Raw genomic sequence first — 109,488 nt, 5'->3', positions numbered from 1 at the left:
CTAAAAACAGCTCTGGGCCCTGACTCCGTTAGGTGCATCGAGGAGGCTCAAGCACGTGGGGAGATCCCGTCCGAACTGACCCCCGTCCGGACGGAATTCCTCATCGGCGCCAAACCCCGGAACCTCCCTCGGGGGCCGGCGCCTCACAACTTGAGCCGCCTCGGGGAACTCCCCTCCGTGCCTTTCAGTTCCGCGCGGAGGGGTTTCCTGTACAGGCTGCTCCTGCACACCCTCAACTTTGCCATCCTCGCCGGCCGTCCGGACACGCCATGGCGTACCATCTTGCCGTCCGGAGGAGGCGGGGGTCCCCGATGGAGGGCACTCTACGCAGGGGTCCTCCCACTATTCATCGGGGACTTGGCCTGGAGGGTGGTGCACGGAGCAGTGCCGTGCAACAAATTTTTAAGCCGGATCACGGACTCCCAGGCCGCCTGCAATTTCTGCGGTCTGGAGGAGTCCGTGTTCCATGTTTTTATTGAGTGCACGAGGTTGTAGCCCCTGTTCCATTATTTGAAGGGGCTGCTCCTGAAATTCTGGCTGCACTTCAGTCCCACCCTCCTGATCTTTGGGCACCCTGTGCGGAGGGGAGCGGGTAGGTCCGAAGGCCTCCTCGTAGGACTGCTCCTGGGCACGGCCAAGGGTGCCATCAGCCGGTCCAGGCAGTGGGCGGTCGAGGGGGTCGTTCAACCTGACTGCCTGCCTCTCTTCCGCTCTTACATCCGGTCCAGGGTGTCCTTGGAGATGGAGCACGCGGTGTCCACCGGTACGCTCGCGGCCTTCCGCGAGAGGTGGGCACCGGAGGGACTGGAGTGCATCATCACGCCCGGCAACGAAATTTTAATTTGATTTTACGTTTTAAAGTTTAATTTGTTTTAATTGCCGGTGCTTTTAGTGTCCCCTTCCCTTTTATAGGGGCCACTGGGGAAAAATTGTGATTTTAGTGCCCAAAAAAAAAAAAAAAAGAAAAAACACAAAAAAAAAAGGTGGGAAAAAAAAGGGCCTTGTAAATGTCTGGAGTGTCACCCAGGTCGGGTGGCACCGTTTAATGTTTTATGTTTTCGCAGGTAAACTCAAAAGAGTTTCATGCACAAGGACTGCAAGGGCCGGGCGTGGAGGTCGTCCTCTCGGCTTACGCCGATGACGTGCTCCTCGCGGTAGAGGATCCCGCTGACCTGCGGAGGATGCGTGAGTGCCAGGAGATTTACTCGGCCGCGTCCTCCGCCAGGATCAACTGGGAGAAATGTTCCGGACTCCTGGTGGGTCAGTGGCGGGTGGACTCCCTGCTGGAGGAGCTCAGGCCTTTTGCCTGGAGCACGACCCATCTCCTCTATCTGGGAGTCTACCTTAGCCCCGACGAGGGAGCCTGGCCGGCGAACTGGCAGGAGCTGGAGGCCAAGGTCGCCGCTCGCCTAGGGCGCTGGACAGGACTGCTCCGAGTGCTGTCCTACAGGGGTCGAGCGCTAGTCATAAACCAGCTGGTGGCCGCAATGTTGTGGTACCGGCTGGTCACTTTGACCCCTCCCCCTGCGTTTGTCGCCAAGATACAGAAGAAGCTGGTGGACTTCTTCTGGAACAACAGGAAGCACTGGGTCTCTGCCGCGGTCTTGAGTCTCCCGCTTGAGGAGGGCGGTCAGTCGTTGGTGTGCGTCAGCGCCCAGCTCGCGACTTTCCGTCTTCAGACCCTGCAGAGATACCTTTACGTCGAGCCTCCTCCTAGGTGGTGTGCTCTGGCGAGGTATTTCTTCCGCCAGCAGCGCGACCTCAATTATGACACGCAGCTCCTGTTTGTGAACTTGGGGGGTGCCAGGACCGCCCTCCGGGAGCTGCCTGTCTTTTACAGGGAACTCATCAGGGTCTGGAACAAAGTCTCCACCAAGCGCAGCTCTCCGCCGGCTGGAGTGGCGGCCGTCCTGCAGGAGCCGCTGCTCGGGAATCCGTACCTCCACGGCCGAGGTTTCATGTGGCGGTCGGAAGAGAGGGCTGTGGCTGGTGAGGTGACCAGGGTCAGGGACCTGCTCGATGGCGGAGGAGCAGGCTGGATGGCGCCAGACACGCTGGCGCGGCGCCTAAACTCTGCCAACGTCCGCCACGCGGCCGATGCCATCGAGTCGCTAAAAACAGCTCTGGGCCCTGACTCCGTTAGGTGCATCGAGGAGGCTCAAGCACGTGGGGAGATCCTGTCCGAACTGACCCCCGTCCGGACGGAATTCCTCATCGGCGCCAAACCCCGGAACCTCCCTCGGGGGCCGGCGCCTCACAACTTGAGCCGCCTCGGGGAACTCCCCTCTGTGCCTTTCAGTTCCGCGCGGAGGGGTTTCCTGTACGGGCTGCTCCTGCACACCCTCAACTTTGCCATCCTCGCCGGCCGTCCGGACACGCCATGGCGTACCATCTTGCCGTCCGGAGGAGGCGGGGGTCCCCGATGGAGGGCACTCTACGCAGGGGTCCTCCCACTATTCATCGGGGACTTGGCCTGGAGGGTGGTGCACGGAGCAGTGCCGTGCAACAAATTTTTAAGCCGGATCACGGACTCCCAGGCCGCCTGCAATTTCTGCGGTCTGGAGGAGTCCGTGTTCCATGTTTTTATTGAGTGCACGAGGTTGTAGCCCCTGTTCCATTATTTGAAGGGGCTGCTCCTGAAATTCTGGCTGCACTTCAGTCCCACCCTCCTGATCTTTGGGCACCCTGTGCGGAGGGGAGCGGGTAGGTCCGAAGGCCTCCTCGTAGGACTGCTCCTGGGCACAGCCAAGGGTGCCATCAGCCGGTCCAGGCAGCGGGCGGTCGAGGGGGTCGTTCAACCTGACTGCCTGCCTCTCTTCCGCTCTTACATCCGGTCCAGGGTGTCCTTGGAGATGGAGCACGCGGTGTCCACCGGTACGCTCGCGGCCTTCCGCGAGAGGTGGGCACCGGAGGGACTGGAGTGCATCATCACGCCCGGCAACCAAATTTTAATTTGATTTTACGTTTTAAAGTTTAATTTGTTTTAATTGCCGGTGCTTTTAGTGTCCCCTTCCCTTTTATAGGGGGCACCGGAGAAATTGTGATTTTAGTGCCCAAAAAAAAAAAAAAAAAACAACACCAAAAAAAAACAACACAAAAAAAAAAACCAAAAAAAGGAAAAAAAGGGCCTTGTAAATGTCTGGTGTGTCACCCAGGTCGGGTGGCACAGTTTAATGTTTATGTTTTGCAGGTAGACTCTAAAAGAGTTTCATGCACAAGGAGTGTCCTTGGAGATGGAGCACGCGGTGTCCACCGGTACGCTCGCGGCCTTCCGCGAGAGGTGGGCACCGGAGGGACTGGAGTGCATCATCACGCCCGGCTACCAAATTTTAATTTGATTTTACGTTTTTAAGTTTAATTTGTTTTAATTGCCGGTGCTTTTAGTGTCCCCCTTCCCTTTTATAGGGGGCACTGGGGAAAATTGTGATTTTAGTGCCCAAAAAAAAACCAAAAAAAGAAAAACACAAAAAAAAACCAAAAAAAGGGGGGAAGAAAAAGGGCCTTGAAAATGTCTGGAGTGTCACCCAGGTCGGGTGGCACCGTTTAATGTTTTTATGTTTTGCAGGTGAACTCCAAAAAGAGTTTCATGCACTAGGACCCCCCAGGTCCCTCTGCACTGCAGCATGTTGTAATTTCTCCCCATTCAAATAATATTCCCTTTAACTTTTTTTTTTCGAAGGTGGATGACCTCACATTTTCCGACATTGTATTCCATCTGCCAAATCTTAGCCCATTCGCTTAACCTATCTAAATCTCTTTGCAGCCTCTCTGTGTCCTCTACACAACCCGCTTTCCCACTAATCTTTGTGTCGTCTGCAAATTTTGTTACACTACACTCTGTCCCCTCTTCCAAGTCATCTATGTATATTGTAAACAGTTGTGGTCCCAGCACCGATTCCTGTGGCACACCACTAACCACCGATTTCCAACCCGAAAAGGACCCATTTATCCCGACTCTGCTTTCTGTTCGCCAGCCAATTCTCGATCCATGCTAACACATTTCCTCTGACTCCGCGTACCTTTATCTTCTGCAGTAACCTTTTGTGTGGCACCTTATCGCATGCCTTTTGGAAATCTAAATACACCACATCCATCTATCCACCATGCTCGTTATATCCTCAAAGAATTCCAGTAAATTAGTTAAACATGATTTCCCCTTCATGAATCCATGTTGCGTCTGCTTGATTGCACTATTCCTATCTAGATGTCCCGCTATTTCTTCCTTAATGATAGTTTCAAGCATTTTCCCCACTACAGATGTTAACCTAACCGGCCTATAGTTACCTGCCTTTTGTCTGCCCCCTTTTTTAAACAGAGGCATTATATTAGCTGCTTTCCAATCCGCTGGTGCCTCCCCAGAGTCCAGAGAACTTTGGTAGATTATAACGAATGCATCTGCTATAACTTCCGCCATCTCCTTTAATACCCTGGGATGCATTTCATCAGGACCAGGGGACTTGTCTACCTTCAGTCCCATTAGCCTGTCCAGCACTACCCCCCTAGTGATAGTGATTGTCTCAAGGTCCTCCCTTCCCACATTCCTGTGACCAGCAATTGTTGGCATGGTTTTTGTGTCTTCCAATGTGAAGACCGAAGCAAAATAATTGTTTAAGGTCTCAGCCATTTCCACATTTCCCATTATTAAATCTCCCTTTTCATCTTCTAAGCCACCAACATTTACTTTAGTCACTCTTTTCCATTTTATATATCGGTAAAAGCTTTTACTATCTGTTTTTATGTTTTGCGCAAGTTTACTTTCGTAATCTATCTTTCCTTTATTGCTTTCTTACTCATTCTTTGCTGTCATTTAAAATTTTCCCAATCTTCTATTATCCCACTAACCTTGGCCATCTTATACGTATTGGTTTTTAATTTGATACTCTCCTTTATTTCCTTGGTTATCCATGGCTGGTTAACCCTTCTCTTACCGCCCTTCTTTTTCACTGGAATATATTTTTGTTGAGCACTATGAAAGAGCTCCTTAAAAGTCCTCCATTGTTCCTCAATTGCGCCACCGTTTAGTCTGTGTTTCCAGTCTACTTTAGCCAACTCTGCCCTCATCCCACTGTAGTCCCCTTTGTTTAAGCATAGTACGCTCGTTTGAGACACTACTTTCTCACCCTCAATCTGTATTACAAATTCAACCATACTGTGATCACTCATTCCAAGAGGATCTTTTACTAGGAGATCATTTATTATTCCTGTCTCATTACACAGGACCAGATCTAAGATCGCTTGCTCCCTTGTAGGTTCTGTAACATACTGTTCTAAGAAACAATCCCGTATGCATTCTATGAATTCCTCCTCAAGGCTACCCCATGCGATTTGATTTGACCAATCGATATGTAGGTTAAAATCCCCCATGATTACTGCTGTTCCTTTTTCATATGCCTCCATTATTCCCTTGATTATTGCCCGCCCCATCGTGAAGTTATTATTTGGGGGCCTATAGACTATGCCCACCAGTGACTTTTTCCCCTTACTATCTCTAATCTCCACCCACAATGATTCAACATTTTGTTCATTAGAGCCAATATCGTCTCTCACAACTACCCTAATATCTTCCTTTATTAACAGAGCTACCCCACCTCCTTTCCCTTCTTGTCTATCTTTCCGAATTGTCAGATACTCCTGTATGTTTAATTCCCAGTCTTGGCCACCCTGCAACCACGTTTCTGTAATGGCCACCAAATCATACCCATTTGTAATGATTTGTGCCATCAACTCATTTACTTTATTTCGAATGCTGCGTGCGTTTAGGTAGAGTGTGTTAATACTAGTTTTTAAACCATGATTTTTAGTTTTGACCCCTCCTGCAGCCCCTTTATATTCATACATATTGTCCCTTCCTATCACCTTGTGGTTTACACTTACCCCAGTGCTACTCTGCTCTGTTGCGTCCTGCCTTTTGCATTCTTTCTTGGGATCCTGTTCATCTGAGCTCTCACCCATCCTAACTAGCTCAGAGCCTTCTCCTGTGTTCCGAATATTCCTTGCATTGAGGCACCGAGCTTTCATGCTTGCCTTTTCAATACACTTTGACCCTTTAGAATTTTGCTGTACAGTGGTCCTTTTTGTTTTTTGCCTTGGGTTTCTCTGCCCTCCACTTTTACTCATCTCCTTTCTGTCTTTTGCTTTTGTCTCCTTTTTGTTTCCCTCTCTCTCCCTGCATTGGTTCCCATCCCCCTGCCATATTAGTTTAACTCCTCCCCAACAGCACTCGCAAACACTCCCCCTAGGACATGGATTCCGGTCGTGCCTAGGTGCAGACCGTCCGGTTTGTACTGGTCCCACCTCCCCCAGAACCGGTTCCAATGCCCCAGGAATTTGAATCCCTCCCTGCTGCACCACTGCTCAAGCCACGTATTCATGTGAGCTATCCTGCGATTCCTACTCTGACTAGCACGTGGCACTGGTAGCAATCCCGAGATTACTACTTTTGAGGTCCTACGTTTTAATTACAGACAGAAGAGGAAAGGAAAGGACTGGACTTGCATTTATATAGCACCTTTCACAACCTCAAGATGTTACAAAGCGCTTCACAGCCAACGAAGTGCTTTTGAAGTGTAGTCACTGTTGTAATGTAGGGAAAGACAGCAGCCAATTTCCACACAGCAGGGTCCCACAAACAGCAATGAGATACATGACTAGATAATCATTAATATACCTGTATTTCAAAAAGAGCAGTGGTGCCAACACTGACCCCTGGGGGACACTATTGCACACTTCCATCCAGTCTGAAACACAACCGTTCACCACTACTCTCTGCTTTCTGTCCTTTAGCCAATTTCATATCCACGCAGCCACTGCCCCTTTAATCCTAAGTCTATGGGCTCAATTTTGCCCAAGCCCGTTTTCTGGCGTATTGCCAGAGTTACGCCGTTTTTCTAGGCCATAAATGCACCGGAAATAATTTGCCAAAGTTACCCCATCTATAATTCAAATTTGCTGCCACGCAGCATATCCAGTCGCCTCGGGGAGGTGGAGCCTGCTGCCTGCACCAAAAAATGATGCCACACCTTCTGCGCATGCGTGGGAATAAAAGTTACATTTCTGACGTCGTTGCAACTACCATGAGATCTGGAGGCCAGTGTAAAAAGAAAGTGGCAGGACCTTGGTCAAGTAGTTTGTGTAAGTAATATTTTCATTTATTCACTGGAATTGCAATTATAATTGTGACCAGCTTATATGTCCCACCCAACTGAAAGACACCATCGCTAAAAAGTTAGGTTTTCATCTTTCCAGAGGAAGGTGGCACATAATAAAAGGGAAATAACAATGTTGGGGGAGAGAGGGAAGGCTTCTTTTCCCACGAGCGGGCCCACTGATATAGAGGGTCGACGCTCGCCCCAGCCCACGTAGCAATTCTCGAAGTTAGCAGACAGAGACGGATGGCAAAGTATAACGATCTTTATTACGAACGTCCGGGAACAACCCGCATCACAGCCGCCTGTGAGTGGGGATGCTCCCCGAACAGCACAATCATACAACTTTTATACATTTCAAAAACCCTTCTGTTCCCAGACAAGACCTCCCTAGATCTCTAATTGGACTACCTTATCAGCGCTACTTCCCTAATTGGACTACCTTATCAGTACTACTCCGGATTGACAGGTCATGAGCTCTGACTGACAGGCCATGATCTCGTGACCATCTTAGACCGTTCCCAGAATGGTATCATTACGTTGGGATTTGTTATACATTTCCTTTGGTGCCATGAAGTCTCCCTGGTCTCTTCTCACCGCCTTATCAGCGGTCTGTTTAGGTTCTCTCCTATTGACATTCCATGTTGGAATACTATCTGGTATCCCAACCCATAACAGTACCTTCTGGAGCCTTGAAGCTGGAATGTACAAGGCGTGAGAAGAGATACAAGGCGTGAGAAGAAAAGCCTTTACCTCCTTATGCAGGAACCAGCACTTTAACCCTTGTCCCGCTGGTAACTCTAATGCCAAATTTCTCTTACAATTCCCCCCCTTTTGGCCCTTGGCTATACGCCAAGCTGGCCATAATTCCCGACAACTATCTCCCTGTAGGCGAGTTCCAGATAGGTTCGTTCACCTGGGTGGCCATCTCCCAAGCTTCGGGACCCCCTGAAACCTTCCCACAGAGTTATATAAGGTAAGTCCTTCCAGTTGGACTGCTTAAATTTTCATCATTATGGCCTTAATCATAGTGCGTGCCCTGACGTGTAGTTTGGCCTGTTTTATTCTTGTACATGTTAATCCAATCATGACCAACAGAACAAGGCCCTGTATTACTACAAGTACGTGTGATATTATTCTTATCCATGGGTGAATTTGAATATTAAGTCCAATGTCCCACAGCTTTGAGTACCAGGGCTGATCAGCCAGCATTGCGTTCGTGTCTCTGTAAATTGTCTGTTTCTTCCATCAGCCGGATATACTGTCGTCTTTGATTTTGGATTCCTTGCACCAGACGTAATTGTTCCTCATTTAATTCCGGTATCTGTTTGCCTTGCGGTTCCCATACCGCCTCTTCGTACCCTTCTCGGAGGGTATCCGTGATTGTTCCATGGATGATTTCCGTTGCCTCGGGATGAATATGATATCCGTCTATGTCTATTTCACCCTTCGGTCTGAAGCAAAAGTTAGGACTAATGAGGACACAGGGGGTGACTCCTCCCCTGGTCTTAATGGTTAGGTTGGCTGCCCCCGTGCTCACGCACCACTCTCCGTTCCCTTGCGGGGCAGCGATGGTCTCCAGGTCGTGTTCAAGAGGAGTGATACTCAGCATATATCCGTTTATCTGGTGGAATCCGCAATCATCATTCGTCATTCGTGGCGTACCTCGACATAAAACCACTTGGTTATTTTTATAGCAGTCGGTTATGACAATGCCTCTGGTACTATTGTTAACTTTAATCGCCCATCTGGCAGGCTGATGGTAACGCAACCGAGTTTGGTTTCTCACTTCACCGATATTATCAATCTGGTATAAGGGGTCTCCCTTTGTTACATCATACTGTGGTATGGACAACACAAATCCAATCATATTCACTCGCCCAGTAATACATCTGAATTTTGGCACCCATGCGTAACTATTCCTTCGTACCTCACATGTGTTATTCACCTTTTTATCTAGAGTCCAATTGTTAAGTATACTGTTTGGGATCCAATCTGGTATGTCCCCATTTTGGAGTTGCTCCAAGTTACGTTGTACCTCACTTAATATCCAGGCCCCATACCCGGAGCAAACTATCTCAGCTTGTAATCGTTTACTTATAGCGTTTCCCATTGCATGGATCAAATTTATTGTCTTGGCATGTTTCTGCAAGCTATGGGCCACCTGTAACAGTGCCCCTTCTGCGCCATCTCCCAACCACGCTTGTAAGACTTGGTTATCCATGTCCCTCCCCAGCACACCCCTCAAGATTTGCGTCAAGGTATTGATCCTATCGTCTATTGCATACAGGTCTATGGTATTCACTGTTGCAAGTCCCACAGCGTAACCCGTGCCCAGCATTTCCAGTATATCCCTCTTCGTTCGACCTCGTTCTATCCCTTTTCTGGTATTGAATCTCATGGTTGTGGATTCCGGGCCTTCAAGGATTCTCTGAGTTAGATTCTGGTACAGACTTATAGTCTCATTCCCACAGAAGCTAGGAAGGATGATATCCGTGAGGTTTAGGACCACCGTAAGTAGACGTTGCCGCACCCCAAAATGTATCTTCTTAGATTTCCTTATTACTAATCCCCCTGTGACTCCCGTCTTTATGGACGGGCATGTGGGAGGGGGATGTGTGGTGGTACTATAAAGAGTTGTAGTTCCCAGAGTGGTTGTTGGAGCAACGGAGGTGGATCTATTCCAGACTCGAATGTCCCAACACCACTGATCTGTACCCACACACGGGGAGGCCGGGCATATTCTCCAACTGGTATCCCCTGGTTGAGGTCTCCCTGAGAATTGGGCAAAGACAGGCGTGCACCTTATTTGTGCCGCCTCCCTGTGAGTACAACTTCCCCGTTTCTTCTCTAGCACGAAGCACACTGCGGTCTCGTTTACTATTACTGTTATGCCCTGGTTATTGGTCCACCCCCAATGTCGATTGTCATCCGGGTTGAATTGAGTTATGCCCGTTAGTCCAATGCTACAATTTAAATCTACTGTTGTACCGGCTACCACCACTAAGGCTCTCGAATCACAGTTAATAGTTTCAGATGTTCTATAGTATAGGCCTTGGGGTCTGTAGCTTCCTTCGTTGGATGATGTCCCGGCTCCAAGGAGGAATAGGATCCTGTAAAACACAACGTTTCCGGTGTTCACCGGTCGGTTAAGATCCAAATCGTTTCAACTGGGTCCAGTGCTTCCATCTACCAATACCCCCCATACCTATACAAGCGCATGTGTCGCTGATCATGATCACTTGGTGGGGACCGGTCCATTTTGGTGAGAGTCCGGGTCTCTCGGGATTCAACCTCACCATGACCTGGCTCCCTATGGTGGGTACCTGAACCCTTTGTTCCTTCGTATCCCTTTCTAAATCTTTAATGGCTTGTTGGTCCCTAGCTTGCGCTTGTAATCCATGCAGCTGTTTACATAACTCCATGACGAACCTCCGTATCTTGTCCTTGTAGGGTCCCACGTCCTCACTCCCAGATACTAATACTTCTGGCAATCTCATAGCTCTGCCTGTCATTAGCTCAAAGGGGGTCAGTCTGGTGGTTCGGTTCGGGGTGGCTCTTAATTTCATTAGGATTCGTGGAAGTAACTCCACCCACCCCTTCCCGGTCTCCTCGATTGCCTTGGCCAATGCAGTTTTTAGGGTCCTATTCATCCGCTCTACTAATCCGGACGATTCCAGATGGTCCGGGATGTGGAATTTTTGTTTAATCCCTAGCAGGGCACAGGCCTGTTTCATGACTTTCCCTGTAAAATGTGTACCTTGATCTGAGTCCAACTGCAGTGGCATCCCCCACCTGGGTTACCACTGCATTGTAGTGGGTCTCACTATTGTACATACAGGTGGAAGGGCCTATTCGGATCCGGCAACCCCAAGGCGGGTGCGCTCATGAGGGCGTGTTTAAGCTGTGTGAATGCCGCCTCCTGGGGGCGGCCCCAGTCTACAGGCTCCTGGGATGGTTTACCTCCTTTCACTAGATCCTGTATCGGCTGGGCCATTTCTGCATATTCTGGAATAAAGTTCCGGCAATAATTAAATAGCCCCAATATCTGTCGAATCCCTCTCACTGTCCCTGGTCTAGGCATAGTTCTAATAGCCTCCTTCCTATCAGCGGGCATCTGCCTGTTCCCTTGGGATACTACGTATCCCAAGTATGTAACCTCCCTTCTTCCGACCTGGGCTTTCCTAGGGTTAGCCTTCAACCCCGAGCGCTGTAAGGCCCCTAGTACTGTAGTTAGGGTCACCAGGTGTTGTGCCTCAGTACCTGAGGCGATAAGAATATCGTCCACGTACTGTAGTACAGTGCTTTCTTCCCCTACATCCAGGGGTTCCAAGATCCCTGACAATGCCCGGTGAAATATTCCCGGGCTGTTGTGAAACCCCTGGGGCACCCTGGTCCACGTATATTGTCTCCCCTTTATAGTGAAGGCAAACTTCTTCTGTGACTCCTCCTCCAGAGGTATGGCCCAGAACCCGTTTGCTATGTCAAGTACCTTGAAGATTTTATGTTCTGGGTCCAGGCCGTTGAACACAGTCGAAGGGCTCGCCACAATCGGGTATTCCCTTTGGGGTGACTTTGTTCAGGGTGGTATAATCAACGGTGAACCTATAAGTCCCGTCGGGTTTCTTCACAGGCCACACCAGTGAATTAGTGGTGGCTGTTACTGGCTTCACCGCCCCTTGCGCTTCTAACTCTTGGACTATTTGGTGGACTGCTGCATCAGCCTTGGGTTTTAAGGGGTATTGTTTATGGGCCTTATGCTCCGGCCCGGGAACATTGACCGGGTTCATCCGGGCCAGCCCACAATCCTGTTTGTGCCGTGCCCACAGTGTCGGGTATAGTCGGCAGACACTGCCCCACGCTCCCTTCGTTTCCCATTCGGGCTGTATTGGGACTATCCTTGCCACTCGCTACTGCGGATGTCCCGGGCAATCGAACTTCTGTTCGGTTTGATGTTTCCCTCCCCATATAATCCGATTCTGCTGGGGGTCTATAAGTGCCCCTACCTCCCTCAAAGTGTCTATCCCTAGTATGGTGCCTTCTGGGTTAGGGCAGCACCAGAATTGGGCGGGTATCATTATGCCCTGTATCTCTAGAGATACTACTTCACTCAATGTTGCTTTTTTAAATCCCCCCCCTATTCCCTGAATATTGACCGTGGTCTGGGTAAGGGGGAGGTCTAGGTTGGTTATGGATACCGACGCTCCAGTGTCTACTAGCATGTTGCACTGCCGGCCCCCTAACACCGCACTAATAAACATACGGGAATCTAGCGTTAGCTGTTCCAACCGTCCTTCGGGGGCCGGTAACCCCTAGCAGCCACCACTAGACAGTTTGAGCAGGTTAAGGAGCTCTTCATTAGAGGGTGGCTCCGGCGGGGGCAATACCTTTTGCTGGAGGATCTCCACCAGTTCCTCACGGGTAATGGGCGTCCCAGTTTGTTTCCCAGTTTGCTGGGGGCCCTTCCCCGCCTCCCCCCCTTTCTGTGTTCGGCAGTTTCTTGCCATGTGTCCCGGTTTATTGCAATTATAGCACCTAAACGTCTCCTTTCTGCCATCCTTTCGTGGGCATTCTTTGCTAGTGTGTCCGCCCTGATGGCACGTGTAACATGTCAAGGGGGTGGCGCGGAGGTCCCCATCCCCTTCCTTTCCTTCTGTTGCTAATGCTGTTGCCACCATCTTTGACACTTTCTCCTTCTGCTCAGCCTTTAGCTCCTCTACATTCTGTGCCCACACTAAGATCTCATCATAGTCATCCCCTATCTTAAATCCTAGTTTAATTACCTTTTGATGCGCCTCCCCCAGCCCATCCTTAAACATTTCTAGAAATGCCTCGTCATCCTTCTCGGGGTCATTTACACCAGAGTGGTCCTTATACTCGAGCCATTTCCGCTCCCCATACTCGCCTGCAGTTTTGTTTGGCTTCTGGGTTATCTTTAATATTCTGCTCCAGTTAGTTCTTATAGGTCCCCAACATCCATCCATCCCGTGTTTTAGGTCTAGCAACCGCTGTGGCTTGGTCCGGTTCCCTATCGTCATCCAGCCACCATTTTGCACATATAGGGTAGCCCTCTGCCAATTTACACTACCGGTTTTGGCCTTTACCAAACTGTGTATGTCACCTAAGGTTAAGTTATGCGCATCGAACATTTCCTCAACCTTTTGCCAGAACTCTGTATTTCTGCTATTGGGTTTGGGTGTGGGTAGATCCTTTAATAGTGTCTGTCTCTCATGCGGGGTGAGGGGAACTTCTTGTATAGTGACGTGAGCAGGTTACTGTCCGTGTGCAGGGGTGGTAGTCGTGCGTACGGGAGCTGCCTGTGTGTATTCATTATATGCCGGGGGCTCTCTCTGTGTTCCACCATCTGGAGGCTTTCCTACTGATATTTCCTCCAGGGAGGGGTACAGTGGAGCGTCTATCGGGGCTGCCTTTGGGTTGGATATTGCTGGTGCACACGGTAGGGGCTTACCGTTCTCCTTTACGCCCCTTTCTAAGGTTGCTATTTTCGTGTTTAATTTCTGAATCAGCTCAACATGGGTATCTATTTCCATTACTAGTTCCCGGTAGGTGAGGATAATTGCCTGGGCCATTCTAACCTTGTTTTTGGTTTGACTATCCCACCATTTTTTCTGCCTATCTGGGGCATCCGTGGGCTGCCACCCTCTCCGTTTCATCCCTCCCATTAAGGTTGCATATTTGTTACCTAGTAATTCTAATAGAGACCCTTCGGGTCCCTGGTTACCCTCTCCCCTTTTCCCTTGTTTAATGGCCTGGGTCCCCATTCCCTCACCAGTTCCATTTGTTCCTTTACTTGCCGAGTTACCCATCTTCTTCGGGCTATGAGGGTCTTGGGTACTCCCTTAAATTCGTGTCAGGTATGCAGGACGCTATTTATATGTCTTCCCTTGCGCCATACACTCGTACCACTGCACGCTTTGGGTCAATATATCCCGTCACTGCTCAGGGACGTTGTCTCTATTCCCTCTCTCTCTCGTCCCAGCACCGTGCGCTCGTACCGCTTCGGGTCAATAGACCTCTCTCTCTCCCTCTATATCTTCCCTTGCGTCATACCCTGATCGCACTGTCGTGCTACCTCCACGCGCGTTTTAGGATGCACCTTTTGACGCCCCTTTCACCCCTAGATCGTCCTTGTCCTCCGTCTCCGTCCCTCCGGGACTCACTACAGATGGTTCTTTTGTACGGATGTCCTTCCCTTGCGGTTTACAATGCCACAGCTCTAACTTGAAGGTGGTAAAATAAAACATACTCACCCCAACAGCTGGGTCATTGTTCCGTTCGGGAAGTCCGTACCCTGCTCGCAGCGACAAATGTTGAGGGGAGAGAGGGAAGGCTTCTTTTCCCACGAGCGGGCCCACTGATATAGAGGGTCGACGCTCGCCCCAGCCCACGTAGCAATTCTCGAAGTTAGCAGACAGAGACGGATGACAAAGTATAACGATCTTTATTACGAACGTCCGGGAACAACCCGCATCACAGCCGCCTGTGAGTGGGGATGCTCCCCGAACAGCACAATCATACAACTTTTATACATTTCAAAAACCCCTCTGTTCCCGGACAAGGCCTCCCTGGATCTCTAATTGGACTACCTTATCAGCGCTACTTCCCTAATTGGACTACCTTATCAGTACTACTCCGGATTGACAGGTCATGAGCTCTGACTGACAGGCCATGATCTCGTGACCATCTTAGACCGTTCCCAGAATGGTATCATTACGTTGGGATTTGTTATACATTTCCTTTGGTGCCATGAAGTCTCTCTGGTCTCTTCTCTCCGCCTTATCAGCGGTCTGTTTAGGTTCTCTCCTATTGACATTCCATGTTGGAATACTATCTGGTATCCCAACCCATAACAGTACCTTCTGGAGCCTTGGAGCTGGAATGTACAAGACGTGAGAAGAGATACAAGGCGTGAGAAGAGATACAAGGCGTGAGAAGAAAAGCCTTTACCTCCTTATGCAGGAACCAGCACTTTAACCCTTGTCCTGCTGGTACCCCTCATGCCAAATTTCTCTTACAACTCGAACAGGAAGCAGCTGGCAAATCTGCACCCACTGACACCCTTGGAAGACAGGGTCACTGCTTTGATGGGTCCTGCCTGGAGAAAATCAACCACCACTGCACAAGCTGGGCCCACACTTGACGGAGAGGGTAAGTCCTGCAAATTCATCGTGGTTTTTCAAATCAGCCTGCTGCCTGGTCTGCAATGTGTGAGCCTATTAATGGCACTCACCCTGCCCCCTCCTCTGCTGCTAACCATTTGACTGTTGTGTTATATTTTGCAGAACTTGAGGCCAACCCTGATGATGCAGAAGAAGATTCAGACACGGACGCGCCTGAAGAAGAGAACATCTTCCAATCCAACCCTCCAGACCAAGAACATGGAGATGAGGGGGAGGGGGAGGGGATGAAGCTGGATGAAACCCCCACTGTTTTACTGACTTTGGAGGAGGTGTCGCTCATTGCGGTGTTGGCCGCTTCCATGTCTAGTGGTTTGAGTGCTGGTGGGACATTCCATGGTTTCCCACCTTCCAAGGCTGCGGGTCCCAGTGGTAGGGTTCAGCGAGGCACACCAGGGCCCCACCATCCCAAGCTGCGGGTCCCAGTGGTGGAGAGCGAGCCACACCTGTGGGGAGGAGGAGAAGGAGAGCTTGACCGCGCTCTCCTGAGGTGCAGGATCTAACAGATGTACTTCAGATGATGTCATTGAGTGCGGAGGGCATTGACCTTACCCGATCACTCCTGGACGCCATCAGTGGGGTGAGTGATGAGGTAGCAGGACTGTCGGGAGAAGTAACAGCAATGACACAAGAAATAGGAATGATGTCCGGGGCCATCAGTGAGGGAGTAGTGGCCATGAGGGAGGGAATGTCAGAGGTAGCTGATGCGCTGTCATTGACCATCAGGGAGGGAATGTCAGAGATAGTGCAAACACTGTCACTGACCATGAGGGTGGGAATGTTGCAGGTCGTTGAGACACTGTCAGGGCGCATGAGGGACAGCATGTTGGAGTTAGCTGCTGCAATAAGGGAACACGCCCAGACCCCGCGCCCATTGACAGAATCAACTGTCACTCCCACTCCAATCCCCAGACCAGCCTCTGAAGAGCCCAAAGCCGGGCCCTCCAACTTGCCGCCGACGCCCCCCCACCCCCCGCAACAGGTGCACAGTACCCGTGATCTTAGAAAGAATAAGCTTGGTACCAAGCCCAGAAACACTGCGCCACCGCCTGCGTCGGGTGATCTTAGAATAAGGTGGAAGAGAGATGAGTGGGTGCAGCCTTTCTTTGCTGTTGTTGTTGTTATTATTGTTGTTACTGTTCTAACTGTTCTCAAATTTAAAGTTTTTTTGTAAGTTATGTAAATTTACAAGTTTAAAAGTTTGTAAGTGATCTTAAAGAGTGATTTAAAGTAAAGTTTGATACAAGAATAATTTTATTAAAGTTAAATACAAAAGAACTGCTTGTTAAACTTTTGAATAAAGTATATTTTACATTAAAACTGAATCACTTCCAATATTTGTTCCATTAACACAACACAACATGACGGAACAGCTCCAAACAGTAAACATGGTCCATGTGGAATAGGTGACACTGAGCCCTCAGGCATCAGTAAAGTGTTCATGGATGAGCTGCTGGCACAAGGTTCGAGCAATTGTTAAAGGGGCACGATGGCCCACCCTCCTCCGCCGTCGTGCTCCGGCCTCAGGCCCTTGCATGGCTTCCTCATCATCATCCACATCCTCCTGCTTGTCATCTGCATCTTCCACATCATTTTCATCAGCCACTCTCACCGCAGGTGGGTCTTCAACTACTAGCTGCTGCTGCTGCCTCATGATGACTAAGTTATGCAGCATGCAGCACACAACAGTGAACTGACCGACAATCTCAGGGGAGTACAACAAGTAGCCTCTGGAATGGTCCAGGCATCAGAAATGCTGTTTCAAGATGCCAATGGTCCTCTCTATGATGCTGCACGTCGTAATGTGCGCCATGTTGTATTCACGGTCAACTTGCATCCGGGTTACGCGTAGGGGCGTCATGAGCCATCTGGCGAGGCCGTACCCTTTGTCTCCCAATAGTCAGCTCTGCCCATCTGGCTGCTGCTGAAATATGGCAAATATAACGCTGTCGCGCAGTATGAACGCATCATGGGTGCTCCCAGGGTATCTTGCATCGACTGACATGATACGATGCATGTTGTCACACACGAGCTGTACGTTAATGGAGTGGAAACCTTTTCTGTTCCTATACATCTCGTATTCCTCCAAAGGCGATATGGGTACAATAAATGCAGCCCTGTACCGTTGGGAAGCCAGCAATCCTGGAGAAGCCCACAGCCCTGTCATGCATTGCTTGGGCGGTCGTGGGGAACTTTATCAAGCCATTCCTCCTCGCATACAGTGCAGCTGTCATCTGGCGAATGCAGACATGTGTTGCATGTTGAAAGATGGCACACACATCCTCAGTTGTAGCTTGAAACGAGCCGGAGGCATAAAATGAAAGTGCAGCTGTAATTGTAGTGTCTCTGCACCTTGTTACAAACTCACACGAGGCATGTATATCTCAGACACGGTCACTCTGTGACCTTCACTTTATTCCCAGGACCAAGGAATGCTGACCCTGGGTGGGACCTCCCCTTTTATACCTCGAAGCCCAGGTGAGGAGTGTCTCCCGCAAGCTCACTCTCTGTGGTCAGGGTGTGCATTTCAAGGGTACAGGTACAGTGTGGATGAGTTACAGTTACATAACTATTGTCATTGCAAGATGGTGAAATACATGACATCACCTCTCCCTTTAGTCTTTTAGTTTCAGAAGTTAAGTCTATCGGGTGGTCGACGCTCTCTCGTGGAGCGCCGCAGTTGTGGCTCTGGTGGCTGAGCCTCAGCACGCGTCTCTGTCACTTGAGGTGACTCCGGCCTGTCCGGGCTGGCCACCGGGACTGTGTTTGCTGAGGGCTCTTTGTTGCTCATATGCTGGCAGTGGGGTGGGTGCTATCTCATCATGTTCTTCTTCCGGTTCCTCCGTGTCTATGCTGAACCTTGTCTTTACTTGGTTCAAGTGTTTGCGGCATATCTGCCCATTGTTTAGTCTGACCACCATGACCCGGTTTCCTTCTTTGCCAATTATAGTGCCCTCAAGCCATTTGGGTCCCAAAACATGGTTAAGAACAAATACCGGGTCATCTATTTCTATACACCTCCCCCTTGAGCCTCGATCATGGAGCTCGTTTTGGGACTGGCGGTGCCCTCAACAATGTCTGCCATGTCTGGGTGAATGAGGGACAGCCGCGTCTTGAGCGTGCGTTTCATGAGGAGTTTCGCTGGCGGGACTCCCGTGAGCGAGTGCGGCCGGGATCTGTAGGCCAGCAGGAGGCGCAATAGGCGGTACTGAAGGGAGGGTCCTTGGATGCGTAGCATGCCCTGCTTTATGACTTGGACTGCCCGTTCCGCCTGGCCTTTGGAAGCCGGCTTGAACGGTGCTGTCCGGACGTGCTTAATCCCATTGCCCGACATAAACTCCTGGAATTCATGGCTGGTAAAACACAGGCCATTGTCGCTGACCAGGATGTCCGGCAAGCCGTGGGTCGCGGAAACCGTACGCAGACTCTCCACAGTGATGGATGTCGTGCACGAGTTCAATATGATGCACTCGATCCACTTCGAGTATGCATCGACAATGATCAGGAACATTTTCCCCATGAACGGGCTCTCATAGTCTACGTGAATGCGTGACCATGGCCTGGTGGGCCAGGGCCACGGTCTGAGCGGAGCCTCCCTGGGGGCATTGCCCAGCTGGGCACACGTCGTGCACCTGTGAACCCAGTATTCCAGTTCTGAGTCAATCCCCGGCCACCATACATGTGACCGGGCAATGGCCTTCATTAACACGATGCCAGGGTGTTCGCTGTGGAGTTCCCTGATGAACGCTTCCCTTCCTTTCTGGGGCATGACTACCTGGCTGTCCCATAACAGGCAGTCGGCTTGGATGGAGAGTTCATCCATCCATCTCTGAAACGGCCCGACTTCCTCGGGGCACGCCCTGTGTGTGGGCGCCCAATTCCCAGTCAGGACACATTTCTTTATCATGGATAGGAGGGGGTCCCTGTTGGTCCAGAGTTTGATCTGTCGGGCTGTGATGGGGGAGCCCGCAGTGTCAAAAGCCTCAATGGCCATGACCATCTCGGCGCTCTGCTCCGCCTCCCCCTCGGTGGTGGCCAGTGGAAGCCTGCTGAGTGCATCAGGCAATTTTCGGTGCCTGGCCGGTGCCGTATGGTGTAGTCATACGCAGCCAGCGTGAGGGCCTATCGCTGTATGTGAGCTGATGCGTTAGCATTGACAGCCTTGCTGTCGGACAACAGGGATGTTAACGGCTTGTGGTCCATCTCTAGCTCGAACTGTCTACCGAAAAGGGACTGGTGCATCTTTTTCACACCGTACACACACCCAACCCCGTAGGATGACGCATCGCATGTTAAAACCAGTTTTTTTACAGGGGTCATACAAAGTCAACAGTTTGTTGGAACACAGCAGGTTCCTCGCCTTATTGAAAGCCCGTTCTTCACAATTCCCCCAAAACGATTCACACCCTTTACGGAGGAGCATGTGTAACGGCTCCAACAATGTGCTTAAGTTCGGTAGAAAGTTCCCAAAATAGTTCAAGAGTCCCAGGAATGATCGCAACTCCAACGTGTTGCCAGGCCTGGGCGCCCGGCGAATCGCCTCAGTTTTTGATTCAGTGGGCCGGATCCCGTCTGCGGCAACCCTCCTGCCCAGGAACTCGAGCTCTAAGGCCAAAAACACACACTTGGCCTTTTTTAGCCACAAGCCTACCCAATCCAATCAGCGTAGCACCTCCTCCAGGTTGCGGAGGTGTTCCTCAGTGTCTCGACCCGTTATAAGGATGTCGTCTTGTAATACAACCATTCCAGGGATGGACTTGAGCAAGCTTTCCATGTTTCGTTGAAAGATAGCTGCTGCCGAACGAATGCCAAACGGGCACCTGTTGTAGATAAATAATCCCTTGTGCGTCGTAATGGTGGTCAGAAGCTTGGAATCTTCCGCCAGTTCCTGAGTCATGTAGGCCGAAGTGAAGTCCAGCTCCGTGAACAGCTTGCCACCTGCCAGTGTGGCAAAGAGGTCCTCCGCTCTCGGAAGCGGGTATTGGTCTTGCAGCAACACTCGGTTGATGGTGGCTTTGTAGTCGCCACAAATCCTAACCGAGCCATCTGATTTGAGGACGAGAACGATGGGACTTGCCTAATCGCTGAATTCAACGGCCGAAATTATGCCCTCTCTGAGCAGCATGTCCAGTTCACTTTCAATTTTCTCACGCATCACGTACGGCACCGCTCTGGCTTTGTGGTGCACTGGTCTGGCGTTCGAAGTGATGCGTATCACTACTTTAGTGCCCTTGAACGTTCCGACACCGGGTTGAAAGAGTGACTCGAATTTTTGCAATACCTGCGAGCATGAACTTCGCTCCACGGATGAAATGGCGTGCACATCCCCCCATTTCCAATTCATCTCAGCTAGCCAACTCCTCCCCAAAAGCGTGGGGCCATTTCCCGGAACAATCCAGAGTGGCAGCCAATTCTGTAATCCATTATGTGTTACCACCAAGTTTGCACTGTCCAGCACTGGGATTATCTCTTTGGTGTACGTACATAGCTGTGTCTCAATGCGTTCCAGTTTGGGCCTGCTAGCTCTGTGTGGCCATAGTCTCTCAAATTGTTGGGCGCTCATGAGTGACTGGCTAGCTCCCGTATCCAGCTCCATGTGCACCGGGATGCCATTCAGTAAGACTTTCATCATCATGGGTGGCGTTTTAGTGTATGAGCTGTGGACATCAGCCACATGAACTCTCTGAACTTCAGCATCCATTGTTGTTCCCCAGGCCTCATCCTGCATTTCAGACCCCTCGTCTGGTTCCTCTGTCTCGCAGACTAGCCTTGCTACTGACTTTTTGCACATCCTGGCCAAGTGTCCACTGACATTACAAATCCTACAGGTATAAAGCTGAAACCTGCAGCTTTTGGCAGTGTGTCTATCCCCACACCTCCAGCATGAGCTGAGATTGCTGTTAACAAAAGGACTATTCCCAGGCATTCTTCTCTGATGGCCCGTTTGGCTGTTTCTAAGCATTCTGATGGAGAGTGTTATTGGTCCCATCACGGGATGCATTGTTCCTCGTGATGGCATGAATTGCCGATCCCCTTTCCATTGTCCCTGTTGCGGGCCCACCCTGGAGCTTGTTGATGCCTGGGCGGTGTCGAATTGCCCTTGCCTGCCTGCCTAGGCGGTGTCGAATTGCCCTTGCCTGCCTGCGGGGTTCTATATCACTTTTACAACATTAACTCCCTGGTTCATGGCAACGTTAAAACCAGGGCTGTGTGTGTAAATTAGCTTGGTCTCCTCTTCCCTGCCATAAAGGTCTGAGCTATCAACACCGCCCATTCTAAAGTCAAGACCTTAGTCTTTATGAGCTTCCTGAAAATGCCGGCATGATTAATGCCCTCGATGAAAAAGTCCCTTAACATCTAACCCCCCGGAGAACTTACAGAGACTGGCCAAACGCCGCAGTTCCGCCACGAAGTCCGAGCCGTTTTGACCCTCCCGACGCCGGTGAGAGTAGAAGCGGTGCCGGGCCAATGTGTAAGCTACAAGTAGCGTACACATTGAGATGCTCACTGATCAGCTGGCTGAGCTCTTCGAAGGACTTGTCCGCTGGCTTTTGGGGTGCAAGCAGGTCTTTCATCAGTGCATATGTCTGTGGACCACAGCTGGTCAGTAGATGCGCCCTCCGCTTGTCAGCCGCTGTCTCTTCCAGCCAGTCCTTTGTGACAAAGCTCTGCTGGAGTCTTTCCACAAAGTCGTCCCAGTCCTCACCCATACAGTAGCCATCCTCGTGGTTCGGTGATTCCCGTTTCTCGTCGCCAAATGTAGTGTCTCTGCACCTTGTTACAAACTCACACGAGGCATGTATATATCAGACACGGTCACTCTGTGATCTTCACTTTATTCCCAGGACCAAGGAGTGCTGATCCTGGGTGGGACCTCCCTTTTTATACCTGGAAACCCAGGTGAGGAGTGTCTCCCGCAAGCTCACCCCCTGTGGTCAGGGTGTGCATTTCAAGGGTACAGGTACAGTGTGCATGAGTTACAGTTACATAACTATTGTCATTGCAAGATGGTGCAATACATGACAGTAACCTTTACTTCAACTGACAAAGCAGTCCTCCTGATGCTTCTCGGTTGCAGGTCTGCTTTGACCAACTCACAAATCTCAGTTACAACTTCTTTGTGGAAATGCAGCCTTCTGACAGTGTGCATCACTCAGGTGGAGGTATGAACGCCTGTCTCGATATACCCGAGGTGGGTAAGGCCTCCTGCCCAGCACCCTACAGGCTCTGATGTTCCTGTTGCGATGACGTCGAAGTAATTGTCTCCTACGTAGCACCACGATACAGAAGGCTCGCACAAAGTATGGCATTTTCAGTATTGCCCCCACACTTAAATTTAACCCTTGAAAGAAGCTCAAAATGGCAGGAAAGCAGGCAGGGCAGGTTTACAGTTCTCTCTCCCCAAGGTCGGTATGGATGGACCACACCCAAAGTCTTGTGACTTCTCCTCTCTCCCACCCCCCCCCCCTTAACTAGTTGCAGACTTGTGACTTCTCCCCTCTACACCCCCCTTAACTAATTGCCTCGTGACTTCTACCCTTCTCTCTCCCCCCCATCCCCACTCATTGCAGTCTTCAGAAGCCTTCCGATCAGCACCTCGCTCCCCAGCCTCAATGCAGAAGGCTTCCGATTGGCACCTCAGTCCTCAAGCTCGAAACCTTCCAATCAGCACCTCGCTCACTCTCTCTCTCTCTCTCCTCCCCCACCCCACCCCTACCACGGCTTGTTTTCTAGCCAAGCCCGTGTCCAGGCCGATTCTGCCGGCCAAAGCTACGACCCTCCAGCCCTGCTTCAAGACATTTGGTGGTGGCGTGTGAGTGAGTTAAAAAAAGAGAAAACTTCTGAAATCCAACAAACTTCCATTTTCTACGTTGACAGGTTAAAAAAAGTTGAACTTTATTATTGATTTTTACAGTGTTCTTGACTCCCTCCAAAATCTTCGATTTAAAAACAATGGTGTCTTTCAGCGCCGATTTCTCAATGTGCGCTGGTTTTCTTAAGTGCCCAGAAAGTTTTTCGGGAGTGGCCAGATACGCCGACCGAGGAGGAATAATTTTTGGCAAAACTGAAACATTATAAAAACCGGCGCAGACAGGAGGGAACGCCCCAGAACGTCCAGAAAAGCTGGCCTAGAAATATCGTAACTAAGTCAGTTACACCGGCACAGATCTCAGAGAGAAATTTGGAAAAAAAGAAATATGGCAAAAAAAACGTTGAGCGCCAAAAAAACAGCGCAAATGACCTGGAAAAATTGAGCCCTGTATGTGGTACTTTATCCAACGTCTTTTCAAAGTCCATATACACAACATCAACTGCTCTCCCCTCGTCCACCCTCTCCGTTACTTCATCAATCTCAATCAAGTTATTCAATCACGATTTTAACAAATCTGTGCTGGCTTTCATTTATTAACCCATATTTTTCCACGTGCCAATTAATTTTGTTCCAGATTAATGTCTCTAAAGGTTTCCCTACCACTGACGTTAGGCTGATTGGTCTGTAATTGCCAGATTTACCCCTCTCCCATTTTTTGAACAGTGGTGTAACATTTTCATTTCTCCAGTTCTCTGGCACCACTCCTATATCTAAGGAGGATTGAAAGATTGAGACCAGAGTCTCCACAATTTCCACCCTTACATTCCTCAGTAATCCAGGAAGTATTCCATCTTGACTGGTTGACTTTTCTACGTTGAGTGCTGCCAACCTTTTAAGTACCTCCGCATATTTATTTTTATCCTATCCAATTTCTATACTACCTCCTTTTTTACTGTGATACTGGCAGCATCCTCCTCTTTAGCACTGTACTGCCCCCCAGTTATCAAGATCCTGGGTGCGGCCCTGGACAACGCAGACCATTTTCCATACCTCGGGAACCTATTATCAGCAAGGGCAGACATCGACGACGAGATTCAACACCGTCTCCAATGCACCAGCGTAGCCTTTGGCCGCCTGAGGAAGAGTGTTCGAAGATCAGGCCCTCAAATCTGGCACCAAGCTTATGGTCTACAGGGCTGTAGTCATATCCGCCCTCCTGTATGGCTCAGAGATGTGGACACCTCAAATCGCTGGAGAAATACCACCAACGATGTCTCCGCAAGATCCTGCAAATTCCCCGGGAGGATAGACGCACCAACGTTAGTGTTCTCGATCAGGCCAACATTCCCACCATCAAAGCACCGACCACACTCAATCAGCTCCGTTGGGCGGGCCACATTGTTCGCATGCCTCACACAAGACTCCTAAAGCAAGTGCACTACTCGGAACTCCTACACAGCAAGCGAGCCCCAGGTGGGCAGAGGAAACATTTCAATTACACCCATCAAAGCCTCCTTGATAAAGTGCAACATCCCCACCGACACCTGGGAGTCCCTGGCCAAAAAACGCCTAAGTGGAGGAAGAGCATCCGGGAGGGTGCTAAACACCTCAAGTCTTGTCGTCGAGAGCATGCAGAAAACAAGCGCAGTCAGCGGAAAGAGCGTGCAGCAAACTAGACTCTCTACCAACCCTTTGCTCCAACCACTGTCTGTCCCACTTGTGACAGAGACTGTAATTCCCTTAATGGACTGTACAGTCACCTAAGAACTCACTTTTGGAGTGGAAATCTTCCTCGATTTCGAGGGACTGCCTATGCTGATGAGTGAAGACAGATGCAAAGTACCTCTGCCATTCATAAGATCTCTTTTTTGGCCCCTAATCAGCCCCATCCTTCCTTTGACTAACCTTTTACTATTTATATGTTTATAACTTTTGAGTTCCTTTATCATACACTTGCTTTGCCTTTCTTATTTCCTTTTTTAGTTCTCCCCTGTACTTTCTGTATGCAGTTTGAATTATGAACCCAACATTTATTTAAGCTCAGAAAATGCGCGTTTCAGGTCAAAAGGTCATTGATCTGAAACATTAACTCTGTTTCTCTCTCCACAGATACTGCCTGAACTGCTGAGTATTTCCAGCATTTTCTGTTTTTATTTCAGATATCCAGCATCCTCAGAATTCTGCTTTTGTATTTATCATAAGCTTCCCTTTTCTGTTTCATTTTAATCTCTATATATTTGTCATCCAGGAACCTCTAGCTTTGGATGTCCTTTCTATCCCCTTTGTAGAAATGTGTCTTGTCTGCACTCGAACCATCTCTTCTTTGAAGGCCTCCCATTGCTCATTTATGTTGAATTATTCCTTTGATTTCTGCCCATTCGGCCTGCATTATGTTGGAGCTGTATCCCAAATAATGTCACTGGACATTCGCCCAGTTCTTGCTGCAGTTTGCACTATTCACCTTCCATGTTGACGGGCGCCGATGGTGTGGGTAGTTTTCGCCTGAAATAAAAACAGAAAATACTGGAAATACTCAACCGGTCAGGCAGCATCTGTGGAGAGAGAAACATAGTTAGCGTTTCAGGGCGCTGTAGCCGGCTGCAGTTTTCCAGCAGTCCTTCCATGCTGAGGAGGGCGCTGTAGGCGGCTGTAGTTTTCCACCAATTTTCCCATGTTAAGGGCATGCCCTGTAGCCGGCTGCAGTTTTTCAGCGGTCCTTCGATGCTGAGGGGGGCGCTGTAGCTGGAGGACCGCGCTCCGCTGTTCTCCGAGCTCGGAAGCCCTAGGTGACGCCATCAGCCTGCGCCATGGTGTTTGTCGCTGTAAAGTTTTTTTCGCTGCCGTTGAGTTTCTAATTTTCAGGTGAAAGAAAATCTAAGGCTCGGTGACGGAGGGGAAAAACCCCATGAATTCGCGGAGGCTGCTGGAATCAGGATGAGATTTGCAGGTAAAGTTAAAAAAAAAAGCAACTAAAAAATGGGGAATTACAGTTTTGCTGAAGTTTAGAAACCTGTAAGAAGAATTCAGTTTCCTGCTGGGCCTGTCAATGCTGTAACTTTGAGATTTTGGGGAAATCCTGTATGTTTAGTTAGTGTTATGTTCAATAAACTGACTTTCAAAACAAGCATAACAAGCAACTTTACCGATAAAGCGATTGATTTGAGCTTTTTTTTTCAAATGATGCGGTCAATTCCATTGTAGTAATTAACGTAAATCCTCAACAATAATGAACCGTTAAAGGCCAGGCAGATACCGGATTTTGTTCCTAGCCTGTGCTAAATTAGCTCTTGGTAAGGAAGGTGGTAGAGGTACTCCAATTGGCCTCAGAAGTAGGGAAAGGACATTCAGCCAGATCTGCTCTGGACAGATGTCTGGTGAGGACTGAATTTGAGGAACAGCCTACCAACATTCACTGACTAGCCTCACACACTTGGCCACTTGTACCAGAAACCTGCTGGAGTGAATGGAGTTCTGACCCACCATAAATGTAAGATTTCAAAAACATGAAATTTGTAGGGCAAAAGTAAGTGAGGCAATGAGTTCCATAGTTCTGAAGTGGTAGGAAAGAATAAGTAAGGTAGGAAGCTATGCCATGAATCTTGGTTTCAATACTCTAGAGAAGTATGGAGGATAAGGAAGAGGGTGTAGTACCAGCACATTCAGATCTCTGAAGGAACAATAGAGGAAAGTTCTAAGAACCACCTACCAATGGCTTCTCTTCTCGCTCCTGCATCATTACCTCCTGAAGTCCCCAAGGAGAAGTGTGAGGTAATGCATTTAGGGAGGGCTAACAGGGAAAGAGAATACACATTAAATGGTAGGACACTGAGAAGTGTAGAGGAACAAAGGGACCTTGGAGTGCATGTCCACAGATCCCTGAAGATAGCAGGCCAGGTAGATAAGCTGGTTAAGAAGGCATATGGAATGTTTGCCTTTATTAGCCGAGGCATAGAATATAAGAGCAGGGGAGTTATGCTTGAACTGTATAAAACAATAGTTAGGCAACAGCTAGAGTACTTCGTGCAGTTCTGGTCACCGCATTACAAGAAGGATGTGATTGCACTGGAGAGGGTACAGAGGAGATTTACGAGGATGTTGCCGGGAGTGGAGAATCTTAGCTATGAGGACAGATTGGATAGGCTGGGTTTGTTTTCCCTGGAACTGAGGAGATTGAGGTGTATAACATTATGATGGGCCTAGATTTAGTGGATAGAAAGGGCCTATTTCCCTTAGCAGAGGACTCAAGGGGCATACATTTAAAGTAATTGGACGAAGGTTTAGAGGGGATTTGAAGGGAAATTTCTTCATCCAGAGGGTTGTGGGGATCTGGAACTCACTGCCAGAAACCCTCACCACATTTAAAAAGTACTTAGATGTGCACTTGAAGTGCAGTAACCTGAAGGGCTATGGACCTAGAGCTGGAAAGTGGGATTAGGCTGGATAGCCTCTTGTTGGCCGGCACGGACACGATGAGCCAAAACAGCCTCATTCCATGCTGCAAATTTCTACGATCTATCATTGCCTCCCTCCACTTTCTCTTGTCACATGGACCCTCAGCGACATCAGCCAAAAACACATCATCAGGTTCCACATGTAAGCTGACAACACCCAGCTCTGCCTCATCACCACTTCTCTCGACCCCTTCACTGTCTTTGATTTGTCACACTGCTTGTCCGACATCTGGTACTGGATGAGCAGAAATTTCCACCAACTAAATATTGGGAAGACCAAAGCCATTGACATTGGTCCCCGCCACAAACTCTGTTCCTTAGCCACCAAGTTTATCCCTCACTGGCCACAGTCTGAGGCTGAACCAAACCATTCACAAACTGGTGTCTTATTTGACTCTGAGATGAGCTTCCAACCACACATCCACTCCATTACCGACTTACTTCCACCTCCATAACATCGCCCGTCTCCACCTCTGCTCATCTGTTGAAACCGTCATCCATGCCTTTGTTATCTCTAGACTTGACTATTCCAATGTTCTCCTGGCAGGCTTCCCACCTACCACCCTCTGTAAACCTGAGCTCATCTAAATCTCTGCTGCCCATATTCTAACTCGTACCAAGTCCCGTTCATCCATCATCCCTGTGCTTGCTGACCTACATTAGCTCCTGTCTGCACCACTTCGATTTAAAAATTCTCATCCTTGTTTTCAATTCCCTTCATGGCCTGGCTCCTCCCTATCTGATGATCAAGGCTGGGAACTCAACATCCAGGGGTATTCAACATTCAGGAAGGATAGAATAAAAGGAAAAGGAGGTGGGGTAGCATTGCTGGTTAAAGAGGAGATTAATGCAATAGTTAGGAAAGACATTAGCTTGGATGATGTGGAATCTATATGGGTAGAGCTGCAGAACACCAAAGGGCAAAAAACGTTAGTGGGAGTTGTGTACAGACCTCCAAACAGTAATAGGGATGTTGGGGAGGGCATCAAACAGGAAATTAGGAGTGCATGCAATAAAGGTGCAGCAGTTATAATGGGTGACTTTAATATGCACATAGATTGGGCTAGCCAAACTGGAAGCAATACGGTGGAGGAGGATTTCCTGGAGTGCATAAGGGATGGTTTTCTAGACCAATATGTCGAGGAACCAACTAGGGGGGAGGCCATCTTAGACTGGGTGTTGTGTAATGAGAGAGGATTAATTAGCAATCTCATTGTGCGAGGCCCCTTGGGGAAGAGTGACCATAATATGGTGGAATTCTGCATTAGGATGGAGAATGAAACAGTTAATTCAGAGACCATGGTCCAGAACTTAAAGAAGGGTAACTTTGAAGGTATGAGGCGTGAATTGGCTGAGATAGATTGGCGAATGATACTTAAGGGGTTGACTGGATGGGCAATGGCAGACATTTAGAGACCGCATGGATGAATTACAACAATTGTACATTCCTGTCTGGCGTAAAAATAAAAAAGGGAAGGTGGCTCAACCATGGCTATCTAGGGAAATCAGGGATAGTATTAAAGCCAAGGAAGTGGCATACAAATTGGCCAGAAATAGCAGCGAACCTGGGGACTGGGAGAAATTTAGAACTCAGCAGAGGAGGACAAAGGGTTTGATTAGGGCAGGGAAAATGGAGTACGAGAAGAAGCTTGCAGGGAACATTAAGGCGGATTGCAAAAGTTTCTATAGGTATGTAAAGAGAAAAAGGTTAGTAAAGACAAACGTAGATCTTCTGCAGTCAGAATCAGGGGAAGTCATAACGGGGAACAAAGAAATGGCAGACCAATTGAACAAGTACTTTGGTTCAGTATTCACTAAGGAGGACACAAACAACCTTCCAGATATAAAAGGGGTCAGAGGGTCTAGTAAGGAGGAGGAACTGAGGGAAATCTTTATTAGTCGGGAAATTGTGTTGGGGAAATTGATGGGATTGAAGGCCGATAAATCCCCAGGACCTGATGGACTGCATCCCAGAGTACTTAAGGAGGTGGCCTTGGAAATAGCGGATGCATTGACAGTCATTTTCCAACATTCCATTGACTCTGGATCAGTTCCTATCGAGTGGAGGGTAGCCAATGTAACCCCACTTTTTAAAAAAGGAGGGAGAGAGAAAGCAGGGAATTATAGACCGGTCAGCCTGACCTCAGTAGTGGGTAAAATGATGGAATCAATTATTAAGGATGTCATAGCAGCGCATTTGGAAAATGGTGACATGATAGGTCCAAGTCAGCATGGATTTGTGAAAGGGAGATCATGCTTGACAAATCTTCTGGAATTTTTTGAGGATGTTTCCAGTAAAGTGGACAAAGGAGAACCAGTTGATGTGGTATATTTGGACTTTCAGAAGGCTTTCGACAAGGTCCCACACAGGAGATTAATGTGCAAAGTTAAAGCACATGGGATTGGGTGTAGTGTGCTGACGTGGATTGAGAACTGGTTGTCAGACAGGAAGCAAAGAGTAGGACTAAATGGGTACTTTTCAGAATGGCAGGCAGTGACTAGTGGGGTACCGCAAGGTTCTGTGCTGGGGCCCCAGCTGTTTACATTGTACATTAATGATTTAGACGAGGGGATTAAATGTAGTATCTCCAAATTTGCGGATGACACTAAGTTGGGTGGCAGTGTGAGCTGCGAGGAGGATGCTATGAGGCTGCAGAGTGACTTGGATAGGTTAGGTGAGTGGGCAAATGCGTGGCAGATGAAGTATAATGTGGATAAATGTGAGGTTATCCACTTTGGTGGTAAAAACAGAGAGACAGACTATTATCTGAATGGTGACAGATTAGGAAGGGGGAAGGTGCAGCGAGACCTGGGTGTCATGGTACATCAGTCATTGAAGGTTGGCATGCAGGTACAGCAGGCGGTTAAGAAAGCAAATGGCATGTTGGCCTTCATAGCGAGGGGATTTGAGTACAGGGGCAGGGAGGTGTTGCTACAGTTGTACAGGGCCTTGGTGAGGCCACACCTGGAGTATTGTGTACAGTTTTGGTCTCTTAACTTGAGGAAGGACGTTCTTGCTATTGAGGGAGTGCAGCGAAGATTCACCAGACTGATACCCGGGATGGTGGGACTGACCTATCAAGAAAGACTGGATCAACTGGGCTTGTATTCACTGGAGTTCAGAAGAGTGAGAGGGGACCTCATAGAAACGTTTAAAATTCTGACGGGTTTGGACAGGTTGGATGCAGGAAGAATGTTCCCAATGTTGGGGAAGTCCAGAACCAGGGGTCACGGTCTAGGGATAAGGGGTAAGCCATTTAGGACCGAGATGAGGAGAAACTTCTTCACCCAGAGAGTGGTGAACCTGTGGAATTCTCTACCACAGAAAGTAGTTGAGGCCAATTCACTAAATATATTCAAAAGGGAGTTAGATGAAGTCCTTACTACTCGGGGGATCAAGGGGTATGGCGAGAAAGCAGGAAGGGGGTACTGAAGTTTCATGTTCAGCCATGAACTCATTGAATGGCGGTGCAGGCTAGAAGGGCTGAATGGCCTGCTCCTGCACCTATTTTCTATGTTTCTATCTCTGTGACCTCCTCCAGCCCTACAACTCTCAGTGTTATCTGCGCTCCTCCAATTCTGGCCTCTTGTGTATCTCCGATTTTAATCGCTCCACCATTGGCCTTCATCTGCCTACGCCCTAAGGTCTGGAATTCCCTCCTTAAACCTCTCTGTCTTTCTATCTCTCATCTCCTTTAAGGCATTCCTTAAAACCTGCCAATTTAACCAAGCTTTTGGTCATCTGTCTAAATATCTCATTGTGACTCAGTGTCAGATTTGTTTGGTAACGATCCTGTGAAGCGCCTTGAAACATTTTATTACTTTAAAGGCGTTACATAACTGCAATTTGTTGTTGGTGTTTATCTCCCACGTGAGCAATAGTCCTGATTCCATATGCCCATTCTGTCCCCTTATCCCTTTATCCCTCATTTCCTTCAAATATCTATCTAATCCAGTCTTAAAAGTTGACATGGTCTTTGCTTCAATCACTAACTCTAGTAATGCTTTACACAGCCTCACAACCCTATGTATGAAAAAGTCTGTCCGAAATCTCTCACATTTAATCTTGTATCTATGTCCTCCTCTTCTGGATTCCTCAATCACTGGAAACAATCTATTTCTATCTACTTCTTTAATATTTGTTCTTGGGCTGTGGACGACGCTAGCAAGACTGCATTTCTTGTCTCTCCCTAGTTGCCCAGAAGGCATTAAGTGTCAATCATGTACTGTAGGTCTGGAGTCACACAAAAGCCAGATCGGGTCGAGGTGGCAGGTTCTCTTCCCCGAAGGACTTGCCACCCCTTATCTGTCCCATTCCTTCATAATTTTAAGCACCGCAATCAAATCACCCCTCAATTTCTCTGTTCCTGCAAAAATAGCCCCAATATTTCAAGTCTTTCTTCATATTTATATTTCCTCACACCCTAGTGAACTAATGCTGTACCCTCTCTTATCACCTTAACATCCTTCTTATAGCATGGAGTCCAAAACTGCACACAGTAGTCCCAACTGTGGGCCTACAAAAGTGTTCTATCGATTCACAATTACAACTTGACTTTTATATTATATACCTCTTATTCCATTATACCCACTATTCCATTAACTTTTTTATGGTTTATTTACTTGACGTGCTATTTTTGATGTCTTGTGAACCTGAATCCCCAAATCCCTCTGTTCTTCCACATCACCCATCCGTTTCCCATTCAAAGTATAATTATTGCTTTTATTTCTTTTACCAAAATGTACTACTTCGCATAAACTTGACATTGAATTTCAAGGGGAACAGGGGGGAATGTTCCCGATGATGGGGAAGTCCAGAACCAGGGGACACAGTCTTAGGATAAGGGGTAGGCCATTTAGGACTGAGATGAGGAGAAACTTCTTCACTCAGAGAGTTGTTAACCTGTGGAATTCCCTACCGCAGAGTTGTTGATGCCAGTTCATTGGATATATTCAAGAGGGAGTTAGATATGGCCCTTGCGGCTAAAGGGATCAAGGGGTATGGAGAGAAAGCAGGAAAGGGGTAATGAGGGAATGATCAGCCATGATCTTATTGAATGGTGGTGCAAGCTCGAAGGGCCGAATGGCCTACTCCTGCACCTATTTTCTATGTTTCTGTCTGCCACTTTTTTCCCATTCCATCATCTTATCAGTATGTTTTTGGAGTTTCCTTTGGTCCTCAGGATGATTTATTATGCCTCCTATTTTAGTAGTGTCTGCAAATTTGCACACCTCCCCCTAGCCCTATATCCAAATAATTGATGTACACAGTGAACAGAACTGCTCCCAGTATATCACTACCCACTTCCAACCACTGAAATTTCCATTAATTCCTACTCTGTTTCCTTCTTTCTGACCAGCTTTATAGTCCATTTTGTTACCAGTTTCCTAATTCCATACCCCTTAACCTTCTCCAGTAGTTTCTTGTGTGGCGTTTTGTCAAAGGCTATAAGAAAGTCTATGTACACCACATCCACTACATTCCCCTCTCCACCATATCCTCAAAGAACCCAATTTCATCATGCATGATTTTCCTTTCTGAAATCAGTGCTAACTGCTTCGAATTATTTTATTTTCCTCTTGGTGTTTAGTAATTTCATTTGTAATTAAATATTTCAAAATTTTCCCTGCCGCCGATGTTAAACTAACTGGCTTGTAATTAACTAAATCTTCCTTCTTGAAACTGGGTGTACACTGGCTACTCTTGGGTCCTCTGGACATCCTTTCAGTAGAACCCTTCCACCATGTCATCTTCTAATTAGAACCCATGAATATATCCTGTCGGGTCCTGGCACTTTGTTCTCCTTTAGCTCAACTATCTTCTCTTATATTTTCCTTGCATCGATAATGTCAATAAAAATAAAGACCAGACGATTGCAATGTGGAAAGAGAGGTTGGAGCTAAGAATGGGGTCATTTTTCAAATGAGTATTTTCCTGTGCGAAGTGCCTTGCAGTTATAGGTGCATTATTCAAGTCTTTGATCTACTCTGCTTTATGGAGCATTAGAGAGACTATCGAAGTTGTTGAGAGGGAAAGTATTTGCCATGAAAAAGGAAACTAAGCTTCTTGGAGGCAGTTTTCGTAATGGAGACAGTGTGGGAGTTCCACTGGAGGGAGGCAGCAAGGTGTCAATAGAAGAAAAAGGACTAAAGATGGAGCCGTTGCAGGTAAGAAGTTAGGCTTTTGACAGACATTTTTAGTTACTCTATTTTGGTGCACAGAGGCGATTTAGGATTTAATGATTCAGTAATTGCACTGAGGACTGGAGGATAGGAACAATGAGCGCATGAGATCTGATGGAAGTTGAAGAAGGTAAATTTGAATCATAGTGGATAGGGTTGGATAATGAGTGGAGGAGGTCATTAATCTGAAGAAGGAATAGAATGAGACACAGAAAACAGAGCGGTGGGAATCCCCAAGTTAATGGAAAGAGAGTCAGAGGATAAATCAACATCTGTGGAGAGAGAATTCTGACAAAAAGTCATCAAGCTGAAACACTAACTCTCTTTCTCTCACCACAGATGCTGCTTGACCTGCTGAGTATTTCCAGCATTTCCATTTTTATTTGATTTCCAGCATCTGCAGTATTTTGCTTTTGGATAAATCATCTGTTGTGTATATATAGCAATTTTGGAGGAAATTCGATAGATATGATTATAGCTTTGATGAGAGTCTCTATGATCGTAACCTATTTAGAAGTCCACAATCCCATCAAAGGCTTTGGAGTTGTCAAAAACAAAAACAGAACATTCACCAAAGTGTTCAAGACCAGAATTTCAACAGTGTAACACGGGCAGCAAGATAACCATTGGAAATGCCATGCTGGAACCCACACTGGTGATGGGGATTCGGCCAGAGCTTTTAAGGTGATGGATAATTGGAGAGTTACAGCAGCTTCCATAAGTTTAGACAGTACTGAAGTAAGGGTATTTGGGCAGTAGTTTGAAGGGCATGGGATCACCTTTCTTGGGGATAGGATGAATGAATAGAAGCACATTTCCAAGGAGAAGGAGAGGTGGATTGGGATCGTTAGCAGATTTATTTAAAAGAAAGATTTGCATTTATATAACGTCTTTCACGACCACCAGTCGTCTCAAAGCACTTTACAGCTAATTAAGTACTTTTGAAGTGCAATCACTGTTGTAATTGTGGATGGCACACAGCCCAGCCTATCCTGTCCTTACCTAAAATTCACCCACATTTATTTTCATTGGTGCTCACAGGATAGTGGTCAGGAGTGGAAGCCATAGTTGATGGTTCTCCCCCAGGCAAAGGGCGCTGACTGCTGAGACCAATAGCAGCACCAATACTGCCACCTTGGCTGAGATTAGCTCAGGATTGAATGTGTGACCTCCCTGAGGCTTAGCACCACACAATATGGTGGTGCAAGTGCAGTTCTCCCAATTAAATTATAAGTTGTATAGTATTAAAAAAATACTTGCGACTATAGTTTCTGTTATCTTGCTGTGGCTGCCATTGTTTACATTTGGACAGGCTGAGCAAACTGCAGTTGTGCATTCTTGCCCATCAGCAACATGGCCTTAATTCTTGGCCAATGCATGATACAGAGACAGACACAATATTGTGTAGATCTAAATAGCTTCCTTCCAAGATAGTGTCTGAATTGTTGATACCTTCATTTGTCATAGTCGTCGATTCTATTTCTCATTTGTGAAATTCTGTGAGTACAAGGGTACAAAATAAACTACCACAAGCAGATCTACGGTGGTCTCAGCACAGTGCAGCTCTGGATGCAGACCCTAAGCATAACAATAATGCGCGCTTTGTTTGAATACATAATATAATGTGATGCGCCTTTGCACATATATCATTTTGAATACAGGTTGAACCTCTTATCCGGGACTTCCTTATCCGGCACCACCCCTTGACCGGCACCATTCCCGGGTGGCGCATGTGCAGAATGAGGCCGGTCAAAATCCTACTCACCAATATAATCTTTCTCCTCGATTGGCTGCCTCCTCCTCGTTGACCTGCTGGAACTCCTGCAGCCACAGTCCTTCGGCCCGTCGCTTCTCCCCACAGCGCTCGGGTCGGGCCGACTCTTCTGGGGCTGCCAACTCTTCAGGGCCTACCGGCCCGCCGACCTTGGACAACTTCCCTTCCCTCCCCCCCCCCCCCCCAATGACCTCCCCATATCCGGCACAGGCCTGGTCCCGAGGGTGCCGGATAAGGGAGGTTCAACCTGTACTTGTTTTAGGGGAGAGAAAACTGGATGGCACAGTAGGTTAGAAGATGGTTTGAATGCAGCCCAGCTGAAATAGCAAAAGTGTCCTCTGTGCAAGCTGCACGGGCTTTTCTGCAAAGTGTGGTTTAGGCAAGGTCAACTCAGTTCCTGGTGTTTGTGGGTCCATAATGCAAAATTCTTTATGGTTCGCTACATATTGCTGCTAACCTGGCACTGAGGGGCCATAGGATGGCTTGTCTAGTAAGGCAAGTTCTTTCTTTTGATTTTAATCAATAGTCATGGTAAAGTAGTGTCCGTTAGCCATTTTGATAGTTGTACATTTGACCATGTGTCAGTCGGTGTAAAGGGATGCTTGCATTTAGATTGCGTTAAAATCTGTTTTAGTTTAGTCATTGATTCTTAAAAAAAAATGTAAGTTACTGTACATTTATTTCTGTCTCCTGTAATCTGTATTGTAAAGGTGTTGCCTGAGCTACTTCCTGGTTTTGAGGTTAGATGTTGTTTGATTCAGTTAACACACATTGCATATCAGCAAGAGCAGATCCAGTGATTCTTAACCTATTTTTGTGAACACAGTTTCATAGGGCTCAATTTTCCCCGAGCCCGCTTTCTGGCGAATTGCCTGAATTGCGTCGCTTAATTAGGTAAATAGATGCTCGAGAAAAAAATCTCCGCGGTTTCCCTGATGTTTGGCCTCTAATCTGCAGCCGCGCAGCGTGGCCAGTCGCCTCGGGGGGTGGAGCCTGTGGTCTGCACTGGAAAAGGGAGCTGGGCCTTCTGCACATGTGTGGTGGAAAAAACTGACGTTCTTGACGGCACTGAAATGGCCGCGCATGTGCAGTAGAGCTCCGAATGAGGTGCCTTCCCGCCACTCTGTGGCCCCCGATTTCGTGCTGGCCAGTTCACCACCGCCACCGCCCCCCCTCCCAAGCCTCTCCGGTGCCTTCCCGGCCCTCTGTGGCCCCCAATTTCATGCTGGTGTAGGTCCACTCTGCTTCCCGCCCCTATCCCAGACCGAATGGCCTCCGATGTACTTACCTGCGCCGATTTCTTTAACTCTCCGCAAGGGTTTTCTCGAGAGGCCACATACATTGGCCTAATTAGAAATGGAGTAACTATTAGCTGGCCAAAGTTCGCTAAATGGCCAGAATTGGCATAGGTGACTGGTAACGCCTCCCTTTGAGGAAAAAAAAAGTACGTTAAAAAAAAAACGTAACTAACTGAGTTACGCTGCTGCAAATTGAATGGGGAAACTGGGGATTTTTAAGTTAGGCCAGAAAAAGCAGCCTACTCCCCCAAAAAACGGCACAAATACTGGGGAAAATTGAGCCCTTACATGGTGTGATGAGGTCTTCGTCAAGGCTAACACTGGAAAATTCAAATTGGTCTCATCAAGTATCCATTATATAGACTGTAAACACAATTTATTGATGTTGAATTTTGGATTCAACTGCAAATGATATTTTGTAAATTAAATTGTTTGGTCTTCGTCTTGCTTTGTGTCATGAAACCTTGTTATTTTTTAAGGTTAAGTACAGCCTACTTGCAGAAGAACACAGTGACTTATCAGTCAGCTAATTTTAGATGGTGCCTTTGAGCAAAATAATCCATTAACTCCATGGAATCGCTGGAAACTAGTTTCCATTAAGAATGAAAATGTGTGTTAAGTAAGGAGCAAAAACTGTTAAAGTAGCTGAATTATAATTGAATTTTTACTATACTTTCTTGAATGAAACAAAGGGCCCAAGTTTCCACATGATAAAAAACGGGTGCCCCTCCGAGCTGGGTGCCCGTTTTTCACACCTAAATCGGCGCCGGAAAATAAACGAGCGATTCTGGAGCGCTTTGCAGCTCCTTGTCTGCTTGGCGCGGCGCCCAGGGGTGCGGAGCCTACACTCGCGCCGATTTTGTAAGTGGGAGGGGGCGGGTACTATTTAAATTAGTTTTTTTCCTGCCGGCAACGCTGCACGTGCGCGTTGGAGCGTTCGCGCATGCTCAGTGTGAAAAAAAACATTGGCACTCGGCCATTTTTGTAGTTCTTTGTAGCTGTTTAGTTTTTGAATATTTTTTAATAAGAGTACATTGCCATCAGCACAGAGGCTTCTTGTAGCAGTGAGAAGGGTGCAGGAAAAACCTCAAAGTTGAGGCAGCCGTTTCCCGATGACCTCCCCCTTTTGCCGTCGGGAAATGGCTCCTCAATTTCTGAGGCTTCCTGCAGCCTTCTCTCTTTCCGCCAGCCGTCTGGAACGGCTCCATTCCCTCCCCCCCCCCCCCCCCCCCCGGGCGTTCGGTGGCTTCCCTCTTTCCCCCCCCCCCGGCGTTCGTCGGCTCCCTTCCCTTCCCCCCCCCCCCCCCCGCGTTCGGTTGGCTCCCTCCTCCCCCCTGCCCGCGTTCGGTCGGCTCCCTCGTTTTGTGAGGCTTGCTGCACCATTCTTCCTGACTGAAGCACTTTCACACAGGTAGGAAGATGGTTTATTTAATCTTTTCTTTGCTTATAAATGTTTATTCCGGTTGGATTTATTTGTATAATATTTGTATAAGTATAAATAAGGATTGATTGTAGAATTTAATGAGTTCCCTTCCCCCCCCCCGTTCTGGACGCCTGATTTGTAACCTGCGCCTGATTTTTTAATGTGTAGAACAGGTTTTTTCAGTTCTACAAAAATCTTCATTTGCTCCATTCTACTTTAGTTTGGAGTACATTTTCACTGTGGAAACTTTCAAATTAGGCGTCAGTGGCCGGACACGCCCCCTTTTTGAAGAAAAAATTCTGTTCCAAAGTAGAACTGCAGAAAAAAAAATGTGGAGAATTGCGAATTCTAAGATAGTCCGTTCTCCACCAGTTGCTCCTAAAAATCAGGCGCAAATCATGTGGAAACTTGGGCCCAAAGTGATAATCAGAAGACTTTCCCTTTTAAATATTAAAGCTTGAAGAATTATGTTCACAATTCAAGATCTTTGAGTCATCCAATGTCCTAATCTTGTATTAGAGCTACATTACTGATGGCTCTGGACATTTATTTCATGTATTGTAATCACAGCTTATTCAATTTGATGTGCATTATACGGAGTGCCAGCACTACACTAGCTGTTAGTAATACTGTACCTTATCAGTTAGCTTTTGGTTCATGAGGTGGAGCAGTTGTTCATAATACGAGTCACTTTCATAAAAGCTAATGTTGTGTCTCTCCTCCGTGAGAATTCTATCTGAAGGTGCATGCTGTATTGTGTGTGTTGATAAGCAGTAAAGGATCAGTTTGTTTTCCTGCATTATGAGAAAGAAAATGAGAAATAGCCACGTGCTTAACTTTGTAGACCAGAAAAGCCCCAGTTTTGATCCTTGGTCTTTGCTGGGAAGCTCCATAATTATGAAGGTGGGGAGGATCAGAATGATCCCAGTTGGTAATTATTAGACAAATTCTGAGCCAGCTATAATGTCGTTCATAGCTAAACAGTGAAATAATATGTGAATGGTCACACATGAAGAATGACCACTTGGGTGAGGTGCTGGAGGGTTCCCACTACAAAAAGAACTGTATGCCAGCAGGAGAAATTCTGGGGGTAAGCGAAGAGAAAAAAATACATTTATCCCATATTAACTCGTGTTTTTACAACACTGTAGTAGTGCCATGATCTGACTGAACATTTTTCTTGATATGGAGCAGCTTAAATCTTTTCAGTGTTGTAACACAATAAGAAAAAAATATAAATTTAAAGCTAATTTTGTGACTAATTGTTTGAACAAATTAAACAGTCTGACTGCATAGCATTGGTTGCATAAATGTTGCATTTGTGTGATTGTTACACGTCTCTGGTCTGCATTGGATATTCTGTGGGATTCAGGTTACCAGTTACTCCTGTAAGCAGAGTCTGCGTCCTTTACTGCCCAATATCTGATAACATGACCGGGGTTTGTAACAATACGGACCCTAGTTTGTACTGGATTACTATATTCCAGAAGACAGTGAGATGAGGCCAGTTATAAACCAGTGATCTGTTTTATTTTACATGCAATATTTACTAAGTGGAATATGTTTTAGTGAAATTCACCCTATTTCACATCATTGCTTGTCACATCAAAAATGATATATTGTAAAAACTTAGCTCTTGAAATGGGCATTGCTTCACTTTACAACTCAGTATTTGGAGAACTGTGCAGTTCTAACTTTTGAAAATAATGCACTCCGCCTCTCTGACAGCTTCAAACTTCAATTCACAGCAGACTGGTTTTTAGAGAGAAACATGGAGGGACAAATCTGACTTTTTAACCTCCATCAATTCTCTGTGGTGAGGATTGGTTTCCTGAGTTGCCAATGAAACCTACCACCTCCCCCGCCCCCCCACCCGTTTGTGCTGGGGCCATGGCAGCACATTGTCTAGTCAGCTAGGACTCCTGCTGTGCTCAATAAATAGGAGAATTCTATCATTCAGTGCAAATATCTCTAAAATGTACGAATGAAACCTCTTTTCCCAAACTGATATAGTTTGCAAGATACACAATTCTGTTGGCCACTTTATCTGGTCCCATGTATCTATTCAGCATTCACAGATAGGAGTTAACTCCTTGTGGATTGAATTAAACTTAATAGCAACATCACAATAAAAACTAACCCCAAAATCTTTTCCCACCCAAATAGACAAAAATCTGTGAATGTGACAATTATGTTGATGCCTGAATTACTCCAAACAGTTGGGCAAGTTGTTTATTTATTTATTTAAATAATTGTCTCACAAACTCTGACAGATATTTGTCAGAACCATGCTGATTTTCTTTAATATCATTGCCTTTGTCATTCCTTGCATCTGGAATTTGGATGATCATAAAGCACCCGGTCTTCATATATTAGTTTCAAATATTTTTTTCCATTTTTCAGATACATTTTATTCTTGTCATCTCCTGACGCATCGACTCTGTCCTTGGATAAAGGTGCGAGTCACCCTCTGGTATTTTATCTGAGATGGGTTAACACTGGATGTTCGTCCACCCTTCGACATGTAGTTTGGGACCTAGAATATTAGATCCTTCATTGAAACGCCTGTGAATTCATCCCCTTTTGGCGTGGAAACAAGTCATCCTCGATACGAGGGACCGCCTATGATAAGGAATCTGGAAACACTATCTCTACTGCTCTCTTTTTTAAGATGCTAACAGACCTGCTATGAATCTGATGACTAAATAAGTCCATTTTAAAAAATCCATATACTTCTATTCTCTGATGTTTGCCAGTGTTTTGGGGATCACATTTCACAATTCCAACCACTTTTTTTGTGAAAATGGGAAAGCTTGTTGCCTTGTTTCTAATCTACCACCTTGCATTGCTTCCACTACTACCCACAGGGCTGTGGCCATCAGTACTTCACTTCAGTGTTGATTAATTCAAAATGCTTTTTTTTTAAGGTTTGAAAGCAACAATTCTATAATTGTACTGCTGGTGTTTTTCACAACTCAAGTGAAAATTTCACAGAGCCACTATTATGCTTCACTGAAATCTTACTGACCATACATATTTATGCTACACAAAATATTAACCAAAATTATTTTATTTTTCCTTTTCATTTTTAGGATCACGGTAGAAGTCACCTTGTTGGATACTACTTTAGTTGATGATGGAATGATTGGCATTATGTTAGTTATTGATAAACTATGGAAGGTTTAATGTGTGAGGTAATTCATCCTCTTATTAAAGTTTAATCTACAAATTGTGTATGAAATGTGACATGGAACTGTTGAAAATTATGTTGCTTATTGTTTACATCAGTACTGTATTATTTGCATTTAATCTGTTTTTGTGCTCATCAAGGTGAAGGATGCCAGTGCTGGGAAACACAACACTTTTCCACTTTGGGCACTCTGTGGCAACGGAAACACTCACGGGTAAGGTTTCGAATGGTCTAGATACTGTGTGTGTTCATTGGGCATGACTGAGGTTTCTGGCTTAGATTGTTCCCAACTGGTATCCGGGAATATAAAGGATACCAGTGCACGTCAGTTCCTACTGAAGCATTTGGTAATAGCAGGCATAAATTGACATCAACGAATAGCTCTGTGCCGAATGGGGTGCAGTTAAGTAAAGTACTCTCATTCTAAATACTGTCAAATGGATTAAATTCACAATTTAAAAATTGGCAATAGTCGCATATTGCTCCATTTTTATCATTTAAAAAAAACTCTAAATTCCTGTATGCTGTTAGCTCGTTCATTCTGCAACTGTGTTTCTCAAGCTCACTGGCACTTTAATCTGCAACATATGTGCATTGTCAGAATTCTGCTTTTCCTAATCTGGTGCAGTTACAGGTTATATGCACTCTGTTAGCTGCAGCATCAGCTGTTAACTTCCTCCAAACTCTGATGGCCAGGGAAAGGCAAAGCACTGACATTTCATGCATGCTGCTATTTAAAGTTAAACTGCATGTGATCCCGAGAAACAAAGTGACAGATTGTAAGAGCTAGGATGAAATTTTGTGTTACTGGGAACCTGGAATTGAAACATGCAAAGTATGTTTTGCGCACTTAAGTCTCTGCTCCTGCAAAACATACCATATATGTAAATGTTCCCATTATACAATGCCTTGCTTGTTAGGATTGTTAACTTACAAAGAGGGAGTGGTTTACATTGACAATACTTATCTTTTCCATTATTGACCAACTCAAATGGTATCAGGGTAAAGAAAGAAAGCTGCTAACGCTGGAGATACACAGCAGCTCAGTCAGCATCTGTAAAGAGAAAAGACAGGTTAACATGTCACAGGTAGAACCTTCATCAGAACTGAAAACGAAAAGACAAGCAAGCGTTTATATGGTTGGGTTAAAAAGAGGGAGGAAAAAATGGGGCGAGGGAGAGCATTAACAGATACTCCAATCACTGAGTTAATGGGTTGAATGATTACTAACTTTAATAGAAAACTGTTAGATGCTATAAAGTTAGTCAGGCAATAGAGACATTATAAGATGAAACATATGCAAATAGCTAAGAGGGTAAAAAGATGTGAAAGAGTCCCATATAAACACAACGGTGAGAAATTGGAAAAAAAGCTACAAATTTAGGAGGTCTGTTTGCAAGTGTAACCTGACCATCTGTGGCCTGCTATGTTAACTCCCATTCCCAATCTGACCTCTTTTTCAACAGTGAAGGCCAAAAACAAAGAGGCCAGATTGGACTCAATGCAAGCTTCAGGAACAGTATCTCATCTTCCTCTGATCTGAACACTAGTCGTAGTAATATAAGGCCTTGTCTGTAACTTTCATTTTCTTCACCACAGGTGATGTTGGTGATGTGAGGTGGGACTGTCAGTATTCAGAGAGGGTTGGTTGGTTAAATTTTCAAATATAGACCCATCATCAGAACACAGCATTAACATGGGTTTGTTATGTTAGCCTGGGGTTTTTTTTTTGCTTTTGGACCCTTGCCAACATTTTCTATATTAATTTCTGACTTCCTGGCAGCTATATGTGTCTTGAGTCTTGCCTCCACTCTGTACTGGTTGCTGTCTACAGTGTGAAACTATCGATAATTCAATTCTGAAATTATCCACTTTGGTAGTAAAAATGGAAAATCAGAATATTTTTTAAAAAGCTGAGAATTACTAAATGTTGGTATTCGGAGGGATTTCGGTGTTCTTGTACGCAAATCATAGAAAGTTAACTTGAGGGAACAGCAAGAAATTAAGGCGGCAAATTATTGCACGGTGGTTGGAGAAGATGATTACGGAAGTCTTGCTACAAATTGTATGGGGCTTTGGTGAGACAGTTTTGGTCACTTTGCCTAAGGAAGGATATACTTGCTTTAGAGGGGGTGCAACAAAGGTTCACTAGACTGATTCCTGGAATGAGAGGATTGTCTTATGAGGAGAGATTGAGTAGAATGGTCCTATACTCTCTGGAGTTTAGAAGAATGAGAGGTGATCTCATTGAAACCCTTAAAATTAATTCTTAGAGAACATGACAGGGTAGATGCTGACAGGCTGTTTCCCCTGGCTGAAGTCTAGAGCTAGGAGTCAGTCTAAGGATAAGAGGTCAGACATTTAGGACTGAGATGAGAAATTTCTTTACTCCAAGGGTTGTGAATCTATGGCATTCTCTACCCCAGAGAACTGTGGATGCTCAGTTGATGAGTATATTCAAGACTGAGATCCATAGATTTTGAGCACTAAGGGAATCGAGGGATATGGGGATAGGGTGGAAAAGTGGAGTTGATGTAGAAGTACAGCCATGAGCTTATTGAACGGCGGAGCAGACTCAAGTGGCCATATGGCCCACTCCCGCTCCGATTATGTTCTTGTGTCTCAGTCAGAGGCCCAAGTGATACTCTGGTTGCAGTTAAATCATATTGTTGAGGCAGTGTAGAGAAGGCTTATTCCATATCAGGAGGCACACTTGACTTGGGAAAGTTTGATGCTGACTCTAGTTGCTAAAAGTGAAATTATCTTTTGTTACTGAAGAATGACATCCTTCAACCTGCTGAGCAACAATTAGAATAAATCTTTTAAAAAATTGTCTTTAATTTAAGAATGTCCTGCATTTTAAGGTATAAATGCAATTAATATTTTTTCTTCAGTTGTTTTATTGTCACTTATATATTTTCTGTTTCTCCTCCAACTGATTTAGGGTCCTGTTGGCAGGTGGTTTGAGGAGAGTTCTAGAATATCTTTGTTCTCCTGTTGACATTCCTTAGTGATATTTATAGAAAAAATAATACCCCAGAGTACAATATGAAACCTGCTTATGAGCGAAATCAAGAATGCCTGCCACCAAAGAAACGAGAACTACTACAGAATAGTACTGGAGGTGAGGAAGTCTTAAATAATACTCTGCCAACCAATATTACCACTGTAAGTGATGCTGATTGGTCGAGAAGTACTGCTGAAGAGAACCATACAATACTGAGATATGGAGTCAGAGCTGATAATGGTGAAAGCTCACCAGGAGTCGCAGTGGATCAGTATGGCATGATGTACAAATTGGCTGTACCTTCTGCAAACTATTCACTAAGTGCTCAACATTCATTGGTGAATATGGGGCACCTCTCACCAGCATACAGCATTGCATCTCCACTTCTTCAGCACCATGGGGTTCCATATACGCCTGTTCATTACACCCAACTGCCCCATACTTCACTGCAATTTGTCGGAGCTCCATACCCGGTACCATATGTTTCTCATGGGATTCTGCCAAATCCACTGATTTCTTCTGCCATGGGCATCCCCACCTCTCATCTTTCCCATCTTGTCTCATATCCTTCCATGATGGCTGAGGCAGCCACTCCTCCTCCACAGGCAACATCTCCTGCACAAACGTATAGTAAAGCCACTGGTTCTCCAATCCATAGTTTGGCTCCACAAGGACCACTGCCTCACCTAACCACGGCAGAACTTTCGCAAGGCATGGCCCACGGTAGGGTTCCAATACATTTTCAACCTTCGCTGTTAACACCATCATATGCAACATTTGCTACAGCAATGCCAAGTCCAGATATTTGTCATGAAAATAGATATAGTCTTCAGATGGCAAAAGACAAAGAGACTGCTGAAACGATATTGGAAATCTCAACAAACCGAGGTGAAGGAGCATCAGACCAAAATTTCGAGAGACGGCCACGACTTGAGAGATTTATAGAACTTCAGGCACCCCATTATGTTGGGAGCAGAAAAGAAGCCCAACTCTGTGCCTCATCAATGGAGAACCCAAGAGGCAGTCCCCATTTTTCTGCTCACAGGGAACCAAGGAATGAGGTTATCTCTCCAACACAGAGGAGTACACCAGACACTGACTTGGAAGTCCAACAAGTAGTTGGGAGTTTGGGTGCTCAAGGATCTCAGGGTCCTGTAGTTATTAGAAAAGAAGTCTTGAGTAATGTGAAAGTTTCACAAAATTCATTCAAAAGTCAAGAGCAATTAAGACACCACTCACAAATCATTCCAGGTAAGAACTTTGCTGAATTTTGTTCTAGTGAAGAATTAGCACGGTCACTATATTTGCCTGCTCAACAGCACATTACCACAGGACTCAAAAGGCAACCGTTAGATGACCATGGTGGACATTTGCATAAAACAATGGTATTAGCCAATGGGCAGCCAGTATTAATGCCCGTTGATGCCCCTGTTCTTGAGGAGGATGTATTGGTTAATAACGTTGCTGTAACTACAGAACCCATAACTCAAAGACATCTTGATGAGCAAACAAGAGCTTGTACAGTGGTTCCACTTCCAGTGTCACAATCCGCAGTGCCACTCCTTCAGCCTGTCCTGGTCCAGCAGTCCCCACCTGCTCATATTCCTTCACATTTTATGAAAGGTGCCATCATCCAGCTAGCGAACGGGGAGCTGAAACGTGTAGAAGACTTGCAAGCACAGGACTTTGTGCATAGCGCAGAGATTAGTGCTGGGTTAAAGATTGACTCCAGTACAGTGATTGACGTTGTGGAAAGCCAGCGGCCCGGCTATGTCAGCCTCCATTTCTCTGTCGGAGAACCTCAAACAAAGGTGAGTCTGCAGTATGTTACGAGTAATCACCTTTAAAGAAAGAAATGTTGGTCAAAAACCAGTTACCAAGTTAGTCCATTCCTGCTTGAATTAATATGGTTGCCAGACATCATACAGGTAGCCCATAGAATTGTAATGGAGTCTAGGCCTATTTTTGTTTAAAACACTTGTAAAATGCAGCCAGACCAGTGATGGAAGTGTTTGGATAAAATTTGGGTGGTTAACATGGGAAATTAAATTGATTTTATGTAAATGTGTGACTGTGGGATTGAGACATTGTGATTTTTCTCCTGTATTGTAGGTGAGTGTAGAGGTCCCTCCAGAGCACCCATTCTTTGTATTTGGCCAGGGCTGGTCCTCTTGTAACCCAGAACGCACTGCACATCTCTTTGGACTTTCATGTCAAAGACTTACAGTGGGTAATGTCTGTATATCACTCAGCGTCCAAACCTCTGGCAGGAGCTCTACCCAGCCAGTATCCTCTCCAATCAATACTACTTCAGTTCATGATTCAAGGACCGTGCGAACATCTGAGGCTGTATTAGCTCCTCCAGAAGTCTCCATCCACACAAGTAGAAACTCTGTTAGAAACTCTGAGGTTAGAAATTATTCAAAAGACTCAGTCATGCAGCATTTGCCTATGGACTCTGACAGCACGGGCGTTCCCAGTCACCCGAACTATCAACGTCGCTGGTCCACCCCGGTTTTCCAACGAGATGGTTTTCAGTCAGAGGAGGCAAAGATTTCCTCCCGACCTTCCTTCATACCACAGGAAGTCAAACTTTCAATTGAAGGACGTTCAAATGCTGGGAAATGACTGCATAAACCCAGAGAAGCATAAATTAATACCGTTTCACACCTACTATGACAGCATTTTACCAGTTATATTAATGTACTGAAATGTACTTTTGATATTTTTTGCAAAACATTTGCAGCATAGAAGAGATTAGATCTGCCATTGGAACATTAATGGCAAATAGGGAATGTGTGACAGGAGAGATTTTAAAAAGATAATAAATGAGGATGCGATTAACAGTACCAAGCCAATATTTTTGAAGAACAGTTATGTTTATTCTGATACTGCAAATCTTTTACAACTTCAGAGATAGTCTGGTAAGTTATGTATTTTGTTCCACGCAACGTTGGTTTTTTTTGGATTTGGAGATCCTGGTATAAAAGAATCAAAAGATTAAACTGTTGAGGCCCCTGCAGTAAAATTCTATATATATTCTTGAAATGTTACTAATTATTTTTATTTTCCCAATTAACAACTTTTACTCCATTCTCAATAAAGCAAATTAAATAAAATGTAATATTGGTTATCACTTAATTTAAAGAAAATTGCTAGTGACAGATTTCAAGCTGGACAGTTATTTCTTTATAAGAATTTTATTTGGCAAAGCACAAAATGCAATCTTGATATTTTTATATGTGAGGAAATTGCAGAAACCAGAGATTGAAAAAAAAACCTTAAGTTTGCACATTCTTAGAAAATATTTTGCTTAGGGCCACTGATATCCAGGAGGTCTGAGCTTGTATGTATTACTCATCTCAATTTTATTAGAAATTTGATTCAAAACATTAATATCTTCCAGATATAGCATCAATTTTGCTACTAGACAGGATTTGTTGTTTTTAATCCCAGAAAGACCCATCCATATTCTCCATAGTGAATTATGTATGTCCCAGGCACTAAGTGATTGAACAAAAGATTTGCCATACACAGCCCAGTTTCTCATTAATATCCAATGGATAGATGCTAATTCTCACAAAGCAGTAAGCTGGATTTAACACTTCTGATGGTCAAATGATATATTGATTTTCTTATCCTTGGTTTAAAATTTAAGCTAATTAAAGTAATGTAAATGGTTATAATATGTAAACATAATCAAAAGGGTAAGTAAACTTTTTTTTAATGTTTTATGAAGATTGTTTTGTAATCTTCAAAGAGAATCAAGTACCCTACTGAATATGTGTTTTAAGTTGTTTTGTGTGGTTTTTGTACTAAATGAATCTGATTTACAGCCTAAGTAGAGTAGCTAAAAACGTTTAGGTACTCTGGTGTAATAGTGAGCGGACTGGAACACCAAATGTGAATATTCTGCTGTGCGGTGTTGTTGCTTGAAATGACCCCCAAACAAGTCTTGTGGCTGTAGACGTGTCATCTTACGATGCTCTGCAGTAGTGAACAAGAACTTTCAAATCAGTACACCTACCTTTAATTGGCTTTACATTTCCTTCACACTCTTTTACTTCTACAAGATTCCATTTAATATTTAGAATCTACTTGAGGTGCAACAGTGGTTTAATTTAATCATATTAAACAGAAATGGGAAAGTGAGAAAAAGGATTGGCTGTGTAAAGTAGTGAAGAGCAGTTAGAAGTTGCTCCACTGGTGGCAGTTCTTACATGGTCATATGCAAAAAGTATAGCTGATATAATCCTTTTCACCATTTGACTCATTGATAAATGAAGTTGAGATTAGATGAGGGAATGATTTAATTAAACTGTATAGAAGTGTGCTCTTGGTATACTGCTCCCCTTACTGCAAGGTGCTTGAGTTCTGTGCACGCATCTGTTTGAAAAGATATATAATTTTTGATCTTTGTGTGTCCTACTTCTGTTTCTTTGTTTGTTTAAAAAATGCAATTTGTCGTGGTTTGGGGATAGCTCAGTTGAACTAGGTGGCTGAAATCCTCTTGCAGTAAACCTGTTTTTTCAGTTAGTGAAGAGATACTTTAATGATAGTTCTATCGTTTTTGCCACTGCTGTTTATAGGTTACTGTCTTCATGAAAGGAAAGTAGAACGTTGCAATAATTAGATCAACCGTGGAAAGAATTTTATTTTTGAAATGATGGATAAAGAGATATTACGGAAAAGATGTTAAATGACTGAGGGATTTAAGAGTATTATATTTCTGAGAATAGTTGGTGCACTACTATGAAATGTGGATTTATTCTGTTGGTGATTGGGGACCCCAGTGCCATATGACTAATTACACTTGTATTTAAAGGTGATGTGAAAAGAATATTAGACTTAGAACTAGTGCTAAAGTACTTTTTTTAATTTACCTTAGTATGTGTTATATTTTATATTAAACATTGTGTCACCAAGCACTTTTATATGATTACAGTGCTGATGCCATGAGTGTCATTCCATACAGGCTTATTAACTAGACTGCCCAATATACTTTCCAATGTTGCTGAGCATACCTATGTTCTTTTGGTATGTAATTAACTTGTATTTATGCACTTTGACAGTTTAAACTGAAAATTTCATCTCTCATATCCTAACTTAAATAACCCAAGTAATATCAGTTTACTGTAAATTGCCACAAGAAAAATTTACCACTTATAATGCAATTTATAAAACAGATTTGTTAAAATATAATAGAGAAACCTATGCACAACACTTTTTATGTTCAGCGGATTAAGTGTGGCATATTTGATCAGTAGCATCAGGAACAGGACCTATAAAGATTCATGCACATAGCCGTGAAAAACATTCACTTTTGCACAACTTAATGGAGATACCAGAGTTGACTTTTGTATTTTAAATCAACTGTTGCATCCCCAGTAATCTGACTTGTTTTTTTCTCCCTTTTATATCTTTGGTTAAATTACAGTGCAGCATAACCTGAAACCAGTGTTTCAGAAAATGTAAAATATTTATTCAAAAGCATTTACTTATGTGAAGGGCTTGGTGTTTTGCAGAAAAAGAATCTTTAAATCCAAAGCTTGGTATATTTACTAGCACACTGGTAATATCTAGGATTGAGGCTAATTTTGTTTGTCCTAGAATGAATGCCCATTGTCAACTGTGATGCATGGAGTCTTTGTGAACATTTTATCCTTAGTGTTGTCACTGGAAGTAAATGACTGCCCAGATCATGCAGTATTTATATCTCAAACTGCATTTACGATTTATATGAGAATTGCACATGCTAAAAACTGACATGGGGAAAACGTAAAAGGGAAGTATAAAGGTTCAGGAATTATACCAAAGTTCAAAGGTTTAAGCAGTTTGTTATGGGTCTAGTAAAGTTAAAAATGTTACTTATGTAAAATAGCACTGGGTGCAAAAGTACAAAATTGAGCTGTAGCCAAATCCCACAATAAAAATTCCCTAATCTCGGGACTAGAAACTGCATCTCTTGTATTCCTCACCTGCAATAAAAGCAGCTTTAATATTTTTATCAGCTTTTATTGATTTACAATATTGATTCTGACTACCTTTATTGTTAAAGCCAATTTTTGTTAGACTGAAGATTGCAAAATAAAACTATCAACTTATTTGCATTGTTTTCACTTGATACTGTCATTTGTAGATTTTCAGAATTCCTGCCGTCTAGATTTATTTTAACCTTTTGGACCCCATCCAATAAGATGCATTCTAATCAAGATATAAGGGTAATTTAATTTGTTTTGCAACCTGTTGCCTGGAGTGACACATTTTTTGTGCAGGATTATCTACTTGCTCTTCTATATTGTAAGAACATTGAAGAGATGTACAGAAAGTTCTTTTGTACTAGAACATTTTTCAAATTAACAAAGTGCAAATTGAAAAAAAAGTAATTAAGTTTTACTTGCTTAATAACATTATCTGTTGATTGCATAATGTATTTTAATGTTTCTTTAACAAATGTTAGTATTATATTTGTGCTATAGGAAGTTTTTATGCATGAAAGTTTCCTTTCAGACTACTTGATGAGAAGAAAATCCTATAAGTAGGGAATTTTGTTACGATCTACTTTCTATCTGTCAGCATGGTCAGTATTCACATTTAAAGTTGACAGTGTCCCGTTTGAAGAGCCAACCTTGGCTGAATTTTAGAATGACCCACACAAAAAAAAACTCGTTTTCTGGCATTTATAGTAAATTCTTTGTAGTTTAAAATGTTCAAAGATATGTACATGATGTATATCTTTGCACAAAAGTTTAGTCAAAGTGCTTAATTAGTTTCATTACCTAATGGATCATTACAGGCAATATAATTAAAACTTTCCTTTGGAAAAACTGGTTATCTGTTTGCTAATACGCCTTGCCAAGTTCTTTTTAACTGTAAAAAAAAAATTTAAACACTAATTACTATTTTATTTCATTTAAAATTTCTCAGAAGGGATGCTGACACTTTAATTTTTATATATTTTAACTAGTCTGTGCAGGCCAACAGAAGGGAGACTGTTTTAAAATCATACAGAAGTAAAATATAGGCTTTAGCAGTGTTAATGTATACTCCAGTACAAAATCAAAGACACAGAGAATAAGGTGCAGTGGAGGGGCTCTGTTTCAACAACTTACGGAGTTAGCACTTAATGGATTTATTTCAGTTTTAAAATTTAAATTAGTGCAATTCTTCATAGATGGTTTTCTGTAATGTGATTGGCTGAGACAACATAACATATCTTGGAAGGGGGGGTGGCGGGGAGATGCAGAAGAAAAAAATATTTTCAATTTGATTTAAAAAGTTGGGTTTTGCAGTTGACCAATAGCCTTAGCAATTCGGTTTCATTCCTGGAAATCAAATTCAACTATAACCCAGGACAAGATGACGAAAATTCCCTCATACTATTGGCTGTTAACTCTGAGTACTGAATTCCATTTGCAGCTTTTAAGATTTGCACATTTTCTATTCTATATATCTTCAGTAATAATTTGTAATTTTTAAACACTGTAGAGTTTGTAATTATGTTCACACTATTCTTAGAATATAGACTATTTTCTATTAAAGCCTTTTCTTAAGGGATTTGGTATCTGAAATAAAAACATGTTGGAAATATTCAGCAGCTCAGGCAGCTTCAGTGGAGAGAGAAAAACAACATTAACGTTTCAGATCGATGACCTTTCATTCGAACATTAACTCTTTCCCCACAGATGCTGCCTGATTTTCCAACATTTTCTATTTTTATTTCAGATTTCCAGTATCTGCATTATTTTGCTTTTGCATTTGGTCATTAGGTTAGGTCCTACCGCATAATCTGTGGCAGGCATGGATTCAGCCAACAGAATAGACTTTCGCGCCATTTCAGCAGCAATATTGATATTTAGTTACTGCTGAGGTAAAATGTGAAAGCAGAATGCTAGCCAACCTTGAGGTTCCATTTAAAATGGAATGGAATCTGTGTCCATTTACATCACATGCATACTGTTACACTAGGTAATGTCACAAATGTACAAATACATGATATAGAATTCCCTTCAGCTTTACCAATTAGTTCATGGGTGTTGTATACATTTCGTGAATTAAGTGCTCCCTATCTGGTTGTAGGATTTGATCAAAATGGATACCGATATTACATTTCAATGCTCATGTGTACCAAGGCATTCCTTCCTTTAATTATGTTTTGAGTATTATAGGGATTGTTGTAATGTGCATTAACTTACAGTTGCTAGATGGGGAATATGGTACAAATGCAGAACCCTGGTGTAAATTCTTTTAATTTTAAGTAGGTGTTTTACACAGACATTTGATGAGTTGCAGGTGTCGCTATACAAGATTTAAATGTTTTGCACCCATTCCAAAGTCTAAGAATGATGATTTTTTTTTTGTTGGCTTATCCTAAATCAATACTTAAATTTTAAATGTTCATCCTGCTGGTAAAGATTGTGTTTAGAAAGCAAAATGTGCTGATATACAGTGATTTTCTTACAGCATCATATAATCAAGGAGGTTACAGGTATTTGACATGAGCTTTATCTGTAGAATGTAGAACTGGTGAAAGTTCTGCATAGGCCAACAAAAAAGGGGCTTCAACTTCAGTCTCAGGATTGGTTTACTGCTTTAGCTCAATGGGTATTGGTCATCTTCTAGATGTTAGAATCACTGCATTCCTACCAGAATCCTTGAAAGCATTAATCTATATTTTGTTGTGTTTTTGTAACCATTTTTTCTAAACAAAAATTAAAAGTTTTAGATTTGTATATTTGTATTTTTGTGACCTTTTATGCTGTTTAATGTTAATTTTGTGTACTGCAAAAGAAAATGTATTTTTATTGTCAAGTCTAACTTCTTATGTATTGCATTAATTTGTTGGTATGTAAACACTGCATAATATAAACTCTACATTTTACTTTTGTCTCTGGGTAATTATTGAGTGGGCTCATTAACTGCACACCATAATCCCCTATATAATCTTTCAAATCAAATTTAGTCTTTCATGATCATTGTCTACATCATGACTGTCAAATGTCATTTTTCTTTCCTATTTTCCAACTTTGTTATTTACCCATCATGTCATACAAAACCTTTCTGCCAAATCTTTGTACTAAATATTTTGAGATAGTTTCTCACCGATCGCCCTATAAGCCCCAAATATAAATGTTATCACAGATGGCACATAAAAATATTCATAAATTTATCTAGAAACTTGGCTTCAATAAAATCAAGATATTCCGGGAGTACATCCCCAATGAGTGAACTCAGCTTTATTTCAGCAGCACTGTAAAGGTGAATAGGGATAGAAAATGGAGGCATGCAAAGAGAGGAAAACAATAGCCTTGAGGTAGAGCAAGGCCCTTTTTGTGAGAGATTTTCTCATGGCTATTCATGTGGAAGGGCAACCAGATACCATGTTGGGTAGCAGGTAGAGTGTGAGGGAAAGATGACTTTTTGTGAGGGGCAAAAGTCAGGATGTGGAAAGGACCTGCTTGAGGGGTACACTGTTGATTAGGAACTGGGGAGTAGGAAAACTTGAAGGGGTGCCTTTGTACCTCTGCTGAGGCTTATTCTCCCAATCATTAGTATCATCACAGGAGATCTGCTAGTTTGTAGTAAAGCTGTGGAACCAGGAACTGCATGAGTATGGAAAATTGAGTGAGACAAGAGGTAATTCAGTTTATCTGGCTCGAGTCCATGGAGGTAATTTTAACCCCCAAAATGGGTGGGGTTGGATGAGATGTTAAAATATTTTTAAAAACCTCAACCTGCCCACTTCTGGTTTTAATGGGGAACAACGAGCAACCCACTTCCAGGTGAGTGGCTTCTTTAAATATTATGAGGCTGCTTGCAGTTTTAATGCAGCCGGCCAAGTTTCCCAGGCCTCTGGAAACCCGGCAGCTAAAGGATTGCTGCATGGAAGAGCCAAGTGCTTTTCCAGCACTGCTTGTGGGCCAGGTGGAGCAGGAATGCTTTCCTCGGGACCTGCAAACAAATCTGTTTCCACTTCACGTGATCTGATCACCAACCCCCTATCTCCACTCTGCCTGCCCCCCCCAGCTCCAGTATAAATGCAGCCTGAATTTGGAATGGGGTCGACAGCGGAGAGGATTGAGAAAATAACTTGATGCCTTCTGCAGAGATTAAGCAGCATAAGTAACACATTTTTGTTTACTTCGTGCTTGTGATGTGATCCTGATGGAGTGGATAGCAAGTCAGTGCTCATGTTCCTTAGCAGTATGCAAAGTATTCCGAGATGAGGGGAAAATCTTTTAGGTGGTGAAATCATTTTTAAACCCCCTACAGTCAAGGATATTATCTAGTGCAGGATTGTGAACTCAAAACAGCAATTAGTGACCTATTGTTTGCCAAAAACACAAGGGACATCTGTCTATTTGTAATTTTTGTATTTTAGATTTGGAAGCTAAAATTTTCAAAATGTTATTTCAGCTATGAAAAATGTAAACTTGATAAACAGAATGCAGCATATGTAATGTGAAGATATCTCGGGAGGCATGTTAGAAAAATTCAGGCATAAGGAATGTAGCAGCTGGCTGGTCAGGAAACCGAGTAAGAGGAGAAAATGTTGAAAGCCCTCACCAGCTCAATCAGCATCTGTAGAGAGAACACTTAATACAATGTTTTATTTTTTAATCTACCCTGTATTTCTGTAACATTACTGTTTTTAAAAGAGGCAACTGTGCCCTCCTATGGACAAACTAAGAATAGACAATACTGTTAGTAATAAAGCATTACCCATTGATTTCAATGGAATGGGACTGTGACAGCAATACCAACAAGGATTTTAATGTATTAGTTGAACACGTGTTACATTGTACATGGAGAGTCAAGACCATGTGTAATCTTCAGATGAAGCAGGGTTAGAGGACAGAGTGTAATTGATAGAGGGTGTGCAGATAATTCATTCTTCCATTTTAAAAGTCATACATTCTGTCCTTATTTATATCATTGTTACATTTTTATGTCTACATTTCTAATTAAACCAGTCTATGTAAACCTAAACCTGTCATGCAGAATTGCATTCTCCAGCCAGTGGTGATTCTGCAGCACCATTGGGAAGGGTTTACTTAAGCAGCTTCCATTATAAAAGCTTGTATTTAGATAGCCCCTTTAACGTAGTAAAGCGTCCCAAGGTGCTTCACAGAAGTGTTTTGAGACAAAACAAAAATGACACTGAGCCACATAAGAAATTATGGCAGATTACCAACTTCTTGGTCAAAGAGGTAGGTTTTAAGGAGCGTCTTAAAGGAGGCGGAGCGTTTAGGGAGGGAGTTCCAGAGCATGGGGCCTAGGCAACTGAAGGTTTGGCCAGCAATGGTTGAGCACTTATATCACGGCTGTTCAAGAGGACAGAATTTGAGGAGCACAGACATCTCGTGGGGTTGGGGGAGCGGGGAGAGGGAGTTTAGAGATGAGGAGGATGGAGAGATTTATAAACAAGGATGAGAATTTTGAAATCAAGGCGTTGCTTAACCGGGAGCCAATGTAAGTCAGAGAGCATGGGTGATGGGTGAGTTAGGACATGGGCTGCTGAGTTTTGGATGACCTCAAAGTAGAAATGAGGAAATAGGAATTTATATTGGAAAAGTTGACAGGAAGCCCTCACCTAGGTAAGTTTTTAATATTGATTGATTGATTACAAGAAAATATTTGTGTTTAATAGCATCCTATACATTCACATTGTAGGAGCATTACTTGTACACAGCAGTTCAAAAAATGTGATTTTTAAACATGGACTTATTTCAAGTTTAAAAATACCAGCAAATGTTGGAGTTTGGCTCATAACTTTAATTTATAAAAAAAGTTCAATGCACCTGTGATACCAAGCAACATTTACAATAAGGTTTTCCACTAAAAATTGAATTATCCAACAATTTAAATTTAGTGTAACTAACAGCAAAGTGGGAATTTAGTGCAAAAGGGTTTAAATTATCAGTAACTGAATCAATAGTAGATTGTATTTGATTTAAGGAAATTAAACTACTGAAGATCCCTTTTCCAAAAATTAACATTTTGGAGGTGAGTTACATTGGCTACAACTGTTCCAGCTTATAATACAAACAGGCAGCTTTTTATGGTTTTTTAATTGCCGTGGTGCCTTAGGATAAAAATATTTACAACCGGTTTTAAGTAGACTAGCAGCACAACCACTCTGAGGACATAATCATTGAGAGCTATGGCAAGACATCGTCAAGAAACACTGGGTCGGATTCTGTGCTCAGCGGCAAACGAATATCACCAGCCATTTACACTTACCCACAGACTTTTGCACTGGAATTTACTGTGGTTAGCACACCATTTTGGCGCAGCATCCTCTATAAGAGATCTGGGCTTGTGGAAACAGGGCAAGCAACTGTATGTCCTTAACCAATCAGATTGAAGAATCGCGACTGAGCTGTGCAGAGTCTGAAACAGGAAATGTTAGTTACAAATATTTAATTCCGTGCCAAATCATATACTGAAAGGGAGGGGGGGGGGGGGGAAGGAATTGAGAGAAGAAATAAGAAAAAGTTATTAAAAATTAAAAGATAAAGGAATGAGACTGCAGACTTGTAAAAGTTGACTAAGATTTATCATTGAAAATTTACTTACGTTGGAATTGACAAGCCCTAACTTTTTCTGGCAGGTTTAGTGGGTAATTATCAGACAGGAACAGCAACTTCACACCATTCCATGTGTTTCAATTCTGAGTTTCTCAGATCAGTATAGCGCCACATCTGGAGGAGTAGGGCAACTTGGACAGCAACCTCCTAATCTCCATGTTTAATTGTGCATGTGTACTTACTGTCCGATTTACACTTTGACGGTGAATGCTGCTAACCTCACCATTTTTTCTACCACAAAATCCGGACTAACATTCACAGCAGCTATGGTCAGAGTTCAATCATACATCATATCAGCTACAAGTCTGTCTCTCTAATATAACAAATTGGATTGATTTTATTAATTTGTGTCCTTCCTATTGAGTGGCTTTGTACTTGTATTAGAAGTGAAGCAGTCATTTTATGCCATCTTTTCAATATGCTAGAATCCTAGGTTTATATTTTTAAATATGCCACAAGTAATTTTTGCAGTGGCAGCTGGTGACATGACAGGTGAGGCATTATAAATTAATAAAATTAGATTACCAGTCCCTGATTGTCCCACATTTAATTTGAAAGAATAACCTTTTAAGAACCTGTTGAAATCCTACTTTTTGGTCCGAGCTTTCAGCCAACTCCTAAGTACCAATTGTCTTCCCTCTAAATGCTCTATTGCACAGTTTAGCTCTCAAGCAGCACCTGCAACTCCAATCCCACAAATTCTTGCCTCCGTAGTGCACTAGTGATGGATATTAAGTTTTAATTAGTTTATGAAGTAGTTGAATTCCAGCCCGGAAGACTGATTAGATCTGGTGGTGCAAAGTTAATCGGCTCAGGGCAGCTTTCTTCCCAAGATAGATGCAGCATCACTGGTCCAGATTTTGCTGCTGAATAACTGAGTTTAATGGCGCTCGTCATTTCTAATTTGTAAATTCTCTAGCAACTTGTGGCGAGAGAATCACAAAAATGGCAATTCGCCCTCAACCTCCCCATGAGTTTCAAGAAATTGCTGAATGTGCACATTATTTGCCAATTAAACTTGCCGCAGAAAGTTAGAGCTAGTACTTAATGACGAGAATATGTTGCTGCACGGCCACTCAACCTTTACGGCTAAAAGGGAACAACTGAACTGTAGAGTCTCATTCCTACAGGTTGTAAATTGTTCTTAGATATTTTTATCACTTACATTTTTTTCACTTTTCCTTTGTCTCTTTTTCTCCCTCTTATTCCAATCTTTCTTTCCCTCGCTATTTCTCTTTCTGTACCTGACTGACTAATTCACCCCATTTCCTTCTCCAGTTGTTTTTCTTTTTCAATCCTTAAATCTCACTGGCTAAGGAGTTCAGACTGTTGGTCCTGTAATTCACCAGGTTCCCAGATGCCCACATTATCAACTCACACTTCCAACCCTTTGAGCTGAAGGGTGAGGGATAAACATAGAAAATAGGTGCAGGAGTAGGCCATTCGGCCCTTCGAGCCTGCACCACCATTCAATATGATCATGGCTGATCATGCAACTTCAGTACCCCATTCCTGTTTTCTCTCCATACCCCTTGATGCCTTTAGCCGTAAGGGCCACATCTAACTCCCTTTTGAATATATCTAACAAACTGGCCTCACCAACTTTGTGTGGTAGAGAATTCCACAGGTTCACAATTCTCTGAGTGAAGAAGTTTCTTCTCATCTCGGTCCTAAATGGCTTACCCCTCATCCTTAGACTGTGACCTCTGGTTCTGGACTTCCCCAACGTCGGGAACATTCTTCCTGCATCTAACCTGTCCAGTCCCGTCAGAATTTCATATATTTCTATGAGATCCCCTCTCATTCTTCTAAATTCCAGCAGCTATGTGAAGTCTTTCTTCACATGTCAGTCCTGCCATCCTGGGAATCAGTCTGGTGAACCTTCGCTGCACTTCCTCAATAGCAAGAATGTCCTTCCTCACATTAGGAGACCAAAACTACATAATATTCAAGGTGTGGCCTCACCAAGACCCTGTACAACTGCAGTAAGACCTCCCTGCTCCTACACTCAAATCCTCTCGCTATGAAGGCCAACATGCCATTTGCCGCCTTCATCGCCTGCTGTACCTGCATGCCAACTTTCAATGACTGATGTATGATGATACGTTGCACCATCCCTTTTCCTAATCTGTCACTATTCAGATAATATTCTGCCTTCCTGATTTTGCCACCAAAGTGGATAACCTCACATTTATCTACATTATAGTGCATCTGCCATGCATTTGCCCACTCACCTAACCTGTCCAAGTCACTCTGCAGCCTCTTAGCATCCTCCTCACAGCTCACACTGCCACCCAGCTTAGTGTCATCTGCAAACTTGGAGATATTACCTTCAATTCCTTCATCTAAATCATTGATGTATATTGTAAATAGCTGGGGTCCCAACACTGAACCTTGCGGTACGCCACTAGTCACAGCCTGCCATTCTGAAAAGGACCCGTTTATTCCTGCTCTTTGCTTCCTGTCTGCCAACCAGTTCACTATCCACGTCAATACATTACCCCCTATACCATGTGCTTTAATTTTACACACCAATCTCTTATGTGGGACCTTGTTAAAAGCCTTTTGAAAGTCCGAATACACCACATCCACTGGTTCTCCCCGTCCACTCTACTAGTTACATCCTCAAAAAATTCTAGAAGATTTGTCAAGCATGATTTCCCTTTCATAAATCCATGCTGACTTGGACCGATCCTGTCACTGCTTTCCAAATGCGCTGCTATTACATCTTTAATAATTGATCCCAACATTTTCCCTGATGTCAGGCTAACCGGTCTATAATTCCCGGTTTTCTCTCTCCCTTTTTTAAAAAGTGGGGTTACATTGGATCAGTTCCTATGGATTGGAGGGTAGCTAAGAGAGTATAGAATGTTGGAAAATGACCACCAATGCATCCACTATTTCTAGAGCCACTTCCTTAAGTACTCTCGGATGCAGACTATCAGGCCTTGGGGATTTATCGGCCTTCAATCCCATTAATTTCCCTAACACAATTTCCTGACTAATAAGGATTTCATTCAGTTTCTCCTTCTCGCTAGACCCTCAGTCCCCTAGTACTTCCGGAAGGTTATTTGTATCTTCCTTAGTGAAGATCGAACCAAAGTATTTGTTCAATTAGTCTGCCATTCTTTGTTCCCAACTATAAATTCACCTGATTCTGACTGCAAGGGACCTACATTTGTCTTCACTAATCTTTTTCTCTTCACATATCTAGAAAGTTTAACAGGGCATGTCGCAAAGTGCCTCGCTCCAGCAAAATCTGGGACAATAGCTGCGATTTCCTCTACCTGGGTGAGGACGGGAGATGGCGACGGTGGGTGACAAACACACTAAAAATAAGATCTTGCCATAATGGGCCTTATTAGGCCCATCCTGCGCATTTCCCATTCCATTTAATAGGAGCGGGTCTGGTGATATCACCGGAAGACGCGCTTCTGGCCGGTATATGGCCTTGTTTGCTGACAGTCGGATTTTCTTTTGTGAAGCTCGTATTAGTGAGTGGAGGTCTATACCGTGACATCTGAAAGGCAGAGAAAGGTTTAAATGATGAGTCCTTCCAGCATCTTGAGGGAGTGAGGGCATGTTGGGAGGTTCCCTTCCCTGTAGATGGCAGGAAGAGACCTCCCCAACAGACTAAATCAGTGTGGCTTAATATAGCCGAAGAGATTACGGCAAACTCCGTCGTGCCTCACACCTGGGTATAGTGCAGGAAAAGGTTTAATGATCTACAGTCAGGAAAAGTATAAACTTGCACTTACCTGGACGATGCTGTACCGGTCATCACATTCCCACCACTGTGCATTGCCAACCATACTCCTGCACAAAGTTACTCAGCTCAAGATCTCTTAGACTTTCATCCATCTGTTTCTTTTTACATTATAAAAGGTCCCAGTCTTAATTTCCACTCCTCACACTCAGCATCATCGTTATGCAATGAAAGCAAGTAACAGCACAAACGGAGGCAACTTGGTATTGCCAAACCACTCCATCACAGTCTCTGAAGTTGTATGCCATTCCATTAATGACAGTCATTCCATCAGTCTCGTTAATTCTCCTCTTTGCCTCCTTGCAGGAAAAGATTGCCCACCATGAGGAGGAGAGAACAGGAGAAGGCCCTCAGCTGATCTTCCATTTGTCAAGTGCGGAGGAGGCAGCACTCACTATTGGTGTTGTGGTGGAGGTTCCGGAAGTGGGGGATGGAGAGGGCTTCAATAGAACAAGCTGGTGACAGAATTATTATCCAGGCAGTTGCATGCCTTTCATCAGTCACTCATGGGGCCTTACGCGATTAGAAAATGAATGGTGATGATGTGAATAATGGTATGTGTCTACACTTGAAATGTCATATTTAAATCATGTTTTTACTCTTCAACAGGTCTATCAGGAGCTCCTCCCACTGTCCAAGAGCAAGAGGAACAATACTCCTCAGGAGGAGCCTTCTGCCTCGGAGGGCACAGCGTCGCCTCACAGAACGCAAACCAGCACCAGCGCAATACGCACACCTCGGTGGGGCCATCGTGAGATAATGTTGTCACAGATCACATGTGAGCAAGAACAGATGGTAAAGAGTGACAGCAGTGGAAACTCCTTGTTGGAGGGGGCAGGGGTCTCCTCGCTCTGCTCGGCTGCATGCAGACACTGAGCCTGGGGAGCCATCCAAGAGGAAAGTACCTTGGTACACGTACAAGATACTGATGTAACATCATGGGTTCTTTACTAATTATTTACTTTTCAGATTCACCGTGTATAGATGACAATGTTTTTTCCTGCAGTTTTCTTCTTTCCTCTCCTGAAGATGCTCGTGCTTGTACGACTCCACGGGTGTCAGCAATCCTCCAGTACCTCATCCATTAGCCTGGACAGCGAGTAGCTGCAGGCTGTTGATTGGGGGCATCAGTCCAGCTAGATCCTATCCTCACCTGAGGTCGACATAGACTTTGCAACAGGGGTCACCCCTTAGCCCATGATATCAAGGTCAATTATAGCCTCTCAACTACTCCCTTAGCTGAGGCCAGCCAGGCCACCACAGCCCATGCATTAAACATTAAAGCTGTATAACTCAGCCGGGTAAATTTACTGAGCCATTAAGGGAGCACAGTATTCTAAAAAAAAAATCAGCCGGTCTGAAAGGGGACCAATACCAAAACAATTGCAGCAAGGATTTTTTGAATATTTGAAATCATATCAACATTTTCTCCATCAATTTGTAATAGATCAGTCATCATATAATTTTGTATTCCTACAAGACATCTCCACCAGAAGTTAGGCAGAATTAAATAAGAACTTATTATGGTAGGTACAGTACCTCAAGCAAAGATGATTACTTGCACTACATCCCATGTTGCTTTTCCTTCCCTGCATGTCCAGAAGATAAAAATTAAAAACAGATTAATCAAAGCAAAAAAAACTACTGTTTGAGATTTTCAAATCAAGATTTATTGAACTTCAGCATACATAGAACAGCAGAAGGGCTTGAATATTTGAAATTCCAGGCTTTTTAAAAAAAAACATACAAACACAACATTTTTGCAAGTGTTCTGTAAAATAGTTACAACTAAAAATGCTCAACATAAACAAGAGTTCCTGATGGGAAGTAGCAGCATTCTTGCTTCACAAGAGTAACTCCTCTTTTACACTGCTTTGTAAGGCAGCACATCAGCACCATGTTAAGGATTGTCTGAATAAAATATCCTAACAAATACTCATTTAAAAATGTTATTCCATAAATCATTCTTTCAGTGAAATCTTTGATTATCTCCATTCAAAAAGAAAAGTGAAGACAACATTGGTTTATGCTTCAAACTGATTCAACCACACCTGTATTTAACACCTTTTGTCAGAAATTGGGTAAAATGAGCAATTTGAGCATGATCCAATTAAAAATTGTTTAAGGTTCATGGGGAAATAATACTTTTTATTTTTAAAAAAAGGACCAATAACATTGGCGATAAATCATCTTATGGCTTCAATCAAGTTATGATCTGGAATGTAATGCCTGAAAGGGTGATGAAAGCAGATTCCAACAGTAATTTTCAAAAGGGAATTGGCTATATATGGAAAAATTGCAGGGTGATGGGGAAAGAGCAGGGAAGTGGGACAAATTGTATAGCTCTTTCAAAGGTCCAAATAGCCTCCTTCTGTACTGTATGATTCTATGAAATCTAACCAACGTAGAAGTAAAATAATTTGTTGTGTGGTTATTCTGAGCGTGTTTATGTACTTGCAAAAAGCTTGACACAACTCACATCATACAACATAAAAAACACAACAAAGCCTGCCGTTGTGGATACAAACTTTACACTAACACAAAAAGGTCAATGCACACTAAAGATAAATCAGACTTGTGGGTGATTGATGTTGGTTTTAAAAAATAAATTCAATGAACATTTAGTCCATCAAGTTCCAGCTACTTTAGTTTTTTTTTAAAAAACACTGCAGTTTTCAAATGTGTTCAAAGTAACTAGATTTTCCCCTGCAATTGCTGAAACAGATTTACTGTTGTTGCGCTGATTTAAGATGAATACAATTATGAATCTGAGCCTACAAAGAAAAAAAGTCACTGACTCAATCTGGGTACGGTATCAATGATTATGTTAAGGGACTAGTAATCCTGAAGCCTGGACTGATGATCCAGAAACAAGAGTTCAAATCCCACCATGACAGCTGGGAAATTTAAAATCAGTTAATTAAGTAAAAAGCCATCAGCGATAGTGTCTATAAAACTACTGGATTGTTGTAAAAACCCACCTGGTTCACTAATGCCTTTTAGGAAGGAAATATGCCGTCCTTACCCGGTCTGGCCTATATGTGACTCCAGACCCACAGCAATGTGGTTAACTCTTAACTATCCTCTGAAATGGCTTAGCAATTGCATCAAAGGGCAATTAGGGATTGACAATAAATACTGGTATTGCCAGAGAGACGCCCACATCACAGGAATGAATAAAATCAAGTATTTAAAAGGATACTTGCATGGAATAATGGTTTAACCATCTCAAAGCAATATAGCAAGAGATGGGTAATCAGGAATTTAGAACTGGTCAGTCAGTGAGCAATAAATAATGAATAGATCAACATGGTTATTCTAGTTTATTATTCTGAAGGGTAAATGTATCTAGCAATTACACAGATTTTAATGTAGGATCAATTCATGAAGACTTCTGTGCAAAACATTTCAAATATTTAAACCTTTCTTTTAATAAATGTTAGCACCAAATCTTATATTTGGATTAGGCAGTAAGAGAAAGGAAAGTTGTTTCTGAATATACCCAACTTGGTTAAGCTCTTTTTCTTTACATTATAGTGTAGGTAGGCACAAAATAATAGAATCAAAGAATAATATAGACTAGAAGGAAGCCATTGGGCCCGTCGAGTCTGCGTCAGCTCTTTTGAAGAACAATCCAGTTAGTCCCACTCCTCCGCTCTTTCCCCATATCCCTACTATTTTTCTCCTTTAAGTATTCAGCCAATTCCCTTTTGAAGACTACTATTTAATCTGCATCCACCACTCGTTGCATAAAGTTTTTCCTCAAGACACCTCTGGTGCTTTAGCCAATCACCTTAAATCTGTGCCCTCTGGTTATTGACGGTTGGAAACAGTTTCTCTTTATTTACTCTATCTAAACCCTTCATGATTTTAAACACTACCAAATCTCCACTTAGTCTTCTTTGCTAGGAGAACAACTCCAGCTTCTCCACTCCATGTAACTGTACTCCCTCATCCCTGGAATCATTCTACTAAATCTCCTCTGTACCCTCTCTGAAGCTTTCACATCCTTCCTAAAGTGTGGTGCCGAGAATTTGACAAAATATTCCAACTGGGGCCAAACTAGTGTTTTATATACGTTTAGCTCAACTTCATGGCTTTTGTACGCTATGCCTCTATTTATAAAGCCCAAGATGCCCTATGCATTAACTGTTTTGTTAACCTGTCCTGCCACCTTCAAAAAGTTGTGCACAAACACCCCCAGGACTCTCTGCTCCTGCACCCCCTTTAAAATTGTACCACTTAAGTTGTATTGTCTCTCCTCATTCTTCCTACCAAAATGTATCACCTCACACTTTTCTGCGTTGAATTTCATCTGCCATGTGTCCGCTCATTCCACCAGCCTCTGTCCTCTTGAAGTCTATTACTATCTTCCTCAGTGTTTACTACACTTCCAAGTTTCGTGTCATCTGCAAATTTCAAAATTGTGTATGTTAATGTAATGTAAAATTATTAATGTAAAATTAGTCAGAGCCAATGGTAATAAAGTACCAATCATCTGATTTTCCATTGAAGTAGACTAGAAACTGGCATTTGCCTTCTAGAGGATGATTGGCTGACCAAGACATATTGTAGCACAAATAACATTCACCTCATTATACACCAAGGTTTTGGCCTATTTACTGATGTTACATGCCACATTCTATCTTAACCCTCTTTTCTCATCAGCAATAAATATTAAATTTAGATATTTACCAAACATCCAGTGAGGGAAGGGTTGAAACATTTAGAAAACTCACTCGGTTGATAAGCAGATATCTTTTGCTTTAATGTTTGCCCCTCTTCTGAAGGCAGTTCACAACATGAGGGTACAATTCCAGTGTGACTTAACATTGCTGAGTGCATTCTGGTCCTTTCCCAACCTCCAAAGGCACACTAATGGGGTCAGTGTCCTCCTCTGATTTTTCCCCTTTCTCGTCAGGCCAATTGTCATTTTACCCCGAAACTAGCAGAAGTCAGCTAACTCAGCGCAATCCAGGGATTGACCAAAGGCCTGTTTTTATTTCCCAACATCTGTAGTATTTTATTTTTTGACCTAGGATCTTCCTGGTCTGTATGGCTCAGTACTACACCGCACGATGTACCTATCCATTGCCCACAGCAAACAATCATTACAAAATTGTATTTCAGAAAACACATTTGGTTGCATTTTAAAATAATGTTTACATGATTCTCATATTGGAATTACAAGTATCTCCAATAAGTGTTTAACAATTTATGAAACTATTACCCCCCCACAAATGGTGAGCAACCTTTGTCTTAGGGGATAAGATGTATCACAGGAAATCAAAAAAGTTCATGCTCCAGTGTTCAAAATCCTATATGGATCCTAAAGCATTTGAAAATATGCAAACTGATGCTCTCAATATGAAAATCCAATCTTTACAGATAAACTTCCAGCATTCTTACACAAAGATACGTATTAGCAAATTATTATTCTTTTTACACACACTGAAGTTGCTACATTAAAAGTACAAATTCATTAAATAATTGTTTCAAAATGTTTTTGCAAATCAGCTTTTCTAAATAAAAACAGTCCATTGAAGGATGAAACAGTCGAGAGGGATTGGTTCAGCCCGCAGCTCGAGTCACATATTTATTTTTGCCCGCTGAAACTGTATGTTCATCGTGAGGGATGCTAATGCATTAAGACAGACTTCTATCTCATCAGTCTGGGAATGGACATGGATCTAGGACCTTGATATTCACGAGGTCACACATTTATAAATCAGAGTGAAATATGGATGTTTTCTTTTTACTTTAGTGGCAAAAATAGTCAATGCCGAGAGGTTCAATACCTTTATTTCTTTAAGCAAAGCAAGCTTCTTCTTTACCCCATGTTTCAACATGGCCCATATTCCAACAAGTAGACACTTGGCTCCCAACTATATAAAGTACCACTACCAACGGTGAGGGAGATTTCTTGTAAATTAAGTCTTAAAGACTAGCATGTTGATATTTTTTTTTTAAATGTAGAATGGTAATAAAATCACAACAGAACTCATCTCAAAGCACATTGGAGAAAGTATTATTCGAGTACGTGGGCTTTGAGGACAAAATTACAGGGCTGTGCTCGTGTGAAAAACTAATATTCAATTTACAATTCTATTTTTAATAGTGCCTTTTTAATGCATCTATCCCATCAAGGAATATCCTAGGTCGACTTTGTTCAGTATCTATTTCACGAGGAATAAAATTAACATTACATATATTGGGGTGAAGTTTCGGGCCGCGCCTAGAACGGCGCAGCCCCAACCTGGACGCCCGTTTTTTGCGCCCAAAAGTGCGTCAAACAAATACCTTCAGATTCTCCGGCACCCTGCAGGTCCTTGGGAGCTTGACGCGGCGCGCACAGAGCAGCAGGGGACGGAGCCAGAGTCGCGCCAATTCTAGAAGTGGTGGGGGGGGCGGGGCTAATTTAAATGAGACAACGTCGTGCCGGCAGCCTTGTGCGTGCGCACGCGCAGTAGCGCATAAACATTGGCACTCGGCCATTTTTAAAGGAACTTGGAAAAAAAAGTGTTGATTTGTCTCGTGGGCCCCTGGAAAGGCTTGGGATTTAATTTTGGTGATTTTTGTGTGCCTGAAGGAGTGCTTTTAACAGCACTGTTGAATAAATCACCTGCTGAAATCAGTGAGTGCAGCTTTTCACTGCTAAACTTCCAGAACAGGTACTGCATTGGTGCATGCAAATTAAGGACTGTGTGTTTTGAAAAATCAGAGTGTCAATTCAATACAGCAATGGAACAACGTCCACCAAGAACAAAGAATTTCTTGCATGAGGAAGTGAAGATATTAGTCAACGTCATTGAGCAGAGATGGTAGGAGCTAGATACCAGCAACAGAGGTCGTATAAAAGTGCCACCTAAAGAAATGAAGAAACTCTGGAACCAAGTTGCAGAAGATTACTGCACAGTGGTGCATACCATGAGATCTGGAAGCCAGTGTAAAAAGAAATGGCACGACCTTGGTCAAGTAGTTAGTGCAAGTAATATTTCCATTTTTAATGTAATCATAATTGTAACGTGGCTATCTGTATGTCCCACCTTGCAGACTGACACACTCTGTAAAAAGTTATATTTTACTCTTTGCAGAAGAAATTGGCCCACAACAAAAGGGAAGCAACTCGGACAGGAGGAGGCACGCCCAATCTGCATCCACTGACACCCTTGGAACAGAGGGTAGCTGCTATGATGAGTCGTACATGGAGAAAAACAATCAGTGCAGCACAAGCTGGGCCTGCACGCGAGGAAGAGGGCAAGTCCTGAAAATGCACCGTGGCCCTTCAAATCAACTTGCTGCCTGGCCTATGTGTGAGAGTATTCATGCCACCCATCCTGCTCCCTCCCTTGCTGTTAAACATTTGACTGTTCTGATGTATTTTGCAGAACATGATGATGCTACTGCTGCCAACCCTGAGGATCCTGAAGATACAGAACAAGAACCAGTACAACCAGATGCAGACGATCCAGACTGAATGATAGCAGCAATGACTGAAATGTCTGCAGGGGAGAGCTTCCAAATTAATGTTTGAGCCCCCATCAAGGGGCATCAGAGTTTCAACCCCTAAGCATAGGTTCTGGTTCCACCTTCCATGGTTTTGATTCCAATGTTGCGGGTCCCAGTGGTGCTGCTGGTGTAATGCAGCAGTTTACAGTCAGTGCACTACTGTCCGAGCCTGCGCCTCCCACTCGCATAGGTTCTGGTTCCACCTTCCATGGTTTTGATTCCGACGTTGCGGGTCCCAGTGGTGCTGGTGATATCATGGAGCAGTTTACACCCATTCACCCACTATCCCAGCCCGCGCCTCTCTCTAGTACTGCCGTCTGGAACACAGAGCGTCCCACTGTCCGTGCCCGCGCCTCCCAGTGTAGTGGTGCCACGAGGCGGACCTAGGCAGAGGAGAAGGAGATTGGAGACACGCTCTCCTGAGATGCAGCGTGCAACAGATGCGGCTCAGGTTGTGGCATTGGGTATGGAGACCAATGAGCTTACCTGATCACTCATCGGTGGCGTCAATGCAGTGGGTGAAGAGGTGACGATCCTGACGGGAGAAATAGCAGTATTGACACTTAGGGAGGGAATGTCCAAGGGAGTGCAATCGACGGCACAGGCCGTCAGGGAGGGCCTGGGTGAGGTAGCTGCTGCAATAAGGGCACACAGCCCGGCCAATCAAATGACACCCCCATGAAGAAGTGAACATTCACCGAGATGTGGATGAGAGATTTGTAGCCTTTCTTTGCTGCTTTTGTTCTTGTTCTTGATGTAGCTATAGTAGCGTTTTTCAAATTGAAATTGTTTTGTAAGTTTTGTAACTTTACAACTTAAGTGATCTTATAGTGTAAATACTCTCACATTTTGTATCTTATTTAATTTTGCACCTAAAAAGTGATCCTGAAGTTTAAGTGATCTTAAGAGTGTAAGATTTTTCACATTGAGATTGTTTTGTAACTTTACAAATTAAGTGATCTTAAAGTCTTTAAGTGATCTTCAAGAGTCATATTAAAAAGTAAAGTTTGATACAAGTATTTTTATTAGAGTGACGTTAACTTTTCAATAAAATATTTTTTCATTAAAACTGATTCATCTTCCATTAACACAACACAATGTAGGAACAACTGCAAAGAATAAACATGTCCATGCACAACAGTGGTCGCAGAGCCCTCAGGCATCAATAGTTGAAGCGTTCACGGATGAGCTGCTGGCGCAAGGCTTGAGCAATCGTTAAAGGAGCACGATGGACGGCCCTCCTCCGACCGCGTGCTCCAGCATCAGGCACTTGCATGCTTTCCTGATTGTCGTCGTCATCATCCACATCCTGCTCTTCCGTAATATCATGCACTGGACCCTCACGTGGGTCTTCTGGTTCCATTACCAGATGGCTAAGTTATGGAGCATGCAGCACACAACAGTGAAGTGACCGACAATCTGAGGAGAGTATTGCAAGTGGCCTCCGGAATGGTTCAGGCATCGGAATCGCTGTTTCAATGTGCCAATGGTCCTCTCAATGATGCTGCGCGTCGCAATGTGCGCCATGTTGTATTGACGGTCAGCTTCTGTCCGTGTCACGCGTAGGGGCGTCATGAGCCAGGTGGTCAGGCCGTACCCTTTATCTCCCAGTAGCCAGCTCTGCCCTTCTGGCTGCTGCTCAAACATATCAGATATAACGCTGTCGCGTAGGATGAACGCATCGTGGGTGCTGCCAGGGTATCTCGCATCAACTGACACGATGCGCTGCTTGTCGTCACACACGAGCTGCACATTGATGGAGTGGAAACCTTTCCTATTCCGGCTGAGAATCCTCCACAGGTGCTCGCAAGGCTATGTGGGTACAATCAATGCAGCCCTGTACCTTTGGGAAGCCGGCAATCCTGAAGAAGCCCACAGCCCTGTCATGGATCGCTTGTGCGGTCATTGGGAAATTGATGGTCATTCCTTCGCGCACACAGTGCAGCCGTGACCAGGTAAACGCGGGCATGTATTGCACGTTGAGAGATGGCACACACATCTCCAGTTGTAGCTTGAAACGATCCCGAGGCATAGAAAGTGCAGTTGTTACCTTCAGTTCAACAGACAAGGCAGTTGGCGTTCTGCTTCTGGGCTGCAAATCTGCTCTCAGCATATCACAGATCTCAGTGACAACTTCTCTGCGGAAACGCACCCTTTTGACACAATCAGCCTCGCTCATGTCCAGGTATCTTGTCGACGTGGGTAAGGTCTCCTGCCCATCAACCTGTGGGCTATGACGTTCCTGGTGCGGTGAACTCTAATCAATTCTCTCCAATGCAGTGAATTGATGGCGAACCATTGCATAATCCATGGTGTTGACAATGTACCACCCATTCTGCAAATTTAAGTTTCAAAGTGGCTATCTGGCTGCCTCTCCCTGTCCCTGTCCTAATGGCCTCAGTCTCCCTCGTAGCTCGAAGGCTGCTTGTTTGCTGTTTCTTCAGCTGCTGTCGAGCCACTGCCGCCGCCCCTATCCCGTGGACGAATGGCCTCAGCCTCCTTCGCAGCTCGAAGGCTGCTTGCTGTTTCTTCGGCTGCCGTCGAGCCACTGACGCTGCCCGTCTCCGAGATGGAAGGAAGGCCTGCCTGAAGCACCGCAGCTCGAAGGCTGCTGCTACTTCACACAGGTAGGAACAGTGAATATTTTGTCTTTGCTTTGTTTATAATTTTTTATTCAGGATGGCTCTTTATTTGTATAAGTACGACTGTTGAATGCTTGTAGAATTTAATTACTTTCCTTCCCCACCCCCCCCGTTCCCTACGCCTGATTTGTAACCTACGCCTGATTTGTAAAGTGTAGGCAAGGTTTTTCTGAGCGTACAAAAATCGCACTTACTCCATTCTAAGTTAGTTTGGAGTAAGTTTTCACTGCCTAAATTTTCAAGACAGGCGTAAGTGGCTGGACATGCCCCCTTTTGAAAAAAAAAATTCTGTTCCAAAGTGAAACTGTTCTAACTGACTAGAACTGGAGCAAACTAAATGCCAAGAATTGCAATTTCTAAGATACTCCATTCTAAACCAGTTGTTCCCAAAAAAATAGGAGCAACTCAGGCCGAAACTTGACCCCATTAAGAGGCACGACAATAAGACAATTGTAGTACCTGTATCTAGCTTTGAGGACCACCCTTTTGAAAATGCACACAAAAGTACACAAATCCATTAACTAATGGTAATATTCAGTGTGCACATTTTTTTTTTTATAAACAGTGCAAAATACATCTAGAGTATTTGTCCCGAAAAATGAATACGGCACTAAAGCTTCCTTTGAAACTTAAAATCAAATCCAAATAAACACACAGGGCAAACTTTATCAAAGTCTATTGATGCATTTTCTGAAGTAATTAAAATTAAAACATTTACATGTATATAAGAGATGTACTTTTGGAGCATTACTATCCATGGATGGAGGATATTGGGCCTAACTAGGCAATAGAGCAGAGCATTTTTGTTCAATTAGTTTGTTGGAGGTGGAAGGCATGAAAGGAGGTGATGTGCAGGGACATAGTTGGACTTTTATTGGAATATCTGTCCGCATATTGTGACAACATTGTTATACATTACACTACTGCAGTTGTTTTATTATAGTTCATTCTAAAAAAAAAGAGAAAACCTTGCATCTTCCATCCTGATTAGAAAGCCATGAAAACCTTCTGAAGAAGTGATCCTCAGATCAAGATAGATTGCTTACTTTTACACTTCTCTACACACAAGCCGACTTCCACCTGATCATTTTCCTGATTGGCACAAGCAACTTTCATTTTTAATCAATATTCTTTGATAAAGGCAACAATGGATGCAAAACACATGCACAACACAAAATGTAGCAACACAGATGCCAGGGTAGTGGAATAGATTCAAAATAAAGATTGATGTTTATTGTCCACAAAGAAAGTAATTTTCATAACTTTAATTTGCACGTTCTGGTTTTTAACAACTTGAGGCTTACTTATTTGAAATCCCATACATTCTCATCAACATTATAGGCAATCCCTCGGGGTCAAGGATGACTTGCTTCCAAACTAAAAATGAGTACTCATTTTAAATGATGGATGATGCCTGTGCATGAAATCTTTTAACGTGGGGTGGCAGTTTCACACCAGCCACCACATGGGCTTGACAGAGGAAGGTCTTGGTCCAGTGGCCAGGGGATCCAAGACGACTGGAGACCAGACTCCGCCGCATGTACCAATACATACACACAAACTCACACATGCTCCAACTGTCCTCCTTCCTTCCCACAGGACCTCTATATTTGGAATTCAAAGTACGCAATTTGAGCCTCACGACCTCTCAGTCTCGTTATTGGCCCGTGCTGCGCCATCCTATGCACAGTATGATCCCAGCCCCAAGCGTACCCCTCACTGCAGAAGGTCCCCATCAGTGTGGGGACTGAGAAACAGAGACTAAAGCGGTGTACAAACCAACCAACAAAACGGAATGTACTGCAGCCTTTGTACTGCACATGGATCTTTTTTGGGGTACCAGGTACCAAGACAAGTCTAAATTAGATGGAAAACTGTACTTGCAAGTAGTAATTCAGGAAAACTTGGAGGATGCGGATAATAATGGGGTGCCTGCCTGCCATTTTATATTAATATAATCAAAACATGATATTGGATTTTAAAGTAAATCTTTTTGTAGCCCAACAAACACAATTTTACTCCATTATCAAATTAAGTCCAGTACTTGAAAATCAGCATTTCACAGTGTTCAAATATAAGTTACTGAGAACATATTTTAAATTCAAGTAATTTACTGCTGGAGTAATCTTAATTAAGAGATTGACCTGCTACTGCCATTAATAAGCATCAGAGGCCAAAATAATTCAAGTCATAATTTTTCAGGCTAATTAAGAAACCTGGACTCCTGTAAAAAAAAAACACTAAGTTCATATATATGTGCATATGATTAAAGTATTGTAAATATAATAAATGTAAAGATACAATCCAATCAAGCTGGTGATTCCAACTACAGGATAGGTTGGTATGATGATTTACAGTCCAGTAATCAAGGATTTCAATATTGCTATCAACACTTACCACATTCAAAGCTGAATTGTATTAATAGTACTGGGACAGTTTGGTCAACCTTACCAATATTTTGATTGTCAGTAAATCACAGTAGTTCATTACACCAGACCAGTATAAAAGATTTTGTTCCTGTGAGTTTCCCCACTGATGATGGTATTCACACCTGAGTCAATGGCTTTCAAAAATAAATGCTCTGAATATATACATCATGACATTTAAAATGAATGTAGAACTGCAGAAGATGCCTCAGTTTCTCCAAAGTCCTATTTTGGTTTACAAATTAGCCCAAATACGATAACCTGAGTATATTACTCAGTTCCAGAGGAATGTCCATTACAGAATGGTACCTATGTGTTAAGATTGTGCCCATCATGCTTGCCTTAAAATTGAATCTTCTCATTTGCCTTCTGTGATCTTACTTTGAAATAACCTGGCCAAAGTCCTCGAGTAACACAGTAGAGGAAGAACTCAGCACGAGATTTATAGCATGCTACATTGTTTTAAAGTGCAGTAAAATAATTTAACATAAGAAAAATGGACCACACAATTCCAGTCAGTAGAATTAAACCAAGTAACAGATCCATTGTGGTTCGTGATCACTGGCTCATCAAAAATGTGACTTTTACAGTTTGATACGCGTTCCTGCAGATTAAGTGAATTCACAGCTGCAGGAACTCGTATTCTGCATCCTTTACTCTGCACTATTACCATATTTCTGACGCAAATCTCTTGATGTTTCTGGCTTTTGTTGTCTCCCAGAGCTTGAACTGCAGAATAAATTCTAGATGAATCTCTGGAGAGTAGTTTTCATTTCAGAGTAAAAATAAAGTCAAAGTTCCATAACTTTATGTTCATTTTACAGACTGGGACAAGCCACATGAAGCTGGAATGAGTTCATCTCCGGCATTGAATTCTGAGAAATATGAACCGACAGACTTGGGTCTATCTTCTGTAAACGTCTCTTTATCCGTTTTGCTTCTCTCTCGCGTATGAGTCTTGCCTGTCGTTTTTCTGGTGTCTCACTTGCCCTTTTCATTCGCATAGCCTCCCGGTCACGTTGCAACCTCCTAGCCCTCTGGTCTTCAGACTCCTGCATTCTCTGAAGACGTTTAGCCTCACGATCTCTCAGCCTCCGCATCTCCCTTTCATCCGTCGATTCATTGGCACGTTTAAGTCTTTTGGCAGTCCGTTCACGCTCTAACCTTTGCAAACGGACATGTAGGGGCTCATTCTGTCTACGAACCATCCACTTACGGACTGAAGTCTCTTGAGCCTCAATAAGATTTCTGTATGTTATACATGTTTCGCAGACAAACAGCATCCCTGCAGCTACCATTGTATTCCACAACGGTCCTGCTTCTTCAGATACAGAAGTCCTCTCAGTGTTATCATTGATATCAGGTTTTCCATCAGGCAACTTCACACTGTAAATTCAACATCCCAAGCAGAAATCAGAAAAAAATAGTGGCTTGTTTACATTTAAAAGGGGAAGGTTCCCACATTTTTGAAACAGCAAATCTAAATTAATCCCCTATATAGGGGTTCATAACTGTCTATATCCAGAAATAAAAATTTTTAAATATATTGACTGTTCACTTTTATAGGTTCTCTTAATATTCTGCACTAAATAGATACAACTCCTCAAGATCAGGAAGTAATAAAGACAGTTTATTAAAAGCTGCTCAAAAGCAAAAAAGAAAAAATAACTCATTTATATAGCATCTTTTATGACTTCAGGACATCCCGAAGTGCTCTACAGCCAACACTAGTCATGTCATGTAAAGAAACATGGCAACCAATTCACACAGCATCATTCCACAAAATAGCAATCTGTTTTAGTGATGTTGGATAAGGGATAAATGTCAACCAAGACACTGGGAGAACCTCCCTGCTCTTCTTCGATATTCTATGCAATCTTTTATGACCACCTGAGAGGGCAGATCGGTCTTGGTTTAATGTCTCATCCAACAGACGACAGTGCAACACTCCCTCTGTACTACACTGGAGCATCAGTCTAGGTTACGTGCTCAAATCTCTGGTTCAAATAAAAACCCTCTGACTCAAGAGGCGAGTGTTACCACAATGGGAAATGTTTAACATGCCTGACGTTTAACTTCAAACATTTGCTAAAGTTCTTTCTATTTGGAATGTCTGATCTGGTTAACTAAATCCTGCTGTTCAACAACCCATTCCATTCTGTTTTAGGAGAATAGACATGCAAAAATGACAAAACAGCAGGAATGATTTAATAAAATAATTACTGAGCTTTTATAACAGGAATGAACATTTAATGTTCATCTAAGGAGTAAATAAGATATTTGTACTTATTTCAAAATTGCATCATGTCCATCTTTAAGAGAGATGTAATGAGTTATGTTAGGGTACTTTTTTGCCTTTTTTTAAAAAATTGGACTCAAAGCATTCTGCAATGTTTAGGTAACTGGAGTCCAAATTCTAAATGTGAACTAGCATACACCAATGATCACTAGAAAACAAATTAATTATCCTTGCATTACAGTTTTTTCCTGCCATATTACAGAAAAAAAATAATGCTTTGGGCTTTGTTATTGAAGCAAAAACATTAAGTTATTCAAAAGCAGAATACCGCAGATGCTAGAAATCTGAAACAAAAACAGAAAATGCTGGAAATACTGAACAGGTCAGGCAGCATCTACGGAGAAAGAAAGAGTTAAAGTTTCAGGTAGATGTCCTTGCTGGAAAAAGTTAGAGATGTAACAGATTTTAAGGGGGCAGGGGAGGAAAGAACAGGGTGGAAGGCAGGAGTGACTATGACAAAAGGAGATGGTAATGGGACAAGTAAAGAAAGTCTAGAAGAGGTGTAAATGGGAATGGCAAAATCAAAAGCTGATATGAAAAAATAGGGATAGAGGTTATGGTCTGAAATTGTTGAGCTCTATGTGGAGTCCAGAAGGCTGTAAAATGCCTAATCGAAAGCTGAGATGCTGTTCCTGGAGCTTACGTTGAGCTTCGTTGGAACAGTGTAAGAGGCCGTGGACAGAGGTCAGAGTCGGAGTGGAGCAGAGAATTGTCAGGTCGGGGTCACGCTCATGGACAGAACAGAGGTGTTTCGCAAAGCGATCACCCAAACTGTATTTAGTCTCTCCAATGTAGAGACCACCGCATTGTGAGCAACGAATACAGTATACTAAATTGCAAGTGCAGCAAGTAAATCGCTGTTTCGCCTGGAAAGAGTGTTTGGGGCCCTGGATAGTGAGAAGGGAGGAGGTAAAAAGCAGGTGTTGCATCTCCTATGCTTGCACAGGAAGGTGCTGTGGGAAGGGGAGTGGATCAGCATGTCTCGAAGGGAACAGTCCCTTCGGAATGCTGAGAGGGGAGGGGAGAGGAAGATGTGTTTGGTGGCGGGATCACACTTGACGTGGCGGAAAGTGATCAGTTGAAGGTGGAAGCTGGTGGGGTGAAAGATAGGGTACCCCTTGTCCTCACCTCGGTTCTGGAAGGGAGGGGAAAGGGTGAGAGAAGTGCAGGAAATGGAACGGACAGTCGAGGGCCATGTCAACCACTGTAGAGGGTAATCCTCAGTTGAGGAAAAAGGAAGACATATCGGAAGCATTAGTATGGAAGGTGGTGTTTTCAGAACAGATGCGACAGAGATAAAGAAACTGGGAGAATGGAATAGAGTCCTTACAGGAAGGATGGCGAGAGGAACTGTAGTCCAGATAGCTGTGGGAGTTAGTAGATAGTGGATGCTTGTCGATAACCTATCCCCAGAAATGGTCACAGAGAAGTTGAGTAAAGGCAGGGAAGAGTTGGAGGCATGGAGATGGACCATGTGAAGGTGAGGGAAGGGAATACATTATTCAGCATGAATTAGTGCTTGTTAAAAGGTCTTGTACATTTTTTGCTTTACGTTGGTAAATCCGGTGGCCATTTTGTGTGCAGCAGACATTTATATGTAAGAAAGACTGGAAAGGAAATAGCAAGCCCCACCACTAATTTTTGTTGTGAAGCAGCTCACCTGGGAATGCCAACTAGAACATATTGTAAAATGTAGCCTGGGGGATTTGGCGGGTTAAAGCATACATGGCTCACCACCTCGCTCTCAAAATCAATCTAGTTTAATTAAACAGATGTCTAGATTTTCACAAACCCGCTGCCAGGTAAACCTGTAAGAATATAAAGCATCTCAGCTGGCAAAGGCAGAAAAAACAGGATCGACCAACGGAATTGCCCCAGATTTCTTGGATTACGGAAGGAAATACTGGGCCTGATCACTATCCAGTAACCCCTGCGGTAAATGTGTGGTTATGGAAGTAGGGCAAGGAAACCATCAGGGCTCTGCTGTGATGCTCCTATAGTCAAATAGCCTGTTGACAGTCCCAAAGTTTCACTTTAGTGACGAGTATCAGCAGGCTATTCCAGTACCGGGGATGTTGGATGGGGATTGAAGGGTTTGCAGTAGTATAGCTGAATCAGTTTCAGCCTTCATCAGAGAGAAATCAAGAGTGCAAACTCTGGCCGAGTTTTTACCCTCTCTTGCCAAGGGCTTCGGAAGTCAATTGTAGCACCCCGACAGCCATCCTCACTGAGCTCAGCATAGAATGAGGTTTACACCCACAAACTTCTGTTCCATTCATTGGGATTTTGTACTTTGAATATTCTATCAATAGAGCTTCTACTGTCAAACTAAAGCAATGGAATTAATTTTTGGGAACATTTTGCTTCAATTTAAAAAGGGGTATTGACTTTTTCTACTCCCAAAAGGTTTTCCTTTATGAACATTCATCTAGCTCCCCCTAGATGTCGTACAGACCAGAAGGTTTCAGCTTCAATTCTCAGCCTGCACTGAATTAGTTGATCTCAGACAGAGTAGTAGTAGGGTCATTACAATGTTCCTCAGTGCCCCTGTACCCAGGTGAGGAAGAAATCAACCAGGGTTTCTGCTAGATGAATGTTCATAAAGGAAAACCTTGGGGGGGGGGGGGGGGGGGGTCAGTACTCCTTTTAAATTGCTGCAAAATGTTCCCCAAAATTAATTCCATTATTTAGTTCTGCTTCTGATGACTATCCAATAACCCTTTTTGGAAAATGAGTCTGTGTAGATGTTGGGTGGGGCAGATTCTGATTCATTAGTTATGTGCCCACTTTCTCACAAATAGCCAATCAAAACTCACTATTAAGGTTCACACATGATCATTTGGGCAAGGTACTGGAGGGTGACCATGAAACTTCACCAAGACTAAGTCAGCAGCTTCCAGGAAGGAGAAAATTTAAACCATTCATCTATATTACTCAAGTCGCAACACTACACTGCTCACATGCTTTTCCAAATCACTTGTGAACTAAAAGGGAGCATTAGCATTTACTACCAAGCTCTAAAATCTAGAACAAATGCAAGTCATGTTTCTCTAACAAGGAATTATGCGGAGAAACTAGGGTGAAATCCCTGGGCCATTTTGAAGGTCGCCCAGGAAGCAGGGGTATTAAAGAGAAAAAAAAAATTCTGCTTCATACAATGGGCAACATGAAAATATTGTAAATTATTATTTTTGTTGCCTGCACTATTTACATAGACCAGCTTACAATTCTGTTTCTCAATTGCATAGTGATGCACTGTTGGTTCATCCTTGTGCTATACTCGGGGGGGGGGGGGAGAGAAGGGCAGTTGTAACAATCTTTGCACAAGCAAAATACTGTGAATGTTGGTGTCTGTGTCTATGCTGGCAACCCAGAGACTCTCCTTCTGCATCCCCATTGGCTCAAATTGAAGATTGACTTCTCATTCTCTAATGTTTCCTATACTACAACAGCAACTATTTCAAAAGTATTTCATGGCTGTAAAGCGCTTTGGGACGTCCTGAGATCATGAAAGTCTCTATATAAATACGTTATCTATTTCTCTCCTGCTGTCTCTCGTGACCAAGCATGACTAGATTTTGATATTTTTAATATCTCCAACAAATTTCAAAAACTGAAGGAACGAGACTCCACACATGTAACAATAAATTTTTTGGTGCCAGTGAGGTTGATTGGCAGTCATCAACACTTAGTCATTAAAAGGATACTTAGGCTGTTAATGATAATACTTAACTTTCTGTGACAAGTTTAATGGGCAAGTGCAGAAAATTTCTAAAAAACGGGGACACGCTTATTGGACGTGCTTATTTGTACTGCCAAAATGGCCGCCATGCTCCACCCTTTGTCTATGATTGGTCCCCTTGGAGGATAAACCACACCCTGCAGTTTCACTGGAATGTGTAACTGGAACCGCCCATCCCAAGGTCTCACTGACTTTGCAAATTGTAACTTGATCCACTTTGACTTCCTGAAGTGGCAGAGGATAGAGCTCCCCAGAAGACAGAAAGGGCCAGCCAAAGTGCCTTACCCCAGTCCAAGTGCATGCCTCCCCCAGTCAAAGTGTCTTACCCCAGCGCAAGTGCATCCTTCCCTGCCCCCCACCCCACCCCATCATAGATGGGACAGGCATTGTGTATGGATTGTTAACAGGTTTATTGGGTATGAAGTGAATAGTGACTTCTGGATATCAGCCACTCCAACAATGTCCCTTATAGGGGGTTGTAAGATTGTGACCCATCTTCCCAGAGTTCCCTCTCTCCCCTCCAATTCCTCTCCCCCACCCCCACCAGTGTCTCTCTCTTCCCCCCAGCATCTCCGCTCGTGGCACCAGGCCCGCCGTGACAGCAGGGGGGGCGGGAGGAAAGAGGGGAGAGGGCCAGGACCTGAACGGGCAGAGAGAGTCAGAGCCTCAGGTCCTGCTTCTCGGCACCATGTGGAGGGAATGATTTTGGACTGGAAATATATTGGGGGGGTGGGAAGCTCAACAGGGGCAGGGTTCGTCACATCTGTCAAAAAAAGTACAGTACAAATAGTTACATCGGGGCTTATTTGGACTGCAAAAATGGTCCCCCTGCACCACTCTCTCTCTATGATTGGTCCCCTTGAATTGAAGGACAAGCCATACCCTGAAGTTTCACTGGAATGTGTAACTGGAACCACCCATCCCAAGGTCTCACTGACTTTGCAAATTATAACTCGATCCACTGTGACTTCTTCCTGAAGCGACAGAGCACAGAGCTCCCCAGAAGACAGTCCAAGTGCATGCCTCCCCCAGCTGAAATGCCTTACCCCAGCACAAGTGCATCCCTTCCCCCAGCCAAAGTCCTTCCTTACAGCATCGCCCCCCCCCCCCCCAGCCCATAGATGGGGCAGTGTGTACGGATTGTTAACAGGTTCATTGCATATGAAGTGAATAGTGAATAGCAGATATCATCCACTACAACGATGTCCCTTGTAGGGGGTTGGGAGAACGTGATCCATCTTCCCAGAGTTCCCCCTCTCCACTCTGATCCCCCCCTCATCCGTGACTCCCTCTCTTCTCCTCCTCTCCTCTCTCCCCTCACCCCCCATCCGTGACTCCCTCTCTTCTCCTCTCCTCTCTCCCCTCCCCCCCCATCCGTGACTCCCTCTCTTCTCCTCCTCTCCTCTCTCCCCTCGCCCCCCCATCCGTGACTCCCTCTCTTCTCCTCCTCTCCTCTCTCCCCTCGCCCCCCCATCCGTGACTCCCTCTCTTTTCCTCTCCTCTCTCCCCTCGCCCCCCCATCCGTGACTCCCTCTCTTTTCCTCTCCTCTCTCCCCTCGCCCCCCAATCCGTGACTCCCTCTCTTTTCCTCTCCTCTCTCCCCTCGCCCCCCCATCCGTGACTCCCTCTCTTCTCCTCCTCTCCTCTCTCCCCTCGCCCCCCCATCCGTGACTCCCTCTCTTTTCCTCTCCTCTCTCCCCTCGCCCCCCCATCCGTGACTCCCTCTCTTTTCCTCTCCTCTCTCCCCTCGCCCCCCAATCCGTGACTCCCTCTCTTTTCCTCTCCTCTCTCCCCTCGCCCCCCCCATCCGTGACTCCCTCTCTTTTCCTCTCCTCTCTCCCCTCGCCCCCCCATCCGTGACTCCCTCTCTTTTCCTCTCCTCTCTCCCCCCCATCCGTGACTCCCTCTCTTTTCCTCTCCTCTCTCCCCTCGCCCCCCCATCCGTGACTCCCTCTCTTTTCCTCTCCTCTCTCTCCCCTCCCCTCGCCCCCCCATCCGTGACTCCCTCTCTTTTCCTCTCCTCTCTCTCCCCTCCCCTCGCCCCCCCATCCGTGACTCCCTCTCTTTTCCTCTCCTCTCTCCCCTCCCCTCGCCCCCCCATCCGTGACTCCCTCTCTTTTCCTCTCCTCTCTCCCCTCGCCCCCCCATCCGTGACTCCCTCTCTTTTCCTCTCCTCTCTCCCCTCGCCCCCCCATCCGTGACTCCCTCTCTTTTCCTCTCCTCTCTCCCCTCGCCCCCCCATCCGTGACTCCCTCTCTTTTCCTCTCCTCTCTCCCCTCGCCCCCCCATCCGTGACTCCCTCTCTTTTCCTCTCCTCTCTCCCCTCGCCCCCCCATCCGTGACTCCCTCTCTTTTCCTCTCCTCTCTCCCCTCGCCCCCCCATCCGTGACTCCCTCTCTTTTCCTCTCCTCTCTCCCCTCGCCCCCCCATCCGTGACTCCCTCTCTTTTCCTCTCCTCTCTCCCCTCGCCCCCCCATCCGTGACTCCCTCTCTTTTCCTCTCCTCTCTCCCCTCGCCCCCCCATCCGTGACTCCCTCTCTTTTCCTCTCCTCTCTCCCCTCGCCCCCCCATCCGTGACTCCCTCTCTTTTCCTCTCCTCTCTCCCCTCGCCCCCCCATCCGTGACTCCCTCTCTTTTCCTCTCCTCTCTCCCCTCGCCCCCCCATCCGTGACTCCCTCTCTTTTCCTCTCCTCTCTCCCCTCGCCCCCCCATCCGTGACTCCCTCTCTTTTCCTCTCCTCTCTCCCCTCGCCCCCCCATCCGTGACTCCCTCTCTTTTCCTCTCCTCTCTCCCCTCGCCCCCCCATCCGTGACTCCCTCTCTTTTCCTCTCCTCTCTCCCCTCGCCCCCCCATCCGTGACTCCCTCTCTTTTCCTCTCCTCTCTCCCCTCGCCCCCCCATCCGTGACTCCCTCTCTTTTCCTCTCCTCTCTCCCCTCGCCCCCCCATCCGTGACTCCCTCTCTTTTCCTCTCCTCTCTCCCCTCGCCCCCCCATCCGTGACTCCCTCTCTTTTCCTCTCCTCTCTCCCCTCGCCCCCCCATCCGTGACTCCCTCTCTCCCCTCGCCCCCCCATCCGTGACTCCCTCTCTCCCCTCGCCCCCCCATCCGTGACTCCCTCTCTCCCCTCGCCCCCCCATCCGTGACTCCCTCTCTCCCCTCGCCCCCCCATCCGTGACTCCCTCTCTCCCCTCGCCCCCCCATCCGTGACTCCCTCTCTCCCCTCGCCCCCCCATCCGTGTCTCCCTCTCTTCCCTTCCCCCCAGTCTCTCCCTCTCTTCCCTTCCCCCCAGTCTCTCCCTCTCTTCCCTTCCCCCCAGTCTCTCCCTCTCTTCCCTTCCCCCCAGTCTCTCCCTCTCTTCCCTTCCCCCCAGTCTCTCCCTCTCTTCCCTTCCCCCCAGTCTCTCCCTCTCTTCCCTTCCCCCCAGTCTCTCCCTCTCTTCCCTTCCCCCCAGTCTCTCCCTCTCTTCCCTTCCCCCCAGTCTCTCCCTCTCTTCCCTTCCCCCCAGTCTCTCCCTCTCTTCCCTTCCCCCCAGTCTCTCCCTCTCTTCCCTTCCCCCCAGTCTCTCCCTCTCTTCCCTTCCCCCCAGTCTCTCCCTCTCTTCCCTTCCCCCCAGTCTCTCCCTCTCTTCCCTTCCCCCCAGTCTCTCCCTCTCTTCCCTTCCCCCCAGTCTCTCCCTCTCTTCCCTTCCCCCCAGTCTCTCCCTCTCTTCCCTTCCCCCCAGTCTCTCCCTCTCTTCCCTTCCCCCCAGTCTCTCCCTCTCTTCCCTTCCCCCCAGTCTCTCCCTCTCTTCCCTTCCCCCCAGTCTCTCCCTCTCTTCCCTTCCCCCCAGTCTCTCCCTCTCTTCCCTTCCCCCCAGTCTCTCCCTCTCTTCCCTTCCCCCCAGTCTCTCCCTCTCTTCCCTTCCCCCCAGTCTCTCCCTCTCTTCCCTTCCCCCCAGTCTCTCCCTCTCTTCCCTTCCCCCCAGTCTCTCCCTCTCTTCCCTTCCCCCCAGTCTCTCCCTCTCTTCCCTTCCCCCCAGTCTCTCCCTCTCTTCCCTTCCCCCCAGTCTCTCCCTCTCTTCCCTTCCCCCCAGTCTCTCCCTCTCTTCCCTTCCCCCCAGTCTCTCCCTCTCTTCCCTTCCCCCCAGTCTCTCCCTCTCTTCCCTTCCCCCCAGTCTCTCCCTCTCTTCCCTTCCCCCCAGTCTCTCCCTCTCTTCCCTTCCCCCCAGTCTCTCCCTCTCTTCCCTTCCCCCCAGTCTCTCCCTCTCTTCCCTTCCCCCCAGTCTCTCCCTCTCTTCCCTTCCCCCCAGTCTCTCCCTCTCTTCCCTTCCCCCCAGTCTCTCCCTCTCTTCCCTTCCCCCCAGTCTCTCCCTCTCTTCCCTTCCCCCCAGTCTCTCCCTCTCTTCCCTTCCCCCCAGTCCCTCCCTCTCTTCCCTTCCCTCCAGTCTCTCTCTCTCTTCCCGCCCCCAGTCTCTCTCTCTCCCCTTCCCCCCAGTCTCTCTCTCTCCCCTTCCCCCCAGTCTCTCTCTCTCTTTTTCTTTTTCTTTTCGCCTCTCGCCTCCCCCCCGCCCAGTCTGTCTCTCTCTTCCATCCCCCACTCGGCCGCCTGCAGGCCCCCCACCGAGATCAGGTCAGCCTCAGGTCCTGCTTCTCAGCACCACGTGGAAGGGATGATTTGGGGGGGTGGGGGAAGCTTGACAGACGCTCGGGCAAAAAAAAGTGCGGTATAAATAGTTACATCAAAAAAACCGGGGAGACCAAAAGCGAGAGGCTATTCTTGCAAAGCTAATGGCAACTCGGAGATCACATTTTGGATATTCACACTTAACCGTGCATCTGCTCCTTGCCTGATGTTGCTCTACAATTTACCCATAAACAACAGCGACTGCAATTAGCCTTGCCAGTATTGTGACAGAAAATTCTGGCCCAATATATCTTCATGCTATAGTTCCCCAAAAATATTAGTAATATGCATATAACAAGTGTCCAAACAACAATTATTTCACTGAGACCTGGACTATGTAGTTTTTGCTACATTGTTACAATGATGATCATTAATAACAGATAACTGACCTGTGCATGTGGTCCTTTGCTGTGAGTGATTGCCCACACACTGCACAATGATACGGCTTCTCGCCAGAATGGATCAACATGTGCTTATCCAGTGAACTAATGCAGCTCAATGTACTCCCACAAATACTGCAAATGAGTCCCTTGGTACCTTCAATGTCTGCATGGTGCTAGAAGTATAATTATTAAAATATGAGTTCACAAATACAGCCTTGTATCAACTTTTAGCAGTCAAGTTACACATTTTAAAACTTAAGAATTTATATATAAAAATAAGCAAAATTTGGAACAAAAACAGAAAATGATGGAAAAACTCAGCAGGTTAATTAGCATCTGTGGAAAGAACAGATAACAATTGAGGTGCAGACCCTTCATCAGAACTCGGACAAATTACAGATGAACAACATTTTTTTTTTTAAGATCAAAAAGGGAAAAGGAAGGAGGGGACCACACACATGGATTCAATTTAGATACAGGTTAAAACAGCAAAGACTTGGATGTATATAGTGCCTTTCACAACCGCCGGACGTCCCAAAGCACTTTATAGCCAAAAGTACTTTTTGAAGCAATGTAGGAAACACGGCAGCTAATTTGCGCTCAGCAAGATCCCACAAACAGCAATGTGATAATGACCAGATAATCTGTTTTAGTGATGTTGATTGAGGGACAAATATTGGCCAGGACACCGGCGATAACTCCCCTGCTCTTAGATCTTTTACATCCACCTGAGAGAGCCAAACTTGGTTTAATGTCTCATCTGAAAGAGGGCACTTCTTGATGGTGCAGCACTCCCTCAGTCCTACATTGGAGTGTCAGCCTAGATTTTTGTGCTCAAGTCTCTGGAATGGGGCTTGAACTCACAACCTTCTGATTCAGAGGCTTGGTCACCATTGGCTATTCTCATGCCAAAATCAATTTTAACTGAAACTTAGGACCCAGCTTCTCACAAATAAAATGAAAGTTATATTTTTGGTTTTAGTTTTTCTTTAATTCTTAAAATATTACTGCTCATTCTTATGACAAAGGGCAAACAAGAGCTTCCCTAGAATAATTTTGAATTCATACTTTAGGTACAATAATTATAAGCCTACCATAAGAAAATGCTTCACTGGTTTATCAGGATGTATCCAGTAATTTCACTGCATTCCTAGACATAAATATCACTATATTTCTTACAATTTTACCGAAGTTAAAATTTCAACGGGCTAAATCTTCATGTGGTCATCTGGAAAACCACAACAAGTTGCATTTATATAGTGCCTTCAATGTAGTAAAACGTCCAACGGGGCTTCACAAGAGCGATTATCAAAACAGCATTAGACACCAAGCCACTTAAGGAGGAACAAGAGGTAGAGAGGTTTAGGAAGGGAATTTTAGAGCTTAGGGCCTAGACACTTGAAGGTAAGATGGAGCGATGAAAATTGGGGATGCACTAGAGGCCAGAATTGGAGGAGCAGCGCTCTTGGAGGGTTGTAGGAGGTTACAGAGGGGCGAGGTCATGGATGCATTTGAAAACAAGGATGAGAACTTTAAATTTGAGGTGTTACTAGACCGGGAGCCAATGTAGGTCAGCTAGCAAAGAGGTGATGGATGAACAGGTCTTGGTACGAATTAGGCTACGGGCAACAGAGTTTTGGATGAGCTCAAGTTTATGGAGGGTGTAAGGTGGGAGGCCAGCCAGGAGCATTTGGAATAGTCTAGAGCTAACAAAGGCATAGGTGAGGGTTTCAGCAGCAGGTGAGGTAAAGCAGGAGCGGAAGCCCCTTAACATGTTATGGATGTGGAAGTTAGCAGTCTTAGTGATGGAGAGGACATGGGGTCGGAAGCTGTGCTCAGGGTCAAGTAGGGTTGCAAACAGTCTGGTTCAGCCTCAGACAGTGACCAGGAGAGGGATGGAATCAGTGGCTAGGGAACAGACTCCATTTATCTCATTTTAAAAGGGCCGTGTTAATGCCAAGTAGCCCTAAATATATTAGTGGTCTCAGGTTTTATCTCTGGCTTATGCTGAATTAAACAAATTCAGCCAGCTTGACAGTGAAAGCACTACAATCAGTTCAGCCTTCCGGAGATAAGGAAAGAAAAGCACACATAGGCAAAGCTCCTCATCTGGAACGTCATCCAGCTACCTCTGGTGGAAGTATACAGGAATAGGATTCAGTCAAGTCACCTGTTCAAATAGCTTACTGATATTTCCTATTCAGGTTAACAAGTGAAGAATGGGCACATAAACCAGACATCCAAAGACTGGCTCTGTCCATGGAACCTTATGTAAACATGGGTCAATGATGTCACGAGAGCAGGGATAAAGGGAAGAAAAAGAATTGCATTAAAAATGTGAAATAAAAACTCACTGAACCAGGAAGGTCCTGATCCCTGGTCTGTTTTTTTTCATTTATTGCGTCCATTTGTGAAGTAAAATACAGGACTTAACTTTATATTTTAGACTCTGTAGATTACATAGCAATTTACCTGGCTGTCCTCAGACTGTGAAAAATTGTTGCTCATCTCTGGCCGCTTCATATTACTTTCAGTTTCACCTTTACTTATAGCGGTCACCAACCTACTGGTGGGTAAAAGATGATCTTCTGATTCTTTAGGGAGTAAGTCATCTTCTGAATATTGTGTTGCACCATCACAATTCTCTTTAAAAAAAGGAGAGAGAAATCAAAAACTGGTATGATGCACGGACAATATTTTTTGCAAGATATTGGAAAAATTTTCACTTACATTGTAATTACATTGTTGAATTTTTTTTTAAGTTCAAATCCAATACAAGAATAAAAATATGAAAGCAAATGGTCATGTTTTTATTCTCTCATCCCCCTGTCCCCAGTTTATGACCGTGATGTGTCTCGCCTAAGCTTGTAGTGCCGACGTAACATGAATTCCCTTTGTGTCTATTAAGGTCTGGATTTTGTTTGCCGCTCTTGACCAGAGGCCATTACATCCATCTCATTCTCTCCGCCTCCCTTGCATCACCAGGCCATACTACCTTTCATTCCTCCCTACCGTAACCCATCCATATTCCTCTGCCTTCCTACTCTCCTGCCGCTGTCCCAAGCTTGATTTCCCCTTGAATAAACCCATGGCTATCCTCTGTACTTCTTGTAGCATCTCTGAAGGGCCCGTTAAGGCACCCTTAGCAATCCTAACTGCCTCATCCTCCTCTCTCGCTGACCATCTCCCCCTCCCCCATTGCACCCACTATGGCTGACCTCAAACTTTTACCCATTCTGCTCACCCCACCAATAGCCACCCCATTCACCTCTGCCTGCAGATCAATCACTGCCCCTTCTCCACATTCACCTCTTTCACCAAGTTTGTGGCCATCTCTCCCTATAGCTCCTCCTTTGGCTCAGCACGCCTCTGCAAACACCACATGACATTGGTCTGCATTAAAGGAGCTACATAAATGCAAGTTATTGTTAATTTCTATACAAGCTGTCATCTCTCCCCCTCCCCCCAAAGACACTGTGGATATAGTTTCCCCAATAATTCAGTGGGTAAATACATTGCCTGTAATAACAGTGAGCTATGCAGGCTAGGAAGATTCATAGTTCATTCCCTGTTTATTGGCTTATGCTGGGATAGCAGATATCAACCAGAGCACTACAACTGGCCTTTGTACCTAAGCTAGGGAAGGATGAAAAACAGCCTGGAATTCTGCTTCCAATGCCTATCTGGGGCTTTACTGGGAGGTCCATTTATGCGTGGACATCGGGTGAAGCCTGCCTATCTGTTTAGGCTAATGAGTAAAATGGCCACTTGTGCAGAATACTGGATTTCTGCCAACACTCATATTCCACTAATTACTATTTGGGGGTTGATAAAGAATGAAGAGATGAGAAGGGAGGTGGAGAGAGAATATAGGAGGAAATGATTAATACTGAAGGGACATATAAAATACCACATTTGGTGTAAATTAAGCTCAGACTACCTCAGCTCTCAGTAAGGAAGCGGAGAGAAACTTCAATTTATATAGTGCCGTCCACATCCTCAGGATGTTTGAAAGCACTTCACAGCCAATTCAATACTTTTGAAATGTAGTCACTGTTGTAATGCCAACAAACATAGCAGCCAATTTGTGCTCAGATATGGTTCCATGAAGAGGTGGTGTTGGTTGAGGAATAAAGCGTTGGCCAGGACACATACTTAGAGGCAAGAACACTATTACTGAAGCTAGTATTACCGCTTAGCTGCAAGATTTTGCATCATCCTGCCGTGTCAGCTCTCAGCATGTGTGGCTACAGCATCTTCGGAAGATATTCCAATCTAGATGGATGATGTTTAGCCTCTGCCTTGACCAAGAAAATATCAAGCAATCTGGGACCTAATTCACCATATCCACTCCTCAAAATATCCAAACCACCTTAGGAGAAGAATGCAGACCAACAGTGGCCCACCAACAGATAGGCAAGGACAGCAAGCCAACCAAAATAACTATTAGCAGGCAGGACCCCACACTTCAACAAAACTGTACCCACAGACCAAAGCTAAACTGCTTCAATCCTTAAACTCACACTCGGGCAAACCATGCCAAGCTACCTTAAATGGAACAATGTACAAGCACACTATAATCAAAATGTACAGTGAATTCATAAAATATATATTTAATGTAAAATGTGTAAGTGTGTATAAACCCTTAAATTCAATAAAAATTGTGAGGCGAAAGATGAAACATTTTTGTTTAACATCTAACTTAAGATAACCATAATTTTTATACAATGATAAAATATATTAAAACCCTTTGATAAGTGCAATCCAAAATAAAAGTAAAATACGATTTGAAAGTGTTGTAAGCTCAGACAGAATCAATACTCCAAAACCTAAACAGTTTTATGCTGACATTTTGTTCCGATACAAGGAACCAAGGTGCATTTATAGAATCAATGCAGTTCTGGAATAAATGAGTTCAAAAATGTATTAAATTATATACAAGACTTTAGTTCATGTAGTAAAAATTTCAATACAGCAGCCCATCACTTCCCAATTAATTTGATCTAAAGCTCATATAGTTAATGGCAAAAACTGTTTCTATAGTCTATTAGAAAATCCTTATGTATACCAGATACATGCGAGTAAATTACAACACTAATTGAAATGTAGGTGGAGGGGCGTGTCAGACATCATAAAAAGAAAACTAAACTCAAGCAGTTTGCAATTGCCAAATGAAGCTATAGGTAGAATTGTAGCCTTTAACTTAATCCCAGATACTTTTTTTTTTAAAAAGGCTCCTGCCAGTTCGTGCAATGAACGCCGATTCACTGAATTCCTTCAAGCAAGAGCTGGACCCATTTCTGGCTGGGGCAGAGATGACCTCATACAAAAAGATAAGTACTGCATAGAATTATCAGGGCCAGAGTGAGTTCTGAAATAGTTTCAATCGCCTGGAGGTGGGGAGAGAAAAAAAAGAGGAATTTCCCAGCTATTTTCCCCCAAATTGGTCTGGATTTTTAAATCTGTTTTTTTTCAATGTTCCTTGGAGATCACATGGATTTGGGTAGCATACAGTGTATATATTGTGATATATAAGGTATCACAATTGTGTGGGACAGGCTAGATGGACCAGAGGGTCTTATCCTCTCGGACATAGTTTGTAAATACAATATATTTTTTCGAAACAATGTTATTCCTCACTGCTACATGCTGGGTCCTCCTAGTGAGCAAGGTTAAGTCACTTTGAGAAGAGCACATATTACGGGCCTGAAATCATACAGAATCAATTAATCCAGTACTATTACAAAGTTCCCCTGTGACGGTTCATATACTTTGATAATCACAATATCTATTATTTTTTGATAGAAAGTAGTAGTTATGTTTTACCCTTTATGAACTGCATTTCTTCAAAGTCAGAACGGGGTAACAATCTGTTTAGTCAGAATACAGTTGATTCAGTGATTTTCTATGGTACTGGATCTATTTAACAGTATGCAAGCTTTGAAAACTAAATCGCAAAAATTTTACTTGCGTGCACCATTTTGTATAAACACACATCGAAAGCATAAAACCACATGTATTTCAATGATAATGTAAAACATAGCCATAAAAGCATCAAGAATACACAAGTCAAATTAGTCAATGGTCTCAGCCTGCAGAAAATACCCTGAAAGGACTACTGGTAGGATCATCTGGGAACCCTAGGACCCATTATTTCTGCATTTAAAAAATAAACTTACCACTTATGTCAACAAAGTCCTCTTCATGGTTTCCATGGCCACTAATGGACTCTGTCATATCAACTTCAGCTTTATCTGTGTGCACACACTCCTCCATCCCTACAGAATGCTGCACCACTGTACAAACACAGAACACTTCTCAATTTATGGTATCTTCTGAAGAACTGTTGCATTTTTGATGGTGTATTCTAAACTGTTGAGGTAAATAATTAGGCAATATTCCCCTCAAGTATAAAAGTGAGAAACTCCAAACAATCAGATCACAAAATGGCTGCTCTGTACCAATCCATAATTTTCACAGCACCACCTGTGGTAGAAAACAGAGAGAAAAAAAAAATCTATGGCAAGCACATGTTTTTATTTTTTGTCAAACTGAAGCATAAATATTCTAAGTCACACTTCTACAAATAAAAATATTTCCGTTATAAAAGTTATCTATATAGGATACACAAATTATCAAACAAGAAAACTGCTAGCCAGACAAAAGCTTTCCCTACTTTGGATTAATTTGACTAATGATGCAAATCATGTCATACCAGACACCCACTATGAAACTTTGGCGACCAATTTTAACAGTGTTATACCCAGAGCTGTCGACACTAGACAAATGATGGATGCAAGATTTTCAGTCACAGACTATACATCTGAGGCATTCATTCTCCCCCAAAACAGTTAGTAATGCATGGTCACTTGAGTTGCAAAGAAATGGACAAGTGGCCTCAAGATGGTCATTTTGCATCACACGTATTTCCTCTTCACAACCTACCAACTAGGTTTGGATTTGTTATTATTTTTTCTTGGTTTCATTGAACCATAGGCGAGACTCTCTCAGCACTTGGTGCCGACAGATTCTGGGGTTCCCTTTCACTTCCATTACACTCTTTTGCTGACTTGTCAGAGAAAAGCCATGCAGGCACACAGAAAATCACGGTCCTCAGGCAGGAGGGTATAAGTTCGCAATCACATGAGATTCCTGAACTTAGGCTTATTTAGACTCCTGCTGAAAATTCCCGTAACAATGTTGTATTAAACTTAATTTAATGCTTGAACGCTCGATGGCTGGGAATGAGCATACCACTTTGTATGGTGGTACAGAAGCAAAGACCAGGAAAGGTACAAGTTCAAAACCTAGCTAGTTAAGACACCTTTATATTAGAAAAGAAGTGGTACTTTTGCTGTTGACACCATTCTCCAAAATAAAAGAATATGACCTCACCATTTTGATGACACTGGAGACCAACATTTTCATGAGCTGCTGGCAGATAATGCACCTCTCTACATACATTCTAAACATGCAGCCAGTTCTATTGCAAGCATCATTACACATGCGAACGCATGCTCCACACAGCGTGTGCATTTCCAGTTATGAAAATCAGACATGTGCAAAAAGTGGGTCTACCTTTACAAGCTAGCCTCCAATGGGCACACAGTCAGAAGATAAACAGGGGAGAATAGCTTACATAGAAACATAGAAAATAGATGCAGGAGTAGGCCATTCAGCCCTTCAAGCCTGCACCACCATTCAATAAGATCATGGCTGATCATTCACCTCAGTACCCCTTTCCTGCTTTCTCTCCATACCCCTTGATCCCTTTAGCTGTAAGGGCCATAATCTAACTCCCTCTTGAATATATCCAATGAACTGGCATCAACGACTCTCTGCGGTAGGGAATTCCACAGGTTAACAACTCTGAGTGAAGAAGTTTCTCCTCATCTCAGTCCTAAAGGGCTTACCCCTTCTCCTTAGGTTCTGGACTTCCCCAACATCGGGAACATTCTTCCTGCATCTAACCTGTCCAGTCCCATCAGAATTTTCTATGTTTCTATGAGATTCCCTCTCATCCTTCTAAATTCCAGTGAATACAGGCCCAGTCGATCCAGTCTCTCCTCATATGTCAGTCCTGCCATCCTGGGAATCAGTCTGGTGAACCTTTGCTGCACTCCCTCAATAGCAAGAATGTCCTTCCTCAGATTAGGAAACCAAAACTGAACACAATGTTCCAGGTGAGGCCTCACCAAGGCCCGATACAACTGCAGTAAGATCTCCCTGCTCCTATACTCAAATCCCCTAGCTATGAAGGCCAACATACCATTTGCCTTCTTCACCGCCTGCTGTACCTGCATGCCAACTTTCAATGACTGATGTACCATGACACCCAAGTCTCTCTGCACCTCCCCTTTTCCTAATCTGCCGCCATTCAGATAATATTCTGCCTTCCTGTTTTTGTCCCCAAAGTGGATAACCTCACATTTATCCACATTATACTGCATCTGCCATGCATTTGCCCACTCACCTAACCTGTCCAAGTCGCCCTGCAGCCTCTTAGCATCCTCCTCACAGCTCACACCGCCACCCAGCTTAGTGTCATCTGCAAACTTGGAGATATTACACTCAATTCCTTCATCTAAATCATTAATGTATATTGTAAATAGCTAGGGTCCCAGCACTGAGCCCTGCAGCACCCCACTGGTCACTGCCTGGCATTCTGAAAAGGCCCCGTTTATCCCAACTCTCTGCTTCCTGTCAGCCAACTAGTTCGCTATCCACTTCAGTAAATTACCCCCAATACCATGTGCTTTAATTTTGCACACCAATCTCTTGTGGGACATTGTCAAAAGCCTTTTGAAAGTCCAAATACACCATATCCACTGATTCTCCCTTGTCCACTCTGCTAGTTACATCCTCAAAAAATTCCAGAAGATTTGTCAGGCATGATTTCCCCTTCATAAATCCATGCCGACTTGGACCGATCCTGTCACTGCTTTCCAAATGCGCTGCTATTTCATCTTTAATAATGGATTCCAACAGTTTCCCCACTACTGATGTCAGGCTAACCGATCTATAATTACCCGTTTTCTCTCTCTCCCTCCTTTTTTAAAAAGTGATGTTACATTAGCTACCCTCCAGACCATAGGAACTGATCCATAGTCGATAGACTGTTGGAAAATAATCACCAATGCATCCACTATTTCTAGGGCCACTTCCTTAAGTACTCTGGGATGCAGACTATCAAGCCCCGGGGATTTAACAGCCTGCAATCCCATCAATTTCCCCAACACAATTTCCCGCCTAATAAGGATTTCCTTCAGTTCCTCCTTCTCACTAGACCCTCGGTCCCCTAGTATTATAGAAGTCGCGAGTCTCTAATCAACTATCTGTCCAATATCCCAACTAATTTTAAAGTCCTCTTTCTTGGGCAGTATTGATGGCACAACAAATGGCCTTAAAATTGTATGGGAATAAAATAATCAAATTGGTCAGTTTCCACTCCCACAATCCAGCAACCCCACTAGAAGTATGCATGTGGATCTCAGGCAAGGATAGGATTGTGCTCATCTGGGACAGGCCCCCTTTACTACTTGGTTAAATATGTCACATCTTATCCGAGCTTACACACAAAATTGCCAGTATCTACAAAAACAACAGGACAATCCTTCAGATAAAGGGATAAAAAGGAGAAAATTGAATGAAAATAAAGTGGAGCACTATTCTCATTATGTATTGCAGAAATATTCTGCAAAATGGATTAAAAAGTCAGTTTAAACCTTTAATGAGAAATTCAAAATGCAGTCCTGTTAGTCTGTCGAACTCTTGCCTTGCAGTAAATTATCATTTCAATTGTGCCAACAGCAGAATAATGATGTTTCAAAGGCAGCTTAATTTTGTCATGTGTAATTATCAGCTATTCTTCACTTCCTGGTACAGGAGGGTATAGTATTATCCAGCTACTCAATACTTCAATATTAAGTTCTATACTACATGTACACAAAGTTTGTTCTTAAAGTTGACCTGTAAAATCTAGGTTTTCGGCATATGTACAAATTTAAACCAAAAATAGAAAGCAATACACAATTAGATCATGTATGGGAGAGGAAGTATAAACTAGAGTACTTTCTAGTTTTAATATAATTTCTCCCATTGGAGATACTGACTTCAAAACAAAATTTTGCTTAAATTATGAAAATTTTAACCAGATTTTATTGGAAATTGGTCATTATAATTACACTTTAATGTAAACTGATGAATCGGCACATACTGCTGCAGTGTAATGTACAGGGTACTTCATATCAGAATAAACACAGATTGTCCCTTAATCCCTTAGCAAGACTGTGAACCCTTCCCATCCCCCATCAGGCAAGATGTGTGCATGTCTGGTGAGCTGGTAGATGCGATCAGTCTGTCTGGATGCTGCCATGTCTGTCTCACAGCACAGCTGAAGAATCACACACCCATTGAGGCTATAACAGAAATGCTTTGTTCCATCATCTGAGAACACGATCAAACAAGCTGGAGTAGTACTATTTAGTAGTGATGTCTGCCTAGACAAGTCCCATTTACTTTAGTGACACAAAATGTTGATTCTTTATACTTAAAAATAAGTTCCTTACCTTTTCTTGAATTACATTTCATATCCTCTAATTTTCTCTGCTATTTCTATCTCCATTATTGCTCATCCAAAACCCTCTCAATCCTATTTTTTCATCTTTTCATTATCAGAGTTTCTAGCTTTATCACTCTTTCCATTGTCTCCACAGAATCTGTGCTGTATCCTTCTCTATACCCCCAGCTCTTCCATCCTCCAGAATTCTGCTATCGAGATATTGCAACAGCTGCTGCCTTTTAACCAACGTGTGCAGGCCCAATATTAATATTACAAGTATTATCTAAAAATTCTTTGTTGCTTTTCTCCCCATCTCACCTCTCCTGAAGACATCGTCTCCGTGCGGAGGTACATTTTGATGAGCATCTTCGGGTACCTCGCCCAATTAACAATTATGCATGTGTAAACTTCAACCGAGTGTGGTAAGCTATTGCAAGATTCCCATCCTGTCCCCACCCAATGTCACACATGCAAGCACCCAGTTCCAGCAAACGCCACTAGTTTGTAATCAGGAGCCCTACCCAATTTACTCCCTTTGTATTTCAGGAACATGGAGGTCAACTGCAGAGACCTTACTGGCATTTCAGTCTAGTAGCACACAGACTAGGGATCAAACATGGAGCCTTCTTGGTCTGTATGGCTCTGCTACTCGCTAGACAAACTCGCTGATCTAGCAAGGATAGTCAGTCTCATTCTTTTATCCTTCATCTAATGACTAAGAGCTTTAGCTTGCAAGCTTGTCACAAAGGCCATGGCATTTCCCCCAAACCCAATCTGTACAAGAGCTTCAGCCTTGAATCATTTATTTTGACTACCAGGAAAAATTCTATAAATATCTTATTTTTACTAATTTGTCTTGCAAATCAAACTTTTACATTTTCTTGTTTTCTGCATGCATTGGTCAGGTAAGTTCAGTACTCGTTTTTATTTTAAAATACCATTTTAAATTCCCCAGAAAGGTCAATCAGATCACAGTAGGCTTTAAATTCTATACATTCTGTCATACAGCATTTCCAACAGTCATGAAAAGTGCCTTCATTGCCTCCCCAAAAGGCACAAATTTGAACAATTACATAACTGTTCTCAATTGCAAAATGTATAGAGCACAGGAAAGCAATCCCACAATTGTCTGTACATCTGAGTTTGCGCTCTAATGAGCAGAATTATTCCAAGGCAGAGATGCAATTGTTATGCTCAGGAAGACACTGGTCAATCATCAGAACAATTGCTTTGTACGATACGAGTTAAAAGATCAGGCTCTTCTGACTTATTTGGCTCATGAAGGCGGCTTCAAAAACCTTTGGCACCAAAGAATATGCCTCAAAGTTCTCCAAGGAAAAGAGTATAGCACAGCCATTAACTCAGCTGCACTACAAAACAGTCCACATAGAAACATAGAAAATAGGTGCAGGAGTAGGCCATTCAGCCCTTCGAGCCTGCACCCATTCAATAAGATCATGCAACTTCAGTACCCCTTTCCTGCTTTCTCTCCATACCCCTTTAGCCGTAAGGGCCACATCTAAGTCCCTTTTGAATATATCTAACGAACTGGCCTCAACAACTTTCTGTGGTAGAGAATTCCACAGGTTCACAATTCTCTGAGTGAAGAAGTTTCTCCTCATTTCGGTCTTAAATGGCTTAACCCTTATACTTAGACTGTGATCCCTGGTTCTGGACTTCCCCAACATTGGGAACATTCTTCCTGCATCTAACCTGTCCAATCCCTTCAGAATTTTGTGTGTTTCTATGAGATCCCCTCTCATTCTTCTAAATTCCAGTGAATCTAAGCCTAGTCGATCTAGTCTATCTTTATATGTCGGTTCTGCCATCCCAGGAATCAGTCTGGTGAATCTTCGCTGCACTCCCTCAATAGCAAGAACGTCCTTCCTCAGGATTAGAAGACCAAAACTATACACAATATTCAAGGTGTGGCCTCACCAAGGCCTTGTACAATTACAGTAAGACCTCCTCGCTCCTATACTCAAATCCTCTTGCTATGAAAGCCAACATGCCTTCTTCACCACCTGCTGCAGCTGCATGCCAACTTTCAATGACTGATGTACCATGACACCCACGTCTCATTGCACCTCCCCTTTTCCTAATCTGTCACAATTCAGATAATATTCTGCCTTCCTGTTTTTGCTACCAAAATGGATAACCTCACATTTATCTACATTATAGTGCATCTGCCATGCATTTTCCCACTCACCTAACCTGTCCAAGTCACTCTGCAGCCTCTTAGCATCATCCTCACAGCTCACACCACCACCCAGCTTAGTGTCATCTGCAAACTTGGACATATTACATTCAATTCCTTCGCCCAAATCATTAATGTATATTGTAAATAGCTGGGGTCCCAGCACTGAACCTTGCGGTACCCCACGAGTCACTGCCTGCCATTCTGAAAACGACCCGTTTATTCCTACTCTTTGCTTCCTGTCTGCCAACCAGTTCTCTATCCACGTCAATACATCACCCCAATACCATGTGCTTTAATTTTGCACACTAATCTCTTGTGTGGGACCATGTCAAAAGCCTTTTGTAAGTCCAAATACACCAATTCCACCAGTTCTCCCTTGTCCACTCTACTAGTTACATCCTCAAAAAATTCCAGAAGATTTGTCAAGCATGATTTCCCTTTCATAAATCCATGCTGACTTGGAGTGATCTGCTTTCCAAATGCGCTATTACATCTTTAATAATTGATTCCAACATTTTCCCCACTACCGATGTCAGGCTAACCGGTCTATAATTCCCTGTTTTCTCTTTCCCTCCTTTTTTAAAAAGTGGGGTTACATTAGCTTCCCTCCAATCCATAGGAACTGATCCAGAGTCTATAGAATGTTGGAAAATGACCAATGCATCAATGACATCAATACCCAAGTCTGCTGACATCAGAACTTCAGACTCAATCAAGTTTCTCGCTTTAACCACAGTTTCAAATCAACACATTTAATCATTCACATGGACAGAGGTCATCAACACTCCATCACTGTGAAGGGCCACCCAAAAATGAAGGTCAGAGACCTTACATAACTAGATTTAGCTCAACACAGATCCTCTCCCAAAAAATGGACTTCATTATGGAAAATTTTGCTTTGCAATTCTTAATGTCCATTGCGACGCAGATAATTTAAACTTTGGTTTCAGATAGTATCCAAGTTAAGATTTTGTTATGCATGGCTTTGATACTGAAGTTACCTTATAATAGTTCCCACTAAAATTAAGTTAGAATTTAATAAGTTCCCATTTTCTCCAAACGCCAGGCCTGCTCTTCAGCCTCTATCAATGAATGGTGAAAACTCAACTTGTCCCATGATTTTCACTACTTCTCTGTGGAGAACTGTCTCATCTCCAGGACCTTTCCTGGGGGTACCCTCCTCCTTCCCAGAGAAACTGTCTTCTGTTAATGCAATAATTTTTGTTTCGGAAATAGTTAATGGAAAACTTTGGGACATCAGTTTTATCCTACTCAAATGCAGGACTCTAGGATTATGAGGTCACCAGAACCTTGCCCTCAGGTGATAATCACTCCAGGGCCCCATCGTTCTGTATATAATTTAGGCAGGTCGGTGATATGGCCCTTTGTTGTATACTGTACGCAAAATATTATGATGTAGGTTCAAGCCTGAAATTCTTCATTTTTTTTAAAAATCATGACAACTGGGCACTGAGCAATTAAGTACTTGCATTCCTCATATCTAAAATATTTCAACACTTATGTTCGATACAATAATACAATAAGCCTACTATCTGTCAAATTTCTGGATAATACAATTGTACTTTCAACAGCGTAAGGTATGTTATTGTCCATGGATTAAAATAATACATGTCTGCACTATTGAAAGGCTTTGATATGTTCATTTCAGTAAATGACATTAATTGCAATACATGGGCTGGAGGTACTGTCACCAATGCCTCTGTATTAGGCGATAGGAAATAAACCATAAACACAAGGATATCACAACATGTATTTATATAGCACCTTTAATGTAGTAAAACATCCCAAGGTGTTAAACAAAATTTGACACGGAGCCACAAAAGGAGATAATCTATAAATCTGAACTGAACAACTCCTGCTAATGGCTGAAATGCAGACATTAGAAAAAAATAAAGCAGGCTGAGAACTTTTTCTTTCACAAATCTAAGTTGGAGGATGGTGAGACTGCATACAGTTTTGGTCTCCATATTTAAGGATATACTTGCATTGGAGGCTGTTCAGAGAAGGTTCACTAGGTTGATTCTAGAGATGAGAGGGTTGACTTATGAAGATAAGTTGAGCCTAAACACATTGGAGTTCAGAAGAATGCGAGGTGATCTTATTGAAACTTGTAAGATAATGAGGGGACTCGACAAGGTGGATGCAGAGAGGATATTTCCACTCACAGGGGAAACTAAAAGTAGGGAACATAGTCTCAGAAAAATGGGCCGTCCAGTTAAAACGGAGTTGAGGAGGAATTTCTTTTCTGAGAGTTGTAAATCTATGGAGTTCTCTGCCCCAGAGAGCAGTGGAGGCTGGGTCATCGAACATATTTAAGGCGGAGATAGACAGATTTTTGAGCGATAAGGGAATAAAGGGTTATGGGGAGCAGGCAATGAAGTGGAGCCGAGTCCATGATCAGATCAGCCATGATCTTATTGAATGGCGAGCAAGCTCGAGGGGTCAAATGGCCTACTCCTGCTCCTATTTCTTATGTTCTTATGAGACTAGAAGGAAGATTGACATAACAAGCAGTTACAGGATAGAAATATAGATGCCCAAACCAAAAAAAAAAATTAGAAAACTACTGCACCTATTTCAGCATCTAGGATCAAGGTCCAAGGAGGTATGTGCATCTCGAAATTCAGTTTCTGTAACATTAACTGTAGGCTTTAAAAAAAAAAGTCGAACGTTTCCCCATGCAAGGTTAATTTTAAAATTGAAGATTTTATTTACATGACCATAAATACTTTCTATAATTATATATCAGAAGCAAAACACTATCCTGTCCACATTTTCTATAAAGCATCAGTGTAAAGTCATGTTTCCATTCTGACTCATCCAGTTATTTCTGTACATACAAGCTAAATATTCCAACCAACATGTTATAGCTAAAATTATAAGCTTTTGATGTTTGGAAATGATATGTCTACACTAGACGAGCTTGGTTAAAAAAGGGTCTAGCTACCTTTTTAAAATGACATACCTTTCATTTTATATAAATCACAATGGTTGGTTATCAACAACCTGCATTTATGTAGCACCTTTAACACACAGAAAAACATCCCAAAGCACTAATCAAACCTAATTTTGCTCCCAAGTAGAGAAACATTACTACAAAAAGGTCAGCGTCACTCAGTTGACAGCATTCGCCTCAGAGTCAGAAGGTTGTGAATTCAAGGCCCACTCCGGGACTGATAGGAGGGAGTGCGGCATTTTGGAGGGGTGTCTTTCAGATGAGTTTAATCTACAGTCCTGCCTGCCTGTTCCAGTAGATGTTAAAGATCATTTATCACTATTTAAAAAGAGGAGTGGGGAGCTATCCTCATATCTTAACTAACATCCCTTCCGCAATAAAAAAAGATCATTAATTTCATTGGTTTGTGGGGTGTTGCTCTGTGCAAAATTACTTTACTTTGTTTGTGAAACTTAAGTCATTGGATTTTGAAGTAGTTCACTTTGTGATATGCTTTGAGACCTTTTTCTGAGAGACTTTATTTTCTAATTGCAAGTGTTTCTTTTCCATTGACCTTTATAGAAGAGAAAATGGTCAGATAACTTCCAACAGACGTGTTTTCAATATGCATCAAGACTTCCTCTCCCTCATAAATCTGCTTAGAAAAGAGACAAAACTATTCCAATGCCGTTGTTCAAACAGCATACTATTACAGATACTGACCCATGGAATAAATAATAATATTATTATAGCATATCATCATCATCATCATCATCATAGGCAGTCCCTTGGAATCGAGGAAGACTTGCTTCCACTCTTAAATGAGTTCTTAGGTGGCTGAACAGTCCAATACAAGAACCACAGTCCCTATCACAGGTGGGACAGATAGTCGTTGACGGAAAGGGTGGGTGGGACAGGTTTGCCACACGTTCTTTTCGCTGCCTGCGCTTGATTTCTGCATGCTCTCGGCTGGAGGTGCTCAGCGCCCTCTCGGATACACAGCATATTACTAGAGTACTGTGTATTACTAGAGTGTTGCAGAATTTTCAGTCTCATAAAAGCATTTCTCCAGGGTCACCAGGATATATCAAAGAACCAACTGATCAGTATCAAACAAATGCCTGGCCACACCTTGTTTGAGCCCACTATTACCTTGGCAACCATCTGGAATTAATTTATTGATCAATCAATTTAGGGTTTGCACAAAATACTTGCAACATAAAATGAAATTTAGAACATTCCAATTTTACGATAGCAGTTTATCAGTTTACAGCAAGTCATGATTGGACTCCATTGCCACAGACAAATGAACAGATAATACATGCATTCACAATTGTAAAGATGCAAGTATTCATTGCATTAAATAGAACCACATCATCTATAATCAATAGAAATAAAGCAACATTTGCCATTTAGTCACACAAAGCAAACAAACGTAATTAAAAAAAGGAGTACACTTAATCTTAATCATAGGGAGGATGAAAGTTTGAAAAAAGCTCTAAACTTATATTTTCAGATGCTCGTAATTCAACTGAAATGTTTTGGTTGCCAGGTTGAAACCTTTACGAGCTATCCGAATCAGATTTTTTAAACTGTTAACAATGGTTTTAAAAATTATGTTCGTTCAAGCATACATTTTTCCCCACAAAGAACCTGATCAAAAATTGGAACTTTCTTGACAAATTAGCATTCCTTTGCTTCCTTATCTCTGGTTGAAATGTATAATCATCCCTATAGAAGGCACCTTGAGTCAAGGGCTGTGGGTTCAAACCCAATTATGGACTGGAGATCATAAACTAGGTTGACACTTCAGTACAATACTGAGGTAGTGCTGCATTGTCAGAGTCACCATCTTTCAGATACGCCATTCCATAATTTCCTCTTGTGCCACTCCGCCGTTTCCCTCACCTAAACAGTTGTACAGCTAATTATCCGTCCCATTAAAATTAATAGTGAAAACGAGTTTGCTGAATTAAAGCCATTGTGATCGCCACTACCACTTAGATTGTTGCAGAATGGCACTGGTGGGCTGAGTATACAGGAATTATAACAGGAATGCATTTAAAAGAGGCATTATAATACAGTTGCTATCTGAATTCTAAATGTTCATTAGATTGATCAAAGCAGAGCCCACATTTTTGAAGGTTTAATGTAATGCAAATGTTATTTATATTTATTTTTGCACTGCTAGATACCGTAATCAAAAAAACTAGGGCAATCCTTGAAACACTGGGAAATTGCCTTGAGGTGACGGTTTTCTGCATTGCTTCTGAAGTCGCTTTCTCATGTCAATTGGGGGTAAAGTAGAGCACTCTTAAAGTCCGTAGCATCCACAGATCAGATCCTCGTGACACAATACGAGAGTTGTTGAAGAACTGTAATTTTCCTAAAATCTTTGTTCTTATGCCAATATTTTTTCCTGTTTATATCTTTTAGTAATTTGCTGCCGGATATAAAAATAAACAAATAAATCACATCGAAGTTCCAACAGAAAACAAGCAAAGTGAATGCTTAACTATCCATTGCCTTCCGATCTTCTGCTATGCTTGCTTGTATTCTTTTGTGCTGGGTTAAATCACCATGCTAACATAAGCAGTACCCAATGGTCAGTAGCATCCCCAAAGTAAACTTGCTGGATTAGCTAAAGCCTGTGGCTGGGAATATCTGTTTCTTGCCGAGGTCTTTCCATTGCATCATGAGTATCTGGCCTTTGAGAAATCGGAAGGTTATTTTAGGATTGCCATCAGCTGCACAAGATCTACACATCAAGAGCTGCTGGCACTAGCATGGACTCCCATAACATAAAATCAGCTTTAAAGAATGCCGAAGTAGAAAGATGCCGTCAGTACAACCTTAGCCTGAGGCTTAGGAATCCAGATCTTATTTCCATCTGTCCTATTGTTTCTGTACGGTCATGATTATTATCCTGGTTTATCTTCATTTTCTTGCTACCAGTCTTAGGCCACACAAACGTTAGATACACTGTCATCAAATACAGTCAACACAAGCAACATTGCGAAAACTCCATTCCCAGATACTCTCACCAAACCTTTGCAGGAAAGCTTGGTCGCAGAGATATATTTTGAGAAGGCTTTTAAAAGATATTTGGGAAATAGAGAAGTGGAGAGGTTTGGGAAGGGGGTACATTTTGAGGCAGTTGAAGACTCTGCCACAAAGTGGGAGTCGAATTACACACAGGAGACCAGAGTCAGAGAACAAGAGGATACAGGATGTGGTACAATGTTGGAGAGGGTAGCAGTGACAGGGTAGGCAGCATTTGTAGACTAGATAAATTACAAATTTGACCCATTGGAGGAACCAGAAGACAATGCAAGTTTGCAAGGATGGACTCATTGGCGACGGGCAAATGAGACTAAGGATGAGACACAAAGTTGACGATAGAGACTATTTAGACTTAAGGGAGGGTGGAAATCGGAATGCCGACAGGGAGCATGTTGCAGAAGGAGTCTAGAGATGGTGATGAGTTTTGGTGGCAGTTGTAGCAACATAGGTGTAAAGGCAGATTATGTTGCAACGGTGAAGTCAAGTAGCCTTAATAAATAAAACCAACTGGCCAATTACAGCTCGATTTATCTATTGTTTTCCTACCTATATCCCCCAATTTTAGCTTCATGAATGCAAATGAATGAGCTGCTTTGATATATTCTTCTAAACTAGTAGACAAAGGGGTAGGGAGAGGGGTATTCCATGATTAATGCAAATATCTTCCCTCCTTCAGAAAGAGTATGTTTAAACCTCCAGTAGAGGTACCATCTGAGACAAGCCTGGTTCAGTGAAACCTATCATTTGTTAAATCATATGGACGTTACAAAACTCCTACCACATTGATAAACATCATTGGAGTTCGCTATACATTTCCTGTCTGTGCAAATAAATGTTTATAAATTTCCAACAATGACTGTTACAGACTAAACAATGTCTACTCACGTTATAATTTTAAACACACCCAGCCATTGTTTACTCTCTAATATATATTATCTGATCTCATGGACTTACTGGAGTTCATATCACTAGTGTTATTTTTTGTCCATGCAAATAAAGTTGATAAATTTCTAACCAATTATTAAAGAATAAACAATGGCTACCTCATACTATAATCTTAAACTGCTCTCTGCAATATAGATAATCCTTTGAGTTTTCCAATTAGTTACTCGAGTTCATATCTTCTATTATTGCCACTGTTACAACTAAGTTTACACATGCAGCTCCACATCACCCAACAAAATGTTTCACAAAATTAAACTAGAACAAACTTATCAGGATTTGCTGGCAGAATTTGTTTTTTTGATATAATTACTTTGTCTACAGGTCTAACATCTTTATACAATACACTATTTTGGAAGTAATCGACTAACTCAAACATATTGACGTCAATATCAAGAGGGAGTGCTGGACAGGAACTGATTAATTTTAATGGGTCTCAAGTGTTTAATTTTAGTGCATTTGTTTAATAAAACATTTATGAAAACAATGAAATTAATAGGAAACAAAATTGAATCAGTCTAGCCTTATTCTCATTTCCTTTATTCTGATACTATCTATCTTTTGTTTTCTGTTCTATTCCCTTCTCCCATCTGTCTCTGTCACTCCTTATCTATCTGGCCATCTGTCAATGTCTCTTTATCTTCTCCATTTACGAAGAAAAAAAATTGTAGCACATTAATTTAAATGTAGTATTTAAAAACACATGCACATAATACAGCAGAGTTGCACACTATACTGTGGAAAATCTACAATTTAGAGAAAATAGCATTAAAGATATGCAGATTGGTCCAGTCTCACTGATGTTTGGCTTTTCCTAAAGTGCCCTATTTTGATGCATTTTCCGGATGTGCTCTATTTTGATGCATCGTTCTAAAAATGCTAAAACGGGGTTGCAAGTATGTTTAACTGTATTTTTTCCCCACGTTAGCTGGGTCCCTACCTTGAGTGCCTTACTCGCTTTTACCTCCGCTTTCACCGTCTGCCTTTACTCTCACTCGCACGCCATTCCCACCCCCACCATCTGCCCATTGAATTGTCGTGCCTTTACCGTCCCCGACAGGGTGAGCTGGCCCTGGGCTTCCCCCTCCCCTCCTCTCCCTTTCTAGCACTGGATTGATCCTGTTGTCCAATGTTCCCCTTTCACAATTTAGCTGCGCCTCAGAATGAAAATTAAAATTAGCCCGGTGGGTAGGGAAAGTAAGAATTTTAAGGCGGCGCAGACCCCGCTCCCCGGCCATTTTCAGTGACGGGCAGAAGCGCCCACCGCGGCGGAACTTGCTTCCTGCCGACCCCCGCTCCCCGCTCCCCGCGACCGCTCCGTTACAGCGCCTCCCGGTCCCGCCAGTGGGGACTCGGTGCCGACCTCCCGGGATACTCACACTGCACTCGATACGGAGTGGACTGTTTGCGCCGAGACATCGGCCGCTCTCCCCGCTCCATCCTCTCGCTTCGCCTGTCCCAGCTGTAAGATGGCGCGGCCACGTGACCCTCCCTCCCCGCCCCCTGGTCTCCTAGTGACGTGTTCCCTCGGCAACGCTCCTCAGCAACCTTCCTGCATCCTGGAGAAGAGGTGGCGCTGCATCGTTTCATCATTCCCCTGGTACAAGGCGCATATATCACCAACGATGTCTCCGCAAGATCCTGCAAATCCTCTGGGAGGACAGACGCACCAGCATCAGTGTCCTCGCCCAGGCCAACATCTCCAGCATTGAAGCACTGACCACACTTGATCAGCTTTGCTGGGCAGGCCACTTAGTTCACATGCCAGACAGGAGACTCCCTAAGCAATTGCTCTACGCGGAGCTGCTTCATGGCAAATGAGCCAAAGGTGGGCAGCGGAAACATTACAAGGACACCCTCAAAGCCTCCCTGGTGAAGTGCGACATCACCACTGACACCTGGGAAACCCTGGCCAAAGGCCGCCCGAGGTGGAGGAAGTACATTCGGGAGGGCGTTGAGCTCCTCGAATCTCAGCGTTGCGAGCGTGAAGAGTTCAGGCGCAGGCAGCGGAAGGAGCGTGCGGCAAATCAGTGCTACCCCCCCTTCCCCTGACGAATATCTGTCCCACCTGTGACAGGGTCTATGGCTCTCGTGTTGGACTATTCAGCCACCAAAGAACTCACTTTAGGAGTGGAAGCAAGTCTTCCTCGATTTCGAGGGACTGCCTATGATGATGGTGATGATGGATATAAGGCAATCCTTCCAGCGGGGTGACTACCCCATCGTCTCTTAACCTTATATCGGTATAAGTAGCCGGCAGATGAGCTCCTGGGAGGGGTGGTCATTGAATGAAAGACCTGCATTTATTTGGTGCCTTTCACCACCCCAGGACATCCCAAAGCGCTTTGCAGCCGATGAAGAACTTTTTGAAGTGTAGTCACTGCTGCAAGGTCATTGCTGCAAATACAGCAACCAAATTACACACAAGGATCCACACACAGCAAATAACGACCAGATAACCTGTTTTAGGGGACCAAGACACTGCTCTTCTTCAAAATAGTGCTGGGGATCTTTTACTTCCACTTGAGGAGGCAGATGTGGCCCTCGGTTTAACATCTCATCTGAAAGATCGCACCTCTGACAGGGCAGCACGCCCTCAGTACTGCACTGGAGTGTCTGCCTAGATTTTCTGCACAAGTCTTTGGAATAGGACTTGAGCCCTTCTGACTCAAAGGCGAGAGAAAGACATTGAGCCAGGGCCGACACCTGGACACTTTGTATTGCTGGTTAACTACTGCAGGTGTAGTAAGTTGCAATATAAAATTTAAAGTAAGCACCCAAACTGCCTTCAATCTTTCCTGGGCAGAAAATGAATAGAGAAAAGTAAAGAACCGATGAGGATAGCGTGATTATGGATGCAGCTATAGTAACACTTTAACACTTTTTTGTGAATGCAAATTAGTTCTTGATATTTATGGGTGCAAAGGTTGTGTAGGATAATTTGGGCGACCCATAATGGTACAAATGCACTAAAACCAAGGGGTGCATGAACCCTTTGAAGAGGTGCTTTTACACTAAGTTCACATCAGCTGCACTATAACTCCAGTCCTGTGTTCAATGGTATATTTTCAATGTTATGGCAAAATAGATCTTTAGTATACACGCAGGTGACCATTGAATATATCCATTCAGTGTCCACACTTCGTAGATTTACAGTGTGGAAACAGGCTGTTCAACCCAACATGTCCATGTTCATGTTTATTCCATGAATGAGCAGTCATAGTAGTCCAATTAGCCTACCCAGTTCCCACATCCTTTTTCCTTCAATCACCTATCTGGCAGAGGTGAGCATCTCTAGTGGAAGGCTCACCATTGATTTCCTACTCTAGGCAAATTCTCATTATGGGAGTACTGCTTTCACTCTTATAGAAGTTTTCCACAGCCTGTGGATACAATAGAAGGAATGTATAATCCACCTAAATTTGACAATTGTCATTAAAAAAAATTTTTTTTTTAAACAGGTTTTTAGTTTTTAGTTTGCAGACTCTTTCAATGCCAATTGGGGCACAACAAATAAAAACTGTAACTTGACAAATTTGAAAGGAACCTCAACAAATCAAATTAAAATGTTGTTTTAGGGGTGATGATGCACTCCAGTCCCTCTGGTGCCCACCGGTCGCGGAAGACCTCGAGTGTGCCGATGGACACCGTGTGTCCCATCTACATAGCCGCTGAAGAAAGGCAGGCAGTCTGGCCAAACGACCACCTCGACCTCCGACTGCCTGGACCAGTTGATGGCCCCCTTGGCCAAGCCCAGGAGCAGTCCTATGAGAAGGCCTGCCTGCTCCCTCCCCCCCACACTGGGTGACCAAAGATCAGGAGCGTGGGACTAAAGTGCAACTAAAAATCAAGGAGCAACCCCTTCAAATAGTGGAAGAGGGGCTGCAACCTCTCACACTACGTACATGTGGAACACGGACTCCTCCAGGCCGCAGAAAATGCAGGTGACCTGGGAGTCTGTGAACCGACTTAAAACTTTATTGCAAGGGACTGCCCCATGCAACACCCTCCAGGCCAAGTCCCCAATAGATACAGGGAGGACTCCCGCATAGAGAGCCCTCCATTGGGGGGGGCCCCGCCTCCTCCGGACGGCAAGATAGTGTGCTTAGGCGTGTCCGGATGACAAAATAGAGGGTGTGCCAGAGCAGCCGGTACAGGAATCCCCTCCGGGCAGAACAGAAAGGCATAGAAGGGATTTCCCGGAGGCTATTCAAGTTTTGAGGTGCCGGCTCCTGAGGGAGTCCTGAGGGAGATTTCAAAGCCTGGCGCTAATGAGGAATTCCGTCCGGACAGGGGTCAGTTCGGATGAGATCGCCCCACATGCTTGAGCCTCCTCAACACACTCAGGGCTCAGTGTTACTTTTAGCGACTCGATGGCTTTGGCCATGGGTCGGAAGTTGACCCTGGACAGGCGCTGTGCCAGCTCCTCTGGCGCTATCCAACCCGCTCCTCCACCATCCTGAAGGTCCCTTGCCAGACACAGCCCTGCCCTCCATCAGCCACATGAACCCACAGTCATGGAGGTGCGAATTCCTAAGCACTGGCTCCTGAAGGACAGCCGCCACTCCTGACGGGTAAAACTGCATTTGCAGGCGACCTTGTTCCAAAATCTGATCATAAGGGAAGTTTCTCTCTCAGATAATTAGCTGCCATTTTAGAGATAAACTTCCCTCAGCAAGGACTCTCTAATTGACCTCACGTTATGCTTATTTAGAGCAATTGACTGTGATCTTAGACAAATATTAAGTACAGTTCCATCTTAGCTTTCCACCAAGCAGTTCCTTTACATCAATTAGAAAAGACTATCAAAACATAAACATGCCCCTTGTTATTTATGTAATAATTCATTGTCCATTCCATGGTATAATGATCATATCTCTATAAATCAGTATATCCTACCAACTTACTGCTGTAGGTTCCCTATTTGTTCAGTTATGATTGAATCATATTTGCACCACAGTAACACCAAGATGTGATTTGTTGCTGGTTTATGAAAATGTTTGAGACAATCAAGTACAAGATTGACACTTTGAATTTTGTTGGATGCACTTGATTGACGTCTTATATTTTAGTATATTCTGGTGGATCTCCCATGCTGTTGCCAATGGAAAGTCAGGAAAAAGTGAATATCTACCAGTGCATTAGTGATAGTGATGTGGCAAAATTATGGAGAGCTGGAGTATGAAGCCCCATCTAGCGGTAGAGATGTGAAGCTGCAGGCATGATAGGTAACTTTATAATGGAAAAATCTTATTGAGACACCT

The 109,488-nt window shown here is 43.9% G+C and overlaps 2 protein-coding genes across 5 annotated transcripts; one reads left to right on the top strand and one right to left on the bottom strand.

Annotated features, from left to right (window-relative positions):
- Positions 1–25,968: 25,968 nt before the first annotated feature.
- Positions 25,969–50,843, top strand: LOC139278923 (ataxin-1-like). Of its 2 annotated transcripts, XM_070898189.1 has the most exons (5): positions 25,969–26,103; positions 41,378–41,479; positions 41,616–41,689; positions 44,420–46,293; positions 46,595–50,843. In XM_070898189.1, the coding sequence occupies exons 4-5, from the start codon at positions 44,524–44,526 to the stop codon at positions 47,108–47,110; spliced, it is 2,286 nt and encodes a 761-aa protein (XP_070754290.1). In that variant the 5' UTR covers positions 25,969–26,103; positions 41,378–41,479; positions 41,616–41,689; positions 44,420–44,523; the 3' UTR covers positions 47,111–50,843. The 2 variants fall into 2 exon arrangements, with proteins under 2 accessions (XP_070754290.1, XP_070754289.1); XM_070898188.1 differs by lacking the exon at positions 41,378–41,479.
- A 13,250-nt stretch (positions 50,844–64,093) lies between these two features.
- On the bottom strand, positions 64,094–105,678 carry LOC139278924 (zinc finger protein 821-like). Of its 3 annotated transcripts, XR_011596383.1 has the most exons (6): positions 105,604–105,678; positions 90,682–90,988; positions 86,975–87,147; positions 84,509–84,675; positions 73,387–74,801; positions 64,094–65,247 (listed from the first exon to the last, which is right to left on the bottom strand). XR_011596383.1 is itself a non-coding variant. In XM_070898190.1 (5 exons), exons 2-5 carry the CDS (start codon positions 90,776–90,778, stop codon positions 74,234–74,236), a joined length of 1,005 nt encoding a protein of 334 aa, XP_070754291.1. In that variant the 5' UTR covers positions 90,779–90,988; positions 105,604–105,678; the 3' UTR covers positions 72,201–74,233. The 3 variants fall into 3 exon arrangements, 2 of the variants coding, with proteins under 2 accessions (XP_070754291.1, XP_070754292.1); XM_070898190.1 differs by lacking the exon at positions 64,094–65,247 and having other exon boundaries at positions 72,201–74,801; XM_070898191.1 differs by lacking the exons at positions 64,094–65,247; positions 105,604–105,678 and adding an exon at positions 102,415–102,431 and having other exon boundaries at positions 72,201–74,801.
- Positions 105,679–109,488: the final 3,810 nt, after the last annotated feature.

This window comes from Pristiophorus japonicus, chromosome 13, assembly GCF_044704955.1.
Source record: "Pristiophorus japonicus isolate sPriJap1 chromosome 13, sPriJap1.hap1, whole genome shotgun sequence".
Taxonomy (NCBI): Eukaryota; Metazoa; Chordata; class Chondrichthyes; family Pristiophoridae; genus Pristiophorus; species Pristiophorus japonicus.
The sequence above is the reverse complement of the archived record's forward strand: the minus strand, read 5'-3'. Positions and strand labels throughout refer to the sequence as shown.

Bases quoted from the DNA above. Each gene is read 5' to 3' on its own strand.
- LOC139278923 (XM_070898188.1), top strand. From the start codon at position 44,524: ATGAAACCTGCTTATGAGCGAAATCAAGAATGCCTGCCACCAAAGAAA. The intron at 46,294-46,594 runs GTGAGTCTGCAG...CCTGTATTGTAG, and splicing joins TCGGAGAACCTCAAACAAAG to GTGAGTGTAGAGGTCCCTCC.
- LOC139278924 (XM_070898190.1), bottom strand. From the start codon at position 90,778: ATGGAGGAGTGTGTGCACACAGATAAAGCTGAAGTTGATATGACAGAG. The intron at 87,148-90,681 runs GTAAGTTTATTT...CTTTTTTTAAAG, and splicing joins GGACTTTGTTGACATAAGTG to AGAATTGTGATGGTGCAACA. The intron at 84,676-86,974 runs GTAAATTGCTAT...TTATACTTCTAG, and splicing joins CACAGTCTGAGGACAGCCAG to CACCATGCAGACATTGAAGG.